The sequence below is a fragment of the Salvia miltiorrhiza genome, chromosome 2 (genome assembly GCF_028751815.1).
Source record: "Salvia miltiorrhiza cultivar Shanhuang (shh) chromosome 2, IMPLAD_Smil_shh, whole genome shotgun sequence".
Taxonomy (NCBI): Eukaryota; Viridiplantae; Streptophyta; class Magnoliopsida; order Lamiales; family Lamiaceae; genus Salvia; species Salvia miltiorrhiza.
The window spans coordinates 28360779-28504957 of NC_080388.1; the positions used below are offsets into that span (position 1 = coordinate 28360779).

Here is a 144179-nt window from a genome sequence, read left to right on the forward strand (position 1 = left end):
AGTAAATTACCCCATCCTGAGTAACCTAAACCCTCAACTAACTCCTTCAAACAAAAAAACTCAAACTTGTCTATACCAAGGTAAAAAAATTCTACATTTTTACCCATATCATCAAAGCCTTGTGCTTCCTTAAATGTTCCATCGTGATGTATAAAGAGGGTGAAATTGCAACTGCAAAATAAAAAAATAAAATAAAATAAAATAAATACACTTTCAAAAACCCAATCGATTATTGAAAGAAGAACGCAATCACACGAACAAAATTATTATTCAAATACCTCCGATTGAAATAACCTACCTATCACCACGCTCAATTTAGTCGTGCTCTCCAACTTAAGTTTCTCAGTCGTGCTCTCCAATCGTCGTGCTCTTCTATGTTGAAATCCCTCTCCGCTCTCACTGTCGGAATATGACCTTTGGTCTTTGTCGTTCCATATTACTTTGCTAGATTAGGGTATATCAAATATTTAATTGGTATATATATATATATATATATATATAGATATATATAGAAAGAGAGAGAGAGAATGGATCCATGGAGAATCATAAATAATTTGAGAATGGAGAATTAATATATGCCTTTGATTTTATACATCTTACGGTTGAAATTGAATCAGATTTGATATAACCGCATATTACTTAAAGGTTAATTAAGTCAATTGGTTATTTTATGTAACCGATATTTCCTAAATCTTAGCTTCAACTAATCACTTTATTTATTGAAAATATATAATTATATTTATAATTTTCTTCTTTCAATCACCGTATCATGTCATCTAATTCTTTTTCTTTACGATCTTTTATTATTATTGTTATGTTCTTCATAAACTATTAACTGAAATATTTTAATATTTTTATTTTTGAAAGATATGTTTCATATTCATATTTACGTATATAATCATATTTTCATTAAATTATTTCTCCATTGAAATCTGAATTAATCTGTATAGATTTCACAGAATTAATTTGTACATCTTCTCTTTATTATTTTACGGAATAAATTTCAATTAATTATTTTTACATAATCAATTTGTATATATTCTCAATAATAAATTTTTACATAATAAATTTCATATTAATTTTCTATCTTTGTACAATTAAGTACAATATATTACCATTTTAATTTTTAGCATCCAACATACGAATAACAATTGTATTATAATATTTTTGAAAATGTACACAAATAAAAATATTGATTTGTTGAATAACGTATTTGTTACTTATAAATTAATGGTTTATTTTCTTAAAGGAGAATTAATAATAGAACAATTAAATAAATACAGCCCAATTAAATACAGTACAATAAATTCAGCCCAATTAAATAAATACAGCCCAATAAATTTAATTCAGCCCATCCACACTTTTCAACCCTAAAATACAGCTTAAATACTCATCTCCTCTAAAATTAGGGTACAGCGCCGCTTCTTCTCTCTCATTTCTTCTCCCATCCGTGCTCTCCCTTGTCTTCTCTCTCCCTCTGCCGACTTTCTTCCATCCGCCGACGAGATGCTCAAACGTTCTCTCTATCGTCTTCTCTCTCCCTCTGCCGGAGAAAAACCTGCAACCGTATCACGGCAAAGCCGCGGTCCGAAAACCCTTAGATCCCTAAACTACCAACTCCGGCCTCACATCTAGACGACGCTCCACGCGGTGTCGCCTCTCTCCTCGACGACGATAAATGAGCCGCTGCCTCCCTCTGCTCAGCCCTTATCCAGCCGCCGCCGTCCGAGTTTCAAACTACGGCGTCGCCCAGCCCTAGCTTCCAGATCTCGGCCTCCTCCCTCGACTGCATCTTTAATTCTTGCGATCTCCATGTATATTTTTTCTTGCTGTATGGATTATTTTTTTTCATTTAGCCACAAATTTTGAAACAACAGCTTGTTTAATACAGTAAAGATATTTTGGGTATCTGCATTTTTGTCTATCTGTTTTGGGCATCTGATTTTTTGAAAAATCTATAAACAAAAAAAATATTTTTCGCAGATCTGAAGTATCCCAAGAAGCTTGTTGTGTAAAGTTAAGTTGAAATTAACTGTTATTTGACCGATTTTATGTGCATCCTTCGTTCCAATAATTTGTATGTTTTGCTTGTATGCATGTAACATATGGAGGACGACTGGTATACATAATTTTCTTTATCTCCTGATTTTGTTCCCCACCCCTTTTGCACTTAAGTTAGAGAATGTGGAGAGAATGTGGAGCTCCCGTGTCTTGTCAGTTATTTCACAAAAGTCTTTATCTTTCATTTTCTATATTTTGTCTTCCTTTTTGTCTTTCAACTTATGAAGAAATTAATTGATATATTTCCAACAAAGAATATTTCTTCGGTTGCCTGATTTTTGTCTATCTGTTTTGGGCATCTAATTTTTTGAAAAATCTATAAACAAAAAAAATATTTTTCGCAGATCTGATTTCAATACTATTTTTTGGCATCTGATTCAGTAGATCTATGAACATCTTTGCTCTTGTTTGCAGTCTGTTTTTCGCATTTGATTTTTGTAGATCTATGAACATCTTTATTTTCATTCGCATGTAGATCTATGAACATCCACACAAATTCATTCTTTCGACAATTTTTGCTACTGATATACATCCTTGTTGATTTATACAACCTTTTCAACTTCATAAGCCTGCAGAGTAAACTTTCTTGTGCCTTTTGCAGATCTCAGTGGTAATACTTCAAGATCTCAGTGGTAATACTTCCACGGAAAGATTAAGAAAGATTCAGTCTATACTTCCACGGAAAGATTAAGAAACAGAAAGATTAAGAAAGATTCAGTCTTAATCTTCTGCGGTTTTGATCTGCTGCAAAAATTCAGAAAGTAGAAAAAACTGTATAAATTTGTATCTTAGTTGTAATTGAAACTAATACTAATAAACAGCAAAAAACTAAACAGAATAAAAAGAAAAATAGCAACAGTAAAATTATAATAGCATAAAGAAGCAATAAAGAAACCAAGAGTAGAGAGAGAAAGATTGCAAGCTGTAAATGTCAGCTGAAATAATTCGCAACCACAAATCCGAAAATGGAGAATTCGACTGTGAAGATTAGCAGTTAATGAGGCACTATTTATTGAAGATAATTCACACTTATCAAGACAGATTTTGGGCTCCAAAAATTGAAATTTGAATTTTGGACTGCACTTTTTGGAGCCAAAACCAGCTCAACTGCAAGGCCCAATAGTCAATCAGCAACAAAAATTGTACAATGAATAAAACAGTGATGTGCTTTGGCGGGAAATCCATGCAGCCCAAACCTCTGCTTTTATATAATTATTATAGATATGATAATCTAGTGTCAATTTTCTGAAACTATATATATATAAAAAAAAATTCCCGTGCATAGCATGACGTGCAAATGGTAGTGTAGATATAATATGTAATTTGGATCTTATAAAATAATTAATTTCATAGAAAATTTTAAGTAAGTACTTTTTAGGCAAAATTTTTTACGTAATATATTAATCGTCGATCAATAAGTGATAAAAAAAAAACTTAATCAAGTTTATATATAGAGTATTCAAACTAACCAAATTGAGCCCAAACTATATTATATATAGAACTAAAAAAATAACTCAAACCATACTAAAAGTCAAAGTAATTGGAATTGCCGTCAAAGTGCATGCGTTCTTTCATGATGTTAACAAACAAAATAAAAATAAAAATTGTTATATTTTTCTACCTAAAAAATAAAAGCAATCTGCCTTCCTTCGCAATCTGCCTTCCTTCAGCCTCTTCATTGTTCCTCCTTTTCTTTTTCATCTTTGCTTAGACGCCTTTCGTCTCTCCCCGCATCCACGCGGTCGCCGATCCTCTTTCTATTTCTCTGCGCTTTCTCAACATTGGCTCGCACTCAGCACACTGTTAGATATATTAACATTTATGGAGGTTCATGGTGGTACGAATCTCCCAATTAAATTTCACTAAAATGCTTAATCTATTAGAGGAAGTATTCGTACATATTCAATCATAATTAGTATCTACTCCTACAAGATTATTATTAAATAGAAAATCAAATACCTTGAGGTTGGTTCAAATTTAAATTTATATAAGTTTTCTTTCGAGACTGAAAGATATTTGCTGATCAATATTTCTAATTTGCAAAAAGTTAATAGTTTCTTGTCACTGAAGCTCCAATTGAAACAACTTTTTTGCTAAAGTTGTAACCCTCATCCTAGATAATAGATCACTTCATAATATGAGAATCAATAATTAATCTTATAATTTATAAATGATGTTAGCAATTTAATCTTATTATGCAATATAATCTTATAATTCAACAATTTAATCCTAAAGTTGTATTATACGATGTTAACAATTTAATCTTAGTTATAGTTTATTATGTAAATTATTTAGAATCAATGATTAAACTTAATTTTCATGTTAATGTAAAATTTGCAACACAAAGAAGCATCAGTCGAAATCATGGGAGTTTTGAACATTTTAATCAAATTGAAAGTGGCAATCACATTTGCAAAAAACGATTACATCTTAAAAATTAATCACATCCCAAGCCCATAAACTCTTACACAAAGAAAGCCCAATTATGCATACTATAAATACCTCAACTCACTCATTCTAGGGTTTTTACTCACAAACACATCAGCGGCGCCCAACCTCTCCAAACCTAAATCTTCAGATCTTCTTCCTCCACCATCAATTTCAAACTTCTCCTTCGTCGCCCACACCGCACAGCGCCCTGCCAAACCCACTGCCATCTAACCACCGCGCCTTGTCTCCGCAGTTGCACACCCTTCTCGAAACCATAGATATTCTGCTACCGTCTGGTGCCGCTGCTGTCATCACCTGAGACGCTGACGTTCGACGCCACCGTTGGCTCGCCGACATTAACAACTCGCTAGTGCCGCCTTGCTCAGAGCCACCGTTGGTAGCAGGACCTCGGCTGCCGCAACAACCCCAAAAACGTTGTGGTTCTACTTCAGAATTGGCGAAGAATGATAGGGATACCTGCTGCCAAAACAATTGGTTTTTGTAAGATGAGACTTTGTTATGGTTTTTTTAAATAAATAATTTTTTTTATCGTTTTTTAAATAAGTAAAATATTATTTCAAGTTGGGATGATGTACTTTGCTCATTTTAGTGCAGATTTAGAGAGTTACATATAAGTATTCTCATATGTGCATCAATCTTTGTCTGCTTCTGTTTTCTTCATATTTTGTTTGCTTACTTCAAGATCTGTTTTTCCTGCATTTGGATAAGGATTTTAATTGATTCTTGGGATTTTCTTTTTTCTTCCCATGATGCTTGAAAATTCGAAATTATCTTGCAACAAATCACTGTTTTAGCTCATCCTGAAATGTTATTTTACCCTCTGCGATAAATGATGCAATTTATTATTTACATATCTTTTTTCTCGTTTAATGATTATGCTTAAAAATCTGAAATTATTTTTAAGCAAAAAACCACTTTTTTCGCAGCTAGCAGCTCTTATTGATGTCTTTTGATAAGCTTAAGAAAAAGAACAAAAAAACCATTTCTTTTTTTAATAGTTCAGAATAAAACTGTTGTTTTGGTAGTTAGATTGCTCATTTTCAATGTCTTTTGATAAGCAAAAGAAATAGAACAGAAAAAAAAAATGACAATGGTTGATACTTTAACATATGTGTATATGCATCTAATAACATGCTATTTGTTGCTTTTGCATATTCATTTGCATTCAGAGGTTCCCATGCTCCAGATTCAAGCCTTCATCCTTCATCTATAGAGAAAATTCAGAAATATTAGCTATTAATATTCCAGATTTAGAGTTTATGCATCAAATAGAAACAAATATTGTACATTGAGTTGTAAATAGCCAAAAAAACTAAACAAAATTAAAATGAAAGTGCCACAGAAGAACATAAAACTCAAAAGATTTAGAACAACCAAGAATAGAGAGAAATTACAACAAAGATAGAAAAAGTTACAACAGAGAGAAAACAAAGATAGAGAGAGAAAGTCAGCATAGTGAAAATGTTGTGAAAATTAGCAGTTAATGAGGCACTATTTATAGAAGATAATTCACACTTATCAGCACTCAATTAATTTGGGCTCCAAAAATTTAAATTTGAATTTTGGGTTCCACTTTTTGGAGCCAAAACCAGCTGAACTGCAAGGCCCAACAGTCAATCAGCATCAAAAATTGCACAATGGATAAAGGATAGATGCGCACTGGCGGGAAAATTTTCAGCACAAACTTGTGCTTTAATATAAGTATAGATAGATAGATTTCTTCCCTCCATTTTTTCCCTCTTTTTTCTCTCTCTCTTTTCCTACTATTTTTTCTTTCACTTTTCTTTCTATATTTTAATTCTTTTCTATATATCATCAAATATGATCGAGGAAAAAATATCAATATGCATCTTAAATTTAATATAGTATAAAAATCATCAAAAAATAATTTAAAACGGATAAGTTATGAAAATTTTAAAATTTAAAATATTTTATTTTCTATTTCATCATAAAAAAATTACAACTTTTTATATGTTTATGTATGAAAATATTTATATATTTATTATGTCACGTAATACTCTATAATAATAATGTGTAATGCTAATTTCATTATCAAATACTTTTAATTTTGTTCAATAACTAAAATTATTATTATACTTTATCCAAAGTTGAAAATTTACATTTTCAAATCCAGAATTTTATTGAGTAATTAATATAGATTTTTTTATTTTATTTCAAAACTATAATTTCTATTTGTTTATATTCTAATTTTATTTAATAATTATATTTATTTATTTAAATATATTATTTAATTTTAATATTGCACGAATGAACGTACTAGTTTATAACATGTCAAAGTCATCATCATGCTAGGAAGAATCTACAAAATGTAAGTTATCGCATGTAGGAATAGCCTGAATCTAGATTTAGTGGCAGACACACGTATCAATGTTAATACCGAGGGTCCTAATCCATTTCCGTTAGCGTCGAAGCCACCCATATTTCCTTCCTGCCTTATTTCTATGGGTTAATTCCGCCAAAAGCCATGAATTATACCCCAACTTTTAATTTTTTCATGAACTTTTTTTTTAATCAAAAATTCACTGAATTTAATGTGTTGAACAATTTTTTCATACTTTTTTCTCCGGTGAAGCTTCGGGCTGACTTGTCGCCTACGTGGTAATATCGAGTTGACGTGGCGTCTATTTGGATTGAAAAATTGACACTTGGAAAAAAAAAATCATTCTCTTTCTCTTCCCCTTCTCCATGTCCGACGAACTCCACCGCCCACCGCCTTCCCTCCTCCATGTCCGGCGAACTCCTCCTCCACGTCAAAAACACTTACACATGTATTCTCTTCGCCATCGCCGCCTAGGGTTGCGCCCTCTTTTGCGCGGTGGTGGTCAGGCTGTTGTCCAATCGAAGTGCAGAGGAGGCGCGACGGTGTTGGCTCTTCGCCGATGGTCGTCCGACTGAGAGAGCGAGAAAGGAGGGAAGGGGAAGAGAGAGGGCGAAAGCATATCTGGCGCCCCAAACCCTAATTTCGTCTCCCCCTTTCCCGCACCCCCCAAACCCTAATTTTACCTCCTTCCACCCGCCGCCGCACCAGATCCGGCGCCCCTGCCGCCGCCAACCCCCTCAGATCCACCCCTCTACCCAAAATCGAAGAGACATCAATTGTTGCAATAAGGTTGGCGTCCAGCGCCGCACGAGAACGGGCAGTAGCAAACCAACACCGCGCGAGATCACCGCTGCACTACATCTCCGGCACTGATCCTTTGCCTTCGCCTCCGCCGAAATTAGGGCTCAGAAAGAGAGGCTGGTGTTAAACGACGTCGTTTACGTCGTTTCAGTTCTCCGCCGGCGATGCCATATCATATTTCTGATCACTTAAAACATGCCATGTCAGCTATGAATTTGAGGATTCTTGAAAGTCATGGAAAAATTGTCCAACACATTAAATTCAGGGAATTTTTTATATAAAAAAAAATTCATGGAAAAGTTGGAAATTGGGGTATAGTTTATGGCTTTTGGCGTAATTAACCCTATTTCTATTCCTATTTCCTACCATATAACCAACTACTGTCATTTTCCAACATCACCATAAACAACATATAGAGCAATCAAATTATTCATTTCCATCCTCCCCCGCTTCTATGCCGCCACCGCCCGACTGCCGACCATCCTACCACACCTCCGTTGTCATCACTTGCAATCGCTCTTCTTTCCTTCCCTCTCCATCCCTCCTCGATTCTCTCTCTTTTCACCACAGCCCCCTGCCCCATCTGAAATCGCGATTGTTATACACTTTTGAGAAAAAACGTGTAGCAATATTTACACACTTTTGCAAAAATAGTGTGGAAAAGTGTATTTTACAATGTTAATTGCGTGTAACAATTCAAAATACATTGTTACACACTTTTTGCAACTATTACATGATTTTGTAAAATTGTGTAAAAAAAAATGTGTAACAGTGTAATTTTTTTACATATTTCTGTAAGAAATATTACTATTTCCATAATTTTATTCGTATAGATATATTTTTTTTTATTATATGGTTTTAATTAGGATTGAATGTTGTCTCTTTATAATTGTATGCTTCATGTTTAAGGATGTCAATCCAGCCCAAAATCTGTAGGCTAGCCCAATTTGCACGATAATTTGAGAGTGTGGCTGGAAATTTTCAACCCGATAAAATTATAGCCCAAATAGCCTGTAACTAAATAGCCCAACAACCGACAGGATTGGTCCGAAGATAGCCCGAACTCTATAAGGTGGGCCGGAAATAATGTGTTCGCCTGATTATATGAAATTTTTTATATTCACCTTCATTACTTTGTTTCTGAAAATTAGTATAATAAGATTTTTTTCCCCCCTAAAAGTTTGTAAAATATATTTTGATTCAATATTAAAAATTCAATATTAGAAAGTTATACTTATAATCTCATTTTTTTTGTGTTTTTAATTCAATAGTTCATATAAAATGTTTGGATGTAAAAATTAAAAATGATAATCATTTAACAAAAATGTGTACATCTTTATATTTCTAAGAGTATGTAACTCGAGGTTGAAATATCACTTATTTATACATGTATTTGTTTGTTGCAAATATAATATTGTAAAGAAAAATATATTAGCTTAATAAATTCTTCAGCCTGACTAGCCCGAAAGTCGAACATTTGGGATTAGGGTTAGAAATTTCTAGCCCGAAAATTTTTCAATCCGATTAGCTCTCACCCGAATAATCCGACAGCTCGATAGGGCTAGTCCGAAACCCAACTAATTGTCCCGATTGGCATCCCAAGTTATGTTTGCACCTTCACTTTCATGTAGCATCAGGATGCGCAGATACGCTTAATTTCCACCTAATTATTTTTTTGCAAAGTTTTCCACATATAAGATATGATGGATCTATATATCAAATTAAAAACCTGCTTTTGTTTTAATTAAAAAGAAAATAACTTGTATCCTAACTATCTATAGAAATGTGACCACGAAAATGAGAAACAAATGTATAAAACGAATATTGAAGCACAACGGAGACATATGAGTAGAGTGAGACGAGTCGCATGGAGTTATCCAACTTCCATGATTATGATAAAACTGGGTGTGCACTGAATCTATTTTATCCTATTTTATCCTTATATATATAAAAAAAGAGAAAATAGCCAAATTCGTCGTATTCGTATGCTGACACAATATTACCTTCGGACCAAAATAACATTTTTCATTTTATTTACCCCGACAAAAATATTAAGACACTCTTCCGTGCAACTGATTTCTGAATGACACTACTTCAACATACAAATGACACTTGAAGTCTTCATGTGATCGTTTATATGTTGAAGTAGTGTTATTTGAAAATGTTCAAGTGTCATTTCCCGAATGAAGTAGTGTCATTCCGGCAACCAGTTGCACGGTGCAACCGATTGCACAAGAATATTTGTGAAAAATATTTCATTCGATTCCAAATTTTGATATTCATATTTGAGATTAATTAAATTCCAATTTGAATATAAATATTCGATTCGATTTGTAATCAAATACAATATGAAATTATGATATTAAATTTAATTCAATATTCCACTACAACAAAAACTGTTTAGTAGTGACACAATTTTAGTGGCACCAAGAGATATGTCACTAAATTTGTTACATCTTTAAATGTACAAAGTTTAGCTACCCCCACACGTGTATTTATAAATTTTAATTGCATGTAATATCACCAACTATAACAAAAATTTATTTTAACACAAATTTAGAAAAGTTCAAAAAAATACATAAGAACTTTCTAAGCCGTTCAAAACTCTTACACCTACTTCCGTAACGATTAAAACACTGCACCACATTTGTACAAAATTTCACAAATACCCCCAAATAATTTTATTCTTACAAAATTACCTTTATGAGTTTTCTAGAATTATAAAGCCATAATAGAATCACAAAATAAGGCCCGACATGCTTCCATATCACTTCAATATTAATCTTGACATAAACGAACTTCGTACCTTAATCAAACTTCTCGTGGAATTTGCTTGTTGTGTTTTACAGACCATTCATCACCTTTGGGATACGTCCAATCACACACCGCGAGAGATGGTTGCAACACTCTTCCTTTAGCAACAACTGTGAATTACCCAGAGTCTATCACCCTCGTTTTACGGATTATATCCAACCATATAGACGCATCAGATGGTTAAGTAATTGTTTTCTCTGAATGCTCCCAGCATTGATGTATTATTTACTCAGTCGGAAAGTTGAGCAAAAACAGATCTTTTATTGAGGATTAATAAAATATCTAATACATTAAGTAATATCTCCCATAGGAAGGAGACTAACTTTTTTAGCTACTCATAGTAGCTGAATATACGTACATAGATTAAAAGAAACTAAAACTAAGAAAACTAAATACATTACGAAGATATATTTTTGGAGATGAAGTAGTGCTTTGTTCGAAAATGGCTATTTTCGAGTGCCCCTCTTCGTTTCCAAAGTCCTGCTTCTATAGAGGTTTGAACCCCCTTTATCTGTCCTGAATTATTGGTCTCATATTCCTTTTCTCATGGCCAACTCATGTTGATTGTGATGCCACCTTTTTTTGTCGGCCATTTCTACAAATTATCTTCTGGTGCATTCACATGCCTTAGGATCCATCACTCTATTATTCAACTGATAATGCTATGGTAGGAGTTGATGGTTGAAATAATGGACCATTATTGATATAGTTGTTCCCACTCTTGTCATATTATTTCAGAGTGGGTACAATTATAGGAAGACCACTATCAATAATTTTAAAATAATTTGTAATTTTATTTACTAAAATCTCTTAAATATTTCGAAAATTACTTAAACCGTCAAAACTCGGGATTTATCTCTGAAAAATAATACTACTTCAATCAATTGGTCAATCAAACACGAGGGCAAGCGAATAGTACAGATTTGTAAGAGACCCATTTAAGTGGAATGATGTGGCACACAGCAATTCTACAATCTACAATACCACTTTAAATCTGCGGACTCCCCTTTTTGGGTCGGCGGTGAAACCAACCAATCCACCCCCAGTTTCCCTAACTCAACACGCACTATATATATACTTTCCACTATCACAATCTCATCCTTCTTCATACTCTTCAATCCCAACCCTAATTTATCCGATCCCCAAATCAAAATGAGTTCGTCAAGCAGAGCTTGGGCAGTAGCAGCGAGCGTTGGGGTCGTGGAGGCGCTCAAAGATCAGGGCGTCTGCCGATGGAATTATGCTTTCCGGCTTCTCCAGCAGCAAGCCAACACCAATCTCAGATCTTACATTCAAGCTAAGAAACTCTCGCCTGCAGTCATGGCGACAACGAGGCAACAAGATAAGTCGAAGCAATCGGAGGAGTCTCTTAGAACTGTCATGTATCTCAGCTCTTGGGCTCCCAATTGATACCATCATTTCTAATTTCTAATTTGTATATATTGTGATATTCATATACATGGAAAATTTTGAATCTAATTTCTTCTTCAAAATTTATTTTTTATGGGTTTTTTGTGCCATTTTTCCTATTCATATACTTACCGAAGAAATAGTTAGAAATAGAATGCCTACTTACAATACAATCGTTATCACGAGAGCTATCTATGTATATTTTCTTCGAGATATAAGCTGGAGATTAATAGAATCAGAGGTTTTTGAGGAAATTGTTAGGAAACTTATCTGTTCAAAAATGTCCATTCGTATTTACATAATATAATTGGTAAGTTTAGACAACAAATATTGTTATCCGATGCAATTGTATCAAATCTTCAACCAAGTAGTCCAAGCGCGACGATCGTCCGATCTACTGTAACATAATAAAAACTAGTACGCTCTCCCGTGCATTGCACGGCGAGTATCGAAATTAAATGAAATATTTAAATAAATAAATATAAATATTAAATAATTAAAATATAAGTAAATGTAAAATATATTTTTAAAATGCACTAAAATAATTCACCTTAACTACTCAATAAAATTCTGGATTTAAAAACTTAAATTTTCAACTTTGTATAAAGTTAATGATAATTATAGTTAATAAATAATTAAAAATTATTTGATATTGAAAATTAGTATTATTCATTATTATGAGTAATTATTAAGTATTATGCATCATATTAAATAAATAATACACAAATATAAATAAAAATAATATTTGCAATTATATTTATAATATATATAATGATTATTCATCTACAAAGTTATATTAAAATTAATAAAAAAAATTATTTTTAAAAAAGATGTAGTAGCCCCACCTTATCTATGTTATTATTTTTCTATAATTAAGTTGAGATATTAGATTTCTATATAAATATTTAGTTAATAGAGGATTTTAGCAAACTCAATTACTATATAGAATTAATTGAGTAAGTAAGAAACATAGACACAATTTTATTTTATGAAGCCCAGTGGCCTTTTAATTGGGCTAATAGCTTTGTTATAGGAAGAGGCCCAATACTTATTGTTAAGTTAATAGTTATGTAATATATAGAAGGGTAATTCTATTCATAGCCCCCATTTTACTCAACATAGCCTCCCATATAAAATAATAATAATAATAAATAATTATAAATTTACTATTCTACCCTATAGCCCATAACCCCCAAATTAAATATCTTACATCCATAGCCCCCAAATTAAGCATAGCCCCTTTAATTTTTATTATATAAACCTTCTTTTCGTTCAGTGTTTCACGTCAGTATTTTTATTTTTAATAAATGAGTTTTCTTTTGATACTTAAATAAGAATTTCATCAGATGTTGCTCTCGCCAGATTTCTAAAAACCAATTACTTGAAACTAAAATGTTCAATCATGTCAACCCAATACAGTTAACTAGTTCGTCTATAAAAAATACAGTTAACTAGTTCATATTTTAGCATAAAAGCAAACAGCGTATACTACGAACAATAGTTTTAAATGCATTCAAGGTTAGCTTTCTAAATCTCTACTATTTAACTTCAATGCTTGCTGAGTTTTGAAACTCAAGTAACACACACAAGTGAGGAAACATATTCTGTATATTATCTTCATCACTGATTACGAAAATCTTATCTATTTACATCTAGGATGGATTAGTATTTCTAGCCGAATAACTAGATAGATTTTCAACAAACCCTCAAATTATACGATATGAAACACTGAACGGAAATAAGTTTTATATAAGTATAAATTATAGGGATATGTTTAATTTTGGGGGCTATGGATTATAAAATATTTAATTTGGAGGCTATGGGCCATAGGGTGAAATAGTAAATTTATAATTATTTATTATTATTATTTTAAATAAAGGGCTATACTGAGTAAAATGGAGGCTATGAATAGAATCACCCTATGTAGAATACTAGTTTGGGCCAACAAGTTGAGTGTGGAAAAGAGTAGGAACCCAAATTCAACTAGTTAATGAGATTTAATTAGCTTATTAATTTACTAATCCTGATTAAATATGCGACAAACACGTAGCTCCTAACTTTTGACACAGCTACTCCCTTAAGCTGACTCACAGTACAAAAAAGGTGAGCTAGGCGTAAAACATTTTTCCCCATTTTGCAGAATCTTGAATCTCATCTCTTATGCTACATCCATCAAAATACACATCTTTCAACAATAGTCTATCCGATGGTAGTCTTCTTTCTTTACAATACAATTCATTCATTCTTGCTTACGTAGAATAACAACCAAAAACATTATAAATAGATAATAGCTACATACACACCTCTAACTTTTAATTTGCATAAATACAGTATGTTCCACCATCAAGCAAACTGATTAATAATAAAAGAAAGGTAGAAAAAATAGAATCTTGAGCATTGATCAGGAGGCGGGCTGCCTCGCCGGAGTTGAATCAACGATTCCTGAAATAAGGAAATAGTTAGGTGATGAGTTTGGGTTTGGTAGGTAACTTTAGAGGAGATTTACCTGTTGTGTGTTGGAGTGAAAGTCGAGAGCAATTATCAATGAAAATATAGATTGTAGTATTGGATATCACGTAAGTTACATGGGAGTACAATTGTTTTATTTATAAAGATAAACATGGGCAAAACGGTAAAATTAGGGTCGTAGCCCTGCCCTACATTGAGTGAGACAAGACCCTAAGAACGCCCCAAGGCAGCCCTGCCTCGTACTTCTTCTTTCCAGGTAACAGTCGTTGCTCCTTATCTCGGTCGATGTCAGCCCTGCCGTTTTGGATTCAGCCTTGCCATTTTGGATGCAGCGCTGCCCTCATGTTGTTGCAGAATTAGTATGGTCATGTTCCTTACAGCTTTATTACGCGCTTTTCCGCGGAGCCTCTGAGTTGATTGGTTCTCACCGTCCCAAGGTCAGCGCTGAGTATTCCGGGCAGGGCTGATGCATATTTTACTCCTTATCAGTAAGCTCGAAAGACAATAATTAAGCTTTTGCAGTGACTGCTGGATGATTGGATAAAAGCTTAGGTCGGTCAATAATGTTGAATATCTAGTGGAAATAAGCTAGTGGCATCTAATGATAATAAAGCATTTGCATTGGCAGCTATTTAAAATCACATCACTTAAATTGAAAATACATAAACTGAAAGTGAAATTACATAAATTTAACGTACTGAAAATGAAATTACAAGGAATGACATCACACAACAGATTTACGAAAACTAAAATAAGCATAAATGTAAACAAAATTATGGAAATAATTCGGCCATAAGTCGATTTTTCATAGACTCTTCTTGAGAAGATAAATTGTTTTTACCCAGCAAAGTGTTAAGCACATTCTATTTTGACATCATCAAACTGGATTGCATTATAATCTATTATGTTAATTGCATCGGTTTCCTTCTCACGTGCGATCTTCATCGCTTGAAGTTCTGCAGTAAAATCTTCAGAAATAACCGACTGTTGTGACATTTTGGCTTTTCTTTTTCTTTTTGGTTTTGCTTTATCTCTACAAGCAGGACGCGGATTGTTGAAGTTTCACCTACAAGAGTTTCAGAGGTGGAGTTGTTTGGATTCTCATCTTCCTCGATGGTTCTTAATTTTTTTGAACTGCCACAATCTTCTTCAACATCATCTTTATCATCAACTGCACGGGCACATGTACGCTCATTGCCCTACTTCAGTTCCCACTTCGGGATGATGACACATGGCTTTTTCAAAAACCTCATGGTGCGTAAACTTAGTTTTTCCATAAAAAATTTGCGTTACCTTTTCAACATCTGCATCTGACATGCCACTACTTTTTCGAGCATATGCTTCTGCATATGCACCCACCCACTTGGTTACATTTATGGGTGAGCAAAAACTGAACCGCACTGCAAAACCGAACTGAACCACATCATTTCGGTGCGGTGCAATTCTGCAGGAATTGGTGCGGTTTGTAGTTCGATTTTTATATATGAAAATCGAAAAAAATCTGGTTCGGTTTCGGTTCCTCCGATTTTGTTCTGTTGAGCCCCGAACCGAACCGATAAATATATATATTAAATTTGATATTTATATTGTAATAAATAATAATGTTAATTATACTTTTTTAATTCAAAAACCCTTATTCTTGGTTTAGATTAGAAACAACGTGACTGTGTGAATGAGTGCCGCTCTTTCTCAATTCCTTTTCTTCCAACTTCCAGACCAGAGTTCCATTTTATTGTCGTTCTACACTTGCTTCCGGCTCGCCGTCAGCCGTCGCCCCTTTAGGCTTCAGGCTATTTGCCTCATCTTCGTAGTTCGCCCTCGCCAGTCACCCCTCATCCCTTCCGGCGTCTGCCGTCCATGTGACCGCTTCTCCCTTCTGCCAGGCTCGTCGCTTCTCCTTTCCGGCGAAGCCCCATGCGACAGTCGAGTCGCCGACTGTAGCAAGCTCAGGAGTCAGGCCCATCCCCCATTCCGGTGCGGCTACAACAGAAAGCTCGGTCGTCCCTGATTCTCCCTTTCAGTTCGGCAACAACAGTATTTGATAATATTTGCTACAAATATGCAATTACCTATAAATTCTAATAGTATTTGATAGAATATTTGCAATTATATGTGTGCAATTGTTAGAAGGATTTTGAAGTTAGAAATTTGAAATTTACTTTGCAAACTTGAAAATTCATTCGGTTCGGCTCAACCGACCGAAACCGACGATTTTTGTCGGTTCGGTTCTCGCCATCGACTGGTACGGTTTGGTCCTCCCATTAGGAGTTCAGTTCGATTTTCAGTTTCTTAAAATTGGTGAGGTTTCGCACCGAACCGCACCGACGCACACCCCTAGTTACATTTGCATTTAACCTCTTGTAACTATTTCTCAGTGACTCCACGGTTCTTTTCTCTCACATTAACCGCGAGTTGTCAGCTCAAGATTCTTCATACATTTTCCAAATGCGTTTTCATATAGTTACACTGTTTTGATTTGTGCCAAGAATTGCATTCAAGCTACAATTACACCAAGCATACATGATCGTCAAATCTTCTTGATCATTCCAACCTTTCGGACCGCTGGAAGTGTTTGTGTTTGTGGGGTGGACATTTTCTTGAGTGGAGTTTTCATGAGTGAGATCATATGGAAATTGGGGGTTTGAACCAAATTCAATAACTTCGCTATCAATATTGTTAAGATTAGGATAATAATCTTAGGAGTTTGAGAAATTTTGAGAATTCTGAAAAAAAAAATCTAGGATCCATTGCGAAAAATGGAAAAATTTTAGTGTGTATAAATAAACAAATGAGGTCTCTATTTATAGAGAAATTAAAATTATAAATTTTAATATATGTATACAATATAAAATATATAATACTTCCTATGTCCCAGTAGTAATGTCTCACTTTCCTTTTTGGGACGTCTCAATACAACTGTCTCATTCCCTTTTTGGCAATATATTCTCTCTCTACACCTAATATTTAAATAATGGATTAATTGCATGATAATACACGAACTTTAGTCGCATTTTTATTTTGCACATGACTTTTGAAACTTACATTTTAAATCATGAACTTTACATTCGTTCCAATTTTTCCTTAAAATTGAGCTCCGGCCATCGGAAATCTGATGTGTCTTAAAGAGTGCCACATATTCGTCTGACGTGTCTTTAATTAAAACACATCACCAGCAGGAAAGGGAACCACACAATCCAGTTGAAACACGTCACCACAGCAGGATCCACATGTATTATCCTTCAGCGCACCGAATAATTCCCCAAACACCGGGATTTTTCCCTTCTTCACCGGCTCCGCCGCCGCCGCCGCGGTAGGCTCCTCGCGGACGAAGGTGAGGGCGAGGACGGTGAGTATTAGTAGGAGAGCGATGGAGATAAAGAAGCAGCTCTTGAGATTGGCGCAGTAGATGTTGCAGGCGTGGGTTTTGGAGAAGGGAAAAATCTTGTAGAGGTGGGTGTAGGAGCCGGCGGCATAGCCGAGAACGTTTCCGACCGCCATGATAAATTCGCCAGCAAAGCTTTACATGGCCTCTGGAAAACATCACCGATTACATTAACGACATAATTCATGCTCATCAATCATCATTAAACCCTAAAAAATGGGAAAGTTTTATATAAATGCCAGCGATCGATATAGTCTATGCTCCTGATTGAAATTGAATTATCTCAAAACATAAGCACAATTTAATTTCTACCTGCAACATGTTATTAGCAACATCGAGGATCCAGAATCCTACGACGAAAACGGCGATGGCCCTAGGCTTAGGGCCCTTGCTGGAGGGATCGCCGTCGGCGTGCCTTAAATCAGCGGCGAACCCGATGAGAAAGACCGCCACAGCGATGAGCGCCGCTCCGGCGGTGATGAAGGGGCGGCGCCGTTCGAAGCGGGAGGTGCAGCTGTCGCTGTAGTATCCAATGATGGACTGCACAATCAGACCGAAATTGGGCCGCACAGCTAGATGAAGGCCGCCCACGTGTGGGGGATTCCCAGTAGCTGCACGTATGGAGTCAGGAGGGAGAGCATTAGTCGCAGACGAAATCGACATTTGCGCCAATTTGGTGAGGAACTCTAAGCTGCGAAATAGGAATGAAATGTGGTGAAATGGGAAAAATTGGTGACATTTAAACCTAATTGCGCCAATTTCGATGCCGTTTTCCTCTTTAAAAAACGACAGCGTCTAAGTTATTTTCCGACGATTTAATGGCACATGCCCGACTGCCACATAGGCTCCACATCATATTTCCGATGGCCGGAGCTCAATTTTAAGGAAAAATTGGAACGAATGTAAAGTTCATGATTTAAAATGTAAGTTTCAAAAGTCATGTGCAAAATGAAAATGCGACTAAAGTTCGTGTATTATCATGCAATTAACCCTTAAATAATTTACAACAACTCACTTTATCTACTTTTTACACATTTATTAATCTCCGTGCCCAAAAGCAACGAGACACTACTATTGGGACCTAAGGAGTAAATATTAAAATTTTATCTTAATATCTAAATTAAAAACATTCAAGTTATCCAACCAATAAACTAGTGACACATCATCAAAACTTTATCACAAAAGCTAAGGAGACCATAGGTCTCAATTAGGGGTGAGCATCGGTTCGGTTCGGTGCAAAACCGAACCAAGAATTCAAAACCGAAAACCGAACCGATGGTTAAAATTGGAACCGAACCGCACCAATTGGGGGTGCCAAACCGAACCGAAACAACTGGTTCGGTTTACCGAACCAATGCAAAAAGAAAAATCTTTTTTTTCGAAAAAAATAATTAAAAACCTGTAAAATAATGTAAAAATATAAATATATAATTTATGAAAAAATCAATTAATATATTATAAAATATAAATATATAATAAAATATAAATATATAAACCAATTAAAAATTAGAAAATTGAATATATATTATAAAATATGAATATATAATAAAATATTAATATTTATCGGTTCGGTTCGGTTTAAAACCGAACTAAAAACTGAAAACCGAAACCGAACCGATACTTATCGGTTTTTAATTTTCGGAACCGAACCGAAAACCGAACCGCACCAAAACGGTTCGGTTCGGTTTAAAACCGAACTAAAAACTGAAAACCGAACCGATACTTATCGGTTTTTAATTTTCGGAACCGAACCGAAAACCGAACCAATAGATTCGGGACCGAACCGCACCAAAACGGTTCGGTTCGGTTCGGTTTTACATTTCGGTTCGGTTTCTGCTCACCCCTAATCTCAATTTGGTTCCCAGAAGACCGTGGTCGGTCGAAATGTTTGATTCAATCCCATTTTTCTTTTTCTTTTTTTGATTCTACTTACGGACGTGGTAGGTCGACCTTTGGGCATCGAGGTCGTTGATAATTGAAATATAAGGGCATCAACTATGGAGAGCCAATATATGCTCTTAAAAGTGGTCCCCCACCATTTAAGAGCCCACCCTTCACTATGGGAGAGCCAACACTCAATTCTTAAATTTTGATTTTTATTTTGTATTTAATTTTAGTTTGTGTTTAATTAAAATTAACATTAAATTTAACAATTGAAATTTCATTGAAATAAAAATTTAAAACTACATTGATTGAAAAATAAAAATGCATTACAATAAAAATAAAAATTAAAAACTATAATGAAAAATTATAATTAAATGTAGAATTATTTTGAAACTACATTAAGTTGATTATTGAATCCCACATTGAAAAATGTAGGATTTTCTACAATGTGTAGTATAGTATAAATATTGAAGCTACACTAAATTGAGTATTGAATCCCATATTGAAAAATATAGCATTTTCCACGGTGATAGTACATTATAAATAGTGAAGTTACATTAAGTTGATTATTCAATAATTTTATATAAAAAAATTAATTAAAAAATTAGGGGATACTGGGGAGCATAGATATACCAGACGTGGGAAATTCCTTAATCCAGAATCCCAGATGCGGGGGAACACGCGCACGCAGCAGTTTTTAAAACTGGGGGCCAAAACTACCCATCTTTCATCTTTCCTTTCTATCCTAAGATATTCTCCCATTATATATTGCTACCATCACCACCACAAACAATCAAACAACTTGCACTATTAAATTCTCCATTACTCTTCAGTTATTCAAACCCTAATTTCCATACATATTATCTTCTGCAAATAAGAAATGAGTTCGTCGAGGAGAGCTTGGTTGGTAGCGGCGAGCGTCGGAGCAGTAGAAGCACTGAAAGATCAGGGATTTTGCCGGTGGAATTATGGTTTCCGAAATGTCCAGCAGCACGCCAAGGCAAATCTCAGATCTTACATTCAGGCCAAAAATCTCTCCTCTGCGGCGGTGACGCCGACAAAGCAGTTGAAGCAGTCGGAGGAGTCTCTTAGAAAAGTCATGTACTTAAGCTGTTGGGGCCCCAATTAATAACATCCAACATCTTGTATATATATACACCAATTTCTATTATCAATCAAATTAATTTGGGGCTGAATTATTTTTTCAATTTTGATGCTGCTTTCTAATCTTGCTAGTTGCTCACTCGAGTCTCCCCCAATTTTATTGAATTATGTTATGGCCCACAGGGCCACAGAAATGCCGGTACATTTTTCATCAAAGTATTGTGATATCAAACATATAAAATATCAAACCATGAGTTTTTCTTAGTTTTAGTTATACGAAATATTTTCTTCCTGAAAAAACGTTGAAGGAATATCAAACCCATTAATATATGAACACGAAAATGAGAAAAGAATAATTAAATAAAAAAATTGTCAATATGTTCTTTAGCTAAACTTATTTTGGCGAGTTTGTTGACTCATACGATAATTTAAAAGAATTTTTCTAAAATTTATAAATTGCCAAAGTATTTCGATAATTGAATTTATTGTAAACACAAAATATTGTACTTATCTTGTTTACGAAATGTATTTTCATTTGAAAATAACACGAATTTAAATAAATTGATTTAGAGTATTATGAGTTGAATAAGGGTTAACTTTTGGAATAAAGTCCTACTTTCGTATTTGTTTTAAATTGAATAATGACAATATTAGTAAATAAGAAGTAACATTGTGGATTATAATTAAATGAGTTGTGTGAGTGGAATAAATGTATTATTTTTGTTGTAATTTTAAATTGGTTAACTTAGTTAAATGGTGGATCTATTAATGACAAAATTGGTAAATAAGAAGTAATATCACGAGTTATAATTAAGTGAGTTGTGTGAGTGGAATAAGGGTATCACTTTTGTTGTACGTAATTTTAAATTGATTAATTTAGTTGATTAATGGGTTCATTACTAAAAATAAGGAAAATACAAAATGTGAATGCATTTTATGGGCTGGCCAAAAAAGAAATAAGGGGATGCATTTTGTGGATGACATGAGTATTTAATTTGATACACATAAGATTAAGATCAAGTATAAAATTCAAGTTTAAGGACTAATGGAAAATATATGTGCAAGTTGCAACCAATACTTGATCATAGGGGTGGTAAATGGTTCCGGTTAATCGGTTTTAACCGTAACCGAACCGGAAAAATCGGTTTTCGGTTAACCGATAACCGATTTTTACCGGAAAAATCGGTTTTCGGTTAACCGATAATCGATTTTTACCGGTTCGGTTCGGTTATCGGTTAGTGTGTACATCACTAATCGGTTAATCGGTTTAACCGGTCGACTAACCGGTTAAACCGATTAATCGATTTATTTTATATTAAATTAATTAATTTATATTTTAATATTTTAATTTAAATAATACATTAATATTTCAAGTATCTATAAATTTTTTTTTGTTCTAAATTATCGTAAGTTATGAATTGGTGCAGTGGATAAGACCTTATTCTTTCTTTCAAAGGTCAAGAGCTCAAATCCTATTGCACAGATTCTACAAATTTGAATTTTTTAAATAAAAACCGGTTAATCGGTTAACCGGTCCAATAACCGGTTCGGTTACCGGTTAGGAAAATGGCCTTTAACCGATTCCGGTTAACCGGTAAACTGGTTCGATTTTAACCGAACCGACCGGTTTACCAGCCCTACTTGATCATTCTTCTCTTCAATTGATCATATTCTTAAGGGTAACTATCATAAAAACCCCTGAAGTACATTGATCATTTAGAAAAAATATAATATAAATTACATTGTGGCATCCGGCGAGCCACATCACATTTCTAGTAATCAAAAAATAGATGCGGGATATATTTGATATAAACCTGATAGTTTGAGGGTTTAGAGAACATTTCAAAAGTTTCAGGGTATTTTTGATGAAGTGGATATAGTTCAGGGGTTTTCATGATATTTACCCTATTCTTAATTGATTTTTTAGCGGTGCTTTCACAAAAAATGTCTTGAACCTCAGTGGAACACCTAATATTAGAGAAAATTTCGTAGTAGATAAATTATCCTCCTAGTCTTCAGCTCTTTCATTATGATTTAGTATGCCCGAGCCTTCATAATATTAGGCTTAGATTGAGATGATGTGATTTCGGATTTGATTGGTGATGCTTCTTCGACTTTTGGGCCATTTGGCCCTCTTTTTCTTCTTTGTTTGTGTCAGTTCAGGTTGTTCCGGGAGGAAACCAGATCGTAAAGGGGAAGCAGTCCAGTAGAGCGCAAACGAAGGAAATGTGGTCGGAATGGGCATTACCAGCCCAGATTGCAATGTCATGTTTATCAGCATGGAGCCTAGGCGCAGTACCTCTCAAGTGTAGCTTGGGGCATGGGAACCCAAAGCAACCCACCTGGTATGAGTCAAACTGAAAGAAGCAATCCGTATGACCACTACAAGCGGAAGAAGCCAACCGTTGCCAGAATTCAGAATCAATTGCAAGGATGATGAATGATGATCAAGGAAAGCAAGAGAAGGGAGTAGAAGAATCCAGAAAGGTGGAGAGTTTACCTAATCTGCAGCTGGAGGAAAGAATCAATCGGATCTCAATCATATCAATCAAGATGGATCCGAAAAATGAAAGAAGATCCTGCTGGAGATTTGAAGGCCGGCGTAGCTAGGGTTAGCCCTCCACAAGACACCAGTATAAATGAAGATGGAGCCCTAGCGATCAAGAACTTTTGCCCGTTGAACTTTACTAGTTTCTAGAACTTTTATCTTTTGGCCAACGTGTGGCAATCCAGAAATAATTTACATTTCCGTTGTTTTAATTCCGTTCAAACAATTTACTTCTTTCTCGTATTTTAATTCGTGTGCAAGGAACAAGATCAAGGCGGTTTGCCTTAAGTACTTTTAATCTATTCAAGTATTTCTCTTTTGCTTTATGATGTGTTTAAGTTATTTCGTATTTGTGATTATCAATATGTGTGAGTAGTTCCTTTTAGTAATGTTAAGGGGTGGAAGTAATTGTTGTCGATATGTAAAACTATTGTGAGGCATTTGTGCTTTCGATTGAGTCTAGTAGTTCCAGACGGATCTGTGCCAAATCATGGACAGTAGGGGCCTAGCAAGTGATCTCCGTTCGATAAAAGGCTATCCATGTCAAGCAAAGGCCAGGCATACTTGGGCGTGACAATTAGTATGCCAATGACCGAGTAGCTATGCAGCATCAACAAAAGTTGTTGTAGATCCGGAATGCGAGAAAATGATTGATGGGATACACTGTCCTCCTTCGATCTTGGACTTCTCTAGTGACTATCCATCAACAGTGATGAGGCATAAAGCCATGGTTCTCGATCGAGGGAAGCACTACGCATCCGTAGGAGTATCATATGATTGGTTGGATGCAGTTCCAGAAATGAATAGCCCATGATGGTACGCCTTCTGAAAGTGCGGAACCGTGGACCTCATGAGAAAAAGTTGGTGAGGGTCATACTTGGTGAATAATGGGTATGACTACTATCTAAGAAGGAGTGAAGCATAGCCTTGTGACCGAGGAAAAACCGTAATCTTCGGACCAAGTGGTTACAATGGACTCAACCATCCTAAGTGTGAAGTATGATCTCTTGAAACGCCCCAATATCTTTGGTCCACGCCTTTAGATTATGTGGATCATGGACGGATCATCAGTATGCCTATGACTAATGCATATATCGACAACAGTTACGACCTAACCTAAAACCTTACCCCCATGTTATTATTGATCTTCGTTTAATTTCTTGTGTAGGTTATACAGATTGAGACTTGTGACACCTTAGTTTGTCTTTGGAGAACAAAAGTGTTCCTCACTCCCTGTGGGATTCGACCCTATACTTGCTGCTAAGACTGATCTTTGGTTGCGAGCAATAGGAGCGTGTACTGTCTGTCTAGGGCATACACAAGTATTTTGATCGTACCGCACGACGGGTGCGTGTCAAAATTGGTGTCATTGCCTGGGAGTGACGCGCAACAATTTTGTTCTCTCCTTATTCCATTTTCCGCTACTGGTGTATGCGTGGAACTCGTCGAACAGCAAGAGCATTGGTATTTGATCCTGATATTAATAGAACTGAACGTCGACTACGCGCAGGAGCACGGATAGCGAGACACGAAGCTATGGCAGAGGCCGAGCAGGCGCAGACCCTCAAACAGTTGGCATACCCATCTAATCTCAACTTGAGGCCCAACGGGACTCCCCTACCAGACAACCGTTTGCACCTCGTCGATATGACCTGAAGCCCTCACTGCTTCAGATTTTACCGAAGTTTAATGGATACACAAGAGATGATCCTGTTATGAAGAATGCGCCAACAGACCAAGGATCTCCGAGACGGAATATTACTTTCCCAAATCCACTTACCCCAGCTTACGCGAGGAAAGCTATGGCAATGATGAGAAAATGCTAAAGCAGAGGTTACGTTCCCATGCAAGGATGGCTTCCAATAACGAACATCTTCATTCTCTCCCACCGGCAAAAGAAGAATATCGCAAACCACATCCGGGAAATTATCCAAAAAAGACTGCGTGAAATGCCACATTCTCTCAAAGAAAAAGTCTGCAACCGAGTTAGTCAAAAAATTGTGCATGTAGCCCGGAACCTCACATTTCTCCACAATCTTGTATCCCAGCCAATCATCAGTCCAGAAATTAGTGAACTCTCCCTTCCCAATAGCGCAAAAGGAATTCCTTATAAGCGGCATAATTTCGCTTCTTAGCCCACTCCAAACCGAGGAGGGAGTGACCACCACTTTAGGAGATCCAAAGGCTTTAAGATAACGAGCTCTCATGATATCAAAACCGAAATCATTCCCCCTAATAACACTCCAAGCTCTTTTCATGAGAAAGCTTTTATTCATAGTAGAAAAAGAACGAATCCCAAGGCCACCCTCCTCCTTAGTAGCACACATCCTAGCCCAAGCAACAGTACAAGCCTGTCATTTGTCAGCATCACCAGACCAAATGAAGTTCCGACATTTGGAGTCCAACTCTTTGAGGAGCGACTTCGGCCATCGATAAATCATCATAGAGTGCGTTAGAGAACTTTGTATAACCGAAGTCACCAGACAAACTCTTCCAGCCATATTTATACTTATAACATTAAAACTCTCTTGTTCACATAAGAAAATTAAATTATTTTCTCAAAACTAATTCACATCCAACAATGTTTGCATAAAATTAGTTATTCATAAATACCACTGTCAAATACTTCATCCGTCCCTCAAATATCTTTTTTCTATTTTGGTCTGTCCCCAAAACATCTTCTTAATCTATCTGTGAAAATAATTTTTCTAACTATTGTCCTTATAATGTTCACTTTTTATGAGACTCATTATACCGAAGAAGGTCCGTCAGTGTGGTCTTTGCGACGCCACAGGACATCAATATGAAAATTGTCCTAATTTCGGTGAGGACACTGTTGATGTTAATGCTATTGATGGACATGATGGGAACCCACGCAAGTATGATCATTTCTCAAACACCTACAACCCTGGGTGGAGGAATCATCCTAATTTCAGATGGAAGCAAGATGGTCAACCACATCAACAGAACAATATGGGAGCACCGGGACAACGTCAACAGTATAATCAGAACCAACAACATCAATAGTACCAGGCAGGACCACAGCAGCAGTAGTATAATCAGATGCAACAGCAACAACCTCCTTACCAACTGACATGCACCAGTCGTATGGTACGATCAAAATACTTGTGTATGCCCTAGAAGGACAGTACACGCTCCTATTGCTCACAACCAAAGATCAGTCTTAGCAGCAAGTATAGGGTCGAATCCCACAGGGAGCGAGGAACACTTTTGTTCTCCAAAGACAAACTGAGGTGTCACAAGTCTTAATCTGTATAACCTGCACAAATAAACTAAACGAAGATCAAATATAACAAGGGGTAATATTTTCGGTTAGGTCATAAGTGTTGTCGATATTTGCATTCGTAATAGGCATACTGATGATTCGTCCATGATCCACGTAATCTCAAGGCGTGGCCCAAAGATATTGGAGCGTTTCAAGAGTTCATACTTCATACTTAGGATGGTTGAGTCCATTGTAACCACTTGGTTCGAAGATCATGATTTTTTCTCTGTCACAAGGCTGTGCTTCTCTCCTCCTTAGATAGTAGTCATACCCGTTACTCACCAAGTATGATCCTCACCAACCTTCTCTCTTAAGGTCCACGGTTCCGCACCTTCAGAACGTACCATCATGGGCTATTCATTTCTGAAACTGCGCCCAACCAATTATATGATACTCCTACGGATGTGTAGTGTTTCCCTCGATCGATAACCATAAATTTATACCTCGTCACAGTTGATGGATAGTCACTAGAGAAGCCCAAGATCAAAGGAGGACAGTGTATCCCATCAATTGTTTCCTCGCCTTTCGGATCTACAATGTCTTTTGTTGATGCTGTGCAGCTACTCGGTCATGGGCATACTGGTTGTCACGCCCAAGTATGCATGCCCTTTGCTTGACATGGAAAGCCTTTTACCGAACGGAGATCACCTGTTAGGCCCCTACTGTCCACGGTTTGGCACAGATCCGTCTGGAACTACTAGACTCAACCGAAAGTACAAATGCCTCACAATAGTTTTACATATCGACAATAATTACTTCCCTCCTTAACCTTACCAAAAGAACTGTTCACACATATTGATAAACATTAAAACGAAATAACATAAACGCTACATAGAGCAAAAGATAAATACTTGAATTAATGAAAATACCTAAGGCGAAAGACCCTTGATCTTGTTCTTTACACACGAATAAAAATACGAGAAAACAGTAAAATGTTTGAACGGAATTAAAAGAACTGAAATGTAAAGTGTTTCTGGATTACCACACGTCGGCCAAAAGATAAAAGTTCTAAAAGCTAGTAAAGTTCAACAGGCAAAAGTTCTTCAAAGCTGGAGCTCCATCTTCTTTTATACTGACGTCTGGTGAAGGGCTAACCCTAGATGCGCTGGCCTCCAAATCTTCAGCAGGATCTTCTTTCCCTTTTCGGCTCCATCTTGATTGATATGATTGAAGATCCGATTGATTCTTTTCTCCAGCTGCAGATTAGGTCAACTCTCCATCTTTCTGGATCCTTCTACTTCCTTCTCTTGCTTTCCTCGATCATCCTTCATCATCCTTGCAATTAATTCCGAATTCTGGCAACGGTTGGCTTCTTCCGCTTGTAGTGGTCCGATGGATTGCTGCTTTCAGTTTGACTCATACCAGGTGGGTTGCCCCAAGTTACATTTTAGAGGTATTGCTTCGGGTTCCCATGCCCATTCCTACCATATTTCCTCCGTTTGCGCTCTACTGGACTACTTCCCCATTACGACCTGATTTTCTCCCGGAACGACCTGAACTGACACAAACAAAGAGGAAAAATAGGGCCAAATGGCCCAAAAGTCGAAGACGCATCACCCCTACACACTTAAACCATGCTTTCCCTTAAGTATGCAGGTGGATTCACAGAAGACACGGACAAAAATAGATGAAAGGAAAGGAATAAACACTTCAAGACATGAGACTTGCACAGATATCTGGTTCAGATCATACTAACATGCATCATTCAGCCTAGTCAAACCACAAACCAAAGAGTAATGAATATGCATAAAGTGTGATAGTAGCTTCTCTCTCACTCAAGTATATAGCTCAGTGTATACACTGGTGCTATGCTATACCAAGTCTTCTATGAGTTTGATTGAAAACTACAAGTAAATCAGACTAGCATGACTCATCAAATGGACTTTAATTGGTTGTAATGGGGTATACGGAGCAGACGTGAGACATGTATAGTTAAGTAGGTTAATTCAGTATCACCCATACCCAGCATTTTTACTCGGTAAGATCACAACCAATATTTAACTCCCCTGTTTTCAGTAGGGACCAATATTTTTCTTCGATTTTGACAACATTTTCATCATTGTTTTTTTTGTGCCCAGATTTTCTTTTTTCTTCAAAATTCATTGCTTATCATTTTATGCACAATAACAATTCTTTCCTTTCAATATAAATTCATCAATCAAAAGGCTCAAGAAAGAAATGTTTGGCGCAAATTGGTGTAGCAAAGGCTGTTCATCACAGTAAACATCAGAGAATAATTCGGGGGCCCTAATCAAAGAAATCTGCCCTAATCATGCGAGTCAATACTAGTAGTAGAAGTTTACAAACAAATTCCAGAGTCCCACCTCACCAGAAAATATGCATTTTTCACAAATATGGCTCTGATCTCGCTGGTCGGTTTCTCTCTTTAAGCTCACTACTACTATCATGCAATTCACACTCTCCACCAAATCATACCGTCCCATGGTTTGAACTCTACCGTGCTCATGAATACCTCCGACAATTGCTTAAACGCCAACACACTCCAACCTAACACGTTCTCCCATCCAATTCCCATAAAGTATCCTTCCACTCGCTCTCTTATCCCAAAGTCATCCAGCACCTCAGTAAGCAGAAAATACTATGGAGTTATCTCTCGCTTGAGCAAAATAGCATACCTCTGGCTATCCTTTGGTATGACCAGCTCTGTGGTGCTAGGACGCACCAAGCCATTGCGCTTCACAGCCTTTGGCTTTGAGGTGATTGCAATTGACACTGGCTTTGCAAGGGCAATGACATCTTCGGAGTTGGAACTCTCCATCGTCTCGGTCTTCTCCGGATCTGCCTCCATTGGTATCTCCACGTCCTTGCCTTTGCCTTTCTCGGCTGCAGTAGGTTTCTTCTTCTTCTTCTTGCTCTATTCACCTTTGGTCTTGGTCTTACTGCCGGCTGGTGCCGATTTAGCTTTGACGGGCAGCGGAGGCTTTGTAACGTCAAGCTTCCTCTTAACTCCTGGCCTCTTGCTTTGTGGCGTCGGGATCTCTACCTCCTCCTCAGGAATGGCCTCAGCACCTTCCTCCTCTCCAGCTTCTTCCTCCTCTTTCTCTCCTTCTTCCTCATCCGTATTTTTGGAGGTAGTTCTCCCTTCTTGCATGGAAGTTTCAGGAATTTGCGGTGGTAGTTGAACTTGAACTGGTGGTGGTGGCGCTGCAACGGACCTCGCGGGAGTTGCCTTTGTCGCCTTGCCCGAAGGGGTTTTCCTCGGTTTCTTCACAAGTGGAGTAGGCTCGGGCTCTTCTTCTTCCGGCTCCTTTGGTTGTTTTGACTCAGCGGGTGCTTTCGCGGCTTCCTGTTCCTCCATCCGTAAAATTCGGCGACCTTGGTGGAGGTCTCTTCAGAGGTGGTCTGACACCCAAATCCAATTTAATTTTAAATGAAAACGCACGTGGAAAATCATGACTATAAATAAATATTTAGTGTGAAAATAAAGAAATAAATGTTTTATTTAAAACACTTTACTCAACATAACATCTTTAAGTATATAGCTAAATTCAAAATATTTGACTCGCCATTCGACCTTCCATGCGCCTCCGATCTTTAAAACCTGAAAATGTTAACTGTGGGATGAGCATACAGAGTACACTCAGTGTGGGAACATGCAATAATTGTCCAAATTAATAAAACGGTAACACACATGGCCATTTCATACATATCCTCAATATTCGCACTGTGAATGCTCGTTTTAGTATGAATACCGCCAAGAAAGGATTGCTACCTTTTAGATATGGCTTTCCTTTATCTAAAGACTATGTCTTAAGATGCCTGTTGAGGTTGAGGAAATGAAGGCAGTATTCTATGTTTCTGCAGTAGATAGCTTCATGTATGGATTACTATGTACGGGATCTTATATTTGCTATGCAGTTAGCATGGTTGTAAGATATCAGTATAGTCCTAGTTAAGGATACTAAACTGTGGTAAATTATATTCTCAAGTCCATGACTAGAGGATAAGGATAGTTTACCAGTTAGACAGTTTAGTTCCTTTTTGGATTATACGATTTCGGATTTCCAGGCTGACCGGAACAAAGAATAATTACCTCGAGCTATGTGTTTTCCTTGGGAGGTAAAACCTTTTGGTTTGACCACTACCTCCAGGATCTAAGGGTGATTCCTAGTTTGCGTGAGAGCATCACCTTCGTGATACCTCAAGTGCAGTTGCAAACTCTAAGGAATCCAAGAACCACAAGGGGTCAAACACATGGAGAGTAAGTACCAAGTTATACGATTATTCGTAAATCGAGGTTTTGTGCTCATAGAATAAATTCTCACATATTGGAGAAACCTACTAATCTTTTCACAAAAGGCTTATCGCAAATGGTCATTGAAATATGGGAATGCGGTTGATGCCACCCACTTAGGAAACTTTAAGTATAAGTGGGAGAAGTGTTAGGTGATTGGTAAATAGACACATTGTACTAAAAGTTTGCTTTAGTATAAGTGGGAGATTGTTGGATTTGTATACTGTAAAGCAAGAACGTTTTATGCTTGTATACAATGTTTCCTATTACCACTATCTAAATAAACTTTAGAAAAATAGCTTAAATCTTAGAGATTTATATAAATCTTAAAGTATATATATATATATATATATATGTATAATTTAAATAATTAATATATTATAACTAATAATATATACTTATATATGTAGACGAATGAGGGCGATGACTTTCTCTACAAGATAACCTTGCGCCGCCATGGAACCTCCAGCATCAGCGCAGCCTCCGGCGATCACCACACCCATTCGCAATGCTAAACTATATCTTCCTGATGTCTCCACCAATTTCACGCCCCAATATAAACTCCAGCCGCTAACATCAACTGCTAGGGTTTCTCCATCCAAGGCTTCCTCGACTAGGGTTTTGTTACCCACGAAGACTGTTCTGCTAGCACTTGTTGGATTTGTATACTGTAAAGCAAGAACGTTTTATGCTTCTATACAATGTTTCCTGTTACCACTATCTAATCTCCTATCTGATTGTGTTCATGATTGCACATGTATGTCCTTTATCTCTTTATAAGTAGATTATATGGTGTGTTGTAGATCACAGAAGATCATATAATTGGAATAACCTTAAGAGATATAAAATGATCACAGTCGAGATGACTTCAGGACGAGTCATTGGTTTAGGTTGCGGTATAGATGGAAGTAGTTTGTCTTGACTACTTGTCTATACTGGTACGTCATAACGTATTGATAGGACCACCGTGAGATGTATTCTTCTGTCTGACTTAAGTGAAGAATCAAAGATCTCGGTGACTTAATAGAATCTTAATACTAATAAGATTTCAAATATATATGTTGATTCGTATATCACTTTGACTTACTATGGGTGAGAGTTATATAATAACTTGAGTACTCTGTATGTTGGGTGATAGCGATCAATATATGATATTTGGTTATCTGTATTAGTACCCGTATCCGGCATAGGATAATGACATCCTCTTAAGGAGCTCAATAAGGTTTATTGCGTCAAACCCTGCAGGTTGATTAAGTTCAGGCGCAATAATAAGGTTTGAGTGGTACTGCTTAAGGATTACAAAGAAATTAATTAATTTAAGCTGTCAGAGCTGTAATTAATTAATGGATGTCGGATATTTTAAATATGGAGATTTAATAAGTCTAAATACAAGCCCCGACTCATCACCGATAATAAAGGGGTAAGTCAGTATTGGTTCTCTAGTGGAATGAACTAATATTTATAAATTAATTATGGTCTGGGCTGACCATGGAGAATTAATTTATTTGAGACCCATTTTTATTCCTTGTATCTGGTCCCTGGACTGGCCCAAAGTCTCCTTGCCCTAGCGAAGAGAGAACACGCCTATTACTAAGAAACTGGCGCCTCCTCGTATTTATTTTTATATAAATACAGCTGTCTGCTCTCAGGAAAAATACACACTAATTAATTAGGGTTTTGAGAGAGCAGAGAGGCGCCAGAAACGTGTAGGCAAATTCTCTCTTGGGACTTTCACAGCTCGTTGTCCATCCAACGGTGAAATTTGAGCGGGATACAGTTTAGAAGATCTGAGCTGGAGTCAGATTTTCGCAGGAAACCAAGTTCTGGCAGTTTCGGGAGAACGGCCATAACTTCGTCCACAGAACTCCGATTCAAGCGAAACAGGCGGCCACGAAAATCTCTCTCGAAGATGAAGAAGTCGTATTTCTGGGCAAAATACGATTTGAGGACGTTTGAGGCTTCAAACGAAAGCTTGAAGCTGACTGGTCTGTTCATCTACGATTTTGACGAATTCTTCTAAATTCTTCAGGTATTTCTAAACTCCAATGTGCAGCACTTAAATTCATAGGGGCATGTTAGGGATTAATCGTTGTATGATAAATTAATAATATTCCAAGAAACGATCTTCGGGCAAATCGAGTATTAATTCTGTTTAATATTCCTTCAATTGGTATCAGGGCCCAAGATTAATTTCTTGGCTCTATTATTAATTTATGTACAATTAATAATATGCGTTGTTTTTATCTGCTGTTGTTCTTCGTGGCTTGTTGATTCAGAGGATACGTTGTTTTGACGTTGTAATCGTTTTTCACCACGAGAAAAACCGTGGTTAGATTAGGATTTCAAATTGTATTTGTTTTTCCGTTGTAATCTGTAAAATTGAAAATCGAGATGAAGACGACGACGAATCAACATCAAATGGACGGAGGTTGGAGAGCCGGAGGCAGGGCGGCTGTACGTCGGGCTGTACGCCAGGCTGCTGCTGCTGCGCGCCGGGCTGTTGCTGTGCGTGCCGGGACTGTACGCCGGGCTGTTGCTGCCGCGCTGACCCGGCTGCTATCGAGGCAAGGTGGCGCATGTTTCCCAAACCCTAGGGGGCCCAAACCCTAATTCCCTATACGAGCCTGATGAAGCTGTTCGGGCCGAGTTTTACATTTGTTAATAAAATGTACTCCCTCCGTCCCGCTAAAGTTGGCAACATTCGTTTCGGCACGGAGATTAAGAAATTAAGTGTTATATGTTTTAATAGAGTGTGGCCTACAATTGTTTACTTAATTAAAGTAATTTTGGCATTTTTAGAAAGTGGCCTACAATTGTTGACCAAATTAGTGAGTAATTGTTGACTTAATTAAAGTAAATTTTTGCCATTTTTAGAAAGTAGCCAACTTTAGTGGGACACCCAAAATAGAAATGTTGCCAACTTTAATGGGACGGAGAGAGTAATAGATTAGTTTTGGGATTCCATGAATGGATCACGAAGAACTTTATTTTTAAATTATGTTCTTTGCATGTCGTGGTGTTAATCCTTTATGCTCTTTACCTGCTGTCTTTGTCTTTGATTGTTAATATGTGTTTATTAACTGCGCTTAGACAAGCATGCTAGGTTTATCGTTTTCTTAAGCATGTTTTAGAATTCTGTGAGCATGTTTTACATGTTGCGTTCTAGAAGAGCATGTTTAGGATTATGTGTTTGAGCATGATCAAACCTTTTGAAAGTAAAAAGACTAAGCTGTATTAATAATTTTATAGATGATTAAAAATTATTTAAATTTTCACAAACGGTCTCAAGACAAAGTGTTTTTAGAATATGAGTAAACGTCCACACGAACGTGGCTTACTTCATATTTGATTTCACAAGTTTGTTAAGCTGAGATTTCTATTAAAAATATTTAAATCCATTTAAGTAGTGGGAGTTATGCGGTAAACGTCCACACGAACGTGACTTACTCGTATGATTTTCATAAGTACTTTAGAGGATGGATTTTAAATAAGATAACTAAGAAATTAAATTGAATGCGGCATGGTCCTGGTGAGTATGTCAAATTCGAGAATTTAATTTCAAAGTTAGATTGTGGTTATTACTTAATAATTTTTATTCTTAAAATTATGTAGACCTCCACATGCGGTCTCAAGACAAAGTGATTGAGAATATGAGTAAACGTCCACACGAACGTGGCTTACTTCATATTTGATTTCACAAGTTTGTTAAGTTGAGATTTCTATTAAAAATATTTAAATCCATTTAAGTAGTGGGAGTTATACGGTAAACTTCCACACGAACATGGCTTACTCGTGTAATTTTCATAAGTACTTTAGAGGATGGATTTTAAATAAGATAGCCAAGAGATTAAATTGAAAGCGGTATGGTCCGAGTGAGTGCTAATTTCGAGAATTTAATCATCAAGGTTAAATTGTGGTCGTTGCTTAAATATCATTTCAAGTACAATGTACAACTCCCCAACGGAGTCCCTTCTTGAATATGATATGGTCTAGTTAAGGTGCCAACTATTAATTTCCTTTGTCAAAAGGTTAAGTTGACATGGATGAAAATTAAATGACTAGGTAAATAGTCTGGTTGAGGGGTTCAGCTGTAAACGTCCACACGAACGTGGCTTACTCATGGAATTCCTTGAGCGGTTGGAGATTTCATTAATATTGTTTTATCAAAAGGTTACAATATTACTGTTACGAATTATGTGCTTCATGTTCTTACATGTTTATTTTGTTTACATTCAGATATGTCTATGTCTCCTTTCTTCTTTAATCTTGCACAAAGTTTTTTAACCGGTCCACATATATAAAATAGAAACGCAGTTTTGGTTTCTTATCTTTATCACAAACTAACACATTTTTTTTTGTGTTGCTTACTACTCCACGTTCTTATGGTCCGAACAATAGTTAACTGATGAGAAAAATGAATTACATAAAAGGTGGCATAAGACGAATAATGTGGCTATATGCTATATTATGAGTATAATGTCACAAACCTTGTAGCTCCAACATCAGGGCATGGACGATGCTATTAGCATCATGCTGAATCTCAAGAAAGTGTTCGGAGAGTCAGACTGAGCTGCTCATTTAAATTTGATAAGAATAATCTTGTTATTTTTATGAGTGAGCACAGCTCAGTGCACGAGCATGTCATGCAGATTTTGACGGACTTGACTTGCTCAGTGGGAGTGATGAGGAGTGATATGTGCAGAGTAGGGAAATGATGTAAATCAGAGGAACCGGCTCCACCAGCGGAATGAATATGGCAGAGGAAGTCACCTCCGCCAGAGAAGTCATCTTCGCCAGAGAAGTCACTTTCGCCAGAGAAGTCATCTTCGCCAGAGAAGTCACCTTCGCCAGAGAAGTCACTTTCGCCAGAGAAGTCGCCTTCGCCAGAGAAGTCACCTTCACCAGAGAAGTCACCTCCGCCAGAGAAGCAGCCTTCGCCAGAGGAACGGTCTTCATCAGCGGAATCGCCAGAAACGCGGGAGATTTCCCGCGTGAAGGCGAAATTACCATCATATCCCTCGAACACGCCAAGTGCATGCCTTAGCCTTGATTTTACTACTTTGCCCTCCTATGTAATCTATAAATAGGTCTTGAGCTCGTGCATTGTATTTACGTTATCTCTTATTTTTGAATATAGCAGCAAGTTTCTCTCGTGTTCTAGCATTCTTCCTTTGCTTTCTCCGATCAATTGCAACTAGGTATAATTTGTGTCGTTTATTACTGTTTAGATTAGGTGTTGGTTCCCTATTTCACCAACTGGCGCCGTCTGTGGGAAAGTAACTGAGTTGAGATGTGAGTTTATGGTCGCCGGCGCATGTAGATCTGAAATTCCAATCGGGTTTACGTGTGTCGGTATCGTTTGAGCCGATAATTCGGGCACCCAGATGATTTCGATCCATTAATTGCGCTTTTCGAGTTGACGTGCTTTTAATCTTCTGCGATCTATGTTTAGTTACGTTTTTTATGCATGGGGAAATGTGGTGAAGGTTCTAAATCATGAATCGGGGGGATTTGTGGTTATTTACCGATTGATCGGTCTAAATTGTAGGCGAATGCAGGATTTCTTCATAGAATTGGGGTTTTATTTACAGATCTGATGTTTATACCGGGGGATTGTGGGATAGTACTCTGTTTTTGGTGGTGCCGAGTTTTTGCTGTTGATTTGTGGGATTCACACCGATGAAAAGTTGTTTAGTACTCTGTTTCTGTCATGCTGGGGTTGCGCTATTGATTTGCGGCTGTTTTTCGCTTAAGGGTGTTAATTATCGATGTTTTACGTGTTTTTACGGCTAATTTTCGTCTTCTATCGGTGGATTATGGGGTGGTACTCTGTTTCTGTTATGATTGGGCTTGCGTTGTGGATTTGTGAGTGTTTTTCGTTTAAGGGTGATAATTATTGGTGTTCTCCACATTTTCTTTGGCTAATCTTCGTGTCATACCCTGTTTTAACGCGCTAGGCTAATAATCCAGCTGATTGCTGTGATAACTCTGTTGTTTTTGGGTGTTGTAGTTCTTTTAGCGCACGATCGTGGTAATTTTGGGTTATGATGTTCGTTTGTTTGCATAATATATATCATGCCTAACGTATTGCGCTAACAAGTTTCTTGGTGGTTACTCGGTTTATGTTTATCCTTGGGTCTCTTACTTTGGTTCTCTTGACACCCTGTTTCTTCTGCCGGATCTTAACACGAGTTCACGGGGAAAACTTCTGTTATTCGAGCTCTGTTGTTCCAATCTATGCCCTGGGTTTATTTCCCAGGGCATAGAGTTGTCTTGAGGGGAATTTTTTAACGGCCCCTGTGCCGGTGTTCGGGATTTCTTATATCGGGATTTCAATCAATAAAGGAGGATCTATTCATTTGTTGTCTAGATTTCTTCTCACTCTGTTTATGTGTAGGTACCATGGGATCTTCTGATGCTCACCGCACCTTGGAGAAGGAGTTCGACTCCGCTGCTCTTACCAATGAGGTGCCTACCTCATTGTTCAACAGCCTGCAGGGGAACACCACCTTCACTGTGCCACCAGGTTTTCCGGCTATCCCAGCCACTCCGCTAACAGGGTTAACGGGTACTTTCCAGAGATCTGCTCTGGTGACACTAGGATCAGACATGCCAGGATTGGTCCCCACATCTGGTGGTGGGCAACTCAACTTTGGGCTGACGGAACAGATGCTGGCGCTGCTTCATTACTCTGCCGTGCGTCAGGCACTGGGGACTCCCCTGTTGTCCACCGCCCTCGCTGTAACTCCCTTGGTAGGAGCGACCAATCTGCAGGGCATTGAGGCCCCACCCCCTGCAGCTCAGGAGGTAAACAATCCGGTAATCAACAAACAGGCTGCGGCAATTGGGGAACTACAGAAGTTACCCACCGAGAGGGCACAAGAGAGAAGGCCAGAGGGGAGCCGAGCTCGGCTCAATAGCATTGTCATGAAGGAGAGGGTGGACGAGTCTGATAGTCAGTCCATCTCCCCCGTGTTTGAGGAGGAGAGGCCGAGGGAGAAAGAGCGACTGAAGGACCAGGTGTCGCAATTGAAACACCAGCTGGAGGATCTGGAAGAATCACTGAGGGAGAAATCCCGGAGGGATGATAGAGGACAGAGGTCAGGGAAATCGAACAGAGCAGAGAAGTCGTATAGGGCAGAGAGGTCCCATCGTTCAGAGAAATCACGCTATGTGTAGAGAGGTTAGAGGAGCGGGAGCTGGAATATTCTACTGGCAAGCCAGGGCACAGGGTTCACAAGCGTCACGCCCATGACGCACCAAAGGAAAGAATGGAGCATGGTAGACATAAGGAGGATAAAAGGGCCAAAATGTCGAGGTTCCATCCCATCAACAACCGCAGTCCTTTCTCCGACGATATTCTGGCAGATACTCTACCCAGAAGCTACAAGCCTATTTCTCTGGATTACGATGGCACCACTGATCCAGAAGTCCACCTCAATCGGTTCGAGGGGTTGGTCACACTGCATATGTATACTGAGGGCATCAAGTGCCGCATCTTCTCCACTACTCTCACTGGACCAGCTCAGCTATGGTTCGGAACGCTTGCCCCCAATTCTATTTACTCCTTTGAGGATTTACAGACCCGCTTCTTATGTCAGTTCGCAAGCTCGCGAAGGGTGGGGAAGTCAGCTCTGTCGCTGATGGATATCAAACAGGACCAAAATGAAATACTGAGAGAATATAGTGCCAGATTTAACTTAGCCGCTCAGGAGGTGCCAGAGGCGGAATCACAAATCAAGAATTGTGCCTATGTCAGAGGGCTCAGGCCGGGGATCTTCTTTGACGAGCTACAGATTCGACCAGCAAAGGATTTTGACGATATTATGGCCAGGTTGCTAGGCTATTTACAGTTGGAGGATGCCAGGATGGCGAGAAAAGCGGAAAACGATAAACATAAGGCTAAAAGAGCTGAGGAAGCACCAGAAAGACAGCGACACCAGGACAGGGCACCGTTCAGAGGGTTGCCTCCGAGGGTACTGCCACCTCAGGGAGGAATGCCGCCCCATCAACAGCGTACTGTGAATGAGGTCACGCGATTTGCTGAGTACACGCCTTTGAACAAACCACAGGAGGAAATCTTCCATTTGATAAAAAACCAACCGTTCTTCCGGGCACCAGGGACTTACCGGGATGGGCCGCCGCAGGAGGGTCCCAACAATAAGTTGTGCGAGTATCACAATGTCTTTGGACATTATACCAAATTTTGTGGCCATCTTAAACACCAGTTGGAACTACTGGTTCGTCAGGGAAATCTTGATCAGTTCATCGACAGAGGAACCGAGGGCCAGAGGCGGAATGATCAGAGGGATCATAGGGACCAGAGGGATCAGCAGGATCAGAGGGATCAGAGAAATAACCAGGATCAGCGACAAGAACAAGGGAATAATAGGGATCGCAGACCTGATGACAACTGGGATAACCGCAGGGAGGGACTAGAAAGACAAGCACCTCCTTCCCCGTATAGGAGAGAAGTTCATATGATTTGCGGAGAAAACGGGACGCCCACGTCAAATAGGGCTAAGAAACAAGTTGTGAGAGCAGTAAAAACAGGATACTATCCTAAAAGGGTCATGGAGATTACAAGCGCGGCAGAAGAGCCGACGATCACCTTTGGGGCAGAGGATCTACGTACACTAATGTACCCGCACGTTGATGCACTGGTTATTATGGCAGACATTGCCGGATGTATCGTTCACCGTGTCTTCGTAGACTCGGGCAGCGCGATGAATATCTTATATTGGGAGTGCCTTCAAAACATGGGAATCGACGTTCATATTGAGCCAACGAATGCCCCTTTGTTTGGGTTCGGAGGAGAAATGGTCATGCCTTTGGGTTATGTGGAGTTACCGTTAAATCTCGGCACTACAGCTGCTAATAGCAAAACTAGGATGGTGAGGTTCTTGGTGGTTGATATGCCAAAGCCCTCCTACAATGTAATACTCGGTCAGCCTGCCCTGATGGCATTCAGGGCGGTGATCTCTATGTTTCACTTGAAAATGAAATTCCCCATCGAGGGGGGAGGAGTGGGAGAAGTTTGTGGTGATCAAACAACATCAAAAGCCTGCCACGTACAAATGCTTACACACTCAGCGGGGCAGAAAAGGGAAAGACTGACAGAGGGATCGGATATGCGGAAGAGGGGGAAAGTGGGCGAGGTACATGCCCCGACAGAGGAGCGTCAGGAATTGGCAGACTTATTGAAGGATAGGGATAGTACAGAGAAGACCACTCTGGTTTCTACAAGTGATGTTTGTAACACGATCGAGTTATTCCCAGGGAAGGAGGGCTTCTAGACCAAAATTGGGTCTTCCATGAGTGATCAAGTCAGAGACGAGCTCATCAATTGCTTGCGTCGAAATGCGGATGTGTTCGCATTTAGTACCGCCGATCTCAAGGGAATAGACAGAAGCTTGGCAGAGCATTGCCTCAACGTGGATCCTAAAGTTAAGCCAGTAAAACAGAGAACACGGAATTTTGGGGCCGAGAAGGACGCTGCAATCAGGGAGCAGGTCCAAGGGCTGTTGGAAGCAGGGCACATTGAGGAGGTGCAATATCCAGAATGGATCTCGAATGCTGTGATGGTACCAAAGAAAACAAATACTTGGAGGATGTGTGTGGACTTCAGAGACTTGAACGCTGCCTGCCCAAAGGATCACTATCCTCTGCCGAGGATTGACCAGCTGGTGGATGCCACTTCGGGATGCGCCTTACTATCTATGATGGACGCGTATCAGGGATACCATCAGATTAAAATGAACAGAGGAGACATTGCCAAAACAGCCTTCGCCGTCTGTTGTGGGGTTTACGGCTGGAGAAGTATGCCGTTTGGCTTGAAAAATGCGGGAGCCACGTATCAGCGGATGATGGAAAAAGTCTTCAAGGAACAGCTTTCCAAAAATATCTCAGTGTATGTGGATGACATGCTCATGCGGAGTATCAGGGCGAAGGACCATGTATCTGACTTGGAAGAGATCTTTACTGTTGTTAGAAAACACCGGCTCATGTTGAATCCAGCAAAATGCACTTTTGGGGTCACAACAGGCAAATTTTTGGGCTACAAGGTTACCCCTGCAGGGATCGAGGTCAACGCGAAGAAGGTCAAGGCCATCATGGAAATGACACCACCCAAAGGGATCAAGGAAGTGCAGACTCTGAACGGGCGCATCACTGCTCTGAGCAGGTTTAAATCACGGTCAGCAGAGCGGAGCATGCCGTTTTTCAAAATCTTAAGGAAGGGCACTAAATTTCTATGGACAGCGGAATGCCGAGCGGCATTTGAGGATCTCAAGGTATATCTAGCAAAGCTCCCGACTCCGACCAAGCCGGACCCGGGAGAAACGTTGTATCTATACATAGCAGTGGGGGAAGATGCAATCAGCTCTGTGCTTATCAGAGAGGAGGGAAGTCACCAGAAACCTATCTACTTCATCAGCCGAATCATCCAGGGTCCTGAATTGAATTACACAGAGATAGAGAAGGCTGCTCTAGCAGTCATGGTCACGGCAAGAAAGTTGAGGCCTTACTTTTTATCACATCGGGTAGTGGTGCGCACTGCCCTACCTTTTAGACAAGTGTTGGGGCGGCCGAATTTGTCGGGAAGAATGGTCAAATGGGCTGTGGAGTTGGGGGAATATGATGTGGAGTATGAGCCGAGAACGGCGATCAAAGCACAAGCTTTAGCAGATTTCATACAAGAAACAACTCGCCGTCCTTTGCCAGAGTTTTGGGTTGCTTTCGTGGACGGATCAGTAACGAAGGAGGGATGTGGAATTGGGGTGTACATCACCTCCCCAGGTTATGGGATATACCAGTTCGCCATCAAATTCGCGTGCCGGTTGTCCAACAATGAGGCTGAATATGAGGCTGTGGTCAGAGGGGCGCATATTCTGTCCGAACTCAAGGCCGAATGTGTCATCATCAAGACAGACTCCCAGTTAGTAGCTCAACAGTTGTTAGGGGCCTATAATGTCAAAGACCAGCGGATGAAGGCGTACCATTGCAAAATCAGCGAGATGAAAGAAAGGTTCACGGAATTTAAGATTGAGCAAATTTCCCGGGAGGAAAACACAAAAGCGGACTTATTGGCACGCATGGCCAGTGCAGTAGAGCAGACGTGGAGCGACGAGATTATTTTACTCTGTGATACCAGAGAGATGGGGACTTCACAAGTCTTCTCCGTAGAGATCAGAGACGACTGGCGGGCTCCAATTATACACTTCCTTAAGACAGGGGAGCGGTTGAACAGAGAAACTAATCAGAGGGCCTGATACGAAAATTATTGCTTGCTTAATGACCAACTCTACAAACGATCCTTTACTCAGCCTTTACTAAAATGCTTATCTCCAGAGGAAGCCTAACTTTGCTTTAAACGAAGTTCATGCAGGTTGCTGTGGTGGTCACACGGGATTCCGGGACCTTGTACGCAAAATCATTCGAGCAGGATTCTACTGGCCTAACATCAACAAAGACGCCAGAGAGTTCGTCCGCAAGTGTGAGGCTTGCCAGAGACACACCGGGAGAATCAACATTCCAGGGGAACCTATGGGCGTTATGTACGCTGCATGTCCATTCGACAAGTGGGGTATCGACATAGTCGGGAAGCTGCCCACGGCACCAGGGGGCAAATGCTTTCTGCTTGTAGCGGTGGACTACTTCTCTAAGTGGGTCGAGGCTGAGGCTGTGGGGAAAATCGATGAGGTGACTGTGGAGCGCTTCATTTGGCAGAATATATGCTGCAGATTTGGCGTGCCCAGGACATCGTGTCGGACAACGGAACCCAATTTACTGGGCAGAGGATTGCAGATTTCTGTGATCGGATGGACATCACCCAACGATTTATCTCGGTGGCTCATCCGCAAGCGAACGGACAAGTGGAGTTGGCCAACAGGACAATATGCGAAGGGATTAAGAAGAGGCTGAATCAAAGTAGAGGCAAATGGGTCGAGAAGTTAGACACTGTACTTTGGGCTTACCGCACTAGCCCAAAGACAGCCACTGGCGAAGCACCATTCACTCTGGTGTATGGATCTAATGCGGTGATACCAGCGGAGGCAAGGTTGGAGTCATATCGGATTACAACCTACAACACTGAGCACAATGCCGAACTCCGCCGAGCAGAGTTGGATTTGGTGGAAGCACAGAGGGATGAAGCCCGGATCCGAGCAGCAAAGTACAAGAGTATTATCAAGGCAGGATACGACAAGAGAGTCAGAGCAAGAAAATTATCCAAGGGCGACCTGGTCCTTAAGCGAGCTGATGCATTAAAGGCAGTGGGCAAGTTCGAAGCTAATTGGGAAGGCCCGTTCATCATCACAGAGGTCTTGGGTGGAGGAGCGTACATATTGTCGGATCCAGACGACAGAGCTCTCCCTACACCGTGGAATATCAACACTCTCAAAAAGTTCTATGTATAACTGCTACTCAGCAGAAATGATGAAATTGTAGACCGAATACTCTTTTTCCCCACAGGGGTTTTAACGAGGTTCGGGGCCATGATATCAATAAAATTGGATACGTGGTTCTAGGGAATTTCCCGGTTTTGTCTCGTGCATTTTTCATTATCGTTTTTTCACATTGCATATTTTACTTAACATGTTCATGCAGAGGCATTGCACATGTCACCAGAGGGGGGAGTAGGGTGTATACCCGTAATCCCTAATTTACAAATTCAAAATTGCTTCTAAGCAAATAAAGGGAAAGCAGAGGGATCATGCTGCCACCAGAGCAGAGGGATGCTATCGTAAGCCGTGAAAGTTGGTCATGCCATCCGGGCCTTCCATGCTCCGCGCAGAGGGATCACGCTGCCACCAGAGCAGAGGGATGCTATCGTAAGCCGCGAAAGTTGGTCGCGCCATCCGGGCCTTCCATGCTCCGCGCAGAGGGATGCTATCGTAAGCCGCGAAAGTTGGTCGCGCCATCCGGGCCTTCCATGCTCCGTGCAGAGGGTTACTACTTAATCGTAAGCCGCGAAAGTTGGTTGCGCCGGCCAGGCCCTCCATGCTCCGCGCAGAGGTTGCACTTAATCGTAAGCCACGAAAGTTGGTCGCACCCCCCGGGTCTTCCATGCTCCGTGCAGAGGTTGCATTTAACCGTAAGCCACGAAAGTTGGTTGCACCCCCGGTCTTCCATGCTCCGTGCAGGGTGTTCTTTTAATCGTAAGCCGCGAAAGTTGGTTGCACCCCCCGGGTCCTCCATGCTCCGCGCAGAGATTGCACTTTAACCGTAAGCCACGAAAGTTGGTTGCACTCCCCCAGTCTTCCATGCTCCGTGCATGGTGTTCTTTTAATCGTAAGCCGCGAAAGTTGGTTGCACCCCCCGGGTCCTCCATGCTCCGCGCAGAGGGTTACTACTTAATCGTAAGCCGCGAAAGTTGGTTGCGCCGGCTAGGCCCTCCATGCTCCGCGCAGAGGTTGCACTTAATCGTAAGCCACGAAAGTTGGTTGCACCCCCCGGGTCCTCCATGCTCCGTGCAGAGGTTGCACTTAACCATAAGCCACGAAAGTTGGTTGCACCCCCCGGGTCTTCCATGCTCCGTGCAGGGTGTTCTTTTAATCATAAGCCGCGAAAGTTGGTTGCACCCCCTGGGTCTTCCATGCTCCGCGCAGAGTGCTCAAAGCTTGGATGGGAAGCAGCAAATGAATGCTTGAATGGGAAGCAGCAACAAAATCCTCACCAGAGGAGTCAGCCGAAATCCTCGCCAGAGGAGTCACCAAAATCCTCGACAGAGGAGTCAGCAAAATCCTCGCCAAAGGAGTCAACCAAAATCCTCGCCAGAGGAGTCACCAAAATCCTCGACAGAGGAGTCAGCAAAACCCTCGCCAAAGGAGGCAGCGAAAATCCTCGCCAGAGGAGTCACCAAAATCCTCGACAGAGGAGTCAGCAAAACCCTCGCCAGAGTAGTCAGCCAAAATCCTCGCCAGAGGAGTCACCAAAATCCTCGACAGAGGAGTCAGCAAAACCCTCGCCAGAGGAGTCAGCCAAAATCCTCGCCAGAGGAGTCACCAAAATCCTCGACAGAGGAGTCAGCAAAACCCTCGCCAGAGGAGTCAGCCAAAATCCTCGCCAGAGGAGTCACCAAAATCCTTGCTAGAGGAATCAGCGGAACCCCCAAAGCAAAAATCAGAGAAACCCCAAAGGAGAAGATCAGAGAAACGTTTGAAGCTAGTACGGAGGGCTAAACTAAAGAAATGCCCAGCAGAGGAGTCACTCAAATTTCAACAAAGACAGAAATCAACATCAATACCAAAAATATATACCACAGTTGGAGATCCGGGAATGCAAACTCAACATCAGCGGGCAACAAAAATAACACGAAATACGAAGGAAAGTAGAAGCAGCACAGAAATCTAAAAGGCAAGACAAACGATGAAGTAATTCCATTCAAAAGAAAATGCCAAAGGGACAAGCTGTACATCGAACATCAGAGGTAAGTACCAAGTTTTTAGAAATTAAAAGGTTACAAGAATGTTTGCCGAGTCAAAAAGGAAATTAAAGCCATCAAGCGGGAGGGACGGAGGAATCTTGTGTTGGATTTGTATACTGAAAGCAAGAACTTTATGCTTGTATACAATGATTCCTATTTTCACTATACTTATCTCCTATCTGATTGTGTTCATGATTGCATATGTATGTTCTTTATCTCTATATAAGTAGATTATATGGTGTGTTGTAGATCACAGAAGACCATATAATTGGAATAACCTTAAGAGATATAATATGATCACAGCCGAAATAACTCTAGGACAAGTTATTGGTTTAGGCTGCAGTATAGATGGAAGTAGTTTGTCTTGGCTACTTGTCTATACTGGTACGTCATTACGTATTGATAGGACCACAGTTTGAGATGTATTCTTCTATCTGACTTAAGTGAAGAATCAAGATCTCGGTGACTTATAAATCTTAATACTAATAAGTATTCAGATATATATATATTAATTCGTATATCACTTTGACTTACTATGGGTGAAAGTTATATACTAACTCGAGTACTCTGTATCTTGGGTGATGGCGGTTGATATATGATATTTGATTATCTGTATTAGTACCCGTATCCGGTATAGGATAATGACATCCCCTTAAGGAGCTCAATAAGGTTTATTGCGCTAAACCCTGCAGGTTGATTAAGTTCAGGCGCAATAATAAAGTTTGAGTGGTACTGCTTAAGGAATTATTAAGAGATTAATTAATTTAAGCTGTCAGAGCTCTAATTAATTAATGGATGTCGGATATTTTAAATACGGAGATTTAATAAGTCTAAATACAAGTCCCGACTCATCACCGGCAATAAAGGGGTAAGTCAGTATCGGTTCTCTAGTGGAATGAACTGATATTTATAAATTAATTATGGTCTGGGCTGACCATAGATAAATTAATTTATTTGAGGCCCATCTTTATTCCTTGTATCTGGTCCCTGGGCTGGCCCAATGTCTCCTAGCCCAAGTAGGGCAGATTTTCGGCCCTCACTAGAAACTGGCGCCCCCTCCTCCTTTTCTGTATTATTAAATACAGCTGTCAGCTCTCAGGAAAAACACACTGATAAAAATTAGGGTTTTGAGAGCAGAAAGGGACGCAGAGAACGTGAGTGATTTTCTGTCTTGGGAATTTCCATAGCTCGTTGTCCATCTAACGTTGGGAATTGAGCGGGATACAGTCGAGAAGATCAGAGCTGGAGTCAGATCCTTTCGACACGATCATCAACAGTTTGTGCATCTGATTCTCAAGTATGTTTTCCTAACACCTGTGTGCAGCTGTTAAATTCATAGGAGCATGTTAGGATTTAATCGTTGTATGATAAATTAATAATAACCAAGAAACGATCATCGGGCAAAGTGGAACGTTAATTCAATTTAATATTCCTTCAATTGGTATCAGAGCCCAGGATTAATTTCTTGGCTCTATTATTAATTTATGTACGATTAATAATGTGCGTTGTTTTTACTGCTGTTGTTCTTCGTGGCTTGTTGATTCGTGGGATACGTCGGTTTGACGTTGTAATCGTTTTTCACCACGAGAAAATCCGTGGTTAGATTAGAATTTCAATTGTATTTGTTTTTCCGTTGTAAATCTGTAAAACCGAGGAACGAAACGAGGATGACGACGAATCAACAACGAGGAACGGTGTTTGGAGTAAAGGAGGCGCAACGGGCACGGAGCGAGCAAGGCCGCCAGCGCCGAGGGCTGCGCGCGCACGAGCGCTTGCGCGCTGTGTGTCGCGCGCCTGGGCAGGCGCCGTGTGCCCTTGCTGCTGCTGTTCGTGTGGGTCAGGGCGAGGAGGAGGCGAGCGATGGGGGCAGCGCGCGCCTCGGGCAGTGCCTGCGCGCTATGCGAGCGGCGTGCCCGGCAGGCGACGCACTGCCGCTGCCGCTGCTGCTGCTGTCCACGCCGAGAGACCTGCTGCCGCTGCTGTCGCTGTGCGCCGAGTGCTGCTGCTGGAGTCGACGAGGGACGAGGGCTGGGCGTGCTGGGGCCGTGCGCGCGCGTGCCTGCTGGCTGCGTGCAGCGCGCCCAGCGCCGCACTGCTCGGCCGTCTGCCCGACTGCAGCTGCGCGAGGATTGCCGAGGCTGCCGAGCCGAGGCGGCTGCCACCACGCCGGGGCTGCTGCTGCCGCGCTGGATCGGTTGCTGTCGAGGCTAGGCGGCGGCGGCTAGGGTTTCTCAAACCCTAGCTGCGTTTCAAACCCTAGGGGGCCCAAACCCTAGCTTGACGGGCCCATGTGTTCGGGCCGAGTTTTTTATTCAGTTTTGGGCTTGTTTTCTATTTTATTTTGTAATAGAATAGATGTTGGGATTCCACGAATGGGCCGCGAAGATTTAATTCTTTTATTACTGTTCTTTGCATGTCGTGGTTGTTAATCCCTTATGCTCTTTACCTGCTTTTGCACGTCTTTGCTTGTTAATATTTGTTTATTAACTGCGCTTAGACAAGCATGATAGTAGGTTTATCGTTTTCTTAAGCATGTTTTAGAATTCTGCGAGCATGTTTTACATGTTGCGTTCTAGAAAAGCATGATTAGGATTATGTGCTTGAGCATGTTTAAACCTTTTGAAGTTAAAAAGACTAAACAGTTTTAATAATTTTTAAGCAATTAAAAATTATTATAAGACCTCCACATGCGGCCTCAAGACAAAGTGATTGAGAATATGAGTAAACGTCCACACGAACGTGGCTTACTTTGTATTTAATTTCACAAGTTTGTCAAGTTGAGGTTTCTACTAAAAATATTTAAATCCATTTAAGTAGTGGGAGCTATGCGGTAAACGTCCACACGAACGTGGCTTACTCGTGTAATTCTCATGAGTACTTTAGAGGATGGATTTTAAATAAGATAACCAAGAGATTAAATTGAAAGCGGTATGGTCCTAGTGAGTATGCTAATTTCAAGAATTTAATCATCAAGGTTAAATTGTGGTTATTGTTTATATATCATTTCAAGTACAATGTACAACTCCCCAACGGAGTCCCTTCTTGAATATGATATGGTCTAGTTATGAGTCCAACTATTAATTTCTTTGGTCAAAAGGTTAAGTTGACATGGATAGAAATTAAATGACTAGGTAAATAGTCTGGTTGAGGAATTCATGTGTAAACGTCCACACGAACGTGGCTTACATGTGGAATTCTTTGAGCCGTTGGAGGTTTCACTAATATTATTTTATCAAAAGGTTACAAAATTATTGTTACGAATTATGTGCTTCATGTTCTTACATGTTTATTTGTTTACTTTCAGATATGTCTATGTCTCCAATTATTAACATTCTAGCAAACAATCCTCTCATCGGTCCAAATTACACCGAATGGAAACGCCATATTATGTATATTCTTGACGCTGATGAGCACAGTTTTGTGCTTACTACTCCACGTCCCGCGCCCTTAACTGATGAGTCCACTAATGCGGAACGAGAAACGCATAAAAGGTGGCACAAGTAAAATAATATGGCCAAGTGCTATATTATGATGACTATGTCACAAACTTTGCAACTCCAGCATCAGGTCATGAATGACGTGGCTGAAATCATGTTAAACCTCAAGGAGGTTTATGGGGAGTCCGAGAGGTCTGCTCGTTTTAACTTGATGAGAGAAATCTTATCTTGTAAAATGAGCGAGGGCAGCTCGGTGCACGATCATGTCATGCATATGACAAATTTGTTTGACAGGCTTGATCTGCTAGGAGGGGGTATCGAAGGCGAAGCCAAGGTCGATATCATCCTCAACACTCTCCCCAAAACCTATGAGAACTTCCGACTCAACGTCGTTATGAGCAAGGCCAACTATACTCTCAATGAGTTATTGAATGCTCTAGTTTCGGCGGAGGGAGTCATGGGCACGCGCAATGGGAAAGAGGTCCTTGTTGCTGCCAAGGGATCTACTTCTTCGTCGAAAGGCGGGAAAAAGAAGTGAAAAGGTCCAAAGGGCAAGCATGACCATGAGGCTAGTGGGAGCGGTAAAGCCAAAGTAGATGGCCCTACCGGCGGCGTGAACAAGCCAACGGCCAAGGGAAAGTGCTTCAAGTGCGGCAAGGTTGGGCATTGGAAGAAAGATTGTCCAGTGCTCAAGGCAAAGGGACAAGGTACGTCACAAGTTTTAGTAACAGAAACATGTTTAGCTTCGTTTTCTACTCATTCGTGGGTAGTGGATACGGGGGCAACTGACCATGTTTGTTACACCTTGCAGGGCTTCAACCCAACAAGGGAGCTAGCAAGTGATGAGATCACCATCTCCATGGGCAATGCGTCGAAGGTCGCAGCTGTTGCTATTGGAGATTTATCTTTATGTTTTGGTGATGACATTTTAGTTTTGAGAGATATTTTGTATGTGCCGAAATTTCGGCGGAACATAATTTCTGTTTCAAAATTGTTTTTGAATGGATATTCTGTTATTTTTGATAGGGGTGTTTCTATCATGAGAGATAACAAGACTATTTGTTCTGGAATTTTGAACAACTCTCTCTATACTATTATATGTCCAATTAACAACTCTGTCCATGTTGCATCTACATCACAAATCCTTCCAAATCCGAATAAGAGGAAGTATTATTCTCATGAACAATATACGCATGCGTGGCACCTAAGATTAGGCCACATCAATCTAAATAGGATCCAAAGGCTCGTTTCAAATGGAGTCTTGAAAGACTTTCAAGTTGTTCCATTTAGAACCTGCGAATCCTGTATAGAGGGAAAGATGACGGCAAGGCCTTTTAAGGCCAAGGGGAATAGGGCCTCGCATGTGTTAGAATTGATTCACTCTGACTTGTGTGGACCGATGTCCACTAGAGCTCGTGGAGGGTATGAGTACTTCGTCACTTTCATTGACGATTACTCAAGATATGGGTATATTTACCTACTTCAACGCAAGTCTGAATGCTTTGAGAAATTCAAAGAATTCAAGGCGGAGGTGGAGAAGAGATTGGGTAAATCTATCAAGTCATTGCGGTCTGATCGCGGTGGCGAATACCTCGGGAACGAGTTCTTGCAATACTTGTCACATTCAGGGATTACATCCCAATTGACTGCACCGGGTACTCCCCAACAGAATGGTGTAGCAGAGAGAAGAAATAGAACTCTTTTGAAAATGGTAAGATCAATGATGAGTTATGCATCATTGCCTATTTCGTTTTGGGGATATGCCTTGGAAACAGTGGCCTACTTGTTAAATCTAGTACCGTCCAAATCGGTTCCTAAAGCTCCTATCGAGTTATGGTCTGGGCGCCAGCCCAACTTAAGCCATATAAAGATATGGGGTTGTCCTGCATACGTGCTAGACAAGGAGGCGAAGAAATTGGAACCTAGATGTGAAGTAATGCTGTTTGTAGGATATCCTAAGGGAACGAAAGGTGGTTATTTCTATAATCCTAAGGATCAGAAAGTGGTTGTTAGCACCAACGCACGATTCTTGGAACAGGATTATATAGATAAACACAAGTCTAAGTCTGAGATTGTCCTTCAAGAAATCGAAGGCAATGGACAGGCGATTCCATCACCCCAGCCAAGTGTGCAAGTGAATGCACCACAAGACACTGCACAAACCATTGTCACAGCTGTACCACCACCGCTTCGTCGTAGTGGGAGGGTTGTAGTTCAACCCGATCGATTTATGTTCTTGGGAGAATCTTCGGATCTACTTCCTGTTGATGAACAAAAGGATGTCGACCCTGATAACTATAGACAAGCGATGAAAGATCAAGATGCAGATTCTTGGTACGAGGCCATGGTTTCTGAGATAGAATCCATGGGTGCTATGGATGTATACGAAAAGACCGAACTACCAGATGGCTTTTTAGCTATAGGTAGTAGGTGGGTATACAAGAGAAAGAGAGATTCAGATGGCGAAGTCGCAGCTTTTAAAGCTAGACTGGTGGCGAAAGGTTATACCCAGGAACAGGGTATAGATTATGATGAGACCTTCTCGCCGGTTGCCATGCTCAAGTCTATCCGAATACTCCTTGCCATAGCAGCCCACATGAACCTTGAGATTTGGCAAATGGATGTTAAGACCGCTTTCCTAAACGGTTTCCTTGAAGAAGGAAGGGACATCTATATGCAGCAACCTGAAGGGTTTGTGAAGAAGGGCGAAGAGCATCTTGTGTGGAAGCTTAAGAAGTCCATTTATGGACTTAAGCAAGCTTCGAGGTCGTGGAACAAACGTTTTGACGAGGTCATTAAATCCTACGGATTTACTCGTTGTGAGAACGAAAGTTGCGTGTACCGTTTAGATGCCAATGGTGACGTGGTTTTCCTTGCACTTTATGTAGATGATATCCTCCTCATTGGCAACAATGTTGAGCTATTATCAGACATAAAGAAGTGGTTATCCGAACAGTTTCAAATGAAAGACTTAGGAGATGCAGCGTACATCCTGGGGATCAAGGTCGTTTGTGATCGCCAGAAAAGGATGTTGAGCTTATCTCAAGCGTCTTACATTGATACTGTGATTGCTCGTTTTAGCATGCAAAATGCCAAAAAGGGCTTGCTACCTTTTAGACATGGCATTCCTCTGTCTAAGGACATGTGTCCGAAGACGCCTAGTGAGGTTGAGGAGATGAGGAAGATACCCTATGCTTCCGCCGTAGGTAGCCTCATGTATGCGATGCTCTGCACGAGACCTGATATTTGCTATGTCGTTGGCATGGTTGCAAGATATCAGTCGAACTCTGGACCAGGACACTGGACTGCGGTAAAACATATTCTCAAGTACCTAAAGAGGACTCAAGATTATAGGCTAGTTTACCAGTCAGACAGTCTATTTCCTTTGGGTTACACCGATTCGGATTTCCAGGCTGACCGGGATGAGAAGAGATCTACCTCTGGTTATGTGTTTACCTTGAGAGGTGGAGCCGTATCGTGGCGGAGTGCAAAGCAGAAGTGCATTGCAGACTCCACCATGGAAGCCGAGTATGTAGCAGCTTCGGAAGCTGCTAAGGAGGCTGTATGGTTCTGGAACTACCTCTTGGATCTAGGAGTGGTCCCTAATTTGCCTAAGAGTATCATAATTTATTGTGATAACTCGGGTGCAGTGGCAAATTCTAAGGAACCCAGGAGCCACAAGGCGTCAAAACACATAGAGAGAAAGTACCACATCATACGAGAAATCGTAAACAGAGGAGATGTGCTAGTAGAAAAGATTGATACATTGGAGAACCTAGCTGATCCTTTCACGAAAAGCTTACCGCAAAAGACCTATGAGAAGCATGCTCGAGGGATGGGATTGCGGTTGATGCCACCCACTTAGAGAAAAACTTTCAGTATAAGTGGGAGAGATGAAGTGAAGTTTTTGTAATAGCTAGTATTTAGACACATTGTATACTAAAAGTTTTGCTTTAGTATAAGTGGGAGATTGTTGGATTTGTATACTGAAAGCAAGAACTTTATGCTTGTATACAATGATTCCTGTTTTCAATATACTTATCTCCTATCTGATTGTGTTCATGATTGCATATGTATGTTCTGTATCTCTATATAAGTAGATTATATGGTGTGTTGTAGATCACAGAAGACCATATAATTGGAATAACCTTAAGAGATATAATATGATCACAGCCGAAATAACTCTAGGACAAGTTATTGGTTTAGGCTGCAGTATAGATGGAAGTAGTTTGTCTTGGCTACTTGTCTATACTGGTACGTCATTACGTATTGATAGGACCACAGTTTGAGATGTATTCTTCTATCTGACTTAAGTGAAGAATCAAGATCTCGTTGACTTATAAATCTTAATACTAATAAGTATTCAGATATATATATTAATTCGTATATCACTTTGACTTACTATGGGTGAAAGTTATATACTAACTCGAGTACTCTGTATCTTGGGTGATAGCGGTTGATATATGATATTTGATTATCTGTATTAGTACCCGTATCCGGTATAGGATAATGACATCCCCTTAAGGAGCTCAATAAGGTTTACTGCGCTAAACCCTGCAGGTTGATTAAGTTCAGGCGCAATAATAAAGTTTGAGTGGTACTGCTTAAGGAATTATTAAGAGATTAATTAATTTAAGCTGTCAGAGCTCTAATTAATTAATGGATGTCGGATATTTTAAATACGGAGATTTAATAAGTCTAAATACAAGCCCCGACTCATCACCGGCAATAAAGGGGTAAGTCAGTATCGGTTCTCTAGTGGAATGAACTGATATTTATAAATTAATTATGGTCTGGGCTGACCATAGATAAATTAATTTATTTGAGGCCCATCTTTATTCCTTGTATCTGGTCCCTGGGCTGGCCCAATGTCTCCTAGCCCAAGTAGGGCAGATTTTCGGCCCTCACTAGAAACTGCCGCCCCCTCCTCCTTTTCTGTATTATTAAATACAACTGTCAGCTCTCAGGAAAAACACACTGATAAAAATTAGGGTTTTGAGAGCAGAAATAGGCGCAGAGAACGTGAGTGATTTTCTGTCTTGGGAATTTCCATAGCTCGTTGTCCATCCAACGTTGGGAATTGAGCGGGATACAGTCGAGAAGATCAGAGCTGGAGTCAGATCCTTTCGACACGATCATCAACAGTTTGTGCATCCGATTCTCAAGTAAGTTTTCCTAACACCTGTGTGCAGCTGTTAAATTCATAGAAGCATGTTAGGATTTAATCATTGTATGATAAATTAATAATAACCAAGAAACGATCATCGGGCAAAGTGGAACGTTAATTCAATTTAATATTCCTTCATCTTGAGCATGAGCAGAGGAAGCGGGAGCGGAGGCAGAAGAAACCAGAGGAGGGACACCACTTGCAGAAACCTGGCCAGAAGGGGCTCCCTCTGCAAACACCGGCAGCATGCCAGTTTCCTTCGTCTTAGGGAGACGGGCTTCCACATCCAACAGCTTCACAGCTTCTTGCACGTATGATTTCTCATCTCTGTACAGGACAAAAAGTTGATCCACTGCGGAGGAGGAGGAAGCAGACTCTTCAAAGGCCGAGGCCGCTAGATCAGAGGGCAGGGGATGCGCCATGCTGTATTGAGCAATTGTCCAGGTGCTATTGCCAGTGGGATCCCGCAACCGGTTCACGAAGTCCACCAGGGAAGCAGAGAAGGCAGGCATATACATTGGAGCAGAGGGCAATGAGTCAGGCCCGACCCCAAAGGCAAAATAGGGAAGAGCCTTCTCCAGTACCGGATACCACCATACCGGCTTCTTCGGGGAATTTGCAGGGATCCCCATCAGTTTGTTCACGTCTTCATCCTTGATGTTCTCCATCAAGGCCGGCAGGTCCAGGGTAGCAAGCTGCTCCGGGGACGCCCCCGCCATCTCCAACGCCTTCGTGGCGGATTGTTTTATCACGTAAGCAAATAGGGGCCCAAAGTCTTCCAGATACTCGGGAGTTCGTTTGAAGACCGCCAAGGTGCCCTCCAACATCACCCCCAGGAAGTGCTGGCCTTGTGGAGATAAGAAATACTCCAGACGTTGATCTCGCGCTCCTAGGACATAAGCACGGTTCTGAGCCTCCATAAGTGTTTTTCTCCAGCCACGCCTGGCCTCCTTGTAGTCTCTTTCGTACCCCGCCTTGAATCTGGCAAGGCTCTCATGGCTCTCTTTCGTCACCCTTGCAAGCTCGGAGGCCAGGGACGATTTCTCCACCTCTACTTGGGCCAGCTTGGCCTTCAACTCAGCAATTTCCGCCTCAGCTCCGCTCAGACGCTCCACTACCCCGGTGACGTCGTCATCGCGCTTGGCGACTTCAGCCTGCTCTTTTTCTCTCTCTTTCTCCAGCACATCATAATCGTGGATGCACTAGATAGCTCCCCAGAGCCGAGACTCCACCTGCGAGGAAATAAAATAAGTAATGTCAGAATAGAGAAATAATCCTCTCCAGAGGAATGGTTTTCGTCAGAAAAGTGGGTTCCACCAGAACAGTCAAGAGGTTAGTAACTTAAATTTTTAAAATAAAAGTACAAGATGCGAGGTACCTGAAGAGCCAACTGGCCAAGCTGACTGGTCAGTGTCTCGCGTGGCAATTTCTCTACTTTCTCCTTGTCCTTCGAGTGAACACGGGCGGACAAGGCATCAACAAATTCCTGCCCCGATAAATTTGAAATCGGGCCAGGAATAGTATCCTCTGACTCCTCAATAGGAGGGGCCACAACTTTGCCTTTGCCCTTTTTGGCGGCAGAGGAGAGAGTCTTCACACTACCAGCAGACTTCTTCGCTGGCTCCATGGACTTGCTGGCCCTCTTCAGGTCCCCTTGTTTTTCCTTTTCACCCAGGGAGATCAGAGAGCCCCTCTTCCTTTTCTTCGTGAGCTCGGGAGTGGCGATGTCTTGAGCTGAGTTGGGAGAGGGAACTTCGTCAATAATGTCCACCACAAGGACATTTTCTTCACCAGCACCAGATACCCCACCGGTGCCAGAACGTCTGCGCCTATGAACTAGGCCACTGACATCAACCTCCGGGTCCTCTGAGCTGAAGGTGTGCAGGGCCTTCACACTCTTCTCCTTGCCAGAAGTCTCTATTACCGGGCGAGAGACCTCCACCTCGGGCATGGTAGGTTGTTCTGAGGGGCCCGGGCAGGAAGCAGAGCCCCTCGAGCCATGTTCCCCGCTGCGGGTGGGAGAAGCAGCGGCAGCCAAATCGAGCCCGCACTTGGCCCTCCAAGCCATGTCTGCAAATGAAAATTCTACACTGTTAGAATCAAGGTAACAAAAGTTAATATATTTTCTAATTCATATTTTTACCTATTGATTTCTTTGGATATAGGGGAAATAAGCCGTTGTATGCCAAAGCCGAATTGTTCTCGGCGAGGTATCTACAGGGTAAGGGTTCGGCCTCATTCAGGGCATTGAGTTGGGCTATGACACCCAGGTCAAATGCGGAGGGGGGATTGGGAGAGGCGGGTTTATAGGTGGTTCGCGGGTTATTCCATTCCAGTTCCAAAGCACCACGATCACGCCAGGAACCGACAAGGGTGCGCACTGATAACACTCATGTTTCCATTGTTTTTAGTGTTCATATGATGTCAATTTTATAGGAAATTGAGTGTTTGATGATTGTTTTGTGCTTAAATTGCTTTATATTGTGAAATATGTTACTTGCTCGTACTTTGATGAATTTTACAGAAATATGGAGTTCGAATTTGGACTGTTGATCTTAATGAAAGTTGTAGTTCGTCTCGATACGAGTTCGTAGGCGCAAACGGTTCACAAATCCGAGTTCGGACGAGAAAGATATGGCCGAAACAAGAAAGTCGCGCGCAGCAGTGAATAGTACCCGACGGGAATTTCCGAATTTTCGGGATTTTGCGGGATTTTCGGATTTTCTCAATATTTTCGAGTTCTACACTGTATTTATCTCCTGTGCCTATATATAGGTCCTTTCCCTGACCTATTAGACACATCCTTTCACATCTCTTTACCTCTTTTCATATTTTTCAGTTTTAGACTTAGGATTTTAATGCTTTCATAGATTAGATTTCTTTTCCTGCAAGATTCAAGATTCAAGCTGTTCATCCAGAATTTCTTCCGGGTTTTATCTATTTTATTTATTTCAATTGCTTTCTTTTATTTATGCTTTTATTTTATTTTATGATGTCCAGCTAGTTCTTTCATCTGAACCTAGGGTTTGTACATAGTTGATTAATTATGTGTGTATGATTTATTGATATCAATTTGCCCTCCAACTTGTGATTCATGATTCCTGGTGCTTAATTTCTTGTGAATTATTTGGCCAATAATTTACATGTCTAGCTGTTCAGTTTGAGTCTTGAATGCGATAATTGTTCAGCCGATTCAGGAATGCATGTTATAGTAGTAGCCTTGACACTTTATTGGGATAGGTGAAACTATAGGGAGCTATTCTTTGTGTACGCTTGGGAGTTAATTTATTCCTTAGAGTCTTGAATGTGAAGGGGGATAAATTAATCTACTTTCATAGGTGTTCGTTAGAGAAGCTTGTGAATAGTTTTGTGATCTCTCATCAGGGTTGGATTAAAATTTGGTAATTAAATCAATAGATTAAATGCATGTAGTTGATTAGTGAAAGTACATCCCTATTATCAGTTGTCTTTTATATTTGATATTTCTTACGTGATTTTAATTATCGTTATTTGCATTTTAATTTAAGCCAACCAATCTCTACGTTCTGTTGCCTGTCTACTACTTAAGTTTGTTTAGGAGATAGATAAAGTCGTTTCGTTTATCAGTCCCTGTGGATACGATACTCGGTTACCAATTTTTGCTACAATTGCACCGTGTTAGTTGCGGTATTTTGTTGCTAATAAATTAGTGATCAACTTTTTGGCGCCGTTGCCGGGGATTGATTAGAAGTTGCTTTAATATTTCCGATAGGACTAGGTAGTACTTCAGGCGTTTACTGTTTCTTTTTATTTTTATTTTTTTTTATTTCTCATTTTTTTTCAGGCACTGCATACGATGGCAACTATTGAGCAAATTCAATTTCAAATGTTGGATATGATGCAGCAGATGTTAACAGAGATGTCTACTATGAAGACAACTGTTAATACAAGAATGACCAATTTGGAGTTCCAAGTGGGTCATATTGAAAAAAATTTCTCAGCACTGTCCAAGCAAGTGCAGATGTTGGAGACTCAAATTGGTCAGATTGCCAACCAAGCAGCCGCGCAGCACAAGTCGAGTCAATTCCCGAGCAACACTACTGTCAATCCAAAGGGCAAATGCAATGCGATTTTTGATGACACTGTGTCTCCTAAAGATGAGGAAGCGATTGAATTTTTCCTGGAAAACTGTGAGGAGACGAGCAAGGAGCATGAATCTCTGATTGAGGAACCACACAAGGCTCTTTTTCCACTTAGGGAATACTTTCCAAAGGGTCCACTTCCCCGTAGGCTGATGAAGAGGAAGGTGCTTGAAGAGCAGTGTGCTGAGAAGCCGAGCAAAAAGTGTAACGCAATTCAAGTGAGAAGCGGGCCAGAGCAGCGGGATCGGCTAGAGCAAAGGGACGGCAAGGATGCCAAGGAAATCAAGCTGGAGATCCCCCATTGCAAGAATGAGAAAAAAATTGCCAATCCCGAGGAGACAGAGCATAGATGCATAGTGGATGAGCTAGAGAGGCTACTTGAAGAATCAGACCGGCGTGCAGAGCCTCAAGATAGCAGAGCAGCGAAGCAAAGTTCAGAACTCAACAGCCAGAGCAGAGAAATCAACCATTTCTCTGCCAATATCCGTTCCTCTACCAATGATAAAGAAAAAAAGGCAGTCGTTCACACCAAGAAGATGGGTCATGAGGATAGGAAAATCTCGCAGGCGACAGCTGTGGGCACTGAGCTGCCAATGAAGCTACTTTCGAAGAAGAAAGATCCGGGTAGCTTCACCATTGAGTGCGAGATTGGAGGAGAGCTCTTTCCCAAGGCTCTTTGCGATTTAGGGGCTAGTGTCGATGTGATGCCCATCTCTGTTTTCAAGCGGTTGAGAATTGGAGATCTCAAGCCGACCTCAATAGAGATTCAGATGGCGGATAGATCAAGAGTGAAGCCGAGAGGAAAGCTTGAAGACATCTTTGTGAAGGTTGACAAGCTCGTCTTCCCTACGGATTTCTTGGTCCTCGATATTCCTGAAGATACAAATCCGCCATTGATTCTTGGTCGATCATTGTTAGCTACGGGGAGGGCTATGACAGATGTGCCCAATGGAAGCGTTATCTTTCACGCAGCTGATGCGCATGAGTCCTCTGTCTCTGTTCGTGTTAGGCGGTCTGTCACGCCCGCAGCGTTTGATGTTCATTGAGACCATGAGGTATCGTCGAGCTCTAGACGTTAAATTAAGCACTTGTTGGGAGGTAACCCAACTGTTTTTCTTTGTTTTGTTTTTCTTTCTTTTAGTTTCTTTTTGTTTCTTTTTGTTTTGTTGTTTTCTTTGGGAGTTTAGTGCAGTGTTGAGCTTGGAAGATGAGGGAACTCGCGCTTTGTTCATACCACCACCATGGAGCATATTTTTCTGTGAGTAGTGACACACATATCATCATCCCTCCAAACTTATTTTCGAACTTATGTTCTGTAATAAGTTTGGGGGAGGGGGGTGAGAGTAGATATGTGTATCACTTTTATTATTTTTGTTGGCTTTATTGTTTTATCCTGCTTGGTTGGTGGTGTGTGTTTGTGATTGTTTTTGAGATGATTATTGCTCCATTAGATTTCTGGTGAGATGCCAATGATGATTTATGTGAAAAAAAATTTGGAGTTTGATTTTCTTTGATGATTTAAGCATAATTGGAACTAATTTGCATAATTCTATAGTGATTTTGACCTTGACTTTTGGACGTTGAATAAACCTGTGAGATTTTGAGCCATAACTGTTTATCATACACAGTTTATTCTTTGTTGTGAGTTTTGTCATTGCATGTGGTGATCTTCTAGAACTTGCCATGGTTTCTGTGTTGAGGTTGCTGTTGTGCCCATGATTATGAGATGATTTTAGGCCATCTTTTGTTAGCCACAATTTTTCCCAAACACTATCCTTGAAAAAAAAATTATCATTTGTTATCCTCTTTGAGCCTATTTAGCTTTTATTCTTTAGTCGGATGATAGGGGGTGATGAAGTATATGAGGATCTTCGTGTGGTGAATATTCATAGTGGGTTGTGAAAAAGAAGGGATGATATTGAGCTACTATTTACTCTTATAAGCTCTAGAAAGTTGTTCAAAGAAAAGAAAAAAAAATTGTTCAAAGAAAAGAAAAGTGTGAAGTCGAGTGTATATTGAGAGTGTTGTTAGATAATCGACTTCGTGTGTTGGAAATAAATGGAGAGTATAAAAGAGTGGTTAGTTCTGTATTGTGATGATTAAATCCCTTGAGTTGTGTTGATTATGGTGATATAGTTGGGTGGAAGATGGAATTTATTCCATACTTGATTTGTGATTTGTGAAGCTATAAGGTTGGTGTTCTTAAATTATTTTGAGTCACTTAGCCTATATTTCCTACCTAAACCAATGTCCCTACATTATAACCTAAAGAAAAAGACCTTTTTGATCTTAATCCTGGCACACTATTAGCGATGGAGATTGTAGATGATTGGCAAGCTTATGGTAAGAGATCTGCATTGCATTGAATTCGATGAGAGTATACACGTCCCGTTCCATAAATTGAGAGTTGAGTGATACACATACCTTATGAGATTCAATTGTTTGGAATGTCAAGGTTGATTTTGCTATAGGTTGTGTTTGTTGGTGAATTTTGTGCTTAATTATTGAGGATTTGAGAATTATATCATTCTTTATTATTCGGAGGCATCGATGAGCTAGATTTCTTACCCATTCGTGTTATTGATTGTGTTCTTCTCATTATTCGAGGACGAACAATGGCTTAAGTTTGGGGGAGTTGATAACACTCATGTTTCCATTGTTTTTAGTGTTCATATGATGTCAATTTTATAGGAAATTGAGTTTTTGATGATTGTTTTGTGCTTAAATTGCTTTATATTGTGAAATATGTTACTTGCTCGTACTTTGATGAATTTTACAGAACTATGGAGTTCGAATTTGGACTGTTGATCTTAATGAAAGTTGTAGTTCGTCTCGATATGAGTTAATAGGCGCAAACGGTTCGCAAATCCGAGTTCGGACGAGAAAGATATGGCCGAAACAAGAAAGTCGCGCGCAGCAGTGAATAGTACCCGACGGGATTTTGCGGGATTTTCGGATTTTCTCAGTATTTTCGAGTTCTACACTGTATTTATCTCCTGTGCCTATATATAGGTCCTTTCCCTGACCTATTAGACACATCTTTTCACATCTCTTTACCTCTTTTCATATTTTTCAGTTTTAGACTTAGGATTTTAATGCTTTCATAGATTAGATTTCTTTTCCTGCAAGATTCAAGATTCAAGCTGTTCATCCAGAATTTCTTCCGGGTTTTATCTATTTTATTTATTTCAATTGCTTTATTTTATTTATGCTTTTATTTTATTTTATGATGTCCAGCTAGTTCATTCATCTGAACTTAGGGTTTGTACATAGTTGATTAATTATGTGTGTATGATTTATTGATATCAATTTGCTCTCCAACTTGTGATTCATGATTCCTGGTGCTTAATTTCTTGTGAATTATTTGGCCAATAATTTACATGTCTAGCTGTTCAGTTTGAGTCTTGAATGCGATAATTGTTCAGCCGATTCAGGAATGCATGTTATAGTAGTAGCCTTGACACTTTATTGGGATAGGTGAAACTATAGGAAGCTATTCTTTGTGTACGCTTAGGAGTTAATTTATTCCTTGGAGTCTTGAATGTGAAGGGGATAAATTAATCTACTTTCATAGGTGTTCGTTAGAGAAGCTTGTGAATAGTTTTGTGATCTCTCATCAGGGTTGGATTAAAATTTGGTAATTGAATCAATAGATTAAATGCATGTAGTTGATTAGTGAAAGTACATCCCTAGGATCAGTTGTCTTTTATATTTGATATTTCTTACGTGATTTTAATTATCGTTATTTGCATTTTAATTTAAGCCAACCAATCTCTACGTTCTGTTGCCTGTCTACTACTTAAGTTTGTTTAGGAGATAGATAAAGTCGTTTCGTTTATCAGTCCCTGTGGATACGATACTCGGTTACCAATTTTTGCTACAATTGCACCGTGTTAGTTGCGGTATTCTGTTGCTAATAAATTAGTGATCACGCACGTAACTGTAATAAAATAAAAAAAAATTGTCAAAGAAATTTAAAGAGGAAAGGAAGGTGGTAGGATGTTTCTGAAGACCGGCAAAACTATACAGAGGACTGCCCTGCATGCGGAGGGATTGGGTCTGACAGAACAATTTGGCGGTGTCTCCAACACCATGGGCGCGACACAGAATGTGGAAGGCTTATAGTCTCCGGATGGCAGAAGGGGTGACTTGGTAAAAAGGGATGCGAAAATGATTGCAAACATCAACCAAAAGAGCGGGGGGGGGGGGGAGAGCCGTAGGCCAGCATCTATCTGGGCTTGCCAGATGGCTATTGTTTTGTGATCACGAAGTTTTTCTGGGGGCGTGGAGGCTTTGGAGAAGGCCTCGAATCTTAAGCCTCCAGGGCAACGACATTTGCTCCTTATTTTTCCATCATCGCAACGTTGAGGCGAGATTTGGGAACAGACTTAGGGGGTTGGGGTGCTTTTTTAGCTCTCTTTTTAGGCTGGGAAGAACTGGGGGTAACCTGAGAATCGTGAGAGGCAGAGGGGGAAGGAAGGATTTCGAGACCCTGGGGCTGGGGGGAAGAAGATGAAGAATCTCGGGGAGAAGGAGAAGACAATCGCGAGGGTTGGGGAACGGAAGTGGAGGCCATTGTCGGAATATTCAAAACCTAGGGTTTCTAACACGCTCAATCAGAGTACCAACAAATCTCAAAACATCAGATATGTCTATGTCTCCTTTCTTCTTTAATCTTGCACAAAGTTTTTTAACCGGTCCACATATATAAAATAGAAACGCAGTTTTGGTTTCTTATCTTTATCACAAACTTACACATTTTTTTTTTGTGTTGCTTACTACTCCACGTTCTTATGGTCCGAACAATAGTTAACTGATGAGAAAAAGGAATTACATAAAAGGTGGCATAAGACGAATAATGTGGCTATATGCTATATTATGAGTATAATATCACAAACCTTGTAGCTCCAACATCAGGGCATGGACGATGCTATTAGCATCATGCTGAATCTCAAGAAAGTGTTCGGAGAGTCAGACTGAGCTGCTCATTTAAATTTGATAAGAATAATCTTGTTATTTTTATGAGTGAGCACAGCTCAGTGCACGAGCATGTCATGCAGATTTGGACGGACTTGACTTGCTCAGTGGGAGTGATGAGGAGTGATATGTGCAGAGTAGGGAAATGATGTAAATCAGAGGAACCGGCTCCACCAGCGGAATGAATATGGCAGAGGAAGTCACCTCCGCCAGAGAAGTCATCTTCGCCAGAGAAGTCACCTTCGCCAGAGAAGTCATCTTCGCCAGAGAAGTCACCTTCGCCAGAGAAGTCACTTTCGCCAGAGAAGTCACCTCCGCCAGAGAAGCCACCTCCGCCAGAGAAGCAGCCTTCGCCAGAGGAACGGTCTTCATCAGCGGAATCGCCAGAAACGCGGGAGATTTCCCGCGTGAAGGCGAAATTACCATCATATCCCTCGAACACGCCAAGTGCATGCCTTAGCCTTGATTTTACTACTTTGCCCTCCTATGTAATCTATAAATAGGTCCTGAGCTCGTGCATTGTATTTACGTTATCTCTTATTTTTTAATATAGCAGCAAGTTTCTCTCGTGTTCTAGCATTCTTCCTTTGCTTTCTCCGATCAATTGCAACTAGGTATAATTTGCGTTGTTTATTACTGTTTAGATTAGGTGTTGGTTCCCTATTTCACCAGGGAGTATCGACGGTGAGGCAAAAGTCGATATTATCCTGAACTCTCTTCCCAAGTCTTTTAATTAAGAACTTCCGCCTCAACGCTGTTATGAGCAAGAAAGATAATACTTTTTTTGAGTTGTTGAATGCTCTAGTTACGGCTAAGGAAGTTGTGGGAAAGAGATGTGCAAGCACTTGTTATTGCCAAAGGAGAGCCATCTTCTTCGTCGAATGACGGGAAGAAGAAGGGTCCAAGGGACAAGAAAGACAAGGGAAATAGTGGGAGTAGTGGTGTGATAAGATTGAGTATTGGAGATTTCTTCTTTCAATACTCAAGGCAAAGGGTTAAGGTACTTCACTTGCTATAGTAACTGAGACATGTCAGCTCGTTTTCTACTCAGTTGTGAGTAGTGGATAACGAGAGAAACTGATAATGATTGTTGCACCTTGCATGACTTTTAGGCTGACAAGGAAGCTGAAAAGTGATGAGATGATTGTTTTCATAGGCAACGTGACTAGTGTCGCAGTTGTTGCAATTGGAGACTTGTCTTTAAGTTCTAAAGACATAGTTTAGTTTTTGAGAGTTCCTTATCTTGTTTCAAAATTTTGAATAGATGGATCACATGTCATTTTTGATAGTGGTGTTTCTATCATAAGAAATGATAAAGTTGTCTATTCTAGTATTTTTGAACATCTCACTTCATACTATAACTTGTCTACAAAATACATTTATATTGCATTTACATCATCAAACAAAAGAAAAAGAAAAGTTAAGGCTAATCTCTCATGAGGATCTTACACATATATTGATACCCTAGATTAGGTCACATCTATCTTAACAGGATCCAAAGGCTCGTGTCTAAATAGTACATTGGATTCAATCCAGGATTGTACCATTTGGAACCTGCGAATCCTGTATAGAGAAAAAGATGGAGACCGGGTCATTCATGGCAAAGGGGATAAAGGGCCAATAATGTGTTAGGAATGATCTTTTCTGATTCATTGTCAGTGTTTGGGATTCCAACCCAGTTTACTACACCGTGTAATCCCTACATAAGATGGTGTGGTGGAGAGAAGAAATAGGTCACTCTTGGAAAAATATGTCCGATGATGAGTTATGCATCTTTGCAATTAGTCCTAAAGAATCAGAAGGTGGTTATTAGCAATGACACACGATTCTTAGAAGTGGACTATGGGAATAATCACTAATCCAAGTCAGATAGTGTGCTTCAAGAAATTGAAGACATTAGACAGGCGATTCCATCACCCAAGCCAAGTGTGCAAGAGTTTTTGTACCACAAGACACTGCACGCACTGTTGACACACATGTGCCACCACAGATCCATTGTAGTGGGAGGGTTGTGGGACAACCCGATTGATTTATGTTCTTGGGAAGATCTTTGGATTCAGTTCCTGGTAGTGAATATAAGAGAATCGACCCAGATATCTACTAGGAATTAGTGGAAGACGAGAATGTAGATTCTTGGCACGCCTCAATGGAGCAATCCATTAAGAATATGGGTGTATACTAGAAGCTCTTGCTACCAGGAGGCAGTAAAGCCTTAGGTTGTAAGTGAGTATACAAGATAATGACAAGCCCGAATGAGCAAGGTCGTAGCTTTCGAAGTTAGACTAGTGGCGAAAGGTTATGCCCAGTGTAAGGGTATAGGTTATGATGATATTTTCGCCAGTGCCATGCTCAGAACATTCGGATCATTTTACCCATAGCAGCTCACTTAAACCATCGAGGTCTGGCAAATGGATGTCATATATATTACCTTGGAAAAAGGTAAGGACATCCATGTGCAACAACCTGAAGGTTACGTGAGGGAGGGAGAGAAGCATCTCGTGTCAATCGCTCTCGTGTCATCGGTGATGTGGTTTATCTTGCATTTTATGTAGATAATATCCTCCTAATTGGCGATAATATGGAGCTATTGTCAAGACATAAAGTAATGGTTATCCGAACAGTCTCAGATGAAAGACTAAGGAGGTACAGTATACATCTTTGTGATCAAGGTTATAAGGGATCACTAGAAAAGGATGTTGAACTTATCTCAAGCGTCCTACATTGATACTGTGAATGCTCGTTTTAGTATGAATACCGCCAAGAAAGGATTGCTACCTTTTACATATGGCGTTCCTTTATCTAAAGACTATGTCTTAAGATGCCTGTTGAGGTTGAGGAAATGAAGGCAGTATTCTACGTTTCCGCAGTAGATAGCTTCATGTATGGATTACTATGTACGAGATCTTATATTTGCTATGCAGTTAGCATGGTTGTAAGATATCAGTATAGTCCTAGTTAAGGACACTGAACTGTGGTAAATTATATTCTCAAGTCCATGACTAGAGGATAAGAACAGTTTAGTTCCTTTTTGGATTATACGATTTCGGATTTCCAAGCTGACCGGAACAAAGAATAATTACCTCGAGCTATGTGTTTTCCTTGGGAGGTAAAACCTTTTGGTTTGACCACTACCTCCAGGATCTAAGGGTGATTCCTAGTTTGCGTGAGAGCATCACCTTCGTGATACCTCAAGTGCAGTTGCAAACTCTAAGGAATTCAAGAACCACAAGGGGTCAAACACATGGAGAGTAAGTACCAAGTTATACGATTATTCGTAAATCGAGGTTTTGTGCTCATAGAATAAATTCTCACATATTGGAGAAACCTAATAATCTTTTCACAAAAGGCTTATCGCAAATGGTCATTGAAAGATGGGAATGCTGTTGATGCCACCCACTTAGGAAACTTTAAGTATAAGTGGGAGAAGTGTCAGGTGATTGGTAAATAGACACATTGTATACTAAAAGTTTGTTTTAGTATAAGTGGGAGATTGTTGGATTTGTATACCATAAAGCAAGAACGTTTTATGCTTGTATACAATGTTTCCTGTTACCACTATCTAAATAAACTTTAGAAAAATAACTTAAATCTTAGAGATTTATATAAATCTTAAAGTATATAAATATATATATATATATATAATTCAAATAATTAATATATTATAACTAATAATATATACTTATATATGTAGACGAAGGAGGGCGATGACTTTCTCTACAAGATAACCTTGCGCCGCCATGGAAGCTCCAGCATCAGTGCAGCCTCCGGCGATCACCAAACCCATTCGCAATGCTAAACTATATCTTCCTGATGTCTCCACCAATTTCACGCCCCAATATAAACTCCAGCCGCTACCATTAACTGCTAGGGTTTCTCCATCCAAGGCTTCCTCGACTAGGGTTTTGTCACCCACGAAGACTGTTCTGCTAGGACATGTTGGATTTGTATACTATAAAGCAAGAACGTTTTATGCTTGTATACAATATTTCCTGTTACCACTATCTAATCTCCTATCTGATTGTGTTCATGATTGCACATGTATGTCCTTTATCTCTTTATAAGTAGATTATATGGTGTGTTGTAGATCACAGAAGAACATATAATTGGAATAACCTTAAGAGATATAAAATGATCACAGCCGAGATGACTTCAGGACGAGTCATTGGTTTAGGCTGCGGTATAGATGGAAGTAGTTTATCTTGACTACTTGTCTATACTGGTACGTCATAACGTATTGATAGGACCACCGTGAGATGTATTCTTCTGTCTGACTTAAGTGAAGAATCAAAGATCTCGGTGACTTAATAGAATCTTATTACTAATAAGATTTCAAATATATATGTTGATTCGTATATCACTTTGACTTACTATGGGTGAGAGTTATATAGTAACTTGAGTACTCTGTATCTTGGGTGATAGCGGTCAATATATGATATTTGGTTATCTGTATTAGTACCCGTATCCGATATAGGATAATGACATCCCCTTAAGGAGCTCAATAAGGTTTATTGCGTCAAACCCTGCAGGTTGATTAAGTTCAGGCGCAATAATAAGGTTTGAGTGGTACTACTTAAGGATTACAAAGAAATTAATTAATTTAAGTTGTCAGAGCTGTAATTAATTAATGGATATCGAATATTTTAAATACGGAGATTTAATAAGTCTAAATACAAGCCCCGACTCATCACCGGCAATAAAGGGGTAAGTCAGTATTGGTTCTCTAGTGGAATGAACTAATATTTATAAATTAATTATGGTCTGGGCTGACCATGGAGAATTAATTTATTTGAGGCCCATCTTTATTCCTTGTATCTGGTCCCTGGACTGGCCCAAAATCTCCTTGCCCTAGCAAAGAGAGAACACGCCTATTACTAAGAAACTGGCGCTTCCTCGTATTTATTTTTATTTAAATACAGATGTTTGCTCTCAGGAAAAATACACACTAATTCTCTCTTGTCCATCCAACGGTGAAAGCTGAGCGGGATACAGTTCAGAAGATCTGAGCTGGAGTCAGATTTTCGCAGGAAATCAAGTTCTGGCAGTTTCCGGAGAACGACCATAACTTCCTCCACAGAACTCCGATTCAAGCGAAACAGGCGGCCACAGAAAGCTCTCTCGAAGATGAAGAAGTCGTATCTCTGGGCAAAATACGATTTGAGGACGTTTGAGGCTTGAAACAAAGGCTTGAAGATGACTGGTCTGCTCAGCTGCGATTTTGACGAATTCTTCTGAATTCTTCAGGTATTTCTGAACTCCAACGTGCAGCACTTAAATTCATAGGGGCATGTTAGGGATTAATCGTTGTATGATAAATTAATAATAATACAAGAAACGATCTTCGGGCAAATCGAGTATTAATTCAGTTTAATATTCCTTCAGGACAGCCACAACCTCTACTCCAGACTGCTTCGGCTTCAGACGTTAGTGATAACCAGAAGGCTAGCGCCGCTGTTAGGGAGGGGCGTCAGAGGGGATCTCCCTCCAGTTAGGAGGCTATGAAGAATCACATCGATATCACCGAAACCTCCAACCATGAGGCTACTACCACTACCATCTCCAGTAAACCTCAGAATTCTATGATTGTCGCTGGTGATAGACGATCATATGCGGATATTTCCCGACCGATGTCGCGTACCCGAAGGCCTGATATTTTAGTGCACCGCCTAAACACGCTCGAGCCGCAGATGAAAGGGGGTGTCATTACTCTAACGATTCCAACGTCCATGTATCAACATCTTCTTAAGGAATTTCAGCATGCCGTCATTGGACGGCTATATCTTCGAAAGGGTGATAAACCGCGGTTAGCTGATGAGATTCGAAAGGAGCTCCAATATTTATGGAACATCAAATCTGATTGGCAATTAATACCGATGAGTAAGAGCTTTTACACCCTTAAATTCGGATCAGTCGAAGACAAAGCAAAAGTGAAACAGAAGGCTGTTTGGGAACTCTCTCTTGGCACGTTGAGAATTCGAGAATGGACCTTCAATTTTGATCCTTACAAGGAAATTTCATCCCTTAGCCAGGTATGGACTCGTATTTACTAGTTACCTGTGGAGTACTGGACGACTGAAATAATCACTTCTATTGGAAAATCGGTCGGTACGCCGATTAAAGTTGATGGTGTTACGGCTGCCGGTGAAATAGGGCATTATGCTAGAGTCCTGATTGAAGTTGATTTGGCTGCTCCTTTGCCAGAAACTTTTCTAATTGATTGCCCTGATAAATCATTTCATGTTGAATTTGGGTGTAAGCAACTTCCGTCGTTTTGCTCTAAATGCAAGATAACATGACATTCGTTTGAGAAGTGTAAAAAGAGCAAGAGCTCAGAGTTTCCTTGTGTGGATTCGGATATTGCCAATGGCCTTGCTAAGACGGGGATGCAGTCCAAGGATGGGTTTCAGCATAACTGGAAGCAGAAACCTCAAATAGTGAAGGTCGATGAGGGGAAGCAAAATAAGTTTGCTTGACATTGAAAACCAGGGAGACCTTCGCGGACCAGATTTGCTTGCGGCTTGCCTTGTTCCAGTTCCTAATGAGGATGATCAGAGGAATGTTGAATTTGCTGGCGGAGAGAAATTTGGGGGCAATTCTGATATTGAGTAGCGAAGGCGAGCTCCGGTTGATGGGAGTACTATGTTAGGGCCTGATTTTCTTGATGCAGTGTTGGTTCCAGTTAATGAAGAGCTAATTTCGGTGAATGCGGTGCCTGGAATAGATGAGCAGTTGGACGGCGATGAGGCGGAAGTGGATGAGACCATTAAGATGGAGGATCCGGATGGGGTGGCTCGGGTGGATCTTGCTGAGGGCATCCCCAAGGGCAGCACGTGTGATAATAATTCAGTCGGGGTTAGTCTGGCTGGACCAGGCTTGGGGGAGACGGTGAGTCGGGTTTCTCCACAGAATGAGGATATTAGCGGGGGTGTCTCGCTTAATGGTAACACGGTTTCGTCCACTCATGCCCCAGAGGATATTGCTAGTCGCCTTAGTCGTGTAGAGGAACAGGTTAGTCAGGGGATGCAAATGCTCTCGGACGTGCTGGCCAAGCGGGGTCGTGGCCGTCCAAAGGGCACGGGAAAAGGCATGGGAAGGGAGCCTACACAAGCAGCTCCGGAAGGTAACATAAAAAGTCGCCTCAGGAATGCAGAGGAAATGGGTTACAAGCCGAGAGACTTTGTGGTTGATCTTAGCAATAGTGCTAGTATGCGTGCAATGAATAATATAGTCCATGGACGTTGGTCGGATGAAATGGACGACTATCCTATTTGGTTGATGCGTAGATGTCCTCTGCGTTTGCTAGAGCCTTTGATTAGGTTTCTTTCTATTTAACGATTTTTTTGTGTTTCGTGCCCTTAGTCTGCGTTCATGTGCTTTCAAGGGATACTATCTTTTCTTTTTCTTTTATATTAAGCCTCAATTTCATCATATACTTATATATGTGTGTATGTGTGTGCATGTATAATTATAAATGTGTGTTATTCGTATGTGTGTGTATGTGACTAAATAGACTAAGCATTCCAAAAGTAATAAAGAACTAATATGAGAATACCTTTGCCTTTTCCTTAACATTGGTCGAACACTCTCTAATTATCTTATGAGATTTATTTTGTGTGTGTCATTCTATTTATACTAGTTAGATAGTAGGATTGATGAGTCAATCAATAGGCTTGTATTTTAGGTTTATAGGCTTTCTTACTGTTCATGAAAAATTTACACGTATTATACTCTTTTCCTTCAGTTTAATTTGAGTCGGCTGAAGTATTTAATAGTATATGTACACAGATATGTATATATCAATTGCTTGACCTCCAAGAATTTAAAATATATACATAAAGCCTAATCTCTAATTCATGATTTATTTTATTATATATAGTTATATACAAATAAATATTTATAACTTTATAATTTTATTTTTAAAGTCTAATTATAATATTAAAGTTATTATGATTATTATATATATATATATATATATATATATATATATATATATTAACTAGGGGAGCGACTAGCTTAACATAAATTCAATAAATAAAATATTTTTCAATCACTTTGTAAATTAAAAATTTAATAATTTTCAAATAAAATTTGTAAAGAAAATAAATAGTTTTGGGCTGTGACAGGTGGTGCACCTCGTGGTTTTCTTTGGAGGGGGCGGTTTGGTGTTCTTCCCTTTCGGGGGTTGAGTGCTTCCGGATGTGGTTCCTCCCTTTGTTTTTACCATGATGAATTGCAGAGAAAGTTCGGATTTTTGATGGGGAGAATTTGGAATTGTGGGGAATAAGGGAACAAGGCCAGCTTTGATATAGGGTGATTGGCAGTTATGGAAATTTAGGGTTTGGAGGGAGTGGAGATCGTGGGTGTAGCAGTTTTTGGAGGTTAGGGTTTGTGGGAGTGAAATCGTAGGTTGGGGGTTTTAAATGAAGGGAAGATGACGATTATGGCAAAATATTTGATTTCTAAGGAAAGAAATCATGGCAAAATTTGAATTTCAAATTTTGCTGCGGAAACCGAAGGGTTCCCGTCAAATCATCGCCTGCCGCTGACCCACCTACGTCAGCACCCTCAGTAAGCCCTCAGCCAGAGAATTCAAAATCCCCAATCCTCCACCTACACACTTTGCAACGCAAAGTGGGCTCGGATTCTCCACTAGGCCTCCAACTCAAACTTTTTTGGCTCGACTTACCTACAAGGTTAGCTCTAGAACAAAACAAAACAAAGAAACAAACACTTGAAAATAAAGGAATTCGATAAAGGCCATACCGAATTATGACTCTGGGTTGCCTCCCAGTCAGCGCTCTTGTTTTACGTCTCGAGCTCGACCTCTCTTTCTCTTACTCATAAACAGGGTCGAGGAGATGACACTCCTTCTTCTCCTTATTAAATTCTGTATACTCGTTGAAAGGCTTAAGACGCTGCCCATTGATCACGAACATATCTCTTCCATTCAAATCAAAGACTTCAATACTTCCATTTGGAAAAATTTCCTTGACCACAAACGGTCCAGACCACTTTGAGCGGAGTTTTCTGGCCATCATCTTGAATCGAGAATTGAAGAGTAGGACCTTCTGCCCCACATGGAATTCATTCTTCCTAATCTTGGCATCATGAATTCTCTTGGTTCTTTCTTTGTATAACACGGCGTTGTCATACGCCTCCAACCGAATTTTCTCCAGCTCACTCAACTATAACTTCCTTCCTTGACCAGCCTGGTTCATACTGAGGTTGATCTGGGTTTTGAAAGCAGTTCGGTATGCCCATAACGCCTCTCCCAAGTGATTGCTTCAGCCTTTGCGGTTAGGGTGAACCATTTTTTCCAAAATACTCTTAATCTCCCTATTCAAAATTTCTGTTTGCCCATTTGCTTGTGGGTGATAGGCGGTAGTCACCTTATGTTTGAATCCCATCTTCTTGGTCAGAGCTTTGATAGTGGCATTACAGAAATGTGACCCTTGGTCACTGATCAAGATCTTAGCCACCTTGTACCTCTCAATGATTTGCTCCTTTAGAAATTCTGCTACGGTATGAGCATCACTGTTCACGGTTGCCTTAGCTTCAACCCACTTGGAGACGTAATCGACTGCAACGAGGATGTATTCATAATTCTTTGACCTTGGGAAAGGTCCCATAAAATCAATTCCCCATACGTCGAAGACTTCTACAGGCATGATATGCATCTGTGGCATTTCATCTCGAGCGGTAATGCCTCCAGTCATTTGGCATATCGGGCAGCTTTGTACCCACTTTCTAGCATCAGTAAACAATGAGGGCCAATAAAATTCACTTTCAAGAACTCTGTGGGCAGTGCGTTTTCCCCCAAAATGCCCACTACAAGTAGTTCCATGACACATGTCAAGGACCTTTGCATGCTCTTCCTCTGGAATGCACCTTCGTATGACCTGGTGTTGGATTTGTATACTGAAAGCAAGAACTTTATGCTTGTATACAATGATTCCTGTTTTCACTATTCTTATCTCCTATCTGATTGTGTTCATGATTGCATATGCATGTTCTTTATCTCTGTATAAGTAGATTATATGGTGTGTTGTAGATCACAGAAGACCATATAATTGGAATAACCTTAAGAGATATAATATGATCACAGCCGAAATAACTCTAGGACAGGTTATTGGTTTAGGCTGCAATATAGATGGAAGTAGTTTGTCTTGGCTACTTGTCTATACTGGTACGTCATTACGTATTGATAGGACCACAGTTTGAGATGTATTATTCTATCTGACTTAAGTGAAGAATCAAGATCTCGGTGACTTATAAATCTTAATACTAATAAGTATTCAGATATATATGTTAACTCGTATATCACTTTGACTTACTATGGGTGAAAGTTATATACTAACTCGAGTACTCTGTATCTTGGGTGATAGCGGTTAATATATGATATTTGATTATCTGTATTAGTACCCGTATCCGGTGTAGGATAATGACATCCCCTTAAGGAGCTCAATAAGGTTTATTACGCTAAACCCTGCAGGTTGATTAAGTTCAGGCGTAATAATAAAGATTAAGTGGTACTGCTTAAGGAATTATTAAGCGATTAATTAATTTAAGCTGTCAGAGCTCTAATTAATTAATGGATGTCGGATATTTTAAATACGGAGATTTAGTAAGTCTAAATACAAGCTCCGACTCATCACCGGCAATAAAGGGGTAAGTCAGTATCGGTTCTCTAGTGGAATGAACTGATATTTATAAATTAATTATGGTCTGGGCTGACCATGGATAAATTAATTTATTTGAGGCCCATCTTTATTCCTTGTATCTGGTCCCTGGGCTGGCCCAATGTCTCCTAGCCCAAGAAGACAGATTTTCGGCCCTCTCACTAAAAGTGGCGCCTCCTCCTCCTTTCTGTATTATTAAATACAGCTGTCAGCTCTCAGAAAAACACACTGATAAAAATTAGGTTTTTGAGAGCAGAGGGAGGCGCAGGAAACGTGTGAGGCTTTTCTGTCTTGGGAATTTCCATAGCTCGTTGTCCATCCAACGTTGGGGATTGAGCGGGATACAGTCGAGAAGATCAGAGCTGGAGTCAGAATCTTTCGACGCGATCATCAACAGTTTGTGCATCCGATTCTCAAGTAAGTTTTCCTAACACCTATGTGCAGCTGTTAAATTCATAGGTGCATGTTAGGAATTAATCGTTGTATGATGAATTAATAATAATCCAAGAAACGATCATCGGGCAATCGAGTATTAATTCAATTTAATATTCCTTCACCTGGTCCACTCCGATTTTCCACAAATAAAGATCTTCCCAGAAATACGAGCGAGCTTGTGAAATGAGCCGCTGATTCTCTGCCTTGGATCTCCCTGGTGGTAACGCTCTTGTAATAAAGTAATTTGCAATATCCGCGTACCGAGGTTCTCAACTGTTTAGGGCATACAGAGACTCCTTCTCTGTATGGGCTGTTATGGAATATCGCTTCTCATCTGGAAATTCATCGGTTATGGGCATACTGTCATTCTCTTCCAGTTGAAGTCGACTCAAGTGATCGGCAACCAAGTTGGCAGCCCCCTTCTTATCTCTGATTTCGATGTTGAATTCTTGCAGCAGCAAGATCCACCTGATTAGTCGTGGTTTTGACTCCTTTTTAGCCATGAAATACTTCTAAACGGCATAGTCCATATAGACAATTGCTTATGTTCCCAAAAGATAGGAACAGAACTTTTCTATGGCAAAGACAATTGCCAAAAGTTCTTTCTCAGTAATGGTATAACTGCGTTGTGCTGGGCTGAAAGTCTTGGAGGCGTAGTAGATGACACAACTATCTTTCCCTTTTTTCTGCCTCAGTACTGCCCCAATTGCATGGCTACTGGCATCACACATAATCTCAAATGGTAAGTCCCATACCGGAGGTTGGATGATCGGGGCCGATACGAGCTTGTTTCTCAAAATAGTGAATGCCTCCTTGCAGTCATCATCAAACTCAAATGGCACATCTTGTTGTAAGACTCTAGTCATGGGTTGAGCAATCTTAGCGAAATCTTTGATAAATCGCCAGTAGAAGCCATCATGACCAAGGAACGTCCGTATGTGCTTTAATGTTGTCGGGTAGGGCAGTTTGGCAATAGAATCAATTTTCGCCTTGTCGACTTCGATTCCCCTCTCAGAGATCACGTGGCCCAGCATAATTCCTTCCTTTACCATAAAATGACATTTCTCATAATTAAGCACGAGGCTTTTCTCCACACATCTCTTCAACACGAGCTCTAGATGATTGAGACAAGTGCCAAATGAATCTCCATATACGGTGAAGTCATCCATGAAAACTTCAATATAATTTTCGAGCAAATCAATGAAAATGCTCATCATACACCGTTGAAAAGTTCCCGGTGCGTTGCATAACCCAAATGGTATTCTTCGATATGGAAATGTTCCAAATACACAAGTGAAAGTGGTTTTCTCTTGGTCTTCATGAGCCACAAAAATTTACATGTAACTAGAATACCCATCAAGAAAGCAGTAATAGGCATTACCAGCTAGGCGCTCAAGCATCTGATTGATGAACGGAAATGGAAAATGGCGCTTGCGTGTGACCATGTTCAGCTTCATGTAGTCTATACAAACCCTTCATCCAGTCTATAATCGGGTTGGAACCAGCTCTCCTTGGTCATTCTCAATGACCTGTATCCCTGACTTCTTCGGTACGACATGGACGGGGCTCACCCATTGGCTATCGGAGATGGGATAGATGATTCTCAACTCTAAAAGCTTCAGGATCTCCTTAAGTACCACCTCATTCATAACTGGGTTCATCTTTCTTTGTGAATCTTGAATAGGTTTGGCTCCTTCCTCTAGATAGATGTGGTGCATGCACTCTGTTGGGCTGATCCCTTTAATATCGGCCAAGGTCCAACCGATGGCTTCCCTGTTTTCCCGTAACTCTAACCAAATGTTCCTCCTGGACAAGGGTTAGATCAGCACTGATGATAATTGGAAGTGTTTCGTCAGGACCCAAATAAGCATATTGCAAGTTGGTGAATCAAGGACCAACACCTAAGCTAAAACGATAATCATAAATTATACCTAGTTTGATTAGCTGAAGAAGACGAAGAAAAACAATTGGAAAGCTAGAACACAAGAGAGAATTTGCTGCTGTATTCGAGAATGAGAGATAACGCAGTGTACAAGAGAGAACGTATGTCCTGTTTATAGATTACAAATGAAGGGTAAAACGGTAAATTCGTCTGTGGTGCATGCGCCTTGTATGTTTGAGGGTAGAATGGTAACTTTGCCTTCACGCGGGAGACTTCCCCGCGCTTTCTAGTGACTCTGCTGTTGAAGAGCATTCCTCTGGCGAGAGCAGCTTCTCTGACGGATGTAGTTCCTCTGGTGGAGGTGACTTCTCTGGCGAGGGTGATTCCTTTGGCGAACATGATTCCTCTGGCAAGAGCCATTCCTCTGGTGGGTGAGATGTCTCTGGTGAATGAGATTCCTCTGGTGAGTGTGGTTCCTCTGGCAAGTACGACTCCTCTGGTGAGGATGATTCCTCTGACGGGTGTGTTTCTTCTGCCATACTTGTTCTGTTGGTGGGGCCGATTCCTCTGATTTGCATCATTTCCCTACTCTGCATATATCACTCCTCATCAACCACTCCCCCCTCTAGTCTGGTTGAACCGGGTATTCTTCGTGTTCAACTAGTGGAGTATTGTTAAAGCTAGCGCTGTGCTGTTTTCCTTGGTCCCTGCAAATCATGAAGACACGAGAATTCTAATATTGTAAGAAGATAAAGGTAAGCCCTGTAAATTGTTCTCTGGCATTTTTACTACTCCCCCCTCTGGTCTGACTAGTTCGCTCTGGAACGGTGCAACTAGTCAGAGGATTCGCCCGCGTGGATGACGTCACCAGCATTAAATGCCCGTCCCTTCTACAGTGCTTTTTCCGTATCCCGAGGTTACTTTTTCAGCCTTCGCCTCTTTTCGCCTCCCCGTAGAAATCCTCGACCGTCGATTGTTTTTTAGGGTCACGTGTCGTTCATCCCGTATACTGATGATTGCCCGCGTACGTTACATATTCAGTTTTGAACTTTTACTTTCCACTATTCCTCTTCTCCAATTTTTCCGAACTCCTTCATCTGCAATTTCCGACGATCCTCCCTCCTGTTCCGGCGTACTTCCAGCGACCCTTTCGTTCCGGTATTTACAGTCAATCTTTCTTTGACCTAGGTAATTCGCGTACCTTTCCCTCCCGATATTTGTGATTAGTCGTAGCGTAGTGGTGTAATTGTTGGTGCTCTGATTGAGCGTGCTAGAAACCCTAGGATTAAAATTTCTGATAATGGCCTCTACTTCCGTTCCCCAACCCTCGCGGTCGCCCTCTCCCCGAGATTCTTCATCTTCCTCCCCCCAGCCTCAGGGTCTTGAAAGCCTTCCTTCCCCCTCCGTCTCACATGATTCTCAGGCTACTCCGAGTCCCTCTGGGCCTAAGAAGAGAACTAAAAAGGTGCCCCAGCCCCCTAAACCTGTTCCCGAATCTCGCCTTAGCTTCGCGGCGATGGAAAAGATGAGGAGCAAGTGTCGTTGCCCTGAAGGCTTAAGATTCGAGGCCTTCTCTAAAGCCTCGAAACCCCCGGAACAACTTCGTGACCACAAAACAATAGCCATCTGGCAAGCCCAGATAGATGCTGGCCTAAGGCTTCCTCCTCCTCCTCTCTTGGTTGACGTCTGCAACCATTTTCGCATCCCTTTTTATCAAATTGCCCCTTCTGCCATCCGGAGGCTATATGCCTTCCACATTCTGTGCCGAGCCCACGGTGTTGGGGACACCGCCAAACTATTATGTCAGACCCAATCTCTCCGTATGCAGGGCAGTCCCTTGTATAGCTTTGCCGGTCTTCAGAAATATCCCACCTCCTTCCTTTCCTCCTTAAATTCTTTTGACAAGAATTTTTTATTTAATTACTATTACGTGCGCACCCTTGTTGGTTCCTGGCGCGATTACGGCGCCTTGGAGCTGGAGTGGCATAGTCCTCGGACCACCTATGAACCAACCTCTCAGGCTGCTCCCTCCACTTTTAACCTGGGTGTCATAGCCCATCTTAATGCCATGAATAAGGCTGAGCCCCTATCCTGTAGATATCTCGCTGAGCACAATTCGGCCTTGGCATACAATGGCTTATTTCCCCTATATCCAAAGAAATCAATAGGTAAAAAATATGAGTTAGGAAATATATTAACTTTTGTTACCCTGATTCTAACGGTGTAGAATTTTTATTTGCAGACATGTCTTGGAGGAAACAGTGCGGGGTCAATTTGGATGACGCTGCTTCTCCCGCTCGTAGTAGGGAACATGGCTCGGGAGGCTCTGCTTCCCAAACGGGCCCCTCAGAACAACCCACTGGGTCCGAGATGGTCACCACTCTCCCTGTGGCCGAGGTCCCAGAGAGAAACGTGGAAGCCTCACGCACATTTGATGCAGAGGAGGTTGATGCGGGTAGCCTTGTTCACAGGCGCAGACGCCCCAGTACTGGTGATGCATCCGGTGCTGGTGAAGAAGATATCCAGATTGTGGACATTACTGATGAAGTTCCTTCTCCCAACTCAGCCCAGGACATCGCCACTCCCGAGCTCTCGAAGAAGCGGAAGAGGGGCTCTCTGATCTCCGTGGGTGAGAAGGAGAGGCAAGAAAGCCTGAAGAAGGCCAGCAAGTCCGCGGATCCAGCAAAGAAGTCTGCTGGAGGTTCGAAGGTCCTCCCTTCTGCTGGGGGAAAGGGCAAGGGCAAGGCTGTGGTCCCCCCTGTTGATGAGTCAGAGGATACTATTCCTGGCCCGATTTCGAGTTTGTCGGGGCAGGGGTTTATTGATGCCTTGTTGTCTCGTGTCCACTCGAAGGACAAGGAGAAAGTGAAGAACTTGACACGAGGGGCTCTGGCAAGTCAGCTTGGCCAGTTGGCTCTTCAGGTACCTTGCAGCTTGTATTTTTATTGTAGAGAATTTGAGTTACTAACCTCTTGATCGTTCTGTCGGGACCCATTTTATTTTCTCGCAGGTGGAGTCTCGACTCTGGGGAGCTATCTAACGCATCCACGATTATGATGTGCTGGAGAAAGAGAGAGAGAAAGAGCAGGCTGCAGTAGCCAAGCGTGATGACGACGTCGCCGGGGTAGTGGAACGTCTGAGCGGAGCTGAGGCGGAAATTGCTGAGTTGAAGGCCAAGCTGGCCCAAGTAGAGGTGGAAAAGTCGTCCCTGGCCTCCGAACTGACAAGGGTGACGAGGGAGAGTCATGAGAGTCTTATCAGATTCAAGGCGGGGTACGAAAAAGACTACAGGGAGGCCAGGCGTGGCTGGAGGAAAACACTTGTGGAGGCTCAGAACCGTGCTTATGTCCTAGGGGCGCGAGACCAGCGTCTGGAGTACTTCTTGTCCCCTCAAGGCCAACACTTCTTGGAGGTGATGTTGGGGGGCACCTTGGAGGCCTTCAAGCGGACTCCCGAGTATCTGGAGGACTTCGGGCCCCTCTTTGCTTACGTGATAAAGCAATCCGCCACGAAGGCGTTAGAGATGGTGGGGGCGTCTCCGGAGCAGCTTGCTACCCTGGATCTGCGAGCCTTGATGGAGAACCTCAAGGCTGAGGACATAAACAAGCTGATGAGGATCCCTGAGAATTCCCCGGAGAAGCCGGTGTGGTGGTATCCAGTGCTAGAGGAGGCATTTCCTTATTTTGCCTTTGGGGTTGGGTCTGCCTCGTTGCCCTCTGCTCCCATGTATATGCCTGCCTTCTCTGCTTCCCTGGTGGGCTTCGTGAACCGGCTACGGGATCCTACTGGCAACAGCACCCGGAAATTTTCTCAATACAGCATGGAACCTCCCCTGCCCTCTGATCTGGGGGGATCCGCTTCCTCCTCCTCTGCGGTGGATCAGCTTTTTACCCTGTACAGAGACGAAAACACATATGTACAAGAAGCTGTGAAGCTGCTGGATATGGAGTCCCGTCTCCCGAAGATGAAGGAATCTGGCATGCTGCCGGTATTTACAGAGGGAGCCTCTGCTAGCTAGGTCCCTGCAATTGTCACCTCTGCTCCAGTCTCTTCTGCTCCTGCTGAAGATTCATCTGCTCCTCCCTCTTGATGTCCCCAATCTCCCCTCTCTGACTTTGACGAACATTTTTGTAATTCTTTAGTCTGTAAAAACTTGGTACTTGTTTCTAATGTTTGATGTACAGCTCTGCCTCCTTGGCATTTTGAATGAAATTTCTTCCCTACTTGTCTCGTCTTTAAATTTTCTGTGTTGATCCTGCTTTCCCTCATGCTTTATGTCATTTTTGATGTTGATGCTGATTTCTGTCTTTGTTGAAATCTGAATGACCTCTCTGCTGATTTTGACTGACTCATCTGGCGAGGATTTTGGTGACTCCTCTGGCGAGGATTTTGGCTGACTCCTCTGGCGAGGATTTTGATGACTCATCTGGCGAGGACTTTGATGACTCCTCTGGCGAGGATTTTGGCTGACTTCTCTGGCGAGGATTTTGATGACTCCTCTGGCGAGGATTTTGGCTGACTCCTCTGGCGAGGATTTTGGCTGACTCATTTGGCGAGGATTTTGGCTGACTCCTCTGGCGAGGATTTTGATGATTCCTCTGGCGAGGATTTTGGCTGACTCATCTGGCGAGGATTTTGATGACTCCTCTGGCAAGGATTTTGATGACTCCTCTGGCGAGGATTTTGGCTGACTCCTCTGGCGAGGATTTTGATGACTCCTCTGGCGAGGATTTTGGCTGACTCCTCTCGCAAGGATTTTGCTGCTGCTTCCCGTTCAAGTCTTCCTTTGTTGCTTCCCATCCAATGCATTCCTTTGCTGCTTCCCATCCAAGCACTCCTTTGCTGCTTCCCATCCAAGCTTGAACACTCTGCGCGGAGCATGGAAGACCCGGGGGGGCGCAACCAACTTTCGCGGCTTACGATTAAATAGTAACCCTCTGCGCGGAGCATGGAGGACCCGGGGGGTGCAACCAACTTTCGCGGCTTACGATTAAATAGTAACCCTCTGCGCGGAGCATGGAGGGCCCCGATGGCGCAACCAACTTTCGCGGCTTACGATTAAATAGTAACCCTCTGCGCGGAGCATGGTGGACCCGGGGGGTACAACCAACTTTCGCGGCTTACGATTAAATAGTAACCCTCTGCGCGGAGCATGGAGGGCCCGGATGGCGCAACCAACTTTCGCGGCTTACGATTAAATAGTAACCCTCTGCGCGGAGCATGGAGGACCCGGGGGGTGCAACCAACTTTCGCGGCTTACGATTAAATAGTAACCCTCTGCACGGAGCATGGAGGGCTCGGATGGCGCAACCAACTTTCGCGGCTTACGATTAAATAGTAACCCTCTGCGCGGAGCATGGAGGGCCCGGATGGCGCAACCAACTTTCGCGGCTTACGATTAAATAGTAACCCTCTGCGCGGAGCATGGAGGGCCCGGATGGCGCAACCAACTTTCGCGGCTTACGATTAAATAGTAACCCTCTGCGCAGAGCATGGAGGGCCCGGATGGCACAACCAACTTTTGCGGCTTACGATTAAATAGTAACCCTCTGCGCGGAGCATGGAGGACCCGGGGGGTGCAACCAACTTTCGCGGCTTACGATTAAATAGTAACCCTCTGCGCGGAGCATGGAGGGCCCGGATGGCGCAACCAACTTTCGCGGCTTACGATTAAATAGTAACCCTCTACGCGGAGCATGGAGGGCCCGGATGGCGCAACGAACTTTCGCGGCTTACGATTAAATAGTAACCCTCTGCGCGGAGCATGGAGGGCCCGGATGGCGCAACCAACTTTCGCGGCTTACGATTAAATAGTAACCCTCTGCGCGGAGCATGGAGGGCCCGGATGGCGCAACCAACTTTCGCGGCTTACGATTAAATAGTAACCCTCTGCGCGGAGCATGGAGGGCCCGGATGGCACAACCAACTTTTGCGACTTACGATAGCTTCCCTCTGTGCGGAGCATGGAGGGCCCGGATGGCACAACCAACTTTCGCGGCTTACGATAGCTTCCCTCTGCTCTGATGGCAGCGTGATTCCTCTGCTTTTCCCTTGACTTGCTGAGGAGCAATTTTTGGATTTTTGAATTTGAAAATTGGGGACTACGGGTGTACACCCTACTCCCCCCTGGTGACATGTGCAATACTCTGTTATGAACATGTTGGCCCAATTACTCCTTATTCCATCTCCGGCCCATAAACTCGCGTGAGCCCGTTACCTCTTAGCCCTTTTCTTAATCCCAAAACCATCTCTATATATACCCCCCACCCTTCATGACCTAGCTTAGAATCCATTATCTTCTTTCCGCCGCCCCAATCTGATCTCCTCTCAAACCCTAGATCTCCCGACCCTTTGTCTCTCGTATCACGTATCCCTTCCTATCTTGGTTGTAAAGCACTCAGTCGGGGGAGTGAGTCCTGTTAAGAAAGTGCACAATGTTGGAGACTGAAAAAATAGGACTCTCCCCCGCCTGAGAGTTTTATCTCCAGGGTTCCTGAAGAAAACTTCCTCGTTACCCCCTTCTGACTTTAGTGTCCTACCCTCCTTCCTAATGGCCTCCCTGATTCATCCCTAGCTTGGTTATAAAGCACCCAATTGCGGGAAGTCCTGTTCAGGGCACCCACATCTTTGAAGGCTCCGCCCTTCCCTTTGTGTTTCCGGGGTAGATCTCCGGTATTGTGGTTGCAAGGAGTAGGCTTCCGGCAATCGGGAGCATTATCATCGGCTTCCTGAGATCTGGATGTTGGTTGGTATGTTCCTCTTCTGTACTCTTTCTTTTTGGCACTTTGACTTGTTTGTTTTTTCTTGGTGTTCTGCAGGCGTGGGGTAGATCTGGAGTAGATCTGAGAAGTGGGCATGTCTCAGCGGAGAAGAAGAGCTTGAAGTGTTGGCGCATGGAAGAGAAGTCGTCAATCCCTGATGTTTGCTTTCCCTTTGACCTGCTAAGAAGCAGTTTTTGTATTTGTTTCTCCCTTGTCCTGCTAAGAAGCAGTTTGTATTTTGAATTTGTAGATTGTGGGCTAGGGGTATACACCCTACTCCCCCCTCTGGTGACATGTGCAATGCTCTGCATGAACATGTTAAGTAGCATATGTGATGTAAAAAAGTGATAATTTAAAGTAAATAAAACAACACCAGGGAATTCCCTTGAACCACATATCTGTTTTATTGATATTATGGCCCCGGACCTCGTTAAAACCCCTGTGGGGAAAAAGAGTATTCGGTCTACATTGGCATTAGTCCTGCTAAGTAGCAGTTATACATAGAACTTTTTGAGATTGTTGATATTCCATGGTCTAGGAAGAGCTCTGTCGTCTGGATCCGAAAATGTATACGCTTCACCACCTAGGACCTCTGTGATGATAAGCGGGCCTTCCCAATTAGCTTCGAACTTGCCCACTGCCTTCAATGCATCGGCTCGCTTGAGAACCAGATCTCCCTTTGATAATTTCCGTGCTCTGACCCGCTTGTCATACCCTGCCTTGATAATGCCTTTGTATTTTGCTGCTCTGACCCGGGCTTCATCCCTCTGTGCTTCCACCAATTCTAGCTCTGCTCGGCGAAGTTCAGCATTGTGCTCAGTGTCGTAGGTTGTTATCCGATATGATTCCAATCTTGCCTCCGCTGGTATTACCGCATTAGCTCCATACACCAGAGTAAATGGTGCTTCACCGTGGCTGTCTTTGGGCTAGTGCAGTAGGCCCAAAGTACAGTATCCAGCTCCTCAACCCATTTGCCTTTGCTCTGAGTCAGCCTCTTCTTGATCCCTTCGCATATTGTCCTGTTGGCCAACTTCACTTGGCCATTTGCTTGCGGATGAGATACCGAGACGAATCTTTGAGTGATGTCCATCCGATCACAGAAATCCGCGATCCTCTGCCCTGTAAACTGGGTTCCGTTGTCAGAAACGATAATCATTGGGACCCCAAATCTGCAACATATATTCCGCCAAATGAAGCGCTCCACAGTCACCTCATCGATTTTCCCCACAGCTTCAGCCTCGACCCACTTAGAGAAGTAGTCCACCGCTACAAGCAGAAAGCATTTGCCCCCTGGTGCCGTGGGCAGCTTCCCGACTATGTCGATACCCCACTTGTCGAATGGACATGCAGCGTACATAACGCCCATAGGTTCCCCTGGAATGTTGATTCTCCCAGCGTGTCTCTGGCAAGCCTCGCACTTGCGGACGAACTCTCTGGCGTCTTTGTTGATGTTAGGCCAGTAGAACCCTGCCCGAATGATTTTGCGTACAAGGTCCCGGAATCCCGTGTGACCACCACAGCAACCTGCATGAACCTCGTTTAAAGCAAAATTAGCTTCCTCTGGAGATAAGCATTTTAGTAAAGGCTGAGTAAAGGATCGTTTGTAGAGTTGGTCATTAAGCAAGCAATAATTTTCGTATCGGGCCCTCTGATTAGATTCCTTGTTCAACCGCTCCCCTGTCTTGAGAAAATGTATAATAGGAGCCCGTCAGTCGTCTCTGATCTCTACGGAGAAGACCTGTGAAGTCCCCATCTCTCTGGTATCATAGAGTAAAATAACTTCATCACTCCAGGTTTGTTCCACTGCACTAGCCATTCGCGCCAGTAGGTCTGCTTTCGTATTCTCTTCCCGGGAAATCTGCTCGATTTTGAATTCCATAAACTTATCCTTCATCTCGCTGATCTTGCGGTGGTACGCCCTCATGCGTTCTTCTTTGACACTAAAACCCCCTGAATATTGTTGGGCCACTAACTGGGAGTCTGTCTTGATGATGACACATTCGGCCTTGAGTTCTGACAAAATATGCGCCCCTCTGACCACAGCTTCATACTCCGCCTCATTGTTGGACAGTCGGCAAGTGAATTTGATTGTAAACTGATATGTACCATACCCCGGTGATGTGATGTATACCCCAATTCCGCATCCCTCTTTTGTCACTGATCCGTCCACAAAGGCAACCCAAAACTCCGGTACAGGACGGCGAGTTGTTTCTTGGATGAAATCTGCCAACGCTTGTGCTTTGATCGCTATTCTTGGCTCGTACTCCACATCATATTCCCCCAACTCCACAGCCCACTTCACCATTCTTCCCAATAAATCCGAGCGCCCCAGCACTTGTTTAAAAGGCAGGGCAGTGCGCACCACTACCCGATGTGATAAAAAATACGACCTCAACTTTCTCGCCGTGACCATGACCGCCAGAGCAGCCTTCTCAATCTCTGTGTAATTTAGCTCGGGACCTTGGATGATCCTGCTGACAAAATAAATTGGTCTCTGATGACTTCCCTCTTCTCTGATGAGTACAGAGCTGACTGATTCTTCCCCCACGGCTATATACAGATACAACGTTTCTCCCGGGACCGGCTTGGTCAGAGTCGGGAGCTTCGCTAAATATACTTTAAGATCCTCAAATGCCGCCCGGCATTCTGCTGTCCACAAGAATTTGGTTCCCTTCCTTAGAATTTTGAAAAACGGCATACTGCGCTCTGCCGACCGTGAGATAAACCTGCTCAGAGCAGTGATGCGCCCGTTCAATGTCTGCACTTCCTTGATCCCTCTGGGTGGTGTCATTTCCATAATGGCTTTGACCTTTTCTGCGTTGACCTCAATCCCTGCGGGCGTAACTTTGTAGCCCAAGAATTTCCCTGTTGTAACCCCAAAGGTGCATTTTGCTGGATTCAGCATGAGCCGATGCTTTCTAACCACAGTGAAGATCTCCTCGAGATCAGAGACATGGTCCTCTGCCCTTATACTCCGCACAAGCATGTCATCCACATACACCGAGATATTCTTGGAGAGCTGTTCTTTGAAGATTCTTTCCATCATCCGCTGATACGTGGCCCCCGCGTTTTTCAAACCGAATGGCATACTCTTCCAGCCATAAACCCCGCAACAGACGGCAAAAGCCATTTTAGCAATGTCTCCCTTGTTCATTTTGACTTGATGATACCCCTGATATGCATCGATCATGGATAATAAAGCACATCCCGAAGTGGAATCCACCAGCTGATCAATCCTCGGCAGAGGATAGTGGTCTTTTGGGCAAGCAGCGTTCAGATCTCTGAAATCGACACACATCCTCCAAGTATTTGTTTTCTTTGGTACCCTCACCGCGTTTGAAATCCACTCTGGGTATTGCACTTCCACAATGTGCCCTGCTTCCAACAACCCATAGACCTGCTCCCTTATTGCAGCGTCCTTCTCGGGCCCAAAATTCCTTGTTTGTTGCTTTACTGGCTTAATTTTAGGATCCACATTAAGGCAATGCTCTGCCAACCCTCTGTCAATTCCCTTTAAATTGGTAGTGCTGAATGCGAACACATCCGCATTTCTGCGCAAGCAAATAATGAGCTCATCTCTGACTTGATCACTCATGGAAGACCCAATTTTGGTCTGAAAACTCTCTTTCCCTAGGAACAATTCGATCATGTTGCAAACATCACTAGTAGACACCAGCGCGGTTTTTTTTGTACTGTCCCTGTCTTTCAATATGTCTGCCAATTCCTGGCGCTCCTCTGCCGAGGCATTCACTTCGCCCACCTTCCCCTTCTTCCGTGTATCCAATCCCTCTGTCACTCTTTCCCTTTTCTGCCCCGCTGAATGTGTAAGCATTTGTACATGGCAAGCTTTTGATGCTGTTTGATCACCACAAACTTCTCCCACTCTCCCCCCCTCGATGGGGAATTTCATTTTCAAGTGAAACATAGAGATCACCGCCCTGAATGCCATCAGGGCAGGCCGACCGAGTATTACATTGTAGGAGGGCTTTGGCATATCGACCACCAAGAACCGCACCATCCTAGTTTTGCTATTAGCAGCTGTAGTGCCGAGATTTAACGGTAACTCCACATAACCCAGAGGCATGACCATTTATCCTCCGAACCCAAACAAAGGGGCATTCGTTGGCTCAATATGAACGTCGATTCCCATGTTTTGAAGGCACTCCCAATATAAGATATTCACCGCACTGCCCGAGTCTACGAAGACACGGTGAACGATACAGTCGGCAATGTCTGCCATAATAACCAGTGCATCATCGTGCGGGTACATTAGTGTACGTAGATCCTCTGCCCCAAAGGTGATCGTCGGCTCTTCTGCCGCGCTTGTAATCTCCATAACCTGCTTATGGTAGTATCCTGACTTCACTGCTCTGACCACTTGTTTCTTAGCCCTATTTGATGTGGGCGTTCCATTCTCTCCACAAATCATATGAACTTCCCTCCGATACGGGGGAGGAGGTTCTTGTCTTTCTGGCCCTTCCCTACGATTATCCCGATTATCATTTTTTTTATCCCTATTATTTCCCTATTCTTGTCGCTGATCCCGATTATTTCTCTGATCCCTCTGATCTCTATGATCCCGCTGGTCCCTATGAATCATTCCGCCTCTGGCCCTCGTTCCTCTGTCAATGAACTGGTCGAGGTTTCCCTGGTGCACCAGTAGCTCTAACTGATGCTTAAGATGCCCGCAATATTTTGTATAATGTCCAAAAGAGTTGTGATACTCACACAGCTTATTATTAGGCCCCTCCTGTGGCGGCCCGTCCCGGTAGGTTCCCGGTGCCCGAAAGAATGGTTGATCCTTTACCAAATGAAAGATTTCCTCCTGTGGTTTATTTAAAGGCGTGTATTCGGTAAATCGTGTGACTTCGTTCACGGTACGTTGCTGTCGGGGTGGCATTTCTCCTTGGGGTGGCAGTACCCTCGGAGGTAACCACCCTCTGAATGGTGCTCTATCCTGGTGTCTCTGTCTCTTTGGTGCTTCCTCAGCTCTTTTAGCTTTATGTTTATCGTTTTCCGCTTTTCTCGCTATCTTGGCGTCTTCCAACTGTAGATAGCCTGGCAACCTTGCCATAATATCGTCGAAATCCCTTGCTGGTCGGATCTGTAGCTCGTCAAAGAAGAGCCCCGATTTGAGCCCTCTGACGTAGGCACAATTCTTGATCTGTGATTCTGCCTCTGGCACCTCCAGAGCAGCGAGATTAAACCTTGCAGTGTACTCCCGCAATGTTTCACCCTGATCCTGCTTGATATCCATCAATGAAAGAGCTGACTTCCCTACCCTTCGCGAGCTTGCGAACTGTCGTAGAAAACGAGTTTGTAAATTTTCAAATGAGTGAATAGAATTTGGGGCCAGCGTCCCAAACCACAACTGAGCTGCTCCAGTTAGAGTAGTGGAGAAGATGCGGCACTTGATGCCCTCAGTGTACATGTGCAGCGTGACCAATCCCTCAAACCGATTGAGGTGGACCTCTGGATCAGTGGTGCCATCATAATCCAGAGAAATGGGCTTGTAACTTCGGGGTAAAGTATCTGCCAGAATATCATCAGAGAAAGGACTACGGTTGCTGATGGAATGAAACCTTGAAGTCTTGGCCCTTTTGTCCTCCTTGTATCTTCCCTGCTCCCTTCTGTCCCTTGGCGCGTCATGGCCGTGACGCTTGTGAGCCCTGTGCCCTGGCCTGCCAGAGGAATACTCCAGCTCCCTTTCCTCTGATCTTTCGGTGTACCGTGATTTCTCTGGACGATGGGACTTCTCTGCTCTGTACGACCGCTCTGACCTCTGTCCCTTGTCGTCCCTCCGGGATTTCTCCCTCAACGATTCTTCCAGATTCTGGAGTTGGTGTTTCAGCTGCGACACTTGGTTTTTCAACCGTGCCTTCTCCTTCGGTCTCTCTTCCTCAAACACAAGGGAGACGGATTGACTATCAGACTCGTCAACCCTCTCCTTCCTGACAACACTGTTGAGCCTAACACGGCTCCCCTCTGGTCTTCTTTCCACTTCCCTATCAGCAGGGTTCCCTTGCATTTCCCCAGGCATCACAGCCTGTTTGTTGATTGCCAAAATGTTTGCCTCCTGAGCAGCGGGAGGTGGGGCCTCAATGCCCTGCAGGTTGGCCGCTCCAACCGAGGGAGCTACAGTGGGGATGACAGACAGCATCGGAGTTCCCAGTGCCTGACGCATATTAGCATAGCTGAGTAAAGCCATCATTTGCTCTGCCAGCCCGAAGTTAAGCGATCCTCCACCAGACGTGGGGGCCAAGTATGGCGGATCAGAGCCCGGTGTTACCAGAGCAAACCTCTGGGTGTTAACGTTCAACCCTGTTGTCGGAGTGGCTGAGATAGCCTGAAAACCCGGTGGCACAGTGAAGGTGGGGTTACCCTGAAGGCCGTTGAATAGTGAGGTAGGCACCTCGGTAGTGATAGCAGCAGAATCGAACTCCTTCTCCAAGTTGCGGTGACCATCATAGGATCCCATAGTACCTGCACATAAACAAAGTGAGAAAGAATCCATACGGCCAATGAATAGATCCTCCCTTACTGATTGAAAACCCGATATGAGAAATTCCAAGCACCGGCGCAGAGGCCGTTAAAAAATTCCCTCAAGGTAACTCTATACACTGGGAAATAAACCCAGGGCATAGATTAAAATAACAGAGCCCGAACAACAGAAATTTCCCCTGTAGACTCTTATCAAGATCCGGCAGAAGAAACAGAGTGTCCAGAGAACCAAAGTAAGAGATCCGGAGATAGACATAAACTGAACAACCACCAAGAAGCTTGTTAGCACAAAACGTTAAGCATGATATATAGTAAGGAATTTGCAAGAAAACGAACATCATAACCCGAAATTAACACGATCGCGTGCTATTTTAACTGCAAAAACCCAAAAACAACAGAGTTATCATGGCAATCAGCCGGATTAGTAGTATAACGCGCTAAACAGGGCATAGAACGAGGATTAGTCGAAGAAAACATGGAGCACACCGATAATTATCATCCTCAGACGAAACACGACCGCAAATTAACAGTGCAAACCCAATCATAACAGAAACAGAGCATTACCCCATAATCCACCGATAGAAAATGAAGATTATTACCCTTAAACGAAAAACACGAAAAACATCCACAAATCAACAACACAAGCTCAATCACAGCAGAAATTGAGTGTTAACCAACATTCTACCGAGGTGAAACCCCGTAAATCATCAACCAAAACCCAATTCAAGTAGAAACAGAGCGATACTCCACAATTCACCGGTATAAACATCAGATCTATAAGTAAAATCCCGATTCTACGAAGAAACCTTGTGTTCACCCATAATTAAACCGATCAATCGGTAAATAAACACATATCCCCCCAATTCATGATTTACGACTTTCACCACCTTTCCCCATGCATCAAAAACGCAATTAAACACAGATCGTAAAGGATTAAAAGCACATCAGCCCGAAAAACGTAATTAGCAGCTCGAAACCATCTGGGTGTTCGAATTATCGGCTCAAACGGTACCGACACACGCAAACCCGATTGGAATTTCAGATCTGCATGCGCCGGCGTCCACAAACTCACATCCTAACTCAGTAGCCTTCCCACAGACGGCGCCAGTTGGTGAATCAAGGACCAACACCTAAGCTAAAACGATAATCATAAATTATACCTAGTTTGATTAGCTGAAGAAGACGAAGAAAAACAATTGGAAAGCTAGAACACAAGAGAGAATTTGCTGCTGTATTCGAGAATGAGAGATAACGTAGTGTACAAGAGAGAACGTATGTCCAATTTATAGATTACAAATGAAGGGTAAAACGGTAAATTCGTCTGTGGTGCATGCGCCTTGTATGTTTGAGGGTAGAATGGTAACTTTGCCTTCACGCGAGAGACTTCCCCGCGATTTCTAGTGACTCCGCTGTTGAAGAGCATTCCTCTGGAGAGAGCAGCTTCTCTGACGGATGTAGTTCCTCTGGTGGAGGTGACTTCTCTGGCGAGGGTGATTCCTTTGGCGAACATGATTCCTCTGGCAAGAGCCATTCCTCTGGTGGGTGAGATGTCTCTGGTGAATGAGATTCCTCTGGTGAGAGTGGTTCCTCTGGCAAGTACGACTCCTCTGGTGAGGATGATTCCTCTGACGGGTGTGTTTCTTCTGCCATACTTGTTCCGCTGGTGGGGCCGATTCCTCTGATTTGCATCATTTCCCTACTCTGCATATATCACTCCTCATCACAAGTGCTTGGGCAGCTTCTTAAGTTCCAATACGGGTGCCTTTACTATAGAGGGTAGAAGTTTCTCCTTCTGCCCATACTGAGCCAATAATTCCGGTTTGCTTTCTTCTGTTTCTCCAACTGAATAGACTTCATGGATCATGTCTTTGATTTTCTGGTCTACTTCAAACTCGGCTTTTAACATACTCTCGTTGAGAGAGTAGAGCTCCATGATGGCTTCCTTCATGGTCTCATCCTCCATGTGTGCCGCATCTCTATCGGTTAGCCCAGCAGCCGCCTGTTCTGGGCCAAGCCCTTGTCCATGCCTTCTCTATAAATATGGATGCACTACAAGCCCAGAGGAGTCTTCGACAACCCAGAGAGTTGAAGTCCGGCGAGTGCACTGATCCAGTTCCACCCCCTACGCAACCACTTTCCTTTAATAGCTTTCCTTAGTTTTATGTTCATGTGTTGAGTGACTGTGAGGCAGATACACGGCCACAAGCCATTTTACTTTTCAGTTTTATGTATTGTTTGTCTATGCCCGGAGTTGGTGCTAGCAAGTACTTTGTTTAATTTCCGCCTAGACAATTTCAATTCAAGTATGTTTTCCTTTACGTACTTTGCCTTTATTTTTACGTTTATGAGTAGCTAAGTTCCTTTGCCCGGTATGGGCTAGTTAAGGTTGATATGGGATAATAATATTCGTGAGGTCAAAACGGGCACAAGATTTGTGCAGTCACATTCTTGAAGCATTTGGCCTAATGCCAATACAACTAGGGCAAACTCGGTGCTTTATCCGGCCGGTACTATTCTGGGCACAATCAAGTGTTGATTTGTATACTGAAAGCAAGAACGTTTTATGCTTGTATACAATATTTCCTAAGTTCACTATTTAATCTCCTATCTGATTGTGTTCATGATTGCATATGTATGTCCCTTGTCTCTATATAAGTAGATTATATGGTGTGTTGTAGATCATAGAAGACCATATAATTGGAATAACCTTAAGAGATATAAACTGATCACAGCCGAGATGACTCTAGGATGACTCGTTGGTTTAGGCTGCAGTATAGATGGAAGGAGTTTGTCTTGACTACTTGTCTATACTGGTATGCCGTAACGTATTGATAGGATCACAGTGAGATGTATTCTTCTATCTGACATATGTGAAGGATCAAGATCTCGGTGACTTAATAAGATCATAATACTAATAAGGTTTCAAATATATATGTTGATTCGTGTATCACTTTGATTTACTATGGGTGAGAGTTATATATTAACTTGAGTACTCTGTATCTTGGGTGATAGCAATTAATATATGATATTTGGTTATCTGTATTAGTATCCATATCCGGTATAGGATAATAGCATCCCCTTAAGGAGCTCAAAAGGTTTATTGCGTTAAACCCTGCAAGTTGATTAAGTTCAGTCGCAATAATAAGGGTTGAGTGGTACTACTTAAGGATTACAAAGAGATTAATTAATATAAGCTGTCAGAGCTTTAATTAATTAATGGATGTCGGGTATTTTAAATACGGAGGTCTAATAAGTCTAAATACAAGCCCGACTCATAATCAATAATAAAGGGGTAAGTCAATATTGATTCTCTAGTGGAATGAATTAATATTTATGAATTAATTGTGATCTGGGCTGATCATAAGAATTAATTCATTTGAGTCCTATCTTTATTCCTTGTATCTGATCCCTGGACTGGCCCAAAGTCTCCTGAGCCCAGTAGGAGTCGCCTACTACAGTTATTAAGGCCCTAGGTCTGTGTTTTGTCTTTAAATACAGATATCTGCTCTCAGAATAAGACACACAAAAGTTAGGGTTTTAGAGAGCAGAGCAATAAGGAGGCGCCAACTGTAGGGGTCGAATTCTTTGGGAGTTCTCATAGTTCGTTGTCCATCCAACATTGGGAACTGAGAGAGATACAGTTCAGAAGATCTGAGCTGGAGTCAGATTTTCGCAGGAAACCAAGTTCCGGCAGTCTCCAAAAAACAGCCTTAACTTCCTCTACAGAACTCCGATTGAGGTGAAACAGGTGGCCACGGAAAGCTCTTTCGAAGATGAAGAAGTCGTGTTTCTGTAAAAAATACGATTGGAGGTCGTTAGAGGGGTCAAACGGAGAGTTGAAGTTGGCTGACCTGTTCAGTGACGAATTGGGTCAGAACTGGAGTCTTTTGATTCAATCGTCAACAGCCTATGCGTTCAATTCACAAGTAAGTGATTCTAACTCCAAGGTGCAGGACTTAAATTAATAGGAGCATGCTAGGTTTAATCGATGTATGGTGAATTAAGATAATCCAAGAGACGATCCTCGGGCAAATTGAGTCTTAATTAAATTTAATATTCCTTCAAGCAGAGCAAAGCTTTTGATGTATATGTATTAAATTAGGCTCAGGATTTCAGGTCTTCATACATGTAATCCACTTAAGTTTTTCTGTTGCAACACTTAGTGCAATCTACTTTATTGATGTGTTGTAAAGATTTTAAACTAATGGCTCAGAGAATTATGCCACTTCATACTTAAACAACTTGTCGTTGCGTTAGTGTAAGTTATTGTTTAAGCAGACTAATGATTATTATTGAGACCTATTTTCTTTTTTAGTTTCTTACTCTTTTCCCAGTCACACTTTTCCCTAGCTTAGCTTTACTTAGCTTAGGTCGGGCTGTGACAAAGTGGTATCAGAGCAGGTTATTTGCTCTGAGCCTAATTATTCCTCTGAGTCTAGTCTACATTTGAATCTTAGACTAGCATAAGTAATATAATAAAAGATCTGCGTTCCATCTCATCCACCCTAACCAGGTATGAATTTTCAAAGTTTTAAATTATCAATGTACAATTTTAAATAAGTTTGAGTTATCAATTGCAATTTTGCAAGTATTAGTATGATAGAAATTGATTTATGCTTAATTGTTCTTAATTTGGGGGTTTGTTTGTACCATGTTAGAGTTAATTATTCTGGAATTTGGTGCGTTTATGAGTCTGTTTTATGCTTTGCAGGAGATTTTTATAAAATAGGAGAAAGAATGATATTCTCGAGATTTTGGATTAGAAGTGCATTTTTAGGCGTAAACTGGTGCCCAGAGCTGAAAAGCCCGCGCTAGAGCAGAGCTGATAATCCCGCGCCAGAACTGACCACGCAGAACAGAGCTGAAATGCCATAGCCAGAGCTGACTTCCATAGTCAGAGCTCACTATCTCCAGAGATGAATGTTTCAGAACAGACTACAACTCTACAGAGCTGAACTTTCCACAGCCGACGCTCCAGAGCTGATATATCTACAGAGCTGACTACTTATCCAGAGCTGCCATAACTTCCAGCTCTGCCATGACTTCCAGCTCTGCAAAAACTCGCCAGAGCTACACCAGCCAGAGCTGCCAAGACTTGCTGAGCAAGTTATCCTGAAGTCCCCTATGCGCGCAGGCTGTTTGATGCTTATCTTTTAAGCCCAGTTTTGATGGGCCGTTTTGAGGGTTTTTAGGGTTGATCGGTAGTCAATATATAGGGCTCAATGTTCTTCATGAGAAATAATTCTTTAGCCTTCGATCAAGAATAGCTTCGACCTTAGGCAATCAAAACAATCTTAGTTTAGTTCTCGTTTTTCATAGATAGTTCTTTAGTTTCGAGTTTTAGATAGTTCTTAGTTAGCTTTTAATTCAGTTTTAGTTAGTTCTTCGTTCGAGTTGTAATCAAGTGATAGATTTGCTTCTCGATGATTTCGGTATTTATTTTATTTACGTTAATTTCCTTGCTTCTACTTTAATTATGCTTTGCTTTCAATTATGCAATTTCGTTTCTGCCTAGTTAGATTAGAAGTTTTAATTTAGAAGTATTTAAATTCTTAGCGTAGTAACCTTTAATTCAACTCGCCTAGTTAATTCATTTACTTTATGCTTAATAGTTTTATTCTGCTTAAGTATTTACACTTTGTTCTTTTCTGCCTAGTTAATGATTCTTTTCTGCCTAGTTAATTTTAAGATTAAGTTTTAAGTTAAGTTTAATTTACAAGCACTAGTTAATAATTCTTTTTCGCCTAGATAATTCTTAAGTTTAAGTTTCTAGTTAAGTTTAATTTCCAAGCTTTAGTTAATTTTACTGCTTTCAATCTGATCTTTACTGCTTTCGTGTGACACAATTAGAAGCCCTTTAAGATCTTCCTTGAGAGACGACATTGGGTCAACTTACCATTGCTAGAGTGTCCTTGTCCTATTGCAAGTCAATCTAGAGGTGTTTTAGGTTGAGTCAGAAATCTACATATTTTCAAGTGACAAATATGAATAACATGAGTTATTTATGAGTATCCTCTACTAGTATGAACTTATTGAGTGAATGAAGGTGTATTTCTTTAGTAGGAACATAGTGTATTATGATATGGTTGATTTTGAAAACCTTCATGATAATGTTGTTCATACTTTAGTAGTTATATCTTGACATGTGGGGAATTTCCATCAGTTATATATCATCAATAGAAATCTTTTAGATGATTGTGTGTATGTATGTAATATAGACAGTTTGATGATACAATAGTGATATATGTCAGTGGCACCATAACCTAGTACTAGTAGTGATGTTGTACAGTTAGGGCATCACAATTACTACTAAGAGCTTTTTGCAAGGTATATTTCCATCTTTTGTAAGAGTCCTTGTTGAGGCAAATTTTCTCATGGTATAAAAGGGCCAAAGTGATTATTTACTAGGTTGATGAGTTTTAATAGCTATATACAGTTGATTCTGTGTGTATGAGTTAGTAGCAGTTTGACCTTACTGAGGGGATGAAAATTCAATTATGGGGATTTTGTGTATTTACTCGGCGTGATGCCTCAAAGAAGAAATAGAAGTCCATTAGGTTAACAAATTAAAGATCATACTCTTTATCCTCAAACTTAAAGAAGAATTGAAGAAGTTTTTCTTCACTAGAATCCCCTACTTATATAGTGGAGATGAGAGTCTGAAGCAGAATAATGGATTAGGGCTATGGAACGTATTCTTCTCGATTTCCTAGATACAATGATCAGGAGCGCCTTCTTTATATGTCCTTTCCACAACAAGGATCAGTTGATTACTCGTGGGAGGCGCAACATAAGATATACACTCTCGAGCTATTTGACATTCTTACTTAGGGGCAATTCGTACAAGTTTTTATGAAGAGTATGATCCCATAAGCTATCATAAGCAAAAAGAGTTGAAATTTACCAAGTTAAAGCAAGGAAAAAAAAACCATAGTTGAATATGATCGAGAGTTTTGTGATATATCTTAATATGCGCTTTATAACATGGGCATAAATAGTGGTTGTAACTGCTCATAGGGTTTTCGAGGTAGTGCCTTTATTTGTTGGCAGGCCACATATTTTTCAACAGCTGAAGCTATATCTCATTTCATTCATTCCCACCAAAACCTTTGTTTGAGATCTTGATACATTTTAATGTTTACTAGGTATGCATCTAGCATACACGAGTTGCACTTATGATTTTATTTCTAAAGTGTTCATTATTGAGTGTACATAACTTCTTCTCTTGTTTGCACTACCCCGACTTCTTGGTAATTATCTTTTCTATCTAATTTCTTACTCATAATTTTTCTACTTTTTCATCTTCCCTTTGAACTGTAACAATTCTGGTTCTCAAATCAGGAGTTACAGTTAATATTGCAATTATAGCTTCTATGGTTTGTGGTGGTGGAACCACTTCTAAATTCAACCTTTCAAAATCATTGATGAATTTTTCTTCATGGGTAAAGAGAAATCCTTACTTAACTTGACTTTTCTACTCACAACATCCACTATAATATTGGCTTCGCGTGGGTGATAATTTATTTCACAATCGTCCCTTACTAATTTGAGCCATCTTCTTTGTCTCATATTTTGATCTTTTGCTCGAATAATTATTTTAGACTGTTATGGTATGTATAAATTTCACATCTTGTTCCATAATATTGTTGTTGCTAGTTCCAACTCGTGTGTTGGTTAATTATATTTTTGTGGTCTAAGTTTTCCTGACCCATTAACAATAACTCTCACACTTTGCAACAACACACAACCCACTCCATTTTTGATACATTAACACATATTTCATATAGTCTTTCATCTTCGAAAACTCAGCTAAAATTTTAAAACAACCTCCCATCCTCAAATAGACTGACAATCTGAGAGAACTATTTAGACCTTGGAAGAGATATGATATGGGCTGTTGTACTAGATCGAAGAACGAATTGGGAACAAGCTTTTTTTACTCGTTGAATTCCCACTCTATTAAGACATGGTAAGTGAAAGAAAAGTATTGAGCTTGGATGCAGCTGAAGAAATGATTATGCATCTGAAAAAATTCGACAGCGAATTAAAGAAGTTCGAGACCGACTTATATTTTATGCAGATACTCGTTAATTTGAATTGAATTTTTGAAATAGGGGATAAAGTTTTCTTAAAGTTCCGCATTCTAAGGGAGCGCACATATTCGACATCAAAGGAAAATTGAAGCCCACATTTTCTACCCCCGAATTTCAGTAGTGTTTCTAATGTGTTCCATGTATCACAACTAAGAAAATACGTGTTCGATAACACCTCTAGGAGGTTGAGTATAGCAGGATAATCGGTAAAGAATCACCTATATAAGTGAGATATGGGGGCCACATCGACCTAACACTTATGAAATCTAAATAGTTGTCCAGGGCCCGCAAAAGGACAAAAACGTGAGAACGAAATGAGGTTGAAGCGTTAGTGTGTTAATATTGTTGTTTTAGTATACACGAAGGAGAAATGGTTCAAAGACATCGAGTTCTACCAATTCACCAGCATATCCGATAGTATTAACTAAGGATAGTTCAAGGCCGCAAACCACCTATTTCAATGCACTAAGGTCTCTTGAGAACAGAGCTTGTGTCTGTATATGCATTTTGGCTATTTCCACTCATGTGGGGGATTGTAGGAAATTGATTTTGTATTGACCAATATTTGACTAATTTTCGAGTACCGAAAATATTTAATTTAGCAGAATTAAATAGTACATGATCAATCTACGTTTCGACTAGATGATCGTAGTATATTTATTTACTCAAAACCGATTTTCGGTGAGTGAGAAATAATTAATTAAAGTTGGGTACTTGAAATATAGAGTTGTGGGAAAGTGATAAGCATTAAAGAGATATTAATGCTTATCCCACATTGATTTGTGGATAATAATTATTATAGTTTATAAATTATTACATCAATACATGTAATAAGATTGTGTGCACAAGTGATGGGTTGCAAAGCCCACACGCGCGCCGTCGCCGTCCGCCCGGCTCCGGCTCCGGCTCCCGGCACCCAGTCCCCGACTCGGCCGTGGACTTGGATCTTGGATCTTGGTAATTGGTCTTTGGACTGGTCCTTGAGCCTACCCTTAGCTCCCAACGGACCTTATCTTTTTGGACCAATGATTTCTCGGCCCAAAGAACGAGGCCAAATTTGGTTGGGCCTACACGTACACATGGGGCTCGACCCGATAGGAGGACCGTTGGTCTCCCAGCAACAGAAGCTTCCACAACGTAACTGCCGTCATTATTGGACGGGAGGGAGTTACTTGGTAACTGCCGTCATTATTGCACGGGAGGGAGTTACCTGTAACTCCCCAGCAGCACTTAAATTCCATCAATAGGAATTAATGTTGTAGGCTCCCCCATAAAGTGGACTGTGCCTATAAATAGGACAACCTCCATGCATCCAAAACACTTAGAAAAATCTTGCATTCACGCTTTCACTCTACACTCATATAGTCCCAGAGCTCTGTCATCGCCTCGTTCCAGTTCGCCCACCCAAAAACAACTCGGAGCCTAAAGAGAAGAGAGAAACTCATTGATTTGCGGTGCTGCTACCCACAAGACGAAGTCGTTACATCTTTGGAGACGACACGCCAAACTGAGAGCACTACTGGGGCGTATCTCGTCTTGCGGATAGAGGATCCTTCTCAACTCGGCTATTTTCTGGTTCTTTATCTCCTAGTAATTTCAATACAGTTTTCTCTTAGAGTCAGGGAGTAAACATATGATGAATTTTTGAATTATTTTGATTGATTAATCTAAACATATTTTTTTGTTCTTTTTTGTGTTCTTGAGCTTTTATGTTTGCTTGATTGATCATCAATTTTCTATGATTGATTGCATTAATTTGATATCATGAGATGATTATTGATGCTTGAACGAAAAATATGGAACATGCTTGTCAATATTAGCCGGGAGGTCTTGAGACTTGTGTGAGTAGGGGTGAGTATTTGTTGTAAATATAATCTTGCGGGCGTTTATAATGTAGTAGAAATGTAGAAGATCAGATTACAAGAGAAAACTGTAGAAATTATAGGCTAGGATGTCAGATGCTGAAGATCTTGCTTTGATTCCATAGATCTTCTCTTCTCTTCTCGTCTCTGAAGCTCCACAATGTAGAAATTTGGAAAATAAAGGTTAAGGTTTTTTTTTTCTTGAAACTTTCAAGTGGTATTTATAGGCTAGGATGTCAGATGCTGAAGAAATAAAGTGAAAATTAACTTTGAGCCTGAAATTTGCCTAACCCTATCAAATATAAAGCACACACGCACCCCGAGCATCAGAGATACACGGTCATGCATCCAAAACAACAAAAATAGGTAAACCACGCGGCCATGTGTGTTTTTCAGCTCTACGAAGTGATTTTTATTTTTGCATGTTCTCCCTCGTCTGTGGTTCAATTTTTGATCTGTTTGCGAGCATGAATTCATATCGAGATGAAATTAAACTTTGTTTTAGATCGTTTGCCTTAATTAAGCTTCAACATTCCTGAAAATTCACTAAAAATAAGGAAGTAATAAGTTTTTTATAATAAATCAATAACACTCAAATTAACAAAGAAACACAATTCCCTATAAAATTGATATCATATTGACCTTAAAAATATAAAAATATCTGTGTTCATCATTTATACGGTTCTGTATTGTGTGAAGATTAAGAATGTGGATCAACTCTTTGCTGCATTATGCCATTAACTGTTTAATAGTCGATTGAACGTGTGATTTTCTCTGCTTTTTGTTACAAGATTTTAAATTATGAATCAGTTTTAAAATAAAATTAATAAAAGAATATTTTTAGTAAGATTGTTTATAATTAATATATTACTCCATCCAGGGACGGAGCCAGATTTTTTCGATTCAGGGGGGTCCAATTTTTTTTAAATAAAATTAATAATTAAATTAAAAATAAATAAATTAAATTTAAAAAAATATATAATCATTATCATAATTATAATATCATTTAAATTACAAAAAATGCATTTCAACCAAAATTTCAAGTTCATACAAAACAACTTCAGAAAATCAAGATGGATAAAAATTGGACTTTTGGCAAATAAAATCATTAACTATTCTGATCGTCAGATTGTTGACTTGGAATTTATGTGGAATAGTTCTCCACGTAATATTCATGTTACGACGTAGTTTTCAATAAAATTATTAAATATTGAAAATTATGATGCAAATACAGGATACAATCACTTTCTAATTTGGTGAAATTTTAATTGAAATTGTACAAAAACGACGTCGTCTTTACTAATCCACGTAAGGCCTCACAAAAATAACGTCGTCTTAACTATCCACGTAAGCTCCAATTCAACACTCTGGCGATTGAAAAAAAATTGGGACGAAATTGAAAAAATGGTGATTTAATTCGCCACATTCAAAAGTCATGTTAAAATTGAAAATTTGAAATATTTCGTGATTTTATTTGTCAAATTCCATAAAACTTTGTAAGGCAAAGTAACTTTCAATATCAAATACAAAAAATAAATCTCTAGAATCCAATCCAAGCATGATATGCATATATTAATTATGTGTTCACTTCTTCAGAACGTCTTAATTCTAAAGTTTATATATCAATTACAATATAAAATAGTTCAACACAATAATGATGAATGTAATTTTTTTTAATACTCCCTCCGCCCCCAAATAACTTCGACGACACGAATTTTAAGGAAAAGTTGTTAAGTGTATTGGTAGTTGAGAAAAAAATGTTATAATTGTATTGAAAATGGTGAAAAATTATTATAATTAATATTGAGAATGATGAAAAATTGTTATAATTAATATTGATAATGATGAAATGTTGAAAAGCAAGAGTAAATAAAATATTATTAGTAGTGGGGTAATGTCCCAAAATGAATAGGAAGTTATTCGAGAGACGTCCCAAAAAGGAAATATAGAAAGTTATTTGGGGGACGAAGAGACTATAATGTTACAAAAAACGCCTACTATTTTTTAAAATCACAGGGGGGTGAGTGACCCCCCTGCCCCACCCCTAGCTCCGCCAATGACTCCATCCGTCCATGAAATTAGTACTTATTTGTGAGAGACACAGATTTTAAAAAATTGATTAAGTGTGTATAAGTGGAATTAGAGGTCCATTTTTATTGTGAGTGAGATATGTGGAATACATTTTAGAAAAAAATGAATACTTATTTGGTGAACGGACTAAGAAGAAAATATGAATACTCATCTTTGAAGTATTATTGTCACTCAAGTTAAATGACTATTTTAATATTTTAATATTTGTTTCCATTATTTGATTTTTGCAGTTCACGATTTGATTTTCACCCATCTTTCAGTCTCTAAAAAATTGAATATATTTAATCCGTTAGTGGGGCCAGCATTTAAGTAGAATAATGTGGCCCATAGCAATTCCACTCTAAAACAGCGGGCTTCCCGTTTCCGACTGGCGAAGCGGCGAAACCAAACCCCTCTGCCGCACTCTATATATTATACTCTCGCCTCACAACTACACTCAACTCCTCCTCCTTCAAACTCCTTAATCCCAACCCTAATTTTTCCGATCCCCAAAACAAAATGAGTTGGTCAGTAGCAGCGAGCGTTGGGGTCGTGGAGGCGCTCAAAGATCAGGGCGTCTGCCGATGGAATTACGCTTTCCGGCTTCTCCAGCAGCAAGCCAAAACCAATCTCAGATCTTACATTCAAGCTAAGAAACTGTCGCCTGCAGTCATGCCGACAACGAGGCAACAAGATAAGTCGAAGCAATCGGAGGAGTCTCTTAGAACTGTTATGTATCTCAGCTCTTGGGCTCCCAATTGATACCATCATTTCTAAATTTCTAATTTGTATATATTGTGATATTCATATACATGGAAAATTTTGAATCTAATTTCTTCTTCGATTTCGGGTATCTTATCTTCATTGTCTAATAATTAACTTAAGTACTGAAGAAATGGCTTAATTGACTGGTTTTAAGCAATCAATGAATACAACTAGATTTCAAGAGAATTGGAGAGGTTTCTATGAAATCGTTGGGAAAAATAAACTCAGTTAAAAAATATTCTTATATTTTCAGAATATATTTTGGGAAATTTATTGGGTTAAATACATTCGATATACATCACTATATAATGGTTAACTATTTATGAATACATGAACTATACCAAAATTAAATGTGTCATTGAAAAGCTCTTGATGTTATCTTTTTAATGATATTTTATTTTTGACATATCAAAAAATTAAATGTTTATAAAAATTTTTATCAAAAAAATTGACCCGATTAAAAATCAAAATTTGGATATAGTTTTTTTTATTTATACACAACAAACCCTTATATAGTATGATTAAAAATTCATACATTAACATTAATTTTCTCTGCTATGTGGAATTATGTGAGATTTTTATTTTTATTTTTCTAAATTCTACATCTAATCACTTTAATATTAATTTATTATTTAATTTTACATTTCCATAATAATTATCTCTCAATATGGAATCTCAAACCCAAAAATAGAATTTTTTTTATGAACGGTAAAAAAAAAAAAAAAAAAAAACTCCGTCCGTCCCGCCATAAACGAGACGTTTCTTTTCGACACAGGATTTCAGGAGTTGATGTTTAGTGTATTAAGTGTATTTCTAATTTAGTGGATAAATGATTATATATATGATTAATAATTTTTAAATAATTTTAAAATTAAATTTATTTTTTTAATAATATGATTTTTTTAATATAATACTTCATTCGCCCCATTATTTATGGCACATACCTTTTCGGCACGGAGATTAAGTAAAATAAGATTGTAGTGTAAAAGTGTGTAAATGTATATGAGCCCATGTGATTTGTAGTGTAAAAGTGTATAAAGATATGTTGGCCCATGTGATTTGTATTGTAAAATTATTACCAAAGATATGATTGAGTCATTTAACTTGGAACACCCCAAAATGGAATACGTGTCAATAATAATGGGATGGAGGGAGTAATTTTTAAAAAAATTAATTTATAAAAAAATTAAAAAACACCCACCCCTTTCCCAAACACCCTGAACACCCCCCCCCCCAAACCCACCTGGATTTGGGATCGACAAATCCCTATGAACACTCATTGATATGTTGGACAGTGGTTATGATAGAATGCCAATGTTGGATTGGCAGTACAAATGTGTTCAATTGATATGGTCCAATTTGCTCAATTGGTTTGATAAGGCGCATGGTATGGAATGCACGGATATACACAGGCTTTTAGCTATAGCTTGGAACTCTAAGTTTATTTCTCAACTTCATAATTTCTAGAAGGCATGCGTCATTAATCTTTTTTGAATGATTTGGAATTCTCGTAATCTATGTTTGTTCGATGGCAAGAAGTTTGATTCTCACAGTGTGATAAAGTTTGCCAGGGCAGCTTTTAAAGAAATGGATGGCACGTTCTCTAAACTTGGGAATTTGTCCAACTCCTAGAAAGATTTCACCATTATCCCCGCTATTGGGGTTTCCTCTAAGGCCCATCCCTCCCCCTCAAGTTCATAATGTTCACTAGTGACCTCCTGTCAATTAATGGATTAAAGTTAACATTAACGACTCTACTTTGGGTGCTCCGAGTAGTATCGCAATGAGGGCGGTTTTTCATGACAAATGGAATTGGGTTTGTGGCTGTTTCCATCTCTAAGGCGGTGTTGGGTTTGTGTTTGAGGCCGAACTTCTGGTTGTTATCACGGCTATTGCGATAGCCCACTCTCGCGGCTGGTTTTATCTTTGGATCGAGATTCATTTGCGACGTGTCCTTACCCATGATACTGTCGTCCGCAAGGTCCCGTTGGATTGGGAGAAAATACGCATGACTTTCACCATGTTTTTCATGGCCTCAACTGCTCATTTTTGCTCGACGGACGACTCTACCTTCGTCTTGCATTTTTCTTTGTCTTTCTTTGCCGCCTTTTGGTCTTAGGGCTTTGTTGAGGTGCTTGGCTCGCTAGAAGTCATCGTGTAGCGACCGTCCGAGCCCTTTGAACGTTTGTCGAAGTAGATATCCTCGCTAATAGATCCAAATTTTTGAGCTTCGCGGAACATATTTCAAGCATGGGAATATTTGAATACACCCAATACGCTCGGCATATGTTGTAGATGACCTCCCTGATGCGTCTTCGACTTTTGGTGGCCCTAGTTTTTTCTCTTCTTTGTGTTTGTTTGAGTCGTCTAGGGGAGAAAATATGTATTCAGGAGAAGGAAGCTCGGAAAATAGCATATGCACAAACTACGGTCAGAATGGGCATTACCGGAACAAAACTATCCAAGCTGGCAGAAGTGAAACTTACCAGGAAGAGAGCTCGGCGAAGTACCCCTCAGAACCATTTGAGGCTCGGGAACCTCCAAAGTGTACCACCTGGTGTGAGGCTAACCGAAGGAAGCAGTTGGTAAGGCCATAACAGCAGTCGCAGTCAGCACAGATGGGCTATATATGAACCAGGAAGAGAGCTCGGCGAAGTACCCCTCAGAACCATTCGAGGCGCGGGAACCTCCGAGGTGTACCACCTAGTATGAGGCCAACCGAAGAAAGAAGCTAGTACGACCATGCCCGTCAACAACAGTCATCAGCTGGAGCTATATATGGAAAGACGTGTGGAGGAGATTGCCCAGAAGATTCTGGCGAATTCTAGCAATGGAAGGATCTGGAATAATGTGGAATCAACCCCAAATCCGCTGGGGATCCATTATCAATCAAATCAAATCAAGGATCAAGCTAATTATGGAAGGAAATAATCTGCCAGATTTGGTCCGCCGGCTAGGGTTTGACTACTACCTAACTGCTATTTAATGTCCAGCATGTGTGGCTGGCAGAGGGTAGTTTTAGAAGGCTGGGAACTCTAGAAACACTATTATATCCTCTTCTAGACTTAGATTTTTGTTAGTTCACCGAGAAAATAATTTACTTTTAGTTCTTTTACATTTTTCGTACCAAACACTTTATTTACTTTTCGTATTTTAATTCCGTTGTGACGAACAAAGCCAAGGTTGTTGCCTTAGGTATTTTTATATTAAGTATTTCGAATTCCCTTTCATTCATGTGTTCATTATATTTTGCATTTACGTTTTCCAATATGTATGAGTAGTTCCCTTGGTAAGGTTACGGGGTGGAAATAATTGTTGTCGATATGTAAAACTATTGTGAGGCATTTGTGCTCTCGGTTGAGTTTAGTAGTTCTGGGATCTGGCAGAACCATGGCCAGTAAGGACCTAACAGAAGAACTCCACTCGGTACTATCCTGTCCATATCAAGCAAAGGTCATATGTTCTCAAGGTGCAGTTCCGGGGACCTTGGGAGAGAAGGTTGATGAGGGCCATACTTGGTGGATAACGGGTATGGCTACTATCTACGGAGAAGTGAAGCACAACCTTGTGACCGGGGAAAAACCGTGATCTTCGGACCAAGTGATTACAACGGACTCAACCATCCTAAGTGTGAAGTATGTTGAAACGCCCCAATGTCTTTGGGCCACGCCTTGAGGTTATATAGATCATGGACGGATCCTCAGTATGCCTATGACCAAATATCGACAATAGTTATAACCTAACCGAAAACCTTACCCCCTTTTATATTTGATCTTTGTTTAAGTTTACTTGTGTAGATAAACAGGTTGAGACCGTGACAACTCAATTTGTGCACCCGAAGAGTAAAGTGGTTCCTCACTCTCCGTGGGATCGACCCTATACTTGCTGCTAAGACTGTTCTTTGGTTGCGAGTAATAGGAGCGTGTACTCTCCGTCTGGGGCATACACAGGTATTTTCATCGTACCGCACGACGGGTGCGTGTCACTCCCACACCTTGATGTTCTTTTGGACGCGTTGAAAGTGCAACTTGATTTTCTTCACGTAGCGTGGAATGGTGCCTTGGGGCCGTTGCTCGTTGTATTTGGTGACGATGCCGCTCCAATATACGCCGCCCTTTTGGTTGGCTCCTTTCACGGAGTCGAGTGTAGCCTCCGCATACAAACGGCATACGAGCATCGTCTTGGTCTTAGTATAGCCGCCTATTTGTTTGGTTTATGTGCATGACAGGTATATTCTCCACATCATCGTTTATCGTCGCCACAAAATTTGTATTCAAGTTAATTCCCTCAAGACCCGCCGTAGGCTCGACGTTTGATTCTTGAGTGAAAGACGAAAAGGCTCCGCCGGACGAATTTGGATTGGTCGGATATGGATTTGGGGGTGGTTGTTCCACCAATTACGCCAATTATCCTCCATGTTTTCTAGCACAATAAAATGAAAGGAAAAATAAATTGAAATAGAATGAAGAAGATGAAGAGGAAAAAGAAGAAAGTAGTGTGAAAATTGAATTGGGAGATGATAGTATTTATAGCTAAAAAAGAAATGAAAAAAATAAAAATAAAATGAAAGATCCATTGCAACGGCTCTATCAAATAAAAAACAAAATCTGCTATTTTTGAATTGTTAAGGTTTTCATTTTACGCTTGTTAGTTGGTGTGTTACCAACATGATGCGAACACGTGTTTGTTGGTGTGTTACCAACAAGTTATATTGTTTGTTAGTTGTCTAACTAACAAACATGAAATTGTTAGTTGGCTAACTAACAAACATGAAAATCGTTACTCATTTTTAACCACTCGGATCCTTGAGGTTTATTTAATCAGTTTATCTTCCTATTATTTGTATTTCTTTATTATACGGTTTTACAGGTTATACAATAAAGGGGAGGAGCAGTTTTAAAAAGAGTGGGCAGGGGCGGTTATGGAGATCATGGAGATAACTACCGAAGGAAGTTACCTCAACTCATGCAACTGATCATCCATGAAATCCACGATCTGTGGAACGTCTATAAATACCTGAGAAGACCTCATTTGCAAGGTTATGCATTTGGAGATCCAGAACCCTTGCTGCAAATTCGAGAGCTCCTCCAAGTTCATCATTCTACCTACCAGTGTTAGCTGATGCATCTTCCGACAGAGGTGTTGTGAGTCTAGAATAGATAAATATGTGAAGACTTCAAGCCCAGTTCTTGCAATGTTTTAAAGGAGCAACACATGTGTATGTGGTTTTAACTTGATTAGTCGAAAACTAATCATGTTTTCCATTGAGAATGACTTAGGCAGTTTTATGACTGTAAAGTTGTTCTTAATTGTGCTCTTCTGCCTGCCTGCGTTAGCAACTCCGTCTTCTGACAGTGCTGTTAGTTCGGACAGATTGTACAATCTGTGTAATTCGAACAACGCGAGTGTAGGTAGTCTTATTTAGAATGTTCCTAGGATGATTTTATGTTTGATTTGAGAATTCCTTAGGCAGATTTACGTCTGTGAAGTTTGTTCTCATTTATGTATGTTGTTAAACTAGTCTATACTTAGATTAGTTGTTATTGTATATTCTCCGAGATTAGGTTATAGGATCTAGAAGGTTGAATATGTTTGTTTGAAAATTCCTAAAGCTAGGAAGATTAAAATATCATCATAAGTTCAGAATTAATGCAAGCGAATAATGCATTATGGGCAAAATGAAGAAGCTTCCATATGGGACAATTAAGAAATTCTCCACTCAAGTTCTTGATTATGTCCACTGTGATCTCTGGGGCCCTTCAAGAAAAGAAACTCTGGGTGGAGGAAGATGACCATTCAAGAAAGTTGTGAATCTGTATTTTGAAAGCTAAGTCTGAAGCCTTTCAGAAATTTATAGAGTGGCCTGCTACTGTGGAGAATGAGAAATGCATTAAGCTGAAATGCTTAAGGACTGACAATTGTCTAGATTTCTTATCTGAAGAATTTCAAAAGTTCTGCAAGCATCAAGAGGCACTTGACTGTTCCCGAAAACCCACAATAGAATGGCTTGATTGAGAAGATGAGGCTTTGATCTACCTAAGAAATTTTGGGGGGATGCAGTTCATATACTGCATGCCACTTAATCAATAGATGTCTATCATCTGCTATTGATTTTAAAATACCAAAAGAAGTTTGGACAGAAAGGAAAATGAACTACTCATACCTCAGAATCTTTGCTGCCTGGCTTATGTTCATCATAAACAAGACAAGTTGGATCCTAGAGCTTCAAGGTGTGTTATGATTGGATAAGCAGGGATGTGGTGTTCAAATAGACTTAGATGCCTTTTCTTAAGAATGAGAAAGTAGAAACTAAAACTGCAGATGATACTCAAATTGAGGTGGAGGCATCTGAAAAAGAAGGTGATGATCATATCACAGATAGTGAAGATGAAAATCAAGAAAATCAGGTGGAGTCAAAAACTGAAAATTCTGAAGAACACTTGTTGGCCAGAGATAGAACAAGAAGAGATATAAGGCCACCTGATAGGTTTAGGCATGCTGACTTTATATCATATGCCTTAAGTGGGGCTGATGAGGTGGATTACAGTGAGCCAAAGAATTACTCAAAGTCTATCAAGGGAAAAGAAAACAAGTTGTGGTTCAAGGCTATATAGGAAGAGCTAGAATCCTTGACGGAAAAAAAAAGCCAAAGCATCAAAAATGCGTTTGCTGCAAGTGGATCTTAAAGAAAAAGATTGAGATAAACTGGTGAGGTAATATACAAAGCTAGGCTTGTGACTAGAGGATTTACACAGAAAGAATGTAGTTACTTTAATGAGATGTTCTCTCATGTTGTCAAGCACTGTACTATCTGAGTTTTACTTGCATTAGTTGCTCACCTGGATTTAGAACTACAACTAGATGTGAAGACTGCATTCCTTCATGAGAATTTGAAAGAAACAATATACATGCATCAACCTGAGGGGTTCTTGCTGCCTGAGAACAAAGACAAGGTATGTCTATTAAAGAAGTCAGATTATGGTTTAAAACAGAGTTTTAGGCAATGGTATCTAAGGTTTGATGAGTATATGTCAAATATTGGATTTCCTAGATCAAAATATGATTACTGTTTGTATATTAGAAAGAGAGATTCTGGTGTCATGACTATCTATTGTTATATGTGGTTGACATGTTGATTGCTAGCAAAGATATAAAATAGATTGAAAAGGTTAAATATGAATTATATGATGAGTTTGAGATGAAGGACCTTGGGAATGCAAGGAGAATACTCGATATGGATATTGATAGAGATTGACATAATGGAAGGTTGTGGCTCACTCAAAATAGTTACATACTGAAAGTGTTGAAAAGATTCAATATGAAAAATCCAAAATGAGTTAAAATTCCATTAGCTCAGCATTTCAAGCTATCAGTTTTACAGAAGCCTAAAGAAGATGCGGAAAGCAACTATATGTCAAGGATGCCTTTTGCTAACATTGTTGGTAGCATATGTATACCATGATTTGTACAATGCCGAATTCGGCTCATGCCATAAGTATCACTAGCAGGTTTATGGCAGACCCTGGAATTGAGCATTGGGCAACATTGAAGTGGATTATGAGATACCTCATAAGCACCCCAAATCATGGGATTTTATTTTAAAAAATAGTCTGCTCTGGTAAGGATTTTCTTAATGGTTTTGTGGACTCTAATTATGCTGGAAATGTGGACTCAAGGAAGTCACAATCGGGATATGTATTTACACTATTTGGATTTGCAATAAGCTGGAAGTCTGTACTTCAATTAGTGGTGGCATTATCAACCACAGAAGCTGAATACATGGCTATGACAAAAGCTGTGAAGGAAGCCATTTGGTTGAAAGGTTTGCTATCAAAATTTGGGTTTAAACAGAAGCATTTGTGGTGAATTGTGACAACCAAAGTGCCATTCATTTGGTAAAGAATCAGGTGTTCCATGAGAGAACAAAACACATAGATGTGAGCCATCATTTTGTGAGGGACATTGTGAACAGAGGGATTATCTTGATTTCAAAGATTTCTACAGAGAAAAATGCAGCTGATATGTTGACTAAGGCGCTACCCTCAGTGAAGTTCACGTACTGCTTAGAACTTATTCATGTTTTAAGCAAGTGTTAAGGTTTCTGAAATTCTGGAATTTCGCAACAAGTTATAAGTATTGGAAAGAGGTTGTCTTGTTGGATTTATGTAGTCAAGGTGGAGATTTCTTAAGGTGTGACTACACAAATACACTAGTAATAAGGGGGTAAGCCTATAATTCCAGTAACTTCAGGATCGTGCATGCAAATATCCAAATAAGCATACACAAGTTAGTTATAGCAGAATTGCAGGAGAGGTTTTCCCAACAGGTTTTCTTAGCATCTTAGCCGCTCGTTTGTGGAAGGTTGAGATTGTGTTTCAACCATATTATTAGTTGTATGTGTAGTAGTTAGTTTGCTCAGTTCATTGAGATTATATTCCTCAAGAAAACAATGATCTGGGAGAGCTTAGAGAATAGCAATAGCAGTCACAGTTGAGCATCCATTCTATTCTCAATCTTGTAATATGTACATTTCTTCTTGGTTTGATAGTGAATTTGGTGATCTCTTTTGATAAAACTCATTTTTTTCATGATTTTTAATGTTATTATGATGTCAATTTTATAGGAAATTGAGTTTTTCATGATTATTTTGTGCTTAAATTATTTTATCTTGTTAATATGATACTTGCTCTTACTTTGATGAATTTTACAGAAAATATTGAGTTTGAATTTGGAAGATTAGTCCTAATGAAAGTTGTAAATCATCTTGATATGAGTTCATGGGCGCAAACAGACCGCAAATCAAAGTTCAGACCAGAAAGATATAGCTGAAACAAGAAAGTCGCGCAGTGGTGAATAGTGGCTGACGGGAATTTTCGAATTATCGGAAATTTCGTGATTTTACCAGTATTTTCGAGTTATGTACTGTATGTATCCCTTGTGCCTATATATAGTTTTTTTCTTGACTTATTAGACACATATCTTAACCTCTCTTCACCTTTTTTCTCTTTTTTTTATATTTTTCAATTTTATACTTAGAACTTTATTTGCTTTCATAGATTAGATTTATTTTCTGTAAGATTCAAGATTCCTGCTGTTACTTCAGAATTTTTTTCGGGTTTTATCAATTTTATTTATTTTTATTGATTTCTTCTTTATTATGTCTTTGATTTATTTTATGATGTCTAACTAGTTTTCTTTTCTGGTTCTAGGGTTTGTAAATAGTTAATTAGATTTATCTGATTGATTTATTGCCGTATAGCTCTTTTCTTTGGGCATTTTGGCGACGGCGTATAACCGGCCATCTTGCCTCTTCTCGGTGTTTCTCTTACTTTTGTTTGTCTTTCTTGTTTGAGCTAACGGCGACGGAGTCTAGCCGGCCGTATAGCTCTCTTCTCTGGGCTTTTTGGCGACGGCGTATAAATGGCCATCTTGCCTCTGTTCGGTCGTTTCTGTGGGGTGAGAGCCGGGTTAGTTTGGGGACGATGGTTAGGCCGGAGTTCCGGAAACTTACCCCTCCGCTCTCTTCCCCCCTTTTTTCTTTCTTTAGACGGGTACTCTTTTTCCATTCTACGGTTTTTCCCTCTGGGTTTTCCGTAGAAAGGTTTTAACGAGGCCCGGCCCTTAGTATGCTTTTCTTGTGCTTTCAAGGGTTTTTCTTAGGTTTTCTTTTTTCTTTCTTTTTCAATAAAATCGCATTTTAATAATAATCTGATTGATTTATTGATACTTTTTGCCTTCCAGTTTCTGATTTATAACTCTCGGTGTATGTTTCGTGTGGATTATCTGGCCAATAATTTGCATGTCTAGTTATTCAGTTTGAGACCTAGCGGAGATAACTGCTTAGCAAATTCAGGAATGTGTGATATAATTTTAACCTTGAGACCTAGCGGAGATATGTGGATCATATGGAGTTATTCTTTTGAGCTTTTGGGAGTTAGTAGATTTTCTTGAGACCTAATGAAGATAGAAAATTTACTAATCTATTATCATAAAGTGCTCTAGCGAGAGTGTGTGATTATCTATATGATCTCTCCTCAGGAATGGATTAAAATTAGTAATTTGGATTAATAAGTTAGTTGTGTAAATTTGATTAACAATATTACTTCCCTAGGATCAATTTTATTTATCTGCGTTATTTCTTTTTATTTATTTATTTTATTTGAGTATAGTATTTTTATTCTCCATCTTATATTTGTGTTTTTGCCTGAATATTTCTAGAGAATTATTAGGATTACTTAGAGTATTTTTGCCTATCAGTCTCTGTGGATACGATACTCGATTGCTATATATGCTACAATTGCACTGCGTTAGTTGCGGTATTTTGTTGCTAATAAATTAGTGATCATCTTTCCCATGGATGTAGGCCTTACGGATGAACCATGTAAATCTTTTTGCATTGTTTTCATTTCACAAATTATGTTATTAATTTGAGCTCAATACTTTTGGTTGGTGTTCTTGATCGATCATCGCATAGTTCTTGGTGTATTAAGTCGTTGAATTTACATTTGGAGCCGTCTGTGGGAATCGAGGAAGGCGAAGAAGATCAAATTTGATTGAAATGGCAACTATATGACACAGATAAGTTCACGGGCAAGAACGATTTTAAATTATGGAGGATAAAGATGAGGGCGATTCTTGTGCAGCAAGGGTTAGCCAACGCATTAAAGGGGAGAAGCACTCACCAGAAACTATTAGTAGAGAAAGGAGGTTGGAGATCTTGGAGAAGGCTCATAGCACTATCATTTTGTGCTTAAGTGACAAGGTGCTCAGGGAGGTTGCAAAAGAATCGAGTGCAACTGGTGTCTGGAGAAATTGGAGAGCCTTTACATGACCAAATTTCTGGAAAATCGTTTGTACACAAAGAAGAGACTCTATTCTTTCAAGATTACAGATGAAATGAGCATTCTAGATAAACTTGATGAATTTAATAAAGTTGTGGATGATCTAGAAAACATAGGAGTGAAGCTTGAAGATGAGGACAAGGCTATTATACTGTTGAATGCCTTGCCAAGATCCTTTGAACACTTGAAGGATGCCATGATGTATGGCAGAGAGACCACTACAACCATGGATTAGGTTCAATCTGCCCTCGAAGCAAAAGAATTGCAGAAGCAATCTGATGAGAATCAAGATAATGCAGAGAAAACCTTAGCATTAAGCATAAATTCAAGAAGAAGAAGAAGCAAGGGGCGGATGGGAAGAAAGCTCCACAGAATATTGGGAAAGAGAACGATGAGAATGAGATTAGGAAATGTCACCATTGCAAGAAACCTGGGCATTTAAAGAAAGATTGTTAGAGCATCCGCAATGGGCTTACTTGATAGCCTACTTGATAGTGGGGGACCACATAGAGCATCCGCATTGGGGTTACTTGATAGCCTACTTGATAACATTAGTTTTGATTTTTATGTTTTTCATTTAATTTTAATTGCTCAAATTTAAATAACACAATTTATTTCAAATTTAAATTGCATTAATTTTAAAATTCTAATATTACATAAAACTTTAAGAAAATAAAAACAATTTGTAAAAATTAACTACTCTGGTCCTAGAGGTCCGAAACGTGCCCAAATGTGCTCCATCAAATCATTTCGGAGCTGAGCATGTAGATGTCTATCTCGGAGAATTGTATCCCTTTGCACATATTCCTCGAAGGACACCGGTGTTTGTGGAGCACTCTCCGTCGAAGCACTGCCCGTCATCATCTCTCTAGTTGAGAGCCGTTTCACCTTCGTGCTCCACAATCATGTTGTGGAGAATGATGCAACACAACATGATGTCCTTAAGGTGCTCTACGTACCAATTGCGCGCCGGACTTCGAATGATTCCCCACCGAGCTTGAAGGACTCCGAAGGCGCGTTCGACATCCTTCCGTGCCGATTCTTGCATCTTCTTGAACCTTGCCTCCTTCGGATTGGTTGCCATTGATGGACTCTTGATGAAGCAATGCCACTCCGGATATATGCCGTCATACAAGTAGTAGCCCATCCGGTATTCGCGCTGGTTGGCATGAAAGACCACCGGCGCCGCAGTTCCTCCTAACACGTCGGAGAAGAGAGGCGACTGATTCAGCACATTGATGTCGTTGTTCGAACCAGCGACGCCGAAGAAGGCGTGCCAAATCCACAAATTGTGGGATGCAACGGCCTCCAATATCAAGGTGGGCTCTCCCTGATCCTCGCGTGTGTAGGCGTCGTGCCACGCCTTTGGGGAGTTCTTCCATGCCCAATGCATGCAGTCTAAGCTCCCGAGCATCCCGAGAAAACCGTGTCGCGCCTCGTGCATATGAAGGAGGCGTTGGACGTCAGTTGGCGTTGGACGGCGCAGGTAATAGGCTCCAAAAGTTCAGATGACCGCCTTGCAGAACTTCTTGAGGCATACATGCCCGGTTGAGTCGGCCACTTTGAGATACTCATCGAAAACATCCGCACTAACCCCGGTGGCTAATTGGCAGATAGCCGACGTGCATTTCTGTAAAGGAGAAAGAGAGTCTCGACCGATTGCATCAGTGCTCATATGGAAGAAAATATCTTCACCTTGAACAGCCTCGACGATGCGCAAGAACAGCTCCTTCTGCATGCGAAAACGACGCTGGAAAAAAGTAGGACCGTACGTTGGATTATCGATGAAGTAGCCTTGCATAAGACGTACATGGGCCTCTTCACGATCACGGTGGACGTATGATCGGGGACGTTTGACACGCGCCGGCTCTGGCGCCGGTGGGGAGCAGTATGGAGCAAGCACTTGTTTCTGCAACTCTACCAACTCCATGAACGTTTCAGCTACTTCGTCGGAATCAGGCGAAGAATCATGTTGGGGTGACGCCATTTTTGGAAGAACAAAGATGATATTTTGCAAGAAAAATTGAAGGAGGAAGGAGTGAGTTGTGATGAATGAGGAAGGGAGAAGTATTATTTATAGAGAGAAAAAAAGAGAAAAAAAATAAAAAATAAAAAAATGGTGTCAAACGGCTAAAAGAGCCGTTGGAAAAAAAATTAAAAAAAATCAAAAAAATAAAAAATCAAAAAAGCCGTTTAAAAAGCCGTTGAATTTTTTTTTAATTGAGCACGCGCCACTCGAGTGCTACACGAGCACTCGAGTAATGCTCGAGTAGACCCCCCCCCCCCCCGCAATGCCCCTACACGATGGCAACGCTCTACTCGAGTAAGCCATCGAGTAGAGCGTTGCGAATGCTCTTATTCCTGAAAAAGAAAGTAGGCTCAGAAGCCTCAGCCATCTAATACAGCTGAAGTGGTGGAGCACTGTGAAAATGCTGAAGTTGTGAATATAGCAAACAATCACCTTAGTGGAGAATGGATCTTTGACTCAGGATCCACAGTCCACATGTGTCCTTACAAAAATTGGTTCATTACCTTTGGAGCAGACAATCACCTTATGTGAAGGTTTCTCTATTTAAAAACCACATGTAGTAGCAACCTTTGAAATATTATATGAACCGCCATATAGGATAATAGGAAAAATGAAAAAGAATGGATTAAGGGCAGACCGACCCCAACCATGATGTATTGCTTTTGTTTTTTAATTATTTTTTATTTTTTATTTTATTATATTAATTAACTTTTAATTTTTATTTATTTATTGTCTGTGTGATGTCATATTTCGTATTCCGATTATTGTAATTTTTATAATGTTTGAATTTTTTATTATTTTATTCTTTTTTGAATTTTAATAATTATTTATAATTTTAATTTATATTTAACATAATTAAAAAAATATAATTAAAGATAATAAGAAAATAATTATATAAAATATTGTGGTTGGGTAGTTGAAGTGTTCACTGGTAAACCATAAAACATAGATGTGGTGGGGTTGGATAGAATATTGATCGAGTGAAAAAAAGAAAAATTAATTAAGTATAAAAAAAATTGAATGATTGAATGATTGAACCTAAAATGTGAAGTTAAATCAATTCTTCCTGTAAAAAAATCAATTTATAATCTAGCAAGGGAGTAAGTTTGAGTGCCCACACATGGAAATTTCCTCAATTCAGAAGCAACAGTAGACGCACGTAGCAATTTTTAAAACTGGGGGCTTTCTTCTTTTCGACTTTTTCTTTTCTGTTTTCGTTTGTGCCCAAACCACCCATTTTTCATCTTTCCTTTCTATCCTAAGATATTCTCCCATTATATATAGCTAACTGCTCTTATATCCTACCATCACCACCACAAAAAATCAAACAACTAGCACTATTAAATTCTCTATTCCGCTTCAATTATTCAAATCCTAATTTCTATACATATTATCTTCTGCAAATACAAATGAGTTCGTCAAGGAGAGCTTGGTTGGTAGCGGTGAGCGTTGGAGCAGTAGAAGCACTGAAAGATCAGGGATTTTGCCGATGGAATTATGGTTTCCGAGTTGTCCAGCAGCACGCCAAGGCAAATCTCAGATCTTACATTCAGGCCAAAAAACTCTCATCTACGGCGGTGATGCCGACAAAGGGGCAAGACCAACAGTCGGAGGAGTCTCTTAGGAAAGTCATGTACTTAAGTTGTTGGGCTCCCACTTGATTAATTTCATCTTCTCAATTTGTATATATATATTGAACCGAATTTGTTCTTCAACTTAAGTTTTTGTGTTCTCTCTCTCATGTTAAAGGATCATTTTTGCGGCCTATAAGAACATTCATAGTGGGGAGCCCTAAGGGGAGGCGCTAAGAGCACTCCCAACAGATCACCTAAATGCATCACTAACTCTAAATTTAGGCTAAAATAATTGAAAATGAGATAAAAAATGCATCTAACAGATCCCTTAAAATTGATGGGGCTCACAAAAAATTTTACACCTACCTAAATTCAATCTTAAATTTACACCCACCCTAAATTTATTTTAAGCTTATAATTAGTAGGGCTCATACATAATTATTGTTTTTATGTAGAAAATAGGAGATCTGGTGTATGCATTTATAAAATCGAGATTTTAAAATTAAATAGGGAAGCTTTAGATAGGAATATAAGAGCATAATTTTGAGATTTCTGCTGGGAGTGCTCTAATTACTGGTCCCCATCTTAGCGTCTCTCATCTCCAATGCATTGGCTCTATAAGAAGCGCTTGTTTCCTTTTTATAATGGGTTAATTGCCTATAAATACACGAACTATACTCAAATTTTAATTTTTGACCAAATCTATTTTTTTGGTCAAAAAATACATAAACTTTTATATTTTTGGAATTTGACCGGAGCCGAAAGTTCGTCGGCTAATAAATTGATTGTCTGAATTCTGATGGGCAATCCGAAGATACCGTTAGAAAGCTCTTAATGTTATCTTTCTAATGATACTTATATTATTGAGTTTTGATAACCGGAAGTGGTAAAAAAAATGGCATGAAAGTCGAAGTCACGAAACTCTATATTTTTTCTTTTTTCGACTACCTCCGATTACCAAAATCCAACAATATAAGTATCATTAGAAAGACAACATCAATAGCTTTCCAACTGTACCTTCAGATTGGTCATCATAATTCAGTCAATTAAGTTATTGGCCAGCGAACTTTTTGGGTCATGTCAAATTCCAAAAAATTAAAAGTTTATGTATTTTTTTACCAAAAAATAGATTTGGTTAAAAATCAAAATTTGGGTATAATTTGTGTATTTATAGGCAATTAATCCTTTTATAATTTATAACATGGCTTGTTTCCTTTTTCAGCCATAATTATGAGTGAATTACTAGCTTAATTAACTACACTATAAAAATCATAAATTAATCTAATTTTCACAACTCTTCGTCTGAAACTCTGAATCATCCCCCTCTTGCCTCTTCTTCTTTCACTGCCTCCAATCCCTCCACCTTCCACCGCCTCGCACCTCCACCACCATCCTCTTGCGCCGCCTCCACTGCAAACCCTAGATTTCCCTTTGTCGAGGTTTCACGACGACGAGGGTGAGGCGGCGACAACGGCAATGATGCTACAACAGTAAACCATCTGGGGACCCTAGAAATTTGTGCGAGAGGTAGGGAAGGGTAAAAGAAATTTCTAGTAATAGACGTCATTGTGCGGGAGGCGGCGTAAGGTGCTTCTGTTAGGTTTGTGGACGGAGGAAGGCGACATTAGGTGGGTGGCATCGCCGTCGACAGGAATTAGATGAGGGAGTTTGGGGATCTGGGGATGTAGCAACAGACGAGGCGAACGGTGGAGTCGGTGGATTTGGGGATATAGAGCTCCGGCGGCAGCTCTATTGCTGTCAATCAGAGGAAGAGAGGGGTGGGTTTCAGGATCCGATAGAGACATAAATGAGGCGGTGGCGCGGTGGTTTTCGCCTCCGTTTCGCCGGTCGGACTGTGGAACGAGATTAGGGGAGGGAGAGAGAGAGAACAGGGGCAGCGCAGCGCCTCTTAATTAAAATCAACATTAAGTTTGTGGGATACATTTTACCTTTTAATTTTAGTTTTGCTAAATACTCCTAAAAGAAATGAGCCATGAATATTGCGACGAGAGAGTATAAAATATTTATAGAGACACTTTGTAAAGATCATGTTGTGGAAGGAGTAACTTTATAGAGAGGTGGCTATTCATATAAACACCCGTGAATGCTGTAAATGAACTCCACTTAATGTTGTCAATGCATTCTTTTAAATATTAATTAACATATTAATCCTTTGATAATAGGACACGAAAATCATAAAAAGGAATCGAAGAAAATTGGTTCCAATTTCCTAAAGCTCATCACGCTTGTTTTGGTCGTCCTTAAATGCATATCTTAAATACTCATATTTGAAAAATTATTCAGATTTCAATGGTGGTGTGAGTTTCGCATTTCATATTTGGATTAGCTTAACTTTTATTCTAGAGTTCTTTAATTTCAAATGGGCCCTAGTTCACTAGCCCAATTAGGTCCAAATTATAACTGTGGCCTGTTTGGCCCTCATCAACGTGCCTTTAATGTGCGATCAGATTGTTAAATCCGTTGCTTCGTCCATGTTGAATTTTTCAATTAGGGAATAATTTAAAATCGTGATAAAATTTCTAGTCACATAATTCATGTATATTTTACAATTTTTAAAATTCATAGAAAAAATTAAAATAGACTCAAAATTCGTATGTATTTAAGTATCAATAAACTAAGTTCTGTAATTATTTGCTCAATGTCATTTGTACATGACTTATTGAATCTAGTACAATTATATATAGAATCCCCGTGTTCAATTGACGAAAGAAACAATGAAACGTTGGTAAATAAGTTGCGGTTAACTTTTCAAAAGATTATTGCAAATGCAACGGACCTAAAGAGAGACAATATGTGCTACAATTACGATATATACTACTCCCTCCGTCTCATTATAAATGTCTCGTTATATTTGGGCACGAAAATTAAGAAATATGTAGTTGAAAATTATTTAAATATTATGTATAGAGAGAGAATATATTGTCAAAAAATGAATGAGACATTTGTAATGGGACATCTCATTATGAAAAATAGGACATTTATAATGGGACGAATGGAGTATAATTTAGGTACTAAAATTTATAAGAGATTTCGACGGATTATTCACTAGTATACTATAACTTAGGTACCAAAATTGATAAGAGATTGAATAGAGTAGCATGATGCTGAAGGGAATTAAGATGATTAAAAACCGCATATCTAGTACCCAAATAATTGAATGAAAATCGACAAAATAAGAGTGAAGACGAGTAATACAAATATTCATATTTTAGACATCTTATGTTGTTACCAGATATTTTATATACAATGTATACTGACGTGACAAGAACTATAGAATCTAGATCTATGTTGCATAGGTACGGAGGTGCGGATGCGGGGGCGATACGATACGAGTACGGGGATACGAGTTTTTAAAAATTATAGGGTGCGATTCGGCAAAGATACATCTAATTATTAAAATTTTATGATATATAATGCTTATAAAATATATACAATTTAAATTTTCTAAAATTAATTATATATAATTTACATTTTATTTTACCCAAAAGTTAAGCATTTTCAATTATATAAGTTAATTGAGCAACAATATAACGATTCAAATATTATTAGTCCAATATATAAGTCATAACCTGAAAATAAAATTATCAAAATAACCTTGTATAGGCCTTTCGTGCACGAGATACATGAATTTTGCCTATGAAATTTGCAAATTCGGTTTATTTTTATAAATTATTTTAAAAGATACGCCACGTGGCGAATCGGGTGCGAATCCGACGAGAATCCGAGAAAATCGCACCCTAAAAGAATTCGATTCGCTGTACATGCTAATTTTTTAAGAATCCGTACATCATAGATCTAGATGAATGTTCACAACCCTGTAGCGTCACAGCAAAATAATGAAATATATGGCCCGTTTCTGAATTTATATGAGGTGGAGAAAACAAGTGATTTTATTAATTAATTTAGGATATCAACTTCAGTCCATATAAAATAAGCATATATTCAGTTCATATTGCACCTTGCGCGAAGACACAAGTCATCATATGCCTAAATTCCTTTATTTTGAGGCACTCTTGGGACAAATTATACAAAAGAACTCCATTCATACCAATCATTCCTATTTTAATGCCTTAAACAATCGCTTTTGACTCCAGATCCCGAAATACGATCTCTTTATCTTTAAAAGAGCTTTTCGTGGCCACTCGAATCACCTTAATTAGAGTTCTGTAGCATAAGTTATAACACTTCTACGAAAATTGTCAGAAATAATGGGTTCAAGGACATTCTCGTCCAAAAGTCCAAAATTTAATGAAATAATATTTATGAACTATTGATTTTTACTATTTTATATGATTATCTTAAAAATCGCCTCTTGTATTTATATGTTCTATATTTATGTAACTTCATATCTCTTAGCTTCAATATGTAATATGTATTATAAAGATTTTCATAATATATATGTTTTTATATTTTTTATTTTGAAATGTATCATTTTAATTTTTCTCTTTGATGGAAACTTTCATTTTCTTTCCTGAAATTATAGAAGAAACACATAATTGATGTTAAAGGGGAGAAGTAAAAAATAAAATGCTCACGTCATAATGAATATTTTTAAAAAAAAAATTGTGCTACTATGGACAAAATATTTTTTGTAGTGTTAATCCATTGCATAACTATGTCTTCTTATAAGAGCATCCACAATGCTTGCACCCATAGTGGGTGCAATAGAATGGGTCTCACTTCTATTGCACCCACTCCAACAATGGTATTGCACCCACTTGGGTGCAATAAATTTTATTTTATTTTTGAATTAGTTTTATTCTAGTTTCCATTTTACAATAATTAAGAAATTAAAATTTCATTGAATTAAAATTCAAATCCTACATTGATAGAAATAAAAGAAATACAAGAAATTAAAATCCTAAATTACTTAAATTAAAACAAACATAAAATAAAAAATCCTAAAAATCTACGGGATGTTGTGTCGTTGCTTGATCTCCGCCACCTTGCACATGTAAAATGCCAATTCGTCGGGATTCATTTGAGAGGTGTCCCGGCTCATCAACATGCTATCGGCGAGGTCACGTTGAACTTGGGAGAAAGTTTCCATTGCATTCACCATATTCGCCATGTACCCGAGAGCTTTTTGGTTATCCTCCGACGTCTATTCGGCCTTTTTCTTGCCTTTCCGTTTGTCTCTCTTGGCCGCCTTTTGGCCTTGGGGCCGGGTGGAGATACTCGCGTCACTAGAAGTCGTTGTGGGAAGACCGTCGGACCCCTTTGATCGTTTGTCCGAATGGACATCGGAGTGAACATCCTCGCCGAGACTTGCAAATTTCTTGGACTCGCGCAAGATCTTCCATGCATGCGGATACCGAAACTGAACACGGTACTCGGCTAGCCACATTGCCTCTGCTTGCTCCAGGATTTGAATATCACTCATGCCTGATTTCCATTGATCGTGGCATTTTTTGTGCATGGCCTCAAACCTCTTCGCATCCTTCGACACCCGTTGAAAGTGAGATTTGATTTGCGTGACGTCGCGTGAAATAGATCCTTGGGGCCTTTTAGTGTTGTATTCGGTGCAGAGGGAGCCCCAAAACTTCGCCCCTTTTTGGTCGACACCCACCACAGAGTCGTGGGTCTGCTCGCAATATAAACGGCAAATTAGCACCGTTTCTGGCGGATAATAGTTGCTACGTTTGGTGGCCGCCGGCATAGAAGCAATCTCCTCCACGTCGGGCTCGGGCTCGGCAACGGCGGCAAAGCGGGGGTTCAAATTGGTGGCCGCCGATTGAAAGGCATTCGATTCTTGCGTGAACGGCGAGAATCCTTGCCTGGAAGCATTTGATTCGCCGGGGGATGGATTTTGAGGATGTTCACGCCAATAGTTGCTCCAATCGCCTTCCATTGCTATTTGTTGAAATAATTTAGAAGATGAGGAGAATGGATGAATGAGGAGAATGGATGAATGATTGAGGATGAAGAAGAAAATGAGGTTGTATATGTATATATAGAGGGGCTATAGAAATAAAAGAAAAAGAAAAGAAAAAAGGGCAACGGGAAAAAAAAACGGTCAAAAAACGGCTATTTTTTAATTTTTCTTTTTTTTTTGGTTCGAAAAGGGGCGCGTGTTTACACGCCCCCTCCTTCGCTCCCGTCTCCGCCGAGTGCGAAGCATCGCTCCCCCCCTCCCCCTTCACACCCGGGTGCAGCAACGGCGCTGGGTGCGATAGGCCGGGTTCGATCCGGCCATCGCACCCAGCGCTGCGGATGCTCTAAGTGAAGTTTGAACCGTACAATAGGAAAAAAAAATCATATTCGTACAATTTTTAAGGGATGAGAGGGCGGCGGCGACGCTACCATCGCCGGAGAAGGAAGAAGGGGGAGGGGCTGCGCGTGTGTGTGTATGTGGCGCAGTGGGTGTGTGTGTGTGTGTGTGTGTGTGAGAGAGAGAGAGAGAGAGAGAGAGAGAGAGAGAGAGAAGTGTGTGTATATGTGATTTGGCAATTCCGGCAGCCACGTTGGCAATTCCGGCAGCCACCTCAGATTAGTTTGGGCGAAATTACAACTTATGGGATATTTAAGAATCAATCATAAATTCATGTATTTTTTTGCCAAAAAAAAAGCTCATGATATAAACAAAAAAATTGACAAACTTGATGTATTTTACAGCAATAATCCCTTTTTAAAAATACTAATAAAAAATTAAGTAATTGTTTGATACCTGAAAAGGAAACTCCAACAAAATGACATATATCATTTTGCCTAAGTTTCTTATCAAATATATCTGATTTCAAATTTTGCCTAAAGAAAATTTAATTTCAAATTTTATAAAAATTAATTGAATATAATTTTGAATATGTGTACATAAATAATTTATCATTATATATAAAATATTTAAATTATTTGACAATGATTATTAACATTACACATTATTATTATAGAGTATTAGGCATACTAATAAATAAATAAATAAGTAGATAAATAAATATATCCATACACAAACATAAATAATAATTCATATTTGAATTATATAACTATGTTTTCACATATATAATATAGATTAAAAATAAGATATTATTCCTTCAATTTCAAAGAAAATAAAAATATTATTAAAATATTCTAAAAATTAAATCAAAACGCGTACATTGTTTAGCAATTAGCCCATATAAATTGAAGTAGCTAATCCTACTCAATCAGCTAGTTTTACAAATAAAAAAACTAGCGATTTCCTAAACTTGTGGTGGAAAAGTTGTCGAAAACCGTGGGCTAATACACAGAAAATGACACGAAACAACTGCTTTCTTTAAACAATAAATAAATGTTTATTTATTTTGAGAAAACATGACTGTTTCCGTAACCTTAAATAAAACCTGCTCCTTGTTTTAACAATTCACACTTTGGGCCTCACACTCCCTATATATACAACACCACGCACTGGCATTTTTACCTTGAACAAAAACTCAATCAGCAATTCTCGATTCCGCTCAAAATCTCTCAATAGTTTAATCGATTAACAGAGGAAACTATAGAAATGAGTGCAGCAACAAAAGGTGGCTGGGGTATCGCGGCGAGCATCGGAGCGGTGGAGGCTTTGAAAGATCAATTAGGGGTTTGCAGATGGAATTACGTGATCAGATCCGTTGAACAGCGCGCTAAAACCAGAGTGCAGACCTACTATCATAAGCACATTGTTTCACCATCACCGGCGGCGGCGTCGGGAAGGATGATGGGGGCGGAGAAGGAGAGGATTGAGATACGAGAGCAGCGCGTGAAGAAGGTGATGGATCTGAGCTGCTGGGGTCCAACCACCGTTAGATTCTGATCGGCGAGGGTTTGCGATTTTGGGGAGGTTTGCTTGTTTATAGGATTGTAATAGCTGCTATGGATTAGTTTTTATGGATTTTGGTAATGATTTTCCTAATTATGGAAAACGCACACTCTCACACACATACATGGACGGATCTAAAGGCCAGGCACCCCAGGCCGTCGCCCGGTCAAATTTTTTTTTGTTACCTATAAATGTATGATTTTAATTTTTTTTATCTATATATGTTAATCTCGCCCGGTCATAATTGTGTCATTTCAAATAATTATTCAAGATTCAACTCGTTTTCTTTATTAAAACTTTATTAGAATCATCCGGTGAAATCTCGCCCGGTCATTATTAAATTTCTAGATCCGTCCCTGCACACATATAACGTATTTTGTACTGTTTGAGAGATAATTAGTTACCTTAATTACATGTGAAAAAAATGTTACTCAAATAAAATCAAGTTACAATGTGAAATGCAGAACAAAAATATAGCGATTGATTTTTCAAATCACGAAAAATAGGGGGTTGCACAGTTCTACAATTTGATATCTCAATCTCAGTAATATTTTTACTTTGCGTCAAGTGGAATAACAAATTAAGGCTATTAATCGATCCTTAAAATCGTGATACAGGACTGAAACCTTTAAAACTGTGTGACTTTTTTACTCTGTAATGTGTAACAAATGTGCAATTTACTCTTTAACTTTGTTTTCAAGTTCGTAAGGTAATAATTCTGGATACATTAAGGCTCGTTTACTTTGAAGAATTAGTTTTGATAGATAAAAATAATAAGATTAATCTTTTTTTTATTATTGAATTGAAATTTTGAACTATTTTAAAGCCCATTATTTTTATCATTTTAAACTAGTTTTAGTTAATTCTTATTCTATCAAAAAAGTGGAATTGGAATAATTTTACCCTTAAAGATAAAAACATTCAATCACGTATTTTATCAATCATTCAAAATAAACACCATAAATACAATTCAACGAGTTCTATTTTCTCTAATTCATGTTTCCCAATGGAGAGATACAAGTGGCGTGGATTTGACAAATTTTGGAATTTTTGGTTGTACGTGGAAGTATCCTTGTTGTTCACCCTTTAATTTTAGGGTGGGTTAATAACCGATAAATTCACGAGAAATTTCTATTTTCTCGTTTATACCATGACTCTTAAATTTAATGTTCAAATATATTAATTTATAATTTATTCGCGATTGTCCCACGAATTATAAATTCGTCCAAATCAAATCTTATTTAGCAGCCGCACCACCAATGTGGAAGCCGGAATACCAACGTGACATCAAAAATATCAAATCACACCCACCCACACACTCCTCACTCTCTCTCTCTCTCTCTCTCACACACACACTCTCTCTCTCACACACACTCCTCATTTCCCTCCTCTCCGCCGCCAGCGATGCAGATCTCTGTAGCGACCGCGCATCCCTCTTAGCCCTCCAATCGGAGGTGGGCGATGCACACATCAGTTTTTATTTTGCCACGTAGGAGACACGTCAGTTTTAATTTGGTCGGAGATTTTCGCCGTAGGAAAAAAGCGAATAGATTATAAATTGATGTATTTGGACGTTAAATTTTAGGGTCATGGTATAAACCAGAAAATGAAAAATTTCCATGGATTTACCGGCTATTAATCCTTAATTTTAAGATGTCTAATTTATTCCGACTCAAAAAAAGATGCCTAGTTTATTCTCTTAGGGCATTTATATTGCATGATTATCGATTGATAGGGTGTTTATTTTGCATGATTATCGATTGATAAAATAGATGGTTAAGTATTTTTATTTAATAATTGATTCAAAACTATATTAAAAATAAGGGAGTAAATATTATTATAAAATATAATATAAATTTTACATTCATAAAAAATGATTTATTAAAAAAATTGCTTTTTACGTGCGAAATGTACATTATCTCTGCAAAAAAAAAAAAAAATACTTAATGTTGGGGTCCCGGAGGGTTGATTGACAAGTGTATGGGGTGGAGGGGTGGGGGAATACACATGTAGACTATTTTTTGCAAAACACAAAACAAACTTAACTAGATTTCAGTTGGAAATATGTTGTAGACTGATACTGAAAGGACTTCAGTAAAATGACATCAGTCATGCACTGAGCTTAACTGATGTTCACGTAAGGCTTCAGTCTATAGTTTGTAAACCAAAGTAGAGTTATTAATCACTCTGACTATCAGTTGAGTCGTCAGTAGGATTAATAACTCAGCAGCGGAATTTAAACTTAATGCAAACAACCTTTAGAAAAGGTTTGTACGTCACTTGTAAAATCATTAGTTACACTTTTCAGTTAGTCCAGTTCAGTTGAAAACAGTTTAAGCACAAATAAAGGAATAACTGAAAGCAGATAAAAAACACAAGGATTTTTACGTGGTTCGGAAACAACTTTTCTACTCCACAGCCAGATGATTAGTCTGACAAACACTCTGGGCTTATGCTTCAAGGTGCACAGCAAACCCACGAATCCTGAATAGGCTACTGAGAACAACTTTCCAACTAAGACTACTGAAAACAGGCTCTCAAGTAATCTATACTAGGCTTATCATAAAACATGGGGTGCCTAGTCTACTAAGAGAGTTTTGATAATAAGTTAGACTGATTTTACAACGATGAATTACTCTCTTCTTCGATTCGAAATCTATCTATGAAAATGTTGGCTCTTGAATTTGACAGAGCTTCAGCATATGTCTTCAAATCGGTCCTCCCCAGATTGAAGGTATTCCTTGAGCTCTATTTATTGGCGAAGTCCTGAATATATCCGTTGGAGAGACAGTCTTCAGAATTTCTATCGTTGTGAGACATTCTGTGCTTTGGGCCGATGCTTCAATCTGTTTGGCTCCTATTTGGTTAAGAGTTTGAGTCCTCTTTGTCCTAGGAGCATGGTGCGTATGTACTTTGGCACCAAAAAAGAAAGTTGGCGTACTTGAAAGGACGATCTTCAAATTTGATGCATTTAATGCCATTGTATAGGAGCATTTAATGCGGATCTCTGAGCTTCAGTCCGATGAAGAAAGTCGACTGATATAACTCAAGAATTAGTTGTGTTTTGGTCCTTTGCTTGACCATTCGTTAACTCTAGTTAAGTTGTCCTTTGTATCACCAGTATCTTCCCTCAGTTGTTAAGTCTTCAGTCGAGCTTTGATCTTCAAAGTCTTCAGTCTTTAGTTTTTTCAGTTTTCGTCATCTAGAGACTTCAGCAATCAGTCACCTTCATTCTAACTAAAAGATTGAACTCTAACAGTTGAGTTCAAACAAGAAGTCTAGTCTAGAGAAAATAAGTCTAAGGGTTTTGGGATCATCAAAACGGAATAGGATATTTCTTCTATTTTCCAACACTTAATCATAGTAAATGATAATCCCAAATGCTAAACTAGAGGGATAATATTATCAACCTGAAATGATTAATCCCAAAAACTGCAAATTATAGTAAATGAATCGAGTAAAATAAAATTAAAATAGAGGTAAATGAGTTCCAACATGAAACTAGGGTAAGGCCAAATGCTGAATTTTAATCCCAACCCAATATACCCTCCGTAGTCACTTGGATTCTTTTTAGGGTGCGTTCTCTTTGGTTGTAAATTTATCATAGGAAAATGAGGGATAAGCAAAATTTTACCCTTTAAATTCTTCTTTTCTTTTTCCTCATTTCCTACTTAACCCTTACTCATTCCTCATTTATACTACAAATGATGGATAATATTATCACACCATTTTTGGAGGGATAATATTATCCCTCCTTTGTAGTATAAAGGATGAATGAGTAAGGGTCAAATAGAAAATGAGGGAAAGAAAATGAAGGATTTAAAGGGTTAAAATTTATTTATCATTCATTTTCCCATGATAAATTTACAACCAAAGAGAACGCACCCTTGAGGGTAATAAATATATTTTCACAAATTATCGTCTTATAAAAACAAGGTGTAAAATGGGTAAACTATCATTGCAATATCATGTTCTAAAAATAGCCTTGATACATAAAAATTGTAAAATTAATTTTTTATTTATTTTGTTAGATTAAAATTTTAGAATATTTCAAGATTTTTAATATTTTTATCATGTGAGCTAATTTTGCTTGATTCTTATTCTATCAAAAAGATTATTTTAATATATTTTTGAACCAATTATTGGATACAATAGTATAAAACTCATAAAATTGAAAAAAAAAACATCTAAATTATTATAAAAAAATCAATTTTAATTAATTAAGCATTGCCCAATTTTATCATCATTTGAAAAAAGAAACGATCTGAAAAAAAGAAGATTTAAATGAAATTCATGTTTATCGTTTAGGTTTCATCTTTGCATAATTAATTTTAATTCCAAGGATTCTAGCAAAATTAAACTTTAATAAAATTATTCAATAAATCTTTTGTATTGTATTTCTAAATTACTTATTAACTTTACATAATGGTAATTTATGTGGACGGAGAGTTCTAATGAATGCTAGTACTCCCTCCGTCAATAAAGAGTGTGTGATGGAGTGGAGGGCACAGATTTTAATAAATAAATTGGAAGATGTGATTTTAGTGTTTAATGGTAATATTGAGTCCACCAAATTGTAAAAGTAAATGATGATATTTTGTAAATATTGAGTGTGAATGAGATTTATAAAAAAGGAAAACACATAATCTTTGTGGACGGACAAAAATAGTAATAAACACACAAACTTTGTGGACGGACAAAAATAGTAATAAACACATAATCTTTGTGGACGGAGGAGGGAGTACTATATAAATAATTAATATAAAATTTAAATCATAATATATTTTTAGATTTATTATATTTATAATGTATTAAATTATATAATTACCTTAACTTGAATATATACAAGGGATATAATAAATAAATAAATAAATAAATAAGATTTTGTAAAACAAGGTTCTTCTATAATAGAATATAGAATATAGCTAGATTTATTTTTTATGTAAACAACGTTCTTTTAATTGAGTGCTTAATAACATTTTATGACATGCAAATAAAAGAAAATTAAAAAATAAATGTAAAATAACTGTACTAAAAATACATAGTGTAACCCAGCTATATGCATTAAAGAATTGAAGAAATACAAAAGAATTATTCGAAGTGATGGCGGAATGCAATGCGTCCCAAGCAGCGATGAGTGGCAAAGTGCGTCGAGTAGTGATGATGCGTAATTAATGGACGCTCCATATTTATCTCGATTTATCCGACAAAAAAGGCATCTCCTGACAATTACCATCACACAAAGAAATTGAGTTAAATGACAAAATTCTTCGAGTTGGTCGCCAAATTAAGAAAAAAAGAAAAAAATAGTCCCGTTTCATTTTACGAGAAGGTGTTTAATTGGGTGATATGATAAATAAAATTATTATAATAATTTGATTCGTCGAATAAGGACATAAGGTAAATAAGATTGATATGATAGAGTAAAATTGGATGATGATTGAACAATTAACCAATTTTATGATAATACATAACTATTTAATTAAATTATTTGAATATCAGCCGAATTATTTATCATAAGTTAGTACAAATTAAATATTTAATTAAATTAAATTATTTATTGATTATATATTAATTCAAACTAAACGTCGCCTTAAAGATTATTTCCACAATTTAGAACTACAATATATTTCCACACTCAGAGCACCAAGTCTGGGCTTCAGTTATTGGGCCATTCAAAGAAGTTTGCCCAAATTAATATATAAATGCACTGAAATATAAACATCCACCATCTTACTCATAACCTAAGTCCATTTATAAATTTTAATTATTTAAAATTTAAATTGTATTTTAGAGTTGAATATTATGGTTTTCCTCATTAAATGTCATTGTTTGCACCCTTTTTATGTTTTCCACCAAATAAGAATCTATATATAATATTAAAGATAAGTTTTTTTCCCTTCAATTTTTTTTTTCGTTTTTCTATTTTAATTATTTTCAAAAAATTATTAACTTCAAATCATGAAAAACTATTCAATATGAATGTTAAATTAAATATTTATTATTATATTTTCCCTTTTATATTATTCATATTTATCTTCATTTTTAATTTTGACTATTTAAATACGAACATTTGATAATAATACAATTTGAATTTTTAAGAGCCCAAAATTATTATATTAATTGATAACTATTAATTTGGTTATATTGATTGTTTATGTTATTTGTTCAAAATAAGATTGACTTTAATTATTTGTTTTACAATCAATAAATATAATTATTATCATTATACGTTTTTAATTACTATCATAATACTAATTAAATTTAACATTATATTCATTAAATTGATTATATTGTTAATAGAAACAATACATCTGCGTGGCCATTTTTAAAAAGGAAACACAAATTTTGGCAACTGATTTGAAAACACAAAATCTGGTCATTTTTTACGTTTTAGAACTATTTTGCCTTTAATTAGGGCGGACCAGATTCGAGATTGCGCGCAGGCTAGGTATACTTGACACTAGCGCGGGCTGGGTACACTTGACACTATTAGTGCCAAAAGTACCAAAAAAAAAAAAATTCAAGTAAATTATTACAATTGGCACTATTGCCAATAATGCCAATAGTGTCAATAGTGCTTTGAAAATGGCCATATGACTGCACTATTAGTGTCAATAGTGTCATGCACGAATGGTACTAGTGATCATATTTGTGTCAATAGTGTCATATACTCGTACTGATACATTGTCTTGTCTTATATAGATGAGTGCAGTTATATGGTCATTTTGAACACTTCCTCATAAGGTTTAAATTCTTCATTTAGGGTTTAGATTCCCCATTCAGGGTTTATATTCTCCATTTAGGGTTCAATCATCGAATGATACTTTTGGCACTAATATTATCATTTGTGCCAAAAGTACCAATTTACTTGGTTTTTTTAATTCCTGTTGGTACTTTTGACACTAATATTGTCATTTATGCCAAAAGTACCAATTTACTTATTTTTTTTACTCTATCCGTCTCACAAAAACATGAATAAATGGGAGTGGCACGGGTCTTAAGAAATGTTAGTTGAAAATTATTGTGAGTGGAAAATGAGTCTCACTTTATAAAGTGCTGTTAGAGTAATAAGTTAATTGATGAAAAGTAGTGGTGGGCCATAATGGCTTTTTTTATGAATAAGTATGAAAAGGGGGGATAGAAAATAAGGGGATAATGTACAAAAATGAAAATGTTCATATTTTTGTGAGACGCCCAAAAATGACAAAATGTTCATGTTTTATGAAGATTGCTTGGAGGTTAGTGCAAGGCCGTGACTTTGCTCCTGCGGTTTTAAGCACTCGTTACTTGTCTAAGTTTGGCTATGCTAAAACTTATTTGGCGTATTCGCCTTTTTGGATGGGTGTTAGGGAGCATGTGAATACTTTGGTGAATGATTCTTATTCTTATATTGGTACGAGAGACCATATTTATTTTTGGCATGATGATTGGCTGGGTTATAAGTTGGCTAACAAACTCCATATTCCGATTTTTATGAGGGATTTCCTGCAGCAGACAGTGAGTGATTATTTCTATGATGGAGTTTGGCATTTCACCCCGGATTTTATTATTCAGTTTCCTGACATAGTGGTGGATATTCTGATGCTACCGATTGGGGAGGATGGTGACACCCGTTTTTGGAAACCTTCTGTTAGTGGGGAGGTTACGGCTTCCATTGCTTATGTTTCGCAGGTTGCTCATTTTCCCAAGGTCATTTGGGGAACTTGGATTTGGGAGCGCTTTATTCCTGATAGAAGATCTTTAGTTTCATGGCGGATTTTGCATAGGAAGATGCCGACACTGGATGGTCTTATCAAACGGGGCATGCACGGCCCCAATAGATGTGTTATTTGTGGGACGGCTGAAGAGTCCATTGATCACTTGTTTTGGAACTGCCGTGTCATTTGGCCGATTTGGGTGGAGTTTTTAGAGTGGTTTGCTAAGGATCCTATTCTTGATTGCTTGGATATTCATAGTGTGCTGGTTGCTGCTTGGAATGAAAACTTTAGTCCGTTGGTTCGGTCCTTTTGGAAGGCGGGGGTGATTAATCTTCTTTGGAAAATCTGGGATTGTCGCAATCAAATGATTTATAATGATGCTAGTTTCCATTCTAATATGATTTTTGGGTTCCTTAAAGTCATGTTTAAGGAGATGGATTCTAATTTTCCCAAGCTTGGGTGTTTTAATAATTCTTGGCAGGACTATTTGGTGCTTAGGCGGATTGGGGTTGCCATGCGTGCTGCTTCTCCTCCTTTGATGATAGAGGTCCATTGGTGGCCGCCGGCGGGCCAGTGGATTAAGGTTAACACGGACGGTTCGGCTTTAGGTGCTCCTGGGAGCATTGCAGCTGGAGGAGTGTATCGAGATAATTGGGGTTGGGTCTGTGGTTGCTACCATTATAAAGGAGATACAGAGTTTGCTTTTGAAGCTGAGCTCTTGGCGGTCATGCATGCAGTGAGAATTGCGAATTTTCGAGGTTGGCATTGGCTGTGGATTGAAGCGGATTCGTCTTATGTGGTTCATCTTTTGAGCTCGCGTTCTCTGGCAGTTCCTTGGCGCTATTTGTCTCTTTGGAAACAGACTTTAAGTCTGCTTTCTAATTTTCGCTTACAGGTTTCGCATATTTATAGGGAAGGAAACAGTGCGGCTGATATTATGGCTAATCATGCAAGGGTCGAGAGATGGTGGCCTTTTGCTATTGATGAAATCAAGGCTGCGGTGTCGTTGGATATGGCGACTCACAGTCGTGTTCGCATTAAGCATTGATGTTGTGTGGCTATTTTTGGTTTTTGTTTTGGTGCGTTTCGAGGGCGGGGTTCGGCAGGTGGACTGTTGGTGAGGATTTTCGGCAGTTTAGTGCGCTCACCTGTTGGTCGAGGTTTGGCGTGGCGCTGTTTTCTCGCCACTTTCGTTGGTGCTTCAGGGAGAGGTTGGTGATGACTTTTCTTCGGCCTACTTCACGTTTGTATGGGGTGAGTGAGGGGTCTTTGGCGACGGCGTATAACCGGCTGAAGATCTTTTCTTACCTGGTACATTTTTGGACATGGGCGACGACATCTAACTGGTCTACGTATCGTTCTTTTATTGTTGGTTTGGATTCTTCAGCGACGGCGTATAATCGGCTGAGGTTTTCTTTATTTTTCTTTTTGTTAGACTATGGCGACGGAGTCTTATCGGCCATAGTCTTTTTAGGGTCTGTGTTTTTTGTTGTGGTTTTGACTGGCTTGAGCTGGGATTGTTTTGGGACAATGGTTAGGCCGGAGTTTCAGAAACTTTCATTTCCGCTCTTCTGGTCGTAGGTTTTCATCTTAGACGAGCACTCTTTTTCCTTTTCTGGTTTTTCCCTTTGGGTTTTTCATGAAAAAGTTTTAATGAGGCTCGACCCTTAGTCTGCTTTTGTGTGCTTTCAAGGGTTTTTAGGTTTCTTTTTCTTCTTTTATATATAATCGCATTTTAATAATGTAAGGGAGAGGGAGTATTTTTTTTTTTTTTTTTTTTTTTTTTTTTTTTTCTGTTGGTACTTTTGGTACTAATAGTGTCTAGTGTACCTAATCCGCGCGCAAACCCGAATCCAATTTGTCCTAATTAAGGGCAAAACAATCTTAAAACGTAAAAATGGCCAAAATTTGTGTTTTTTAGATGGATGGCCAAATATTGTGTTTTACTGTTCAAAATGGGACTCTTGTTAGTATACATTATTTTAAATCAAATACTAATATTTAAATTATTATAATTTTTTTCTTACCAATTAATCTAACTTATAATAATCATGTTTTGATATTTTTATACTCCTTCGTCCCTGAAATAACTTTCTCTTTCTCATTTTTGGTACGTTCCCCAAATAACTTCCTCTTTTTTTCTTTCCATTTTTGGACAACTACCTCACCACTAATAATATTTTATTTATTCTTACTTTTCACTTTTCACTACTTCCAATACTAATTATAACACTCTTTCGAACTTCCAATAATAATCATAACACTTTTTTTCCACTATCAATACACTTTACAACTTTTTCTTAAAATCTGTGTCGTCCCTAAAGAGGAAACCATTTCAGGGACGAAGGGAGTATAATTTAAAGTTTTAAAAATAAATAAATATATCGTGGCTCGAGCATCATACATGAGAATATACTAATTATGTCATTAAAGAGCAATTTTCATTTATTAAGGTCAATTAGGTATTAATATGTGTAAAAGTATGAAAAGACTTATGAATGGAAGAGGGTAGTAATCATCACAGTTATTTATTGAAATTTCATGATGCCTCGATAGCAAATGTAGTGTTAGATCTAACGAAAAGTTGCGGCAAAAGTACTTACAATGTAATACTCTGTTTGTGTCCTACTAAAATTAGAGTAATTTTAAATTTACAAGCTTAAGATTATTTACGTTTAAAAAATAAAAATGAATTTATTTTAATTTTAATAAAATAATTTACAGTATTTTGTAAATTTTAATTATTTAAATTTTTATGCATTGTATATTTATTTAAGTTGATTATTAAAGAATAAACAAAGAGCTTTTAACTAGCAAAATCCTGAAGGATTATTACAGATCCGATAATGCTTTTTCAAGCAGAAAGATTTTACTCCCTCCGTCCACGAAATGAGTACCCATTTGTGGACGGCACGGGTTTTAAGAAATGTATGGAGTGTAATGTGAATAGTTTAAGGGTTCCACTTTTTGAGTGTATTAATTAAAGAGATGTGTGAGGTACACTTGCCAAAAAGGGAAATGGGTACTCATTTCGTGGACGGATGAAAAATGAAATATGAGTACTCATTTCGTGGACGGAGGGAGTATTATTTAATTGTCACCTCATTACTTTGCACAACCCTTACACTCAAAGTCAAATCCTACTACTCTACGTGTTAGCATTTCTCAACACTCGCTAGATGTTCCCATGGTTTATAGGTTCTTGAAATTAAATAGTTAATTTCAAGTGAATTAACTTATCAGATAAATTAATTAAGTTGTAATGTATTACAAGCCTATTACTAGTGCTAGTTGTGAACCTAAGAGGGTCACACACAATTTAGTGCAACGTGTCAGATTGAATTGATTTAATAGTTAAATCCAATTAATTAATTCGATTAATTATATTGAGACTTGTTCTAAATTAATGAGTTAATTTAGATATTCAATTAAATTAGTTTTATTGAATATAATAGATTAACAAGTCTGATTCTATATTAAATTAATTGAATTAATTTTATTCGAGATAAAGTTAATTAGATTAATTTTAAATCTAATAAAATCAAATTTATATGTATATGGATATATATAACTGTATCCGGATATAAGATATCCGAATATTCTCTGGATTGGAGAAGAAGAAAATAAAAGGCGTCTGTTCAGTAGACGTAACCGCAAAAGGATTTTAATTTCCATACTGGTGAATTATAATTGAACGTATATAGATTTAATCAGTGATTTATCGTCGAATTATGAATTATACCTAGTGTTGTTTGGAAAAACGAGAGAGAAAAGTAAAGTTGAGAGCACGAGAATCCGGTTGCTGTTGTATTGTAAGTGAAGTAAGCGTAAATTACAGAGAGTGTATGCATGGCTATTTATAGACCATGAGCTAGGGGCAAAATAGTAAAATCAATGCTACAACATGCGCCTCGCATGGTCGAGGGCATAGTAGTAAATTTGCTCCCGAGCGAGAGACTTCTCCGCTCTTTCGGTGATTTCTCTGGCGGTAGCCATTCCTCTGACACGGGCCACTTCTCTGGCGGGTATGGTTTCTCTGACAGAGGCCATTTCTCTGGCGACACCCCGTTCCTTTGGCAAGGTCCGTTCCTCTGGCGAGGTCCGTTCATCCGATAAAGCTCATTCCTCTGCTCTGCATATATTACTCCTCATCAACTACTCCCCCCTCTGGTCTGACTAGTTCGCTCTGGGGCAGAGTAATCTAGTCAGAGTGTTCACCCGCGTGGCTGACGTCATTCGCATTAACTGCCCGTCCTTTCACAGTGTACTTTCCCGTATTTCGAGGTTACTTTTTAACCTTTGCGTCCCTTCACCTCTCCGTAAAAATCCTTGATCGTCGATTATATTCTCAGTGCCACGTGTCGTTCATCCCGCTAGTTAGTGGTTGCCCGCGTACGTTATACTTAGGCGATTCAAATCCTTACTATTCATCTTCTTCCATTTTTACTTCGCGCAATTTTCTCTCGACTTCCGGCGACTTCCCTCCTCCTGTTCCGGCGAATACACTGTGACCTTCCTCCTCCAGACCACTCCGTCGACTTTTACGAATATTTGGTTTAGGTAAATCGCGTATCCTCCTCTCCCGATACTTGTGTTTAGTATAGAGTATTTTCTGGAAATTGTTGGTGCTCTGATTGAGCGTGAAAACCCTAGATTTTTCTTTTTTAAGTTTTTTCCTATCATGGCCTCTACCTCCGGCGCCCAACCTGACTTCTCCCCTTCTCCTTCTCCCTCTCCTCTAGCTTCTCCGACTTCTTCTCCCCCTGTTTCCAACCCTAGCTCGCCCCAGGATTCCCCGGCCTCGTCCGAACCTGTCCCTTCTACTCCCAAATCACCCAAGACCATTCCTCCATCTCGCCTAGGTGTAGCGGAGATGCAGAGGATGTTTGACAGGTGCCAACGTCCGGAGGGCTTGACTTTTGAGCCCTATTCCAAGGCCTCCGAGCCTTTCACGAAGTTACACATGAATAAAATCCCCCTCTTCTGAGCCCAAGTGGAAGCTGGTTTAAGGCTTCCGCCTCCTGCCCTTTTAGTACAAGTCTGTAATCATTTCCGCATCCCCTTCTTCCAGGTGGCCCCCTCCGCTCTCTGGAGGTTGTTTGGTTTCCATATCCTTTGTACAGTCTACGGTATTCAGGACACCGCCACACTATTCCTTCGCACCCAAACCCTTAGGTGGCAGGGCCACCCTTTGTATAGTTTTGCCGCCCGCAAAACCTACCCCACCACTTTCCTCAGTTTCCTCAATTCCCATGACAAAGGCTTCATAGCCTTTTATTGTTTTGTGAAAACCAACTGGGGTTCCTGGCGTCAATTCGATGCTCAGGAGCTGCTATGGCATGAGTCTCGGACCAGCTATAAACCTCCTGCTATGGGGAAGCCCACCGATTTTGAACTAGGTGTAATAGGCTTCCTTAACACCATGAATAGGGAGGATCCTCTTCCCTGTAAAGAGCTGGCCGAGAGTAATTCGGCCTTAGCTGCCACCGGCTTATTTCCCCTGTTTCCCGCCGATCTATAGGTAAAATTGGGTGTTAGTAGATATGCATAAATTATCTATTACCTTGACTTTGTTGACAAAGTGATATTTGTTTGCAAGCATGTCGTGGAGATCAAGGTGCCGAGCCACGCTCCTGTCTGATCGCCCCTCTGGCGATGAGGGGTAGGGCTCTGGGCAGCCCGCGGGTTCGGGGGTAGATACCCCCCGAGTGGTGACTAATGCTCCTGGGGAGGTTACTCCCGAGCAGCACTTTGCCCATGGCAAGGGGAAAAATATGGAAGTGTTGTCCCTATTCAGCCCCGACAGCCAGGGGGCTGGTGGCTCTGGCTCTAGCGGAGCTGGTAAAGGGCCCATCATCCCTGTGGTGGTCGTTGATGATGACATCCCCATCTCCACCCTGGTTCGGGATATTCCGATTCCCGCCTCCCGCTAAGTCCAACAAAAAAGGAAGGCCGCCGTGCAAGCCCTTGCGGAGAAAAGACGCAAGAAGGGCTCGGGAAAGGCCAGCAAATCAGCAGGCCCCGAAGCGGAACCAGCAAGTGAAGTGGAGGCTGTCTCCGTGGATGCCGAGGGAGGCGAGACGCTGGCCCTGCCCGCAGAGGAGTCAGAGGCTTCTGGCTCCAAGCCAATCTCGGCTCTGAAAGGGCGAGGCTTCGTTCACGCCTTGCTTTCCCATATCCACCCTAAGGATAAGGAGGCAACAGGCAAGCTGAAACGGGTGGTGTTGGCTAACCAGCTCAGCCAGTTGGCTCTTCAGGTACCCTGCATTTGTTATCATGTTTAAACAATCTTATTATTAACCTCTCGTTTCTCTGCCCTGACATTTTCCCTTCATTTCTCTGCAGCTGGAGTCTCGGGTGGGGGAGGCCATCCAGTGCATCGATGACTATGATGCACTGGAGAAAGACCTGGAGGCGGAGAAGCAGCGGACGGCGCAGCGCGAGCGGTACAGAAAAGCCGAAGCAGATGTGGCTGAGCTGAAAGCGAAACTGGCCCAAGCCGAGGTGGAAAAGGCCTCTCTAGCCTCTGAACTAGAGAGAGCTAAAAAAGAGGGCTATGACAACATAGTCCGCTTCCGGATGAGGTACCTGGAGGAGCACACGGAGTCCAGGCACAACTGGAAGACGGCTTGTGAGGGTACCCAGAATCGGGGCCCGGGATCAACGCCTGGAATTCTTTCTGTCACCCCAGGGTCAGCAGTTCCTGGGCACGATTTTGGAGGACACCTTGGCAGCCTTCCAGAAGACCCCTGACTATCTGGAGGGGTTTGCCCCAATCTTCGCCCATGTAATAGAAGAGACCTCTCTGAAGACGGCGGAGTTGTTGGGAGCATCGGCAGAGCAAGCTGCTGCTCTAGATCCCGAGGCCTTGATGAACCATATCAAGGATGAAGACCTGAACAGGTTGCTGGGCAGCACTGCCGAGTCCCCGAAGAAGCTGGGGTGGTGGTACCCGGTCTTGGAGAAGGTCCTTCCCCAATTTGCCTTTGGGGTCTGCTCCGAGCCGGCGCCCACTTCTCCCGTGTACTGGCCCTCATTCTGTGCCTCCTTGACAAAGTTCGTGAATCAACTAAGGGGCCAGGCAGGTGCTGGTCCTCTGAGGTTCCCGCAGTTCGGCCTGGAGCCCCCTCTGCCCTCCGGCTTCAAGGCCTCCGACTTTGAAGACCGTGCATCCTCCTCTACAGCCGTTGATCAGCTCTACGCCCTGTACAAAGATGAAACAGCGTATACCCAAGAGGCGTTAAAGTTGATTGACGTGGAGGCTCGTCTCCCTATGGTGACGGATTCGGGCACTTTGCCGGTGTTCGAAGAAGGGGGTCCCTCTGGCGAGGCTTCTGAAGCCGCTGTTCCAGCTCCTGCGCTGCCTCCCCTTGTCCCAGCTCCTGCTCTTCCGGACTCCACGGACGCTGCTCCTCCCACCTGACTGCTTCCATTTTTTCCTTCCTTCATTTGTCAGAAATTCTTGTAATTTTGAATTTTTTGTATATACTCTTGTTATCCCTGACTGCTATGTACAGCTTTGGTGCTTTTGGATCATTAATAAATTTTCTTTATGGCTTCTTTCCTCTCTGCGTATCAATTCCCTTTTTGTGTTGCTTTGTTGTTGATGTGAATTTGTATTTTGAGGCTTTAAACTGTGGCTGTTGTTCCTCCGTGTAAAGTAGATTTTCTGTCTCTTGTTAAAGTATTTGTGGTTCCTCTGGTCAACTTCGCTTTGGGTGATGCCTCTGAATGATTCCCTTGAGTGATTCCTCTGCTTCCCACCAAGTTAGTAGCTTTGTTTTGCTGGAATGTTCGTGATTTCTCTGACTCTTTCCCTTAATGATTTCTTTGGCTCTTCCCACGGGGATTTTCCTGACTTCTTCTTTGGAGATTTCTCTGACTTTTCCCTCGGGGATTTCTCTGACTCTTCTTTCGAAGATTTCTCTGACTTCTCCTTCGGAGATTTCTTTGTTGCTTCCCTTTGAGTCCTCCCCCTGCTGCATTCCTCTGCTGCTTCCCTTTGAGTTATCCCTCTGCTGTATTCTTCTGCTGCATTCCTCCTTGCTGACTGGAACACTCTGCGCGGAGCATGGAAGACCCAGAGGGTACGACCAACTTTCGCGGCTTAAGATTTAAAAGAACACCCTGCACGGAGCATGGAGGACCCGGGGGGTGCAACCAACTTTCGTGGCTTACGGTTTAAAAGAACACCCTGCACGGAGCATGGAGGACTCGGGGGGTGCAACCAACTTTCGTGGCTTACGGTTCAACAGTAACCCTCTGCGCGGAGCATGGAAGACCCGGGGGTGCAACCAACTTTCGCGGCTTACGATTCAACAGTAACTCTCTGCGCGGAGCATGGAAGACCCAGGGGGTGCAACCAACTTTCGCGGCTTACGATTCAATAGTAACCCTCTGCGCGGAGCATGGAGGACCCGGGGGGTGCAACCAACTTTTGCGGCTTACGATTCAACAGTAACTCTCTGCGCGGAGCATGGAAGACCCGGGGGGTGCAACCAACTTTCGCGGCTTACGATTCAACAGTAACCCTCTGCGCGGAGCATGGAGGACCTGGGGGGTTGATAACACTCATATTTCCATGGTTTTTAGTGTTCATATGATGTCATTTTTATAGGAAATTGAGTGTTGGATGGTTGTTTTGTGCTTAATTTGCTTTATCTTGTGAAACACGATTCTTACTCGAACTTTGAAGAAAATTTCAGGTTTATTAAGTTCGAATTTGGAAAACTGTGCTGAAATACAAGTTGTAGATCGTCTCGATAGGAGTTCGTGAGTGCAAACGGTTCGCAAATCCGAGTTTGGACGAGGAAGATATGGCCGAAACAAGAAAGTCGCGCACAACAGTGAATAGTGCCCGACGGGAATTTCCGAATTTTCGAGATTTTGCGGGATTTTCGAATTTTATCAGTATTTTCGAGCTCTACACTGTATTTATCTCCTGTGCCTATATATAGGTCCTTTCCCTGACCTATTAGACACATCTTTTCACATCTCTTTACCTCTTTTCATATTTTTCAGTTTTAGACTTAGGATTTTAATACTTTCATAGATTAGATTTCTTTTCCTGCAAGATTCAAGATTCAAGCTGTTCATCCAGAATTTCTTCCGGGTTTTATCTATTTTATTTATTTCAATTGCTTTCTTTTATTTATGCTTTTATTTTATTTTATGATGTCCAACTAGTTCTTTCATCTGAACCTAGGGTTTGTACATAGCTGATTAATTATGTGTGTATGATTTATTGATATCAATTTGCCCTCCAACTTGTGATTCATGATTCCTGGTGCTTAATTTCTTGTGAATTATTTGGCCAATAATTTACATGTCTAGCTGTTCAGTTTGAGTCTTGAATGCGATATTTGTTCAGCCGATTCAGGAATGCATGTTATAGTAGTAGCCTTGACACTTGAATGGGATAGGTGAAACTATAGGGAGCTATTCTTTGTGTACGCTTGGGAGTTAATTTATTCCTTGGAGTCTTGAATGTGAAGGGGGGTAAATTAATCTACTTTCATAGGTGTTCGTTAGAGAAGCTTGTGAATAGTTTTGTGATCTCTCATCAGGGTTGGATTAAATTGGTAATTGAATCAATAGGTTAAATGCATGTAGTTAATTAGTAAAAGTACATCCCTAGGGTCAGAGTCTTTTATTATTTGAATTTCCTAAGTGTTTTTATTTGTTATTTGCGTTTTAGTAAATCAATCTTTATTTTCGTTTGCCTGTCTACTATTTTAGTTTGTTTAGGAGATAGCTAGAGTGATTTCGATTTTTCAGTCCCTGTGGATACGATACTCGATTACTTTTTACTTGCTACAATTGCCTGTGTTAGTTGCAGTATTTGTTGCTAAGAAATTAGTGATCAACTTTTTGGCGCCGTTGCCGGGGACTGATTAGAAGTTGCTTTAATATTTCCGATAGGACTAGGTAGTACTTCAGGCGTTTACTGTTTCTTTTTATTTTTATTGTTCTATTTCTCATTTTTTCAGGCACTGCATACGATGACAACTATTGAGCAAATTCAATTTCAAATGTTGGATATGATGCATAAGATGTTAACAGAGATGTCTAGTATGAAGACAATTGTTAATACAAGAATGACCAATTTGGAGTCTCAAGTGGGTCATATTGAAAATAATTTCTCAGCACTGTCCAAGCAAGTGCAGATGTTGGAGACTCAAATTGGTCAGATTGCCAACCAAGCAGCCGCGCAGCACAAGTCGAGCCAATTCCCGAGCAACACTACTGTCAATCCAAAGGGCAAATGCAATGTGATTTTCGATGACACTGTGTCTCCTGAAGATGAGGAAGCGATTGAATTTTTCCTGGCAAACTGTGAGGAGACGAGCAAGGAGCATGAATCTCTGATTGAGGAACCACACAAGGCTCCTATTCCACTTAGGGAATACATTCCAAAGGGTCCACTTCCCCGTAGGCTGATGAAGAGGAAGGTGCTTGAAGAGCAATGTGCTGAGAAACCGAGCAAAAAGTGTAATGCAATTCAAGTGAGAAGCGGGCCAGAGCAGCGAGATCGTACAGAGCAGAGGAATCACCATTCCTCTGCAGAGCAGCGGGATCGGCCAGAGCGGAGAAACGGCAAGGATGCCAAGGAAATCAAGCTGGAGATCTCCCATTGCAAGAATGAGAGAAAAGTTGTAAATCCCGAGGAGACAGAGCATAGACGCATAGTGGATGAGCTAGAGAGGCTACTTGAAGAATCAGACCGGCGTGCAGAGCCTCAAGATAGCAGAGCAGTGAAGCAAAGTTCAGAACTCAACAGCCAGAGCAGAGAAATCAACCATTTCTCTGCCAATATTCGTTCCTCTGCCAATGATAAAGAAAAAAAGGCAGTCGTTCACACCAAGAAGATGGGTCATGAGGATAGGAAAATCTCGCAGGCGACAGCTGTGGGCACTGAGCTGCCAATGAAGCTACTTTCGAAGAAGAAAGATCCGGGTAGCTTCACCATTGAGTGCGAGATTGGAGGAGAGCTCTTTCCCAAGGCTCTTTGCGATTTAGGGGCTAGTGTCAATGTGATGTCCATCTCTGTTTTCAAGCGGTTGGGAATTGGAGATCTCAAGCCGACCACAATGGAGATTCAGATGGCGGATAGATCAAGAGTGAAGCCGAGAGGAAAGCTTGACGACATCTTTGTGAAGGTTGACAAGCTCGTCTTCCCTACGAATTTCTTGGTCCTCGATGTTCCTGAAGATACAAATCCGCCGTTGATTCTTGGTCGATCATTCTTAGCTACGGGGAGGGCTATGATAGATGTGCCCAATGGAAGCGTCGTCTTTCACGCAGCTGATGCGCATGGGTCTTCTACCTCTGTTCGTGTTAAGCGTTCTGTCACGCCCGCTGTGTTTGATGTTCATTGAGAACATGAGGTATCGTCGAGCTCTAGACGTTAAATTAAGCACTTGTTGGGAGGTAACCCAACTATTTTTCTTCTTTGTTTTGTTTTTCGTTCTTTTTGTTCCTTTGTTTTCTTTGTTCTGTTTGAGAGTTTAGTGCAGTGTTGAGCTTGGAAGATGCGGGAACTCGCGCCTTGTCCATACTACCACCTTGGAGCATGTGTTTCTGTGAGTAGTGACACACATATCATCATCCCTCCAAACTTATTTTCGAACTTATGTTCTGTAATAAGTTTGGGGGAGGGGGGTGAGAGTAGATATGTGTATCACTTTTATCTTTTTGTTGACTTTATTGTTTTATCCTGCTTGGTTGGTGGTGTGTGTTTATTTTGTTTTTGAGTTTATTAATGCTCCATTAGATTTCTGGTGAGATGCCAATGATTATTTCTGTGAAAAAAAAAAGTTTGAATTTGATTTTCTTTGATGATTTGAGCATAATTGAAACTAATTTGCATAATTCTAGAGTGATTTTGACCTTGACTTTTGGACGTTGAATAAACATGTGAGATTTTGAGCCATAATTGTTTACCATACACAATTTATTCTTTGTTGTGAGTTTTGTCATGCATATGTAGTGATCTTCTAGAACTTGCCATGGTTTCTGTGTTGAGGTTGCTGTTGTGCCCAGGATTAGGAGATGATTTTAGGCCATCTTTTGTTAGCCACATTATTATCCCAAACACTGTCCTTGAAAATTTTATCCTTTGTCATCCACTTTGAGCCTTTTTAGCTTTTATTCTTTAGCCGGATGATAGGGGGTGATGTAGTATATGGGGATCTCTGTGTGGTGAATATCATAGTGGGTTGTGAAAAAGAAGGGATGATATTGTGCTACTATTTACTCTTAT

The 144179-nt window shown here is 40.1% G+C and overlaps 5 protein-coding genes, 1 long non-coding RNA gene and 1 pseudogene across 7 annotated transcripts; 6 read left to right on the plus strand and 1 right to left on the minus strand.

Annotated features, from left to right (window-relative positions):
- The first annotated feature begins 1248 nt into the window (after positions 1-1248).
- LOC131007715 (uncharacterized) lies at positions 1249-2911 on the plus strand. 2 transcript variants are annotated; one of them, XR_009096212.1, is made up of 2 exons: positions 1249-1814; positions 1984-2911. It is a non-coding gene; the product is annotated as an uncharacterized LOC131007715 (long non-coding RNA). The 2 variants fall into 2 exon arrangements; XR_009096213.1 differs by having other exon boundaries at positions 2663-2911.
- An 8533-nt stretch (positions 2912-11444) lies between these two features.
- Positions 11445-11947, plus strand: LOC131007709 (uncharacterized). Its single transcript, XM_057934644.1, has one exon. It carries the CDS (start codon positions 11621-11623, stop codon positions 11876-11878), a length of 258 nt encoding a protein of 85 aa, XP_057790627.1. The 5' UTR covers positions 11445-11620; the 3' UTR covers positions 11879-11947.
- Positions 11948-17366: 5419 nt separating this feature from the next.
- On the minus strand, positions 17367-18370 carry LOC131008234 (sucrose transport protein SUC2-like; annotated as a pseudogene).
- Positions 18371-20313: 1943 nt separating this feature from the next.
- On the plus strand, positions 20314-20809 carry LOC131007711 (uncharacterized). Its single transcript, XM_057934646.1, has one exon. It carries the CDS (start codon positions 20494-20496, stop codon positions 20740-20742), a length of 249 nt encoding a protein of 82 aa, XP_057790629.1. The 5' UTR covers positions 20314-20493; the 3' UTR covers positions 20743-20809.
- A 17268-nt stretch (positions 20810-38077) lies between these two features.
- LOC131008235 (uncharacterized) lies at positions 38078-40102 on the plus strand. Its single transcript, XM_057935127.1, has 2 exons — positions 38078-38521; positions 38603-40102. Exons 1-2 carry the CDS (start codon positions 38078-38080, stop codon positions 40100-40102), a joined length of 1944 nt encoding a protein of 647 aa, XP_057791110.1.
- Positions 40103-40120: 18 nt separating this feature from the next.
- On the plus strand, positions 40121-43222 carry LOC131008236 (uncharacterized). Its single transcript, XM_057935128.1, has 4 exons — positions 40121-40850; positions 41067-42070; positions 42156-42506; positions 42548-43222. Exons 1-4 carry the CDS (start codon positions 40121-40123, stop codon positions 43220-43222), a joined length of 2760 nt encoding a protein of 919 aa, XP_057791111.1.
- A 72919-nt stretch (positions 43223-116141) lies between these two features.
- LOC131007710 (uncharacterized) lies at positions 116142-116613 on the plus strand. Its single transcript, XM_057934645.1, has one exon. It carries the CDS (start codon positions 116258-116260, stop codon positions 116507-116509), a length of 252 nt encoding a protein of 83 aa, XP_057790628.1. The 5' UTR covers positions 116142-116257; the 3' UTR covers positions 116510-116613.
- The last annotated feature ends 27566 nt before the right edge of the window (positions 116614-144179 follow it).

Excerpts from the sequence above, each read along its gene's own strand:
- LOC131007711 (XM_057934646.1), top strand. The coding sequence starts at position 20,494 with ATGAGTTCGTCGAGGAGAGCTTGGTTGGTAGCGGCGAGCGTCGGAGCA.
- LOC131007709 (XM_057934644.1), top strand. The coding sequence starts at position 11,621 with ATGAGTTCGTCAAGCAGAGCTTGGGCAGTAGCAGCGAGCGTTGGGGTC.
- LOC131008236 (XM_057935128.1), top strand. The coding sequence starts at position 40,121 with ATGAGTGATCAAGTCAGAGACGAGCTCATCAATTGCTTGCGTCGAAAT. Across the intron at positions 40,851-41,066 it reads CACTTTTGGGGTCACAACAG|CGGAATGCCGAGCGGCATTT; the intron begins GCAAATTTTTGG and ends TTCTATGGACAG. Across the intron at positions 42,071-42,155 it reads ACAGAGAAACTAATCAGAGG|AGGAAGCCTAACTTTGCTTT; the intron begins GCCTGATACGAA and ends GCTTATCTCCAG.
- LOC131007710 (XM_057934645.1), top strand. The coding sequence starts at position 116,258 with ATGAGTTCGTCAAGGAGAGCTTGGTTGGTAGCGGTGAGCGTTGGAGCA.
- LOC131008235 (XM_057935127.1), top strand. The coding sequence starts at position 38,078 with ATGGAGCATGGTAGACATAAGGAGGATAAAAGGGCCAAAATGTCGAGG. Across the intron at positions 38,522-38,602 it reads TTAACTTAGCCGCTCAGGAG|ATTCGACCAGCAAAGGATTT; the intron begins GTGCCAGAGGCG and ends GACGAGCTACAG.